This window comes from Chlamydotis macqueenii, chromosome 4 (assembly GCF_036417535.1).
Source record: "Chlamydotis macqueenii isolate bChlMac1 chromosome 4, bChlMac1.mat, whole genome shotgun sequence".
Lineage (NCBI taxonomy): Eukaryota > Metazoa > Chordata > Aves > Otidiformes > Otididae > Chlamydotis > Chlamydotis macqueenii.
In genome coordinates this window covers 29,048,016-29,162,800 of record NC_141559.1, presented here as the reverse complement: position 1 = coordinate 29,162,800, position 114,785 = coordinate 29,048,016, and the positions used below count along the sequence as shown (strand labels likewise).

The 114,785-nt window shown below is 40.2% G+C and overlaps 1 protein-coding gene across 1 annotated transcript; it reads right to left on the bottom strand.

The window, feature by feature from the left end:
• Nucleotides 1–1,015: 1,015 nt before the first annotated feature.
• Nucleotides 1,016–89,911, bottom strand: TSPAN5 (tetraspanin 5). The gene is made up of 8 exons (XM_086747421.1): nt 89,787–89,911; nt 27,592–27,642; nt 14,699–14,845; nt 12,613–12,783; nt 10,372–10,497; nt 7,194–7,241; nt 6,939–7,055; nt 1,016–6,367 (listed from the first exon to the last, which is right to left on the bottom strand). The coding sequence occupies exons 1-8, from the start codon at nt 89,865–89,867 to the stop codon at nt 6,302–6,304; spliced, it is 807 nt and encodes a 268-aa protein (XP_086603547.1). The 5' UTR covers nt 89,868–89,911; the 3' UTR covers nt 1,016–6,301.
• Between the last annotated feature and the right edge of the window lie 24,874 nt (nt 89,912–114,785).

The following is a 114,785-nucleotide window of genomic DNA, read 5'->3' as shown; positions in this document are numbered from 1 at the left end:
AGAAGTCCTAGAATTGGTAACTAGCCACAACTTCAAGAAACAATATGCGAGTCTGTCAGGAGTTTGACAATGCCAGTAGCCACTCCTAGTCTCCCCCTCCATCGTGAAAATGGCTTACCCAAGTGTGCCACATCCATTACATGTTGCAAAGGCTTAGGCAATGCCCTCAACTTTGCTTCTTTCTGGTTGACTTTTGTTCTTCCCTCCCCACTCCAGGCCTCTGTATTTGCATTCTTATTTTGCCAAGTCATTTCCATATGTGCACATAAATACACGTATATGGCTGAAATATGCAAATGTCATTGAACTTCAATTTGGATATAGAGACAGGCTTTTAAATCAGTCACAGTGGTGTTCTGTGGACAAAACTGTAGGTTTAAGATACTGAACTGGATTAGCTTCTTCTACAGTGTTTGAAATACTAAAAAACTGGACTGCTTCCACCTCCATCTAAACACGCCCAAGACATTTTTACCCGCACAATAAAATAAGCCAGCTCTCACTAGTTCTGTTTAAGGACGTGTTGCGCTTAGAAAAGTGAAAATCCCACCTGCCTTTACGAAAGTTTAATTAAGTCGTGACAAATCCCCTTTGTGCTGCTCCCTGCAAAGCAGAACTTCTGAACACTTCAGGGTCACTAAAATAGTTATGGGGAGAGCTCCAACAGCTGGACTAACCGGCAGCCACAGCAGCCTGAGGAACACCAACAACCTGTCAGAGAGAAGCAGAGTGTGTTCGTTAGCCAGAGACTTCAACAACAGCAGACAGCAGGTACAGGATCTCCTCATGTGGGGATGTGCTCTTCCCGTACTAGCTTATTATTCATTTAAGGCCAGCCGCTGGCGGCATGATAATGTGTTCTGTGACTTAATTATGTAGATGAGAGACTTGGGGGCTTATTTTCTCATTAGTTAGGGAGAGGGCAGGCAGGGGGTCTTTTCCTGGAGGAGCTTTGCATGAACATATCTTTGTACCATTAGTGTTAGTGCTACATCAAAAGTACACATTCGCAACATCGTATTTCACGCAATTTTATTTATAAAATTGTTATTATCTAACAAATTGCATATAAAATGATTTACTTCAAGTAAATACAGAATACTGCACAACTATTAAAACTATTGTATTGTCCATCATAAGTGTATTAAAACATTCCTAAAAAATGCCTCTATTAAAAAACAAAAACCCAAGAACACAAGTAGCATGATCAAGACCACTTTCAATAGCTTAAAATGAATTACCAGGAAGTTGCATTAACTTCCTAAGTAGACTCCAGTTACATCCATTGAGATCAGCATGTGATACAATACCACAGTCTAACGCTAAAGATGACAAGTAATACATTATGCACCTGATCTATGCTTTTCTCCTAGACTGAAGGTAACCAGTCCAAAACCAGAAAACTAAAGCTCAAGTCAAACTCTACTGGGCATGCAGTTCTGTTATAGCAATACTTTCAATCAGTAAGTGTAGTTGGCTTTTACAATCAATTTTACAACTGATAAAAAGGAACACAAGAGAATACATTCGTATAAAAAGGAATGATACACAAAGGGTAAATATCGACACCTTGCCGTACACCCCAGGACGAACCAGAGGGAGAGATTCAGTTGGAACTAATCTGGAATACATGTATCGGAGACAGGTCTGAGTCACAAAACCCAAATCCCAGTCTCGACAGAGCTCAAGGTAGCATCAGGTCCGTCTCTACTATGTACACAGCATGATCATGAACACACATACGGATGGAGCTTTTTATTAACACGTGTATATTGCCAAAACACAAAGACAGCCAGCAGTGCTGCCTGGTGCACGCTAGTGGTCACAACACTTATTTTTATACTGCATGTTAAGGGAAACATTGGGGTTTTTTTCCCCCTCCCCTTTCTTTTCTTCAAGTGGCAAATTTTGGTAGTTAATGGATGGTAATGGTACCCAACAGATCCAACAGAGTAGTTTCGTTTTGTTTGCTTTAGACAGTTTCATGACCAATTACAGATATCTGAAAAAGCTTCAGAGAGAAATCAAGAATGGGAGGGAGGAACTGGAACCTTCAACAGTGCTTGACACCTGTTGAGATCTAGTCTCCTTCCTAGGTATTTGCAGAACTGCCCTTTCAATGCACGCAAAAGGCACGCACAGCAAGAAGGAAAACAATCAAAAATTCACACGAGAGTTTCTCTTGCAACCAACATTATTAATCAAAATCCATTTTACCAAGGGCATCTCTAAAGTAGTAAAAACACAGATTAACGTCCGGGACAGTTCTTATAGCACCATGTTTAATCCTGCCGCAAGTGATGGCAACCTCCCGTAAGTGGTAGGGGGTGCCGGCTCCCACCCTCCGTTTTTTACAGGCTAATGCTCTTCTCATGCCAGGTAGCAAAGGGAAAAGGCCAGGCAGGTCCTGCGACTAACCGGAGCCGGGCCGGCTGCCGGGGCTCCACCGCCCCCGGTGCCCGCTGCAGGTCGCTGGCAGACAGTAGAGGACAGGCGACCGAAGCGCTCCCGCCTCGCCTCGGGGCCAGTTTCCACCCAGCTCTCGCGGTGGCCACCTTGCCTTTCTGTAATAAACACTTTTAGGGTGAAAAGCAGTCATGTGCAAGAATCATTTAATCTGCATGCTACTATTTACATTTCAAACACTATTTACACACCAGAACTACAATTAGCTTCTCTCTCAAAGGGCAGAGAAGGCGGCTGTCAGCACAGAACACACCGGAGCAAGCACCTCCACAGCTTTAAGGGGCACAATCAAAATTATGGATTTTGAAGCAAAGAGAGCCTACTGCTACTTAAACAGACACACAGAGACAAATCAGATCAAATCAAACATTTGTATTTAGGCTATTAATTAAAAAAAAAGGACAAGAAAAAAGGCGGAAAAAAAAAAAAGAGCTCAAACAACAGAACGGCCCGTGAATATGGAGAGTATTTAGAAAGCAGAGGAGCAAGGACTGTGATGCCCTTTGGCCAGGGTCAGTGGGGAATTTGGAAACAGCTTTAAAGCCAGGGCTACTGCTGAAGCTACCAGACCCCTTGTTAGCAATGCCACCATCCCATATGAATCACCCAGCAAACCGAGCTGCTTCACACTCCACAAGGGCCATCAGCCTGATAAGAAATTTCTGAACAACTACTGCACACTAAAGATAATTAGACTGACCTCTTGAACTCACATCTACCCCACCACCACACCAGGCAGGCGGGAAATTGCCAAGAAGTTGTACTGCCTACCATATCTTATTGCTTGAGAAAACGAGCCCACGCAGCCAGCAGTTGTGCTCTAGTTGCAGCTCACCTAAGTTTTCACAAAGTTTTCTGGAAGAAAGCTTGCTTGCACTTGGCAGGCTTTGACAATAGATTGATTTCCAAGGCCTTCCACAAGCTTTCCAAACTGGACACCTAAGCTGCTGAGTAGCTGCTGATGGGGTATTTCTAGGACATCTTACCCGATTTGTAGACAAAAAAAAAATGTGGGCTTTAAATGTCCAATATAGACAGCTAATCCTGAACACTCAGTATGCATCCATCAAACAACTGCAAAAACGAGGAAAATAAGAGTATCTCCTGGCAGCAGGGAAGAGGGGAGGATCTGCAGCAATAAAGACATGCTCTAGAAAAATAAGTTTAGTGGTTTTTATAAGAACAGTCAGTCATTCTGGGACTCAGGAGAAATGTTGCACATTCGTGTGTACATGTGCACATAGTGAGAACAAAATTTGCTCACCTCAGAGCGTTTACCTTCCTATCAGTCTGACATTGCCAACAGCACGTCCAGCAGACTGGAACTCAGAGAACAGCGTGACAAGACAGAAGGCCAATACAGTACAACCGCAGAAATTCAAGCGGAAGAATGAAGTTGAAGTTGTCTTCAGAAGCCCACAGCAGCAACAGCAGTATTCAAGATCAGTGGCAATAAGGAATGTTTCTGTAGGCTTTTTCTCCTAAGTGCTGGGTCACAATCAAGGCTCTTGGGTGGAGGGGTTACTTCCTCAACCACGCTGCCCTGACTTCTCCGCACACCATTTTGTCTCAGTGCAGCAACACTGGGCTGATGATCTGTCTGTTCTGCTGCTATCAGGCAAAGTGGTGTGTCCTTTTGGGGAAAATAAACACTAGTAATTCCTCCAGTTGAGGAGTGGCTAAGAAAAACATAACACTGTAGTGAGGTGGAACCAACTTTATTAAGGACAGTGAATTATAATTGCTTTTGAAGGCTTTAAAAAAAAAATTACTCTGAGTCATGACTGGCCTTTAACAGCAGATACCAAAGGATATAGAGGCTGCCTGATTCAGAGCCAGTCAGTGGGAGTTAACCAGAGAGGATGAGGTAATGCTCCAAGACAGGAGGACAACAGGACTGTCTGCGGCATCTGTGGAGCACCAGTGTGCCTACCAACAGCCTTCAGAGGGGCAAAAACCATGGCTGACTAAAGCACAAAAAGGCAAAATGTGCAAGGGTACATATACTTTTAAAAGTCATAGGACTAGAAAGGACCTTAATAGGGCATCATATCAGCCTTCCATCCATCCCCCAGAACAGGGAAGCTTTGAAAGCAATGCATTCATCTCTTCTACTCCGCATACTTCATTTTAGGAAACTCACCTCAGAAAGATGCTAAGCTCTTACAAAGTGGTGCTACACACCCTTTGCCACTACCTGAGCAAAGCAGGAGCTGAGAGCTCACAGCTTTCAGGACTGGCTCTGCAGATACCGAGAAGGGTCATACAACAAAAGCTAGATTTGTACAAAGTGCAAGCTACCTAGGCCATGGTCACATTTGTAAGTTCACTATTACTAGTGAAGAAGAATGAATCAAAACCTCTAAGCTAGATGGAGTCTCGTCTAATTCTTCTTCCACTACTTGTGCTTTTATTCCAAATTCTACTCTCTTTTGTCCAATTCAAAAGAGTCTGTCTTGGCTGATCCTAATACCAGCTTCTATTTCAAAACTTTTATTCCATTGCTTCAAGAAAGCTTTTTGTTGCATTTAGAGCAACAAAGGGAGACACATCTCCATAGCAAGGATTTGTTCACTGGAGGTAAGCATTTACTCTGGCAAAAGCTGTTCTCTCCAACTTTCGAGGAAATGAGATATGATCTTTCCATAATCACATGCATTTAGCAATAAATAAGTTTGGATTAGATCGTATTAAAACATATGCACAGATTTAAAGCACTGGTGTGTCACAGATTCTTACTCCACAGCTCATGCAAGTAAAAGGAATTAAAGAAAAAAAAAAAAAAAAAAAAAAAAAAGGAAGACCAAGCCTTAGCTAGGAACAGAACAAGGAATTATCTTAAAAGAAACTTTGCACAAGTATATCAAAGCATTAATATTAGTGAGATCCCCAAATACATTAGGTTACACTAAATTCCAGAGAAACAAAAGATTTAGCTATATCAGATACATACATTTTGATTTTTTAAGTTAATATATAATTCATTCTTTGAATAATATTATTCACTTGGACCCAACATCCACACTTCTTTCATACATTTATACAGTTATATCTCATCCTTGCCTTAAGAGACTGATGTCCTAAGGTATGGCAGCAACCAAAGGCTCTACAACCACTGTTTGTCAAATATAAAACTCCTTTCCCTTCATACAAGGGTGGAGAAAGGAAGAAAGATATTGATAAAATTAGGCAATTCTCCCTGTAAGCTTGCTGATTCCAACCTCAAAGTACTCCAGGGAGATGGCTGGAAGCTTGCGTAAAAAAAAAAATTTCCCTTGCTTTAAAAACAATTTTTTTTACTGTACAATAGATGCATAGAAAGTTGCTTCCTGATGGATTTAGACCTGTAGCTGTGTTTAGCTGTGAAAACAAGAAGATTGTTCCTCTACAGACTGGTGAGGAGAGGGAACGTCTCAGGAATATTTGGCAGCTATCGAAGAGCTCATGATACGAAGAATAAACAGCATATCCACAGACTATAACAATGCAGCTCTGTCCCACTGAATACACCAATTTATAAAAAGTGTCCACTTGTTACTCAGGATCAAGAATACAGTAGAGATTCATGGCTCAACAGCTTTCAAACTGGTGGTTTAAAACAAACAAACAAATAAAAAACTGTCAGTGAGCAGCAGATTTTAAATAGCCCACTCTTCTCTCCTCCACTCCAAAGAAACATGAGTTCACTGCAATATCAGGAACTTAGACTTGAGACTACTTGGGAGAGAAGGCTTCCCTGTCACCCATGTCCATACAGCTTGGTGTCGGAGCGACACACTGAAGGTTTCAGAGGGTTTCGGTTGTCCAGTGTCTTGTTGTGGTTACTTCAGCAGTTTTACCAGCTGGCTCTGACAGCCTCAATGTCACTAACCAAATTCTGGGCTAAGCATATCCCAAATATCTGGAAGAGACAACAGTTCATTCATTTGGAGCATCGGACAACTCTTTTCACACAGGCAAACTCCTTAGGTTATACAAAACTTTGATTTGAAAACAAACAACAGAAAGTTAGAAATCAAATTGATAGTAAGCGTGGGAAGAAGGAAGAATATAAAAAAACCTCTTGTAAGTATTTTTATAGTGCCACTGGGTTCCAGGAAATTGAACAGTTCTAGACTTTCTTCACAAAAGCAACTGTAAAGGCTTTTCACTGCTCATTTAAGCGCCATCAGAAACAGTAGCTCTGTATAGGCTTAAAAATCTCTACTTAATTTTTATCTAACACAGAGTGTAGGTTTTGACTTGCAAACAGGTGAAAAGAAAAGAATGCATCCTTATAGATAAAAATTAAATACTCCTTAACACAAAGAAAGCCTCATGCATTTAGCTCCCCTCACTAAAACCTAATGGACATCATATTTCTAGGTGCAACTGACACTGTATTTCCACTTCTCACAGGCAGTTCCTGCCTCATATATTCTATTTATCTGTTACTCTTCTGTGTAATTCATTACAGGGAACATGATGTTTACCTGCAGTAATGCTATCCCAATGAATATACCAGCAACTATGGTAAGATTGTCCTGCAACCATTTCTCAAACTGAGGGACACAGCCTTTAGTGTAGATAACAATCTGCTGATCAACTTCCTGCCAAGGAGAAGAGGGAAGAAAACAGAGATCATTACATTCAACCATCCCAGCAGTAGAATAACCTGCTCTTGCAAGACAGATTCAGATCTTTAACATACCACATTTAAAAAAAAAAAAAAAAAAAAAATTGCTTACTGGTTTTTGCCTTGCATCATAGCCACACTGAGTATTAATAACATCTTCCTAGGAGAGAGAGAGAGAGAGACAGATGAGAGGCAATCAGTGAAGTGTCTCCCAAACACCCTCTCCCAGCTCCTCAGAGTTAGCCTTGCATGTAGTAAGACAGTCACGCTAATTTTGGTTACCATATTGCTTTTTAAAAACCCCTTCCTCTTCCATTCAGCGCTATTAATTATTTGCAACAAACAAAAGCACATGGTCAAAAAATAATTCCAGTTCTCAGGGCAGCAAGCTGGGAAATCCAGCCCTCCACCTGGGTGAACTCCATGTCCCAGATGCAAGCATTCAGACGTCAGAGTAAAGGGATTAGGGAACATCTATTTGAAGTGAAAGAACCTTCTGCCGAAAAGGTTTTGTCTATACTGAAAAATATGCCAAGACTACGGTTAACATTTTCAGAATTCAGTCTGTGCAGCATGAAGAGGTGAGAAGGGGCAGTTCTGTTGCAGAAGCTGCAAGTTCTTACCAAGGATGTCTGTAGAAATATATAAAGTACCTAGTTCCTTTCAAAAAACTAGGGAGGAGAAAGAAGTAATGGCATAATGAGTTCTTACTGCCTAGTCTTTCTTACAGGAGCTTGATACCATTGGGAAAGGAGGTTATTTTTTTCCTACTGTCTCTGCTTTAGTACTTCCAAAGCACAGGTAATAAAATAGGCTATGGCAGACTTCTCCTAGCGAACAAGTGCTACTCATTGGAAGCTGAAGCTGCATTTACTCTGTATACAGCGTTATTTCAGGGCAATAAAATGAAGCAACTACTTTTGGCATCAGCCACAATGGCAGCAAAATATTAAGTTATGGCTTATATAGTAACAGTGAGCAGAAGGAACTACTCAAGGAAGTGAGAAAAATCAATCCGGTTTTCAGTAGCTAGGTGTACTGAACATCACAATTTAATCAACTTGTGGGAAGTGAGAATGGCAGCCAGCAGAGAAATAGATTTTAAATAGCAGCCATACAGAAAAAAGTATCTCCTCCTATCAGTAGTTAAAAGCTCCTTTAAGTGTTTCCTTCCTTTGCAGGAAGTACATCAACAGGTCACATCCTGTGAGTTGTCCAAGCTGGATTCCTTCAATGGACCTTTAAGATTTAAGCAATTTCTGTCTTTTAACGATATGAAAGCTTCTGTTCCAGGATCTACAATATAACAGTGCCACGCACTTCAAGGCTGTAAAAGTAGATAAGATTCCAGCAGAGGAATTTTAAGCTTTCTTCTTTGTACTGAATGCCTACTTGCTTTATCATCAGTGACTACTGCCTTTAGTCTTGGAATTTTTTAACCAAAAGAAAGCATGAAGAATGAAATGGAAATAAATCCACTTTTCTAGGCCTTGCCTGTTCAGGAATTTGGAACATTTCAACCTGATAAACTACAGCAAAGTGAACTACAGGAGTCCAAATTCATTTTAAAGGAGACTTATTTTGGCCTACCTTAAACTTACCACTTCCTGATTCAAGCTAAACTAAAAGTCCTGTTCAATAAAGCATCCACATAACTTTTTGCATCAGTCCAACACTGCATCCTAATTCCAAAAGGGACAAATTTGCTTTTCCACAAAACAAACCTGTGTTTATCACTGTAATTGAACCAGTCACAGCTTGGTTACAATTATATCCATTACACACATGACTTCTAATATTTTTAGAAACATTATTATTTTTAGTCTTTATTTTAAAAGCAATTAAGCGTGTTGCTTCCCTACAATGAATGAAACTTAGGTTTAAATTTCTGGTTGCTGTATCACCCCCTAAGAAACTGTATAACCACATACACTCAAAGACAGAGAGAGAGAACCTCAGCGTGGATTATGTATTTATAGGATTACCTTGTACTGCTGTCACTGGTTTGGTTTCATAACAACTATATTGTTAAAACTGGGTTGTGATGACCTCTCTGTGTGGGTGGGTGGGCAGATGGGCAAACAGTAAGGGGAATCCTAAGCATAATGCAATGCTTGAGCCTAACCTACTTTCCATTTTATTTTAATATTTCATTAAAACATTTTCAGAAGTGCTTGTGGGAGAGATTCAAACTACTGTGAAGACACGTTCACTGCAGAGGAACCAGAATGCAGCTTGTGCAAATGGCAGTGCATTAGCAGGAGAGGGGGAGAGCAGCACTAGTGACTGGATGCTGGGAGCAGCAACTGCATTGCATTAGCAAGGCAGGAAGCACCTGAAGTGCCTGTTGGCAACTTGCCTAACTTCAGTCAGTGCTACAGACTCATACATTCAAGTCTGTAAGTCACTCCAGGTGAAGAAAAAGCCACAGGTGAAGTACTAGATAACACAAGCACTCACAGGCTGCTTCTTTTAAGCTGTATGAAAGCCAAATGTAAGCAGTGTTAGCCACATAACAGTTTCCATGCACACGCTCATCCCTATCCCAAGCCTTTCACTGTCAGTGAACTACTTCCCTACACTTTATCCTTCATTCTTGATCATGTCCATACTAGTAATGCACGGTTCCAACATTTTCTGCTTGATCATCCAAAGCTGTTCCCTCAAACAATTTCTGCCCTTTCAAGTCTCATTTCAGGTCACTGTAGGACAAGCAGGAGTTTTAAAGGGGAAAAAAAAAGAGCGTGTAAAGATGTCCATACCCAACTCAAGTTTCTAATGCAAACATGTGTCAATTCTTCAGAGCACAGACTGCCATTCGTCACCATACCTAGCACAAACTGGGCCAAACTGGCTGCAACCTTTGGACACTGCATTAAATAATGAGTAATACCTGCTTTAGTGTTTGATCTTAGAGCTGCTGTTCTTTAAGACAGCAAATTAAATATCCTGATGATATTCAACTGAAAGCTCATATCCTTCAACTCATTAAGGGCTTCTGCTTTTTGTACTTGCTAAAATTGATACATGTATGTTCAGCCAAACCTGGGGTTCTCTCATTCTAATGAAAAGCAGCAAACAGCATACAATGAAGACTTAAATTAGCTCAGGATTTTTGCTGACTGCAGAAAAGTTAGTGGTTAAGCTGAGCTGCAACTACAAAAAAAAAATACCGGTTGGTGAGAAGGTAATGATCTTGCATGACTTCCAGAAAAAGAAAAAAAAAAAAATCTTCTAGTTATTCAAAATTGGAACAGCAGAATCATTCTACCCTCTTGACTGTCACTTACGGCAGGGTCTTTAGTGCAGCAAGAGAATGGCACACCACAGCGCTCTCGACTTGCGTTGGAATCTGTGCAATTGAAGTAAATATTAAGATTCCAGTCATCAGCTCCAAAAGCCCCACAGCACTGCCACTAGAACAAAGAAAGGAGAGTTTCTTGACTTTCAGAACAAACAAATATCAGCATTAGTAACATGTATCATCATTGTCAGTTTCCCTCTGGCTTTCAAAACAAAATCTGAGATTCCCTCTGGTTTAATTGAAGCTGGCTTGGTTTTGTTGGGTTTTTTTTTGTTTGTTTGGGTGTTTTTTTGTTTGGGTTTTTTTTGTTTTTTTTGTTTGTTTGTTTTGGTTTTTTTAAGACCACTCCAAACCTGTAAGTTGTTCTAAAATCATAATGTGATTAAAGTTATGTTCACACCCTGCAAGGCTGCTCTCTGGAGAGAAACCCATGGTGTGAGCTGATAAGCCTACACAGTACCACAGCGTTGCTCAGGCCTCAGGGACAGTATAGCCAAGAGTATGATACTCTGTCCAGCCTTATGTGCCCTGGGTTCTCAACAAAACTAATCAGCTCCAAGGGCTACACTTCGGGTATAGCTACTCCTTTTGAGGTTTGGGGGAATCTTTGCCTGGCTGTACATCAAACAGTATGATTACATTGTTTCCTGAGCATCACATGCTGCACAAGTAACATCTGTCCTGAAGGCAGGCAGAATCCTTCAAAAGGTAAATATGCCAAATTGGTAGGCTTAGTTTCTGGCAAAACATGCTGAACACACAAAGAATTGGTAAAACTTGCTGAACATACAAAGAACGGACTACAGATCAGTGGAGCACTGATGGTTTACAGCATTTAAGGAGCTAATGAATCCATCTGTCAGCTTAAAAAAAAAATTAAAACCCAAACAAATCACATTTTTTAAAGCATTGTAATGGCAATTCTCTCTTTCTAGATGTAGCACAGCTCCCTCTGCAATACCTGAACATGTTGTCTTCAAGCATTATCTCTACTAGCTGAAAAAATAGCTTGGTCTCCAGACTCATGCTGTCCCTGACTTATCTGTCAAGACGGCTAATCCAGTTAGGAGAGTAAGTTTTTTGTAGTGCCTGCCTTTTGGTGGCATACAAGCGGACCACTGCTTTCAGACTGTGGTGACCTCTGACCTTCTCCCAACTGGACAAGATTCAAACCAGTGCAAGAATCCACATCCTGTTACTCACTCATCATTTTTCCCCCCAAGGCATTAAACACTGAATTGAATTAATTGCAGAATGTACAAAAATTAGTAAACATTATTTCAACCAACACTTCACCATGTTAGCTACACAGGGCCAAATTCAAAGAGGAGTTCATCAACACAGGCCAGAATTGAGTAGTGGAGCACGAAGGTACTGGCAAAGTAACTTGCGTGCAAAAGTCAGTGCAAGACTCCTTTACACACACTGACAAATTACAGAGTTTAACCTGTACATCTCTCCTTCCAAGTGCAGATGTAGCGTAATTTAGATATTTCCTATGAGAACTTTATAAGTTGCCCAATTTGTTAGGCTAATTGCATTAAGTCTACTTGAAAAGAAATAACACGGTAGTTTTCCTCAGACCAGCTAAACATCTCTGCCACTCTGCAGTGTGGTATAGCTTACAGGCTGCTTCTTTTAAGCTGTATGAAAGCCAAATGTATGCAGCGTTAGCCACATAACAGTTTCCATGCACACACTCATCCCTATTTCAAGCAACATTAGAGGTATAGCACCTGTAACATTGCTAAAACAACACCAACATTCACCTCAGAAACAAATTAAGCTTAGAAAATAATTAATTTTTTTAAACTGATGTTATAGCTCCTACTATAAAATATTTTCAACACCTCTCCCCTCCATAACTCTAAAATATCTTCATACACATATGGAATATGCTCGAAAAAATGAACACAAAGACGCATCAGCTTCTGATGTTTAACTGATGGTTAACTTGTATTATTTGACACACTATCTATAAGTCTTCAAGAATAAGTCACCCCAACTCTCCAGCTTGTTTTGCTCATCAACAAATAAGCCACTTATCACAGGTGCTGTGTGTTTTCAGAACTTCTGTAAAGAGAAATATACATATATATATCCAAAAGTACTATATGCTAGAGTATTTCTGTTGTTCCTTGAAGACACCAAACAGATGGTAAGTAAAAAAATAGAGTATTTCTTTAAAGTAAGTTTAACAAAAAAAAATAAACATAGTCCAACTTACATATTCTTGTGTGAAGTCTATGAGGTTTTGCAAATCAATGTCATCTCTGTATGCTCTGATGTTGTTGTTTATAAAAAAATACAGCTGGTCCTTTATCCAGTCTTTGAAAACAAATGCTAGAACACCAGCAGTGAGTTCCAAGAAGAAAATAATTCCAAGAAACACAGAAAACTGTGAAGAAAAATAAAAGGGCTAAGATTAATTTGCTTTATGGCCAAAAACTTCCCTTTCAATGCTCACAATTACGTCCAGTTTTAGGGCTTTATCTATTTCAGGGCAAGTTCAAGAAATTCCAGCACACAGGAAATTTTAAATTAAAAATACATCATTTTTAATTAGAGCTGTGGGACAGGAATCTTAATTCTATTTTAACAAATAATAAAAATGCCAATGGATTCAAATTTTGGACATTTCACTGGAATTTTCAAGGAGGCCCCAGGAGAATTCACTGTAAATTTCAACAGAAAACTTGCCACCTCTAGAGCCCTCTGAAAACTCAGCTTAAATTTCTACACAGGCACATTTTCAAACAAATAAACAACCAACAGTGCCAATGAAATGCTTTCTAAATGAATTTTTCTTTAGATACTCTCATTAGTAAAGCTTTGCCTAAGTGGATAAAGCAAAAATTGGTAACAGCAGAAATTAATTGATGACTAAGTTGAAGCAGAATGTCTATGGAATGACTCACATCCACATTAAAGCCAAATGAGGCTGCTATGATTAATGCAAATGCAATGGATGCCAAAGGCATTACTAATGATCTGCCACTTTCTCTAAGCATCTCCACTGAGTCTACACTGTTTTAAAACACACAGGGGTCCTCGTATACTGGAAGTCCATCCCTTTTGCAACTGCGCCTTTGAGTTTCATTTTAATATGCTCCCTGTGTTTGTTCAGAGGCCTTTTTAATTTCTCTTGCAGCTGCTGTATAGGAAGCTATTTCTGGTACAGTAGATGGGTTCATTATAGGCAAGCTAAGACAAGCAAAAAAAGAGGAGAAAAAAAAAAGTGTTACAACAGCTTCCACCCCCTCCCTATTTTTTTGTTTTTAAAGCGAGACTAGAGCAAGCTAGAAATATCCCAAGCTGCTTTATAAATGCCTCCAATACTATACCTCTCAACTGCCTCTTCCCCTTATACAACAGGTCTGTGGGAGCCAAACATGTCACTTGAAGGCAGTTGTTTCACTGAAAGCCTTTTCACGTACATATTAACACTTAACAGTTATGAAGACATAACTACTACCCAGGCTGTGCCCACCTCTGGTAGTCGGGGTGGTGGAGGAAAGAATCTTGAATTTTTATTATAAATTTTAATTTTATCTAAAATGGAACACGATACTGTTATCCTCATCTTCAAAGCTCACAGGAGGAGAGCTTTCAAAAAACAGGATCAGGCTACTTAGATAAAAGCATTTTGGGTACTCGGGTATGTTTGCCTATCAGCAGCTCCTTCCACAACTAACAGTCCAGCCCAGAGGTCAAGAAGACAACTTCTGTTTTCTTTCCCTATCCTTGGGCACATTCTCCTCCCTTTCTCCCTCTCAGACCCCAGCACTGACAGTAACCAATGAAGCCCTTTCAAATCAGCTGAACAGTACAGAACTGAGGATACCAGCAAGCAACGCCTCCCAACAGTCCTATCTTCTCTGTACCATGAGGGGGATTGCACAGCAGAAATCCCACAGGTCACATTCAGGGGTGTATCTACATTGCTCATATTTCACAGGCAGCTTGTTAGGGACTCAAAGTTCAGTATGCAGATTCTCAGCAGAAATGTATATCTCTTTTTGCGACAGGAAAGCAAAATGTTAGGCAATATGCACATGAAAAGCAGTAGTTCCATGTTACAATTCTTACCGTCAGTAGTTTTGAACCTTAAAAAACCAGTAAGCACCAGAGACTGAAGGGCTGTAAAGTGTTAAGAGTTAAGCAAAAGTGATTCACAGAACAGTACTCTCACATTAGATAACACCTTCGGCTCCCCAAAAGACATTTTAAAGTCTTTACACAGTTAAGCGAGAACAGAGAACATGACTTATGCTATGTAACTGATGAATGCCATAGCTGCAAAGGCTACTTACAAATTTGAGAAGAAACGTATTTTCTCGCAAAGCTCCAATGCATCCTGCGAATCCCAAAATGAACATAACTCCTCCTACCACCAGGAAGAGCCAAACTGGATCAAAGCCTCCCAGGTCGGTGATGGAGGAGATATTGGACAGCACTCCCTGGGAAGGAAACAGTGCCAAGGGATAACAGGTATGTTCAGCTTTCAGTTGTACAAATCCTGCTTGTATTTTTTTTTTTTTTAAAAAGGCAGACTACAGCAAATAAATGTTCTGCAGTACAGCAAGAAAACACAATTAGGAAAATCTTTGCATTCAAAAAGAGATAAAAAGAGTGATTATGTACAATACTGTTGAATCAACATGTGGAATGAACAACAAAAAGTGCTTCTAGAATCCTCTGCAAGAAACCCACAGGTCATTTTGTTGCTTCTATAGCTATGAGAAAGCTAGTTTGCCAGAAAGTCAGAACAGACATTTGAACAAAACTTAACTCATTCCCACACCAAGATGCATTTCACAGAATCATAGAATGGTTAAGGTTGGAAGGGACCTTCAAAGGTCATCTAGTCCAACCCCCCTGCAAGGAGCAGGGACATCCCCCACTAGGATCAGGTTGCTCAGAGCCTGATCCAGCCTGGCCTTGAACGTTTGCAGGCATGGGACATCCACCACCTCTTTGGGCAACCCGCTCCAGTGTTCTACCACCCTCATTGTAAAAAATTTTTTCCTAATATCTAATCTAAATCTACCTCCCTCTATTCTGAAACCACAACAGGCCCTACTGAACAGTCTCTCCCCATCTTTCCTGTAGGCCCCATTAAGTACTGGAAAACCGCTATGAGGTCTCCCTGGAGCCTCCTCTTCTCCAGGCTGAACAGCCCCAACTCTCTCAGCCTGTCCTCATAGGAGAGGTGCTCCACCATTTGTCACCAGTCTCCAACTGGACATTGAGCCATTAACCACCACTCTCTGAGTGCAGCCATCCAGCCAACTCCTTATCCACCTAGTGGTCTATCTGTCAAATCCATGCCTCTCCAGTTTACAGAGAAGGATGTTGTGTGGGACAGTGTCAAATGCTCTGCTCAAGTCCAGGAAGATGACATCAGTTGCTTGTCCCTTGTCCACCAAATGCTGTAACCCCATCATAGAAGGCCACCAAATTGGTCAGACACGATTTACCCTTAGTGAACCTGTATTGGCTGTCTCTGATCACCTCCTTATTTTCCATGTGCCTTAGTATTGTTTCCAGGAGAATCTGCTTCCTGATCTGGCCAGGCATAGAGGTGAGAGTAACTAGCCCGTGGTTCCTTGGGTCTTCCTTTTTCCCCTTTTTGAAACTGGGGGTTATGTTATCTCTTTTCCAGTTGGCGGGAACCTCTCCAGACTGCCGCTTCTCAAATATCATGGACGGCGGTTTGGCAACTTCATCCACCAGTTCCGTCAGGACTCATGGATGCATCTCATTGGGTCCCATGGACCTGTGCACCTTTAGGTTCCTTGGATGGTCCCAAACCTGCTCCTCTGCTACAGTGGGCAGTTTTTCATTCTCCCAGTCCCTGCTTTTGCCTTCCACAACCTGGGCGATCTGGCTAGAGCCCTTATCAACAAAGACTGAGGTAAAAAAATCATGGAGTACCTCAGCCATCTCCACATCCCAGGTAACCAGATCTCCCATTTCCTTCCTTCTCCCTGGCTGACATACCTAAAGAAGCTTTTCTTCTTGTCCTTGATGTTCCTGGCCAGATTGAATTCTGTCAGGGCTTTAGCCTTCCTTACCTGATCCCTGGCCACTCAGACAACCTCTCTGTAATCTTCCCATGCTACCTGTCCTTGCTTCCACTCTCTGTAGGGTTCCTTTTTGATTTTCAGTTGGTCTAGAAGCTCCTTGTTCATCCATGCAGGCCTTCTCATCACATACATTGTTTATGTAAGGACATGGTTACACATGATATCATAGAAAAAAAAAAAGCCATCAATAGCAAGAATACCACCTTGAATTTAGCTTTTATGCTCAGTATTTACAGCAATTGACAGAAATTAGAAGAGAGCTCCTAGGTTGCAGCATCTTGCAAAAACGAATTTTACACCACATTTTGACAAACCAGATATACCTGGCCCATTCAACTTCAGGCATCTGCAGTGCCAAAACCTCATTATATACATAAAGCAGAGCTACTGATTAAACAGTTAGCAGGAGAAACTTGAAAATAATGTTAAGTCTTTTAGTAGGACATAAGGTAGTTTAAGGACTTGTCTTGGGAGACAGTGTGCACTAACTTAGGTTAGACCTATCATAGGGTAAGCCACATATGCTGTATTTTAGATAGGGCAGTCAGCACAGTCTGCTTGTATTGCCACTGACCCCTTAGAAGCAGAGCTTGAGTTGTGACACCAGTAATCCTGAGGAGCTATTTTATTTTTGTGAACGAATTTTAACCAAAGTTTGGCTGATGTTGAACAGATGGGTCCTATCAAGAAGCAAGTACAAAGTCTTCCTTATTCCAGTGAGTTTGCACAGGAATAGTTACAGTTTCCTAAAGCCTTTTGGCAGCAAAAAAGCTGAAGTATCACTGTTTCTTCATCCACCTCCCCAGTGCTGTAGGTTAATGCAAAGCACACTGCTGTAACAGACATTTCTCCATGTGTTTCCTCAAAGAAGCCTGAACCCAGGCTGAGTGCTTTGGGCTACTGCTTTCCCTACTGAGTCCTGAATGAAGCTGTGGCTTGCAAAGCAGAAATATAAACCTTTACCTCTACAGCTCCTTATCTGCAGAATTAAGTTCTCCACCCTTTTGCTTTTCCCTGTTCATATCCCCTTTGCTTCGCTGAAATAGTCCCAAAACTGCAATAATTTTGAAGGAAGTTATCATAACCTCATTTCCAAAAGTTGTTAGTAACATTGTTAACAGATGACTGTTCACAACTGTGGCTTTAGACTTGCAATGTTGGGGTTTTTTTTTGTTTTGTTTTACATACTCAGTTTGGACCACCTAGAACATACAGTCATGTACCCAATACAGTACTCCACATAGTCTGCAGCCACTTCCATAATTTCACAAGCAAAACTGACACTGAGCAAGAGGTAAACAAAGACATTACTCAAAGCTTTTTAATTCTGCAGACTATGATAGACCAGATAGAATACACACGTGAATTTCTCCAATACACATAGGAAGGAGCCTTAGAAAAGGTCAGCATGCTAAAAGCAAAAGAAAAATCTGACTACAACCCAATCTTAAATTATGAACAATAAACCAACAGCACGAATTACATTTTCAAACGGGATTCCTCTCCTTCCTGCTACAGAAGGCTATTGCCTGACAGAGTGTGATGGAAAAAAAAAAATTTTAAAAGTCACATTCATCACTTTCCTCCTACGTTACATATAGTACTAGTCTTATTGTCATTCATTAAATAGAAAAAAAAATAGAGGTAAGGCATGATATAACACTGCACTGCTCAGAATCAGTATTGCTATCAAAGCAAACTAGTTGGCATGTCCCCTTTTCTAACCAGTGATGAGATGGTACAAACTAGGCTGAAATGAAGACTTATCTGTCGTTAACCTGTGCAAAAGTTTTCTACTACTTTTGCTTCATTACATTTGTCATAGAAAAGAAATCAAAGACATAACTTTCTGGCTAAGAATGACAAGTAAAATAAACAGTACAATCCAGTAACACATAAACCTTTGAAGAAGTCATGGCCTTGGCCATACACAAGTCTGCCCCAAGAGAAAGAGACTTCTAAAATGACTACTTCTAAGTTTTTACGTCCTTTCCATGTTTCTCCTCTGTGCCTATGTCCACATAAGATGAGAAGAAATTCTGCCTTAAAGCAAACACTGCTATTCATTTCTTTTAACATTAGCTGATTTTTTAATCAATGGACAGTAGTGTAAGTAGAGTGAGAAAACAGTCACTGCAGAAAGGAAGTTGCCTTTGTATTGTAATTATTTTACTTAAAAAAAAAAAAAAAAATCCAGAAAGATGAACAGTCATTTAAGTCTCTCTTCATGGGACACTTTATCTTTCTTCAAAAACACTACCCCCCCCCCCAAAAAAAAACCCAAAACAACAAAAAAAACCCCCAAACAAAACAAACAGCAAATTACTGTGTTTAATCATGTTCTTTCCATATGAAAGTAGTAAAATTGAAAGAAGAAATTCAAGTTAAATTCAGCTCACATTTGTGGACACAACTCTTAGAGAAACTAGTCATGATATAAAGAAGTGTTAGCGAGAAGAAATACACCATTTTGCACTTTGTCACACTCCCATTAAAGTCAATGACAACAAAATTTAGTGATTCAGTTGTATATTGCCTTTCTGATTTTTTAGCACTGTCATTTTCTTAGCACCCTGGCTTGCCACATGTTGACCAGTCACCTGGCAAAAGTCACCCATCTAATCTCTGGTCTCCCCAGGCTCCAAATTCTCAGGGTAGCCATGACTGGATATATACTGAACTAGAACAACACACGCTTTATCTGCTGGTGTTTGTTGTACTTGGAAAGCACCTTTATGTGCATCTTTTGTTAGTCCACATATGGCAATCACAAGCCTAGCTTGGATAAACCCCAAATAATACATCCTGACAGCGCAAAGCACATACTGGGTAATTCTCATTTGTACTCTCTGTATATGAATCCCAAGTTATCAGCATTCTGGAGAGACATCTCAGGATATATGATCTTCAGAGAGGCTTTGGCAATAAAACAATAGCTAGCAGCAGGAACGACAAACACAGACAACGGTCTGTGGTTACAGCTAGAGAGGCACAGAGGTAGTCTGATAAAAGATTGCTGCTTACTGCTGAAGCATGGTTTCCCAGTTTTAGTTTTTTCTGTATACTTACAAATAGGCTCTCTGAAGAAAGACAGCAGTACAATACTTTAAAGAAAAGCACATTTTGCCTCAAGCAGCAGAGCAATGACTGGAGAGTATCATCTCACTTTACACTGCCAAAAAATCCTAAATGTACAGTCCTATAGGCACATACTTTTCCTATCCACCACAAGTTTCTCTAATGCCTTATTTTTTGGCTGTAATGGCTGCTTCTGGGGAAAGTTTGCCAGAGATGTACAAACACCTGGTAGTGACCAATTCTGTCTTGATCCCATCTTTAGCCAAAAGCAGAAGGGAATGTTTCCAGAGGTGCTTGAGCAGAGAATCAGGAATCTTATATTCTAACACTGCATCCTTCAGCGACACACTCTGTATGCTCAGGCTGACCAGTCAGTCATGGAACATAAGGTGACTATTTGGCAACTGATCTCTTGCACCAATGCAAGACCTATACAAGTCACCTGTAAATCCTTTAAAGTCAGGTTTTCTACAAATGCAAAGTATTTTTCTTAGCAACACTACTGTAGTAGTCCAACCTTTACTGTTAAATAGCTGCAAGTACTACTGATGCTTTACCATCTGAAAGGAAGAAATAGGGTTTTTTTCCCTAAATCCACATTCTCATTTGGGAAGCACAGTTATTTTTCTGGGGTACACGCACATCACTTTCTTCGTAGTTTAGGCATGTGTGTAATCTTTATTTGGCGGTAAACACTTTGTGCAAAGCTACATACTCTAATACTTCTCTTCTCACAATGGCATCAATCCAGGGCTCTGCTGTAGTCCCACAAGGAGAGCCAGTAGGACATGTTCCATGGCTGATCTCCAGCTCATCTGCTTGCTCTGTTCCCCCACCCTCAATTGCCTGCTGTATGTTCCAGTGTCTGGGTTATTATTTAACCTTTTCATCCACCACAAGTCAAAATTTGTTTTGGGGTAATGATGCAACAACAGCATCATCCATAATTAACTTAAATCAATAACAGTGAAGTTACGAAAAAAGTTCCTTTATTTGTGAAATGTACTTGATGTCAATCACTAGGGTACAATGATGCAGGCTTGCAACAGGGAAGGCTGACCTCATATTCCTACTGTGCCCCAAATTCAGGAGAGAAAGTGAAACAGTAGGACCTGCTCTTTTCTCCAACAAAAGGGTGGGGTGAAGAGGCGTTGGTGTTGCCTTCCACCACACCAAGAAACATGACACAACCAAGCCAGGCCCACCAGAAGCTCCTGCAGAACTGGAGTCATCTTATGGCATGGGAGCACAGGCAGAAAAATAGGCTGTGTGAGATGCCTGAATCCAGTGACAGATCCTCTGTTGTCATGCCATTCTTTCCCCATAGCCAGAGCTCTCCACCCTACAAGCTGGATCTCATGCATAGCTCAAGGGAGAACCAGGCAAAGGAAAAATGCTGGTCTTGAACACTCAAGAAGACCCCTCCTGATTTTAACAGCTGCACAACTGTTTGCCTTTATCCCATCAATAAAGAATAAGGAAGCAACAGTAACTTACAAAAGCAATATGGGTGCAATCCTCACCCCTTCTCCATCCTGTACTCTCTAAGATCATCAGGACAATTTGTACTACTTTACAGAGACAGATCTCTGACTCCAGCTGCCACCTTCAGTGCACATAAGCATTTGGTCTACATTAGCATTCCAGGTCAGATTCAGGAATCCATTTAAAGGGACTGCATAAAATCTATGCTCCCCTTCACACCAGGGAGCAGTCTCAGAGCACGCAGACCAGATTACTTACAAATGAAGATGTGCCCTTGGAACATAACTCATGCTCCAACCACTAGCAGGCATTCAGCCCATAAGGTCGCACTAGAAGATAGGCTGAAGAAAATTAAAATCTTTCAAAATGTGTAGTGTTTAAGTTGGGTCTTCAACACCATTTCCTCTCCTATTGGTCCACATTACTTGCATTTAGCAGACGTAGCCTTTGCGTGCTGTATCCAGAAAGTTACTTTAATTTTCCCAGAATGTATGGATGCCAACACAGACATCCTGGTTGAAGCACTGCCCTAGTGTTGGCACACCTCTACAATCTGATTGTATTCCTGGTTCCTAATGAGGTCAAACGAAGAGAGTCACAAATGCATTAATAAACTAGTGAGATTTCCAGACTGTTTGTGGTTGTCATTAGAGCAGAGAACTCACTGCCATGTTAAGGTTTCAGAAATGTTCCCAGAAGCTTGCTAGGCCATTGCTTTTCTCTTGAACAGCTGATTTCACAGGCACAGTAGCATACAGCAGGACAAGAGAGAACGGCTCCAACTGAAAACACTCTAGACAGCAGCAATTTTGAAAAGCTGACCTAGTAATGAAAATTCAAGGCATCTGGAGTCACAGACAACTTAGGAGAACCACCATCCTAGGGAACAAAGAGGTGATACACTGTGACAGTCTACGGAATTTGGCCCACGGAAGTGCATGTAGGAGAACAGGACTCAACACAACAGTCTCTATGACAAACAACAGCCCAGAGGGCCATTAGAAAGTTAAAAGAAACCAACACCAGCAGGATGGGAGAAAACAATTATTTTTGTTTCCATTTCCTCCAAGACAGGAAAAAAACCTTCTCTGCTGCAGAATCCCATTACTGGGGGGACAAAAAAAAAAAGCAAATGGTCAGAAAAAGATTCAGCAATACAAGATCTTCTGAAACAAACAGAGGATTAGCCTTTCCACAAGCTTCTCTGCAGGACCTAGATTCACTGGCAAACAGGAACACATGGGGGTGATGGGAAATAAAAGTATTTTCAAATCCATTATTTTAAAATAGAAAAATGTCTCTCTACTTTGTTAGTCATAAAATCCATGCAGTTTCTCCATGCTGTGCATCTGAATGAGCATGGGGAACAGAACAATAGTCATTGAAACATGCCAAATTAATTTAACTCCACAATTTTGTCTCCGCAAGCAAGAAACTAAGCGGGGGATGTTTACAAATCTTATTTCCTTTCTGTTGGTTTTGCATTTCCCACAGTGAACAGCAATAGCAGGAGAACTTTATTTTCCAGGTGTCTAATGAAGGAGAAGAACTAGTCTAGCTTTCCTGTCATGACAAAGAGTTCAACAGGTGAATAACTGGCATAAATACAAGCAACATAGAGATTTTTACATTGTTCAGGATTAATGGTCAGAAGGTGTTGGAACACTAGTAAAATGATTTAAGAGCCTGTTTAGATAATGCATCTTTATGTACTGGAACTTAAATTAAATGTAATGGTGAATATTAGTATCCCTCTTTCTCCTCCCCAGTCCTGTAAAATACACACACACACAGAGTCCTGGCTTAAAGACAAGATATATGCTTTCTGTATCCTTCAGCCCATAAGGACCCAGAGGATGTGCACAAGGTTTCCTTGTCAGCAATTTTTTTTAAATAACTATGTGATAGACATGTATGCTTAATTACGGAGTGACTAGTATATCACTTCCTGTTGATGTTTGCCAGTCACTGGGACAATAAAAGAAGTGAGAATTTTTTTTTCTCAAAAATAACTGTAGTATTCGTTTCAGCGCAAGAAGAGACAGACTTGGCCTGACAAATCGTGATTTTCTCTTTGTGGGGAGTTTAGCCTGTCCCAGAACACCACAGCAGGCCTATATCACCTTATATCAACATGTAAAAGTCTAGCTTAGCACTTGAGAACCAGATTTAGAGCTCCTGCTCACTAAGAATACTAAGCTGGCACACAGAGGTACCATACTGGTACTCCAAACTGTGCGCAACTTGGCTTCTGAGCTGGAGTGTCTTCTAGTTACATTGATTTATCAAGAAAAGCCTAGAAACCAAACTAGGCACGCAATCCATCTCTTCCACTTTTCCTTCTTCATTTCAGTCAACCTTATACATTAACGAAGTCTAATTGACAAATTTTTGCAGGGACCTGCTGATTTTTTTCCCCATTTTAGTATCTCTACCTTTGCAATCTCCTACAGAAAGTATATCCCAAAATCACAGTCCTTTCCTTCTAAAAACTCCCTCTCCAAGGACAGTCTTATAAAGTCTCAGACAACATAACAGCAATTCACCACTTAGTCTCATTACTCTTGAATACAAGTCTCCTGCAGGCAGGGAGAGAACCAGGAAGCTTATTCTCCCAAGTACCAAGTGGCATCATACCATGAACACTCCCAATGAGCCTTAAGACCACATTATCCAATCATGCAAAGAAGGAGGGAAATTTTGTACAAGTTTACTCTATTTTTAAAAAGTCAACAGAAGAAATGGGTTGAAGTGGTTAAAAAGGCCAGTGAAATACAAACATTTTTCCCCTGCCACTGAGCAAAGGTAGTATAAGTTGCTTGAGCTTAGTACAGACTCTTTAGTACAGCTTCTTTGTATGTTAACAATGTTCATGTCACTGTGGGGGCGGGGGGTGGAAATCAGCTGCCATGGATGAACTCTTTTATTGCACAAGCCCAAGTCTAGCATGCCTGAAAACACTGCGAGACTGTGAGCAGTATAGTGCATCCATGTATAGATAGCTTTATTCATCCTCCAAGTTTATTGCCCCCACCCTGCCCCCCAGCTCTCTTTTAGGTTCATGACGCAGAATGCTAATTGCCCAGTTTTTGTTTAGGGCTCGCTGACTGGCTGTCAAGTCAATTCTATTGCTTATTTGACAAATGAGCTCTTTTGCCTCCCTGCAAAGGCTGCAAGGAAGGTCACGAGACTATACAGTGTGCTTTTTTACTTCTTTACAACAAAGTTTAAAGGGGGAGAATTCAAGCCAACTTAGCAAAAAAAAGAGAAACTAGCCACCAAACCCACAAATACAGCCCAAATTGGTTTTAGCCAGCAGCAAATGGGACTCCTGTAAAATGTGGATTATTTCTTTACATCCTGCATTTTTAATATGGCCTGGCACACTATCTTTTTATCTTAAAAAGATTCTGTAAAGCAGCAAAAGTATATACAAGTTGATGGCCAGGTTACAAAACAACACAGCTGGATATAAAGCCGCACAGTTCAAGACAGAAGTAAATAAAAATCCTCCTCAGCACCAAATCAGTTTACAGTAGATGAGTCCTTCTGAAAACTCAGTCCTGCAAAAGAATCTTACAAATTTATGTTTGCATATTATACAATAGCAGCACCAAGCTGAAGTTTGATAAACACTTAGTTCATTGGGACAGAAGCAATCGGCACAGACTGGTTGAGGTTGAAACTCAGGTTTACCTCTGGAGGTCAGCTGGTCACCTACACCTACCTGCCTAAGACCATATCCAGACTGCTTTTGAGTATGTCCACAGAGGGAGACTTCACACGACTTCTGGACAAACTGTGAGTGCGCGGTCATCCTCACACTACAAGAACTGTGTTTCAGTTTGTGCCCATTGCTTCTGTCACTGGGCACTACTGAAAACAGCTTGGTTCCACCCTCTTCGCACTTTCCCTTCAGATATATATATATATACATTAAGATTCCCCTGAGCCTGTTCTTCTCCAGGCTGAACAGTTCCAGCTCTCTCTGCCCTTCCTTGAGGGAGAGATGCTCCAGTTCCTTGATCATCTAGGCAGCCCTTTGCTGGATGCTCCAGTATGTCAACTGTCTCTCTTGTACTTGGAAGCCCAGAACTGGCTTAGGTGTGGCCTCACCAGAGCTTAGTAGAAAGGAAGAATCCACTCTCTCAACCTGCTGGCAACACTCCTGATACAGCCCAGGATACCATTAGCCTTCTTTGTTGCAAGGGCACAGTGCTGGCTCATATTCAACTTGATGGGTTTGACCACCAGTTCCTTCTCTGCAAAGCTGCTTTGCTCTCTTATAGTATACCATTAAAACAGTCCATAGGCCTAAGGGATATCCGGGCTAGCCTTAAGCAAGAAGCAGTCTGGCTAGAGAATTGTTTTTCGGTTAAGCTACAGATCTCTCAAGTCTTAGGCTTCACCTACTTGGCCTTTGCCTCCAACTCTCTGGCTGCAGCAACAACTCTGTCGAAGATGTAACTGACCTGCCCCCACTAAGTTACATGGGGCCTATGAGCATTGGGAACTTGATCTTGCTTGCTGCAGCTTCTGGTTATTGCCTATCCTCTAGAGAGCTGAGTGAAAGAAAAGTATCAAACTGACTTGACGCAAGCCCATTTTTCCATAATTCCTGCTACAAAAATCAAGTCTGTTTGCAGTCAAGAGTTCTGCAGTTCAGATACATCTGTACTACATTTTGGTTGATACAACCATGAACAGAGATAATCTGCACTAAGCATCGCAGGACACAACAGTTGGAGAAGCTGGGGAGACATGTTAATTTTCAAGGAAAGACCTGTACTTTAAAAGAATAAACAGTATTATATTTATTAATTTCTATAGAAAAGCCTACTACATATGGAGCCTGAACTAATGCACGTTAAACTGCTCTAGGTGATTTTATTTCCATGTCTTAAAAACTTCTCCCACTTTCAGAATCTGATTAAAAATGGTTTAAGATTACTTGATATCAGTTTTCCAAATCTCAAGTGGAAACATGAGCTTTGGCTTCTGGCTATTAGCAATTATGAACTGAATGCATTTTTCCTAGGAAGAAAGGAGGTGCTTTCCCATATAGAAAATATGTAAAACTTCATAAACTTTTATTCTGCCAGAACATCCTCTACTTGCAGGACTGGTATATTTTAAACTTCAAAACTAGACTATAGCTGCTCATTCATTTCCCTTTATCTGCTCATTCATTCTAAAGAGGAATCTTTTGTGTTATCTACTGAAATGAAACAAGAATGTTAAAATCTCTTCTAGAAAGCTACTCCAAAATAAAGTTCTTCTCTGAGGCTTCGACACAGGTATAAGCTCTACGAGTATGCTCAGAGTATTAAATGCAATGTTTTTACATCTTTGCTGAATGAAAAGGAATCACAGCACCTTTTTCCAAGTCTATTCAAGCCATCCAACATGAGTATCGTATGGTATGTAGATGCACATACATATGTATGGGTGTATATAGTGTGACTTAATTAATATCATATTATTATTTATAATTACCTACACCCAAGGCACATGCACAGAGCATTTAGAATCTAAGTTAACAACTCACTTCTGAATCAGCAAATTCCTGAATTTTTAAGTGGCAAAACTCCAGTGCTTCCAATGTATTATTTGTTCTGCTGCAAGCACTAGATATTATGCCTTAGGTAAACATCAATTTGTAACTTACTCAGTATTTTCCATTAAGAAAAAAAGAAGAAAAAAGCATTATGTAATCGAATATCACAGCACCATTGTTATCAGTCAGGTTTTATTACTTTCAGTCTTTTAAACAAGGAAGGCAAGGAAACTTTGGCTTTAATTTTAGCTGCTGTCTTTCAGTGAGCCAAACTCTTCATCCAGTAACCCGACACATACTGACTTGTTTTATATGTTATGTCTTCATATTTTATCTTCTTCCCAACTTCTGCAGCAAGCAAAGTAAAAATTAGGCTTTGGTTCACAAATGTTTTCTCCTTCCCAGCCCCACTTTCTTCCCATTTCCAAGTTGATTTTACAGTCTTGCAACAGAGTGTTTCAGTGGACAGTTTTATTTGTACAAGAAAAAAACAACAGTTATTCTGTCTCAAGTTTGGCTTGGTTTTCAGGGTTCATTTTGGTTTGATTGTGTTTTGTTTTCTTTCAGAGAAACAACAACCTGCAAGCTACATTAAGGCAAAGCCAAGGAGGCTTATTTTCAGGAAGCTGCCCTCTGAGACATGTAGGGTCCCTCTCCATTCCTGGGGACACATGCAGCAGAGTCACACCGCTAATTCTGCCTTCGGTAGAGGGTTCTAGTATCTGAGCTGCAGTTTGAGCGTGCATGGATTGAAATGGTTATTTTATGCGTAACTGTCAGCCATGATTTCTTGCCAAGGCATTCTTGGGAAAGATGCCAAGGATCTTCCTCTAGGTGAGCTGAGCCAATGTTTTATTTGACAGAGAAGCTTGATTTTCTTTCAGTAGAAACTGTGTGTGGACATATAAAATGTGCAGCTTATCACTATTTCAATATTTCATCAGAAAAAGAGAGAGAAAGAGGAAAAACATGGAGTTTGGTGCTATATTCAACTTACCTTTTCATTCCATGCCCACAATCCAATCCCAAGAAACGCTATGCCAAGGAACTAAAGGGAAAAAAAAATACATATATCAGAGCATGAACTACAAAATTTATGGATGTATTATTTTTTTAAACATACATATTGACTTATCCTCTCTGTTGGATAATCAATTTTATCAGAACTGCAGTGGCTTACTGAGAGTTTTTAAATATATATGTAGTTGTTTATTTTACAACTCAACCATTGTAAATGGAAGAATTTAAAACTTGCACAGCTCAGTCAGGGATGTTCCCAATAGCAACAGTAGGTGCAATAAATGTCACTTTCTCAGCATCAAGCAAGTAAGGTTCTTTGGGTTTCTCGGACTCAAAGCAGACTCCACATTCAAGCAAAACATTATTTTACTGTGGTATTGCCACCACCTGCACAAAACAACTGTCCTCACAGCTCTCTCCCAGTGAGAGAAAGCAATTAAAAGAAAGTTCTAAATACACATGTACTATCAGTTTCAGCAATGTTGTCCACAGAAACACAGAAAGCTGCTTAAATATAACATAGCCCATGACGTCTGGGTAAAAAAAAAAAATTAAAAACAAAAAAATTAAAATAATACAGGTCTAAAACAGTAAGACTTTTTAAAAACCCTGAAGCCAACATTTTATAACCTTTCTGATACTGAATGTTTCCATATTTCATAAAGGAAGTTACAGTCCCTTTCTCCTCCAAGGGACTCAAAAGTACCAAACTCAAAAGACAGCGTCTTTCCCCTATGATGGCAAAGGGAACAGCACCACTGAATAATTTAAAGTGCATCGTTTCCCTCCAACTACTACAGAGTTTCCATACAAAACTCACACTAAGGACCAGTGAAACAAGCAGAACAGGCAAAATAAGCACGATCTTATCACCACTGTGTATTTGGTATGATACGGTACTAATCATGTAGAAAGTTTAAAAAACATACAGTAGGTGTCCGAGCACATCTCTAAATGTCCACCTGTCCAACTTTCATCTCTGTTTTTTAAAATCTAAGTGCTGGCTAAAAAGAAAACTATATTCACTCTTGTTTCAAGGCATGTAACAGAATACTGCTCAAACATCAAACTCTGGCTTTCTTTGGGGTTTATCCACAGTGCAGTGTACAGATTTGTTTTGGCACATAGTACGCTTTCTATTAAGATTTGTGTAAACAGTTAAGTATCCTAATGATTTTTCCTTTGCAAAACAGGACAAAAGTGTTTTTCTGTTGAGAAGTGGGAGGAAGTAGGAATATCAACTTTAAAAGCTTTCCCAGAAATTATTTCAACAGCTTCAAAGCAAGATTCCTTCTTCCTTATATGCTCTTTTTTTTTTTAAAGTGGCAATTTTAGCCTTATACTACAAGAATATCTGTAAAACATAACTCAGTATCAAGTAGAATATGGTCACTGCAATACCCTGAAGTTTCCTAACACCCCTTGCATCTCTGTGACTCGCTCCTCCAAGGGTGCTTTGCCAGCTGATCAAAGGACCACGCATACCACACCCAGCCAGCTCACACAGAAGCCGAACCAAACTCTCCTTTTTAAACTTGAAGAATCATGACTGTAAATTTAAATACTACTACAAGCCAGTATTCTTCAAAGGGAACTGCCACAGGCTTGGCTGTATTTTAATAAAAGAGAAATGCAAATTTTTCCTAGATGGAAAAACAGAACTGCTGGTCAAGAGAAGTCTGTTATTTCAGCAGCTTTAACTGTCTATAAAGTACAATAGATGGATTTGAGAATGCCAGTACTGCCTCCTGTGATACACCATGTGAGCCAAAAAAAAAGGTAATCTTACCTGTTTGGAGCCTGCTCTTTTTTCTACCGTTATAAAGCTTGCCAGAAGAGTGTGTGTAATCCTCCTGACTGCAGTGATTATTAGAAACTTGAGATAAATTTGTACAAGTTTCCACATCACTTTCAGACAAATGCAGTTATGTCCTTTTTTGCAGCAACAGGCTCCTTTCCTTCTTTCTTACACAGCCAGAGGCACCAAGGTTGAACGAATAGGAGTGAGGGGGAAAATACTATATTATTATAAAAAAACATGAACTGCATTTGGAAGTGGCAAATTGTTATTTGTAGAGAGGTACAAAACATTACATTTTGTGAATAGTTAATATGGTTTAGAATAGAATAACTGTGGAAAACTAGAGTGAAATAATTTGATCAGTGCATACAAATGCAACTTTAACAGCCATACACATCAGCTGCAAGTCTGGCCCAGATCCACTAGCTTTATTAAATTTAATCCAGTCAAGCGTCCTAATTCTTCACCAGAAGTTGAGACTTAAGGGTAAGATTACCCTTGCAAAAGGTTGCAAAGCGTTGAAAAGGTGACTTACAGTAGAGCTATATGTATATCAAGCCAAGCCAAGCTCATCTCACTTTACAGACTGGGTAATGAGACTGTACTGTACTAAGCTGAAGCACCTGAAAAACTGAGATTGTCAAGCTTCTGGCAAGCCTGCCAAGAAAAACCAGGAAACTGAGTTCTCAGAGTCTTCAAGGGGATCAAAGAACTACATGCTGTTCAGTCCTCTCCATATCCCAAAACGGAAATCTCTGTTCAGTTGCCTTTTGAGCAGCTCATGAAACAGGAACAATGGACAAGATCCGTTAGGAGAAAAAGGTTCAGGATGGAATCACAAACTCTTTATCACAGGATGCTGTGGAAATCAAAAGCTTAATGGCATTCAGACAAAAATACTAAGTAAATTAATGGAGGATCCATAGGTATTGAAAAGCTATTTTGATACAACTTCTGGCTCTGGAAGTTTTTACACTGTTGCTCATTGGGAGACTATAATTGGGGGAAAAAAAAAAAAAATAAAATCACTGTATGCATGCTTTGTTGCTTAAATGCCTCTTTCCTTGGACAAATTCTACTTGCATTACTTGAGACAAAACACTAAGCTAGGCAGACCACCGACCTAACCCCCTACAATCATGCCCTAGAAAGGCCCACCCTTGCACAAACACAGCCTGCTATGGGGATGAAGCACACAGGAATTCTCTCAGTAATTCCCACTGGCAGGAGAGAGATGTTCATGAGGAGAGTTACACCTCTCACCAGGATTCACTTTGGATTTTCTTGACAGTTATGAAAGAAACTCCTGCATAGCCTACAAGAAGCTGAAAGTGCTTAGCAAAAATCCCCCTGCATTTTTTCTGTTAGAACCAGAAGTACAGAACAGGATGCATATCCTGCTTATCTTGCAGCCCTGCTGCAGATGTCTCCAAGACAGTCTTCTTCTGCTTGCTTGTAACAAGGAAGAAAATCTCTTCACATCTGAAGCACGTGGGAGAGGGTGAGATGGCAGACACATCATCTCAGTTAAGTCTGGAAAATTTCATTTACATTCATTATATTATACCAATGAGTAATAAAAAAGTGGAAGTTTGCCTGATTATCTACAAAACACTACAGAGAAAAAGTATCAATTCTCCACAGACATCAAGTAAGATCATTTAGCCTGACTATAAATGGTTACCGGATCTGGGGCAGAGCTTGTAAAATCTTGATATTTTTATTTTTATTTTTTAAACAATAATTTGCAGGAGAATATTAAAACATTCCTCTGGGGTATTACTGCCTTACAAAAAGACTTGCATAATAGTACTTTCTCAGCAATGGATTTTCTATTCACAAACATCAAACAAATGTGTTCAGATTTCTCTTCTACAAAGATTATATGTATTTAAGAGTAGAATATGTAGCAGCACTTGTACTGTTGCCCTACTTGTAAAGTTCACATGCAGTTTTCAGAAGTGGATTGATGGATAAGTGTTTCAAGCTGCATATATCTTATTCCCGGTCTTGCCTGCATGAAGAAAAATGATTCTTTGTTGCTAGGGATACAGCATCATGCAGCACAATATTTCATTTAAAGGGTAAATACTAATGCAAATAGTTGTCGTGGTTTTGTTAGTGAGGGGGGGCCTAAGGTGGTAGCTTCTGTAGGAAACTGCTAGAAGTCGCAATAGTAGAAAAAGTTTGAGAGAGAGAGGAGCTTAATTGTAGAGTGATCACACGTTGCTTCGCATACTGAATTTTTCATCTCAGCTGACATTCTTAAATATCTTGGCAGTAGTTTTCAACCAGAAGTACAACAGCTGCGGGCCAAATAATAAAAGGTTTGGGTTAATGTGCCATGTGCATATATCAGTGTATGTCCATGTGTGGATACATTAAAGACTTGCGTGAGAAAGAACTATAATGCAGATACCTAATTTCACTTTCACCACAACAACACGAATGTGCTAGCAGAAGCATGTCAAAATTGTCAAGTTGAGAACCAGAACTTCTTTGCAAGAGGGTGTGTTTGGTGGGTTTTTTGGGTCCTGTATTTAGGCAGTGTGAAAACCTCCCACCTGCCCTTGCTTTGAGCTGCTACAAGAACTCTGTGCATGGTGTTAGCAAGGAGACTATTAGGATTCCTGCGGGCGCCTCGGTGTTTCTTCCGTGGCAATATGCTGGAGGTTATCACAGAGCAAGATTTCCCTCTGTGCGATTCAAGCCAGCACAGTACAGGAACACAAGTTACAGTATTTTACTGACAAGCACAGCAGTGATCGGGACAACATGAAGTGTAATATTTCACATCCTGAAATACAATCTGGAAAACACAGGCCTTCTGGGCTGTGTATATATATAAAGCAGCACTGACAAGTTCCTAACTGACCCTAAAACCCCAGATGAACAATTTTTCCCTAAGCACTTCCTCTCCAGCACTCTGTGCTCAGACTCACTCACAGATATTTCAAAGTCAGAATACTCACTGCTTTCTTTAAAGTATTTTATGTTAAATCAGTCCTTTCGCTTTTTAAGCTAGGGCAAAAAGGGGCTTAATGTCTGTGTCAGAGCACAAATTATTTTTCTGTTGGTTTTGTTGTTTGTTTTTAAGTAGCCCTGACAGAGAAAGGACACTAAAACAGAAATTAAAATGAAGGTTCACACAGTTTTCATCTTCTCTCCATGCCACTGATGCATACTCTGCTGTAAATACATCAGTTATCATTCTTTCAAACAAAAAGGACATCTCAACTCTTTCACCTGCAGCTGTATCACAGGAAAGTGATCACCAGAAGCCCACCCTGTTCCTTCTTCCATTCACCTCAGTTCCAGTAACTTTTCCATTCTCAATACAAACTGTTAGAGAATTTCATTTTCATGCAGCTAAACATAAGTGGTGATTATGGGAAAGGCAAACTGCTCCGAGCATATTTACAGATTTATACTAATGCTTACAAAGAATTTATTCTCCTAAGGCCCATTTCTTGTTTGCCTCGAGACATTACCAGCAGCAGAACTCCACGTACTACAGTCAGGGAACAAAGATGCTGCGTAGGTGACTAATTACCATTTTGGTTCACAGCAACATCAGATATAGACTGAATGTAGACTAAAAGACGTCAAATCTACTTCCATTTTATGCGCAGCTTTTAAAAAATATTAAACTATACTTCAAAGATAACTGTCTCAGTAATATCTTTTCCCTCCTGACACAAAATGCACACACGTGGAAGAAAAAAGATCCCAGTTTCTACACATTTTGTTCAGCTGAATCAGAGACATGACTGATTTCATAGAATCATCCAAAGCAGAAAAACAGACCCGAAAACACAATGAGAAAAGCTGTCTGCTCCATCTTGCAGGACTCTTAGTGTGATGCTTTCTAATGAAAATTAAGCATGTATGACCTCAATTTTCAAAGGAAGGTACTGTGGCTGTTAATGTATCTTTTATTGTCACCAGTACAGGGTTTTCTATTTTGTCTGACAAGCAGCAAGATATATATACTCCCTCCCTCCGCCAAATGCACAGTAAGTTGCCATTATTTTCTTATTGCCTTCTCCATTCTTTAATTGCAAAAGCAAGACATCTGCTTTCTGTTACTGTTCCTTTATGTATTTATTTTATTGCTTTCTGATGGTGCAATTGTAAGCACTGCCAATCAGCTTGAAGCAAGAGTCCCTAAAGACCGAAGTCCCTCTCCTCTTGTCCACAGAATGATATACTAGAAAAAGGAGGATGAATTAGACCCTACTTCCCCTGCTCCAACATTTGAACAACTCCCCTCAAGCCTAGATAAAATAAATTTAACTCTTTCCAAGTTCACAATGAGACTGTCTAAACTCAGGTTCTGCTGTCTAAAGGAAATATTTTGTTTGGTGCAGATATTTTTTTTAAAGCATGCAAAACTTATACATAGCAGTCACTTTGTAAAATTCTACAATAAAAGCTTTTGGGAGATCAAAGGTTTTGTTTCTATGAGATCTAGCTAACTTCCTAAAACCGATACCTTTTTTCCCCCATACAAAAATTAAAGACCTTTAAGGTAAATACCCATCACTACCACAAAGAAACATTTTAAAAGCCTACAGACTCAAAGTAAGAGCATCACCATTCACTGTCACTTTCGTACACTCATCTCACACAGATCCTATCCCTTCTCTCCTACTCTTCTATAAACTCTGTATTGGTTTTTGTTTCACCATCCTCTCTTCCTCTGCTCTCCCCAAGTCCAAAAGACTACACAAGAAGACTGAGAAGTTCTGCTGCGCACAGCCCTCCATGAGTCTCTTCCCTACCTTCACTTCCAAAATACACTAAGTGCTCTGTGTCCCTCTACTTTTCCTATCCAGCCTTGTTCTCTCTTCATCAATACCGTTCCATCTCTGGTTCAGTCCTCTCCACTGCAGCTTCTCTGCCTGAAGTCAGTTTCTATTTTTAAAACCATCCAAAAATTATGTAAGTGGTGCTGTAGCAGTGTATGAAAACAGCATGGGCTGCTTAACACATAAGCACAAGAGAACTGGAAAAAAAAAACCCCAAACTTGAATTCCACATCCTACGTCAATATACCAATCATTTCTTTCAGCCAAGTTGACAATACAAAGACTTAAGTCTCCTCATTCTGGCCCACAAGTAAGAAAAAGTGTGAAGGCAAAGAAAGCATGCTCTGCTTCAAGCTGGGGTGAAGCAAAGTGTCTGGAAGCAGTATTGCAAATGGAGTAATTCCCAAGTCTATCTTGCTGCCCAGGGCTAGCATCTTCCTGCCTCAGAGGACAGCAAGACCTTCTCCAGCTCTCCTCATCCTGCCGCTGTGCCAATCTCATTTGTCCCAAACCACCCTACCTGAGGTTCAGGCTATTTAGGTGCAGTCCCACCATTACTCTTCTTAATGAAACAGTAGCTTCAGAAAAATAATATTAAAAGCAGAAGTTCAAAATAAAACACACACACAAAATAAATAAATAAATAAATAAATAAAAACAAAAACCAACCCCCCACACACACATCACCTCCAAAACAGAGCATACATGAAATTCTTATTGTGAAACTGATATACAAATGCTCACTTATTTCAGCTACAAGCAGTGAAGTTGTAACATCTAATTCAGGCACTTGATACAGCAAACAGAAAGGATCTGAGCTAGTCTTTTTCCTTAGTAACAAATGGGCAATTACATTGCCTACACAATTGATTTAAGCAGCTGAGAACACAGAGTGCAGAGGCAGGAAATACAAATAGGTAGGCTTGTCAACACAGCATCATACTCTGAATGCTCAGCATTCCCTTTTCAGAAGGCAGTCTCAGCTCCCAGCTGTGCCTGTAGTCTATGGAGAGGGAGTCCCAAAATCTTCTATCCCAGCTACACAAGCTGCCACATCCCAGGCCATTTCAATGGACCATACTCAGAGATTCACTTTCTTCACTTTGCAGAGAAGTGAATGCATGTGGAGGATGAGGGAGACATGAAAAGACTGAACTAGTCTGGATGGAGAGGCACACTGAGTGAACACCACCAGCTTTACAGACAAACTTGAGCCAAACAGTTTATCTGGCTTTCCTTCTACTTAAAAAACAAACAAACAAAACACAAACAAAACAAACAAAAAAACCCCAACAACCAGCACAGACAAAAGAGAGTGAACACAGAGCAAACTGTGAACACATATCCAACCTGCAAGCGCACACAGAACTTTTTCCAGCAAATTCTACAATAGCTTTATTGCCTCTTACCTTCACCAAATGCTCATTCCTGGTTCTTTTTCACGGGTCTCCCACAGTGAGATGTTCAAAGCCATTTACAAAGAAACTAGCATCACATATATGAAGAAATAATAGCTTGAAAAGGTAGGAAGTGATTCGCTGCAATTTAATAACATACCAGAAGCCAAGCTGAAGTATCCAAAATCCTAACACCTAGATAGGATGTGACTGTACAGCCTATCACACCTCTCCCCAGATCAAACCCAAGTGTATCAGCAATACAGATGCCCAAAACCAAATTATAAGACACATGTTCTGTAAATACTGAACAAAATTCTGTATCATTTTGCACCTTCTAGTCCTTGCAGTAGAGGGAAAGGTCTCTAAAGACAGTAGTGTTTTTAGCCATCATCAACTCTCAACATTTCCTGTGTACTACATTGTGTACTCAGAACTAACAACTTCAGATTATGTATTAAAAATGGTTCTGTAGTCCTCTTAGTGCAGCTTCCAGAGGCACCAGAAGGTCTGTGAACCAGAGCTTTGGAAGATTCTGTTTCAGATAATAAATTCATTCAGCTCTACATTTTGTCTCACAGTGCATTCCTTCTTACTAACACTAGAAGCTATTGTATATAGCCCCCGATGTAGCCAGCACAAGGTTATGCACAAAACTAAGCCAAATTTTTACTTATGTCAAAATTAACCAATGATTAGTTATTTGACACTACAAGGTTTCTTTCTAATTTCCAATAAAAGTAAAATTTGCAGGAGTTTACATTAATTTGTCCTTTCTGCAGCAACACTACTCAGCAGGGGGCAAACAAAACTGTGATTTCAATTACTTTTCAAACAGAAGTGACACGGAACAAACTAGAGGCAACAAATGGCCACCATGCTATTTACCTGAAGCTTTTATTCCTAGACAAAAGTTCCACAGTTTGTCAGTGGGGAGGAAAAAAAAATAAATAAATAAAAAATACAAAAGCAGCTCTAAACCAGCTGCTTTTCTAAATGAAACAGACTGCTGACCCTTTGTCTAGTTTCCAAACAGGATCTCTATTATTTGTCATTCTCAGAAGAGGCATCAAGGGCGTGACGAAACATGTAGGCAAAATGCTCTTCACTTCTGTAAAGGTGTCCCTTCAAATCACAGCTGCTTAATGTGATATGGCAGTCTGGGGAGGTTCTGCTGCTGACACCTTTGTTGGACTGGTGCTGAAGATACATACAATCCTATTGCTACAATTTAATTTGAGGGCGTTAAACTTGTTTTAACAATAAATGCATTGAAGAAACAGAACTATATTGTAAGATTTCCAGTTCACTATGACAGTCTATTCTTCTCACACAATTTCAGCTTGACAAATAGTATGAGCAATGTCACCTAGATCAAATAAATGCTCATTTGCTTAGTGCAAACTTTTATTCCTGATTTTACTGCCACTTTCAACTACATTATTTCCGTAAACTATAGTTCCTGATGAGTTCATTACCTTTGCCTACTGTCACACTTCCCTGGTTTGCATAAATGCCAGTAGCTGATCCCTCCTGTCGACACATATCAGGAAAACAAGGATTAGAAAATTTCTTTGAGGGATGTGGAAATGTAGCACATACGGACAGATCCCTAAGAGAAAAGCTATAAAAAGCAAATGACGCTGCCTCACTAAGATCCTTCTGCTGCACAGTTGTGCTCTTGCAGTCTTTGCCTACCACTCTTCTAGGATGAAGGTGGTGTTCTGGTATCGTGAAGATGACCTGCAAGAGAATGTGTATGTGCCAACCAGATGATCTCATTTTCACCCTTATCTGTAAAAGCAGAGCAGCTGCTTTTAACATCCCATCTTATTTACTTGTAGACAGTCATTACCAAGGAGGCCAGTACCTCAAGACCGTTTTTAAGAGAGACTTGGAAACACCAGAATGATCTTAAAAATAAAGTCTTTGTGTCACACCTCAGTTTCCAAACAGGGTCCCACACTTAAAAAAAAAAAAAAAACCAAAAAACCAAACAAACAAAAAAAAAAAAAAACAAAAAACCAACAACACACACCACAAAAACCATGCACAGAGGATTTGGTTTGACTTTTTGCATTGACCCATCATTTTAACTAGGTCCAGCAACTGCAACTCCTCCTTATGTAGGAAAAGTATTTTCTCACTTTCTGCCCAGCCCCAGAAAGGTTTCAAGGTATAAGGTATACAAGCAGCCAAAAGCAGCCATTTAATCATAAAAATATGAATACTGGGTAAGTTTCCGCGCCCAGCTGGACATTGTTATAAAAGAGAAGAAAAGAAAGCACTTAGTTTTTACTACTGAGTGCCAGCAGTAAAACTGATTTAAACAACTGTAGCTGTTTCCCATGGAACAGTCACCCTACGTAGAATCTCAAAAGGGACCTCTGCAACCCACAGATTCTCAACTCCAGCCTTCCAGGCAAAACCCACTACATTTGGCTTGATCAGCTGGAAGATAAGATGCCTATGGAGAACTCTGTCCTTAAGAGCCCCACAAGATCTTGTTGGAACAGTGCTGCTTTAGGCATGTTACACAATAGCAATGCATTAGGGCACAAACTGAATAAAGCAGATCTCTGTCAGACTTCCATTTCAAAACACTGCAGCCTGGGAAATTTCCCCATTAACTTGTGCTGTAATTCATCCACTACAAGGACATAAGAATCCTTTAGAGTATGAATTATTTTTCTTTAATTGTATTTACATACTTTTAGACATTTCTTAATTTGGGCTGAAACATCAGGAGACAGGAAGAGACCTTTAAATCTGGTCCTCCCCTGCACAAACACTGCAATTAATCCTGTACTGGGCTACCCAGAGAAAATGTGAGAGAAAAGGCCGTCAATGATAGACAACTGCACAAACTGTCACCACAACTGTGGAGCTATCAGCAAGAATCCTTCACTAGTACCTCATGTCCTTCCCCTCACATAGTGAAGAAAGGTGACCACAAACTGGAACAGTAGGAGGGCTGAACATATGGGACATACAGATGGAATAGAATTTAACAATCCAAACACAGTATCATATACTGCAGGATGAAAATATCTGCTATAAGTTGAAAATCTATTCACTGGAAACACAACAGAAGACAGTCTTGGAATTGCATGCATCAGTTCGCGAGCTGCAAGTTGATGGAATATGCAGAAAGGCAAAATATGATTTTGTGACATTTAATAACACATTCTCAGAAATAATATACTTTCATTCTCTAAGTTTCCCTCCATTCCATATCTCTACAAAGGTCTAAAATGACCAGCACCACTAGGACGCCTGTAGTCCACTAAATTATTGCAGGGTCTTCTTTCAAAAGTCACATCAACATGGGCAATGTCCAACTGTACAAGTTATAGCATGTATTACAACTCCTGTATGAGACCTTGCTGTGTCTCATCAACACTCAGCAATGCAACTGGGTTCTCAGGAATTTTTTACAGGGACCCGTAGCACTTAGTATGTAGGGGAGCCTGCTAGCATAAAACTGCAGGTTCATTAACTATACTTCAATCTAAACAATGCTAGGGAGACAAGGTATCCTAGTAAGCATACACTTAAATGCAAACACACAAACAGAAGCACAGATGACACCCCTAACTCTTTAGAGTAGAAGGTTCTTTTATTAGGGAACTTCTCTTCAACAGCTCCTTGTGTGACTGTTAAAGTTAGGTCTCCCTGGTAGATCATCTAGCTTGTGTCATACAAACAGCAGGTATAGAGTTTTCTAGGGTCAGGCCCATAATTGCTTTGTCCCAGACAAAGTCACTCTCACAAATATCCTTTCGTTCAAACTTTCATTCAACCACCCATGCTCAGCCCATCCCACCTATCCTGAAAGCACAACATGCTGTGTTTCTAGCTTCAAGTGGGGTTCCTCAGTGTGTGCCATTTAGATGCGCCTCCATAAAAAACACAAATTAATTCCATGACATTTGGTACAACGCTGACCCCTATTCACACAGAATGCATGAAAGGAGCCCAGTGTAATGTAACTGCGTTCCCAGCACTGCCACACTATTCTGGCTGCACTCACATGACCTCTGCTTGGTTTCTGTCACTGCCAAACGGGCAGAGAACAAACAAGTGCATGGTGGCGTGTCAGATCCTCTCTCTCGATGCACCGCGTCAAGCAATTATACTCTACAGCAGTCACCCTCAGGGCATTAACAAGAGAGAGAAAGGGGAACAGTGTGCATGAAGACCGAGAGACATCACCAATAGCTTTTCGTCTCTCCTTCAGTTAATATAGTAATTAGCACTACCAGCTCTTGCCTTAGGGAAAGCAGAAGGAAAAACCACATATGTGTTGAAGTGATATGTCCCAAATTAAGTAAAGAGGTTGCTTCCTGGCCCTGCCATTACACCAACATACATAATGTTTATATAACAATGCAGGACAACAAACCTATCCCATAGCTTTCTACATTGTCAGTGTAGTCTATCACCAGCTTGTTCAGTGCTCCTACTCTTGCCCCTCCTACACAACTCCTGACAAGACGTGGATCTCTGAGGATGTGCTAAGGAACTTACAAGCCCCATTTTGTAAAATGAGCCCCTGCACTCTCAACCAACATAATCACACATATGCACAAACAAAGAGCTTCTGATCAGCCATGAGGCCAAGTGGAGGATGGAGCTGTGAAAGAAGCAGCAGAAGGAGAGAGCCCACACTCCACAATGTTTCCAGTGACTAAGAGAGATTGGTTTTGGTTGCTGGGTGAGCCAACTGTCTGTCCCCATAAGACGCTGCATCTATTATCAATCTAGAGGCATAAAATAGAACTGAAAGAAATGTTTGAAGAAAATATTTTTTTAATGTTGGAAAAAAATTAGGAATCATTAGTTCTCCAGGCAGAGGATGCACAACAATCAGGATATTAAAACTTCTTAACTGTGGCACAGTCCTCTCTGATTTCTCTTTTTACTTTAATGGTAGCTAAGAACTACTGGAAACTTTTGAAAATTCTCCCTATAATTATTGCTAATGTCCACAGTATCTGACTTAATAGAACCAATTTATTACTGTCTATGTAGTTAAATGGAGAAGTGGAAAAGAAAACCCCATAATAGTAAACTGGTAAGCTTTCCTTAATTCAGATGCCATCCATTCATATCACAGACTCAGCAGGCTAAAAATAGTATCACTATATTTGAAGTCACCTGCTGCATCTCCTCTTTAAAAATAATTTTTATTTTAGAAAGTCAAATTTTAATGAGAATACCTACCAGCCTTACCAGATCTTTTGCTTTATCACTTTAAAATGCAAATAAACAGTTTTCCAACTGAAATTGTTTCACCTCTCCACCTGAGAATAGCTATCTGTATTTTTGTATTCTCTCAGGGAGTGTATCAGTCCATTTTACTTTTTTTAAATGGTTATCCTCCTTGCAAAATTAAGGCATTTTACAGATGACAGTCTTCCTGGAGAAGAAAAGGATGTAACATGTATACAGATTCCCTTCTTTTCATCAGTTCTTGGCTCCCAGTAAATATGAAACAATTTGATCCAGTTTGAGTCATAAGAAAATACTCAGATATGCTTATTAAGTACATTGATTTATTTCTCAACTTCACTGATCAATGTAACACCTACTTAAACAGAGACCCTGGCTCTCTTTCTGCTTCTGCCATATGAATCAAAAATAACTGTGGGAGCAAAACCAAAGACCCTAAGCTCCCTGACAGTGTGTCCTATACACTGGAGCAAACAGTAGAGAGAAAACGGTTGTTTTGCTACTTCACTATATTGCTATGCAGCCTTCCCATAAGTCAGGGCTGAAAACACTGGAAGTTTGCACCAAAGAAAGAGGACAGCTACTCTATGGGTCAATCTCAAGTGACAGAAGCAATACAATTAAGAGCTCAGCTTAAGCTCTGGCATGTACCTTCTACTTAATTCACTCTTCCAAATCCCATCACCCAGGGGCTTTCTGAGTAATCCAGCCATCCCGTTACTCCAAATATATACAAGAAAGGCAATAACACAGTTGATAAAATCATCACACACACACATATATATATATATATATGTACTGGCCACATGCATGCACTTAGAACTTCGTACAGAAGTTGCCTTCCTCAATACACAGTCTTCTAAGTTACTGAGAGATATTAGTAAATGCAATATCAGAACTTTGGTACATTTTTTTTTATATTTTTGTACAATTTTTTTCATCTTGATCAGAATATTTCTCTGGCTCTAAAATACAAAATATAATCAGCCATTAACAAAAAATACTTCCTGTACGTCAGACTCTTCTCCCACCACCTTCCCTTTTTTCCTTTCTTTTCTTTAAAGTGTGTAGCTCTGAGTCCTTCCATAATATTTACACTGCAGTTAAACTCATAAATTGGAATTTTTCTTCCTGCACTCAATGAACTTGGAAATTGCCTATCTGAAGAAGTCTCCTTGGAATTACATTAAACTACTACTATTCTAAGCACATAAAACATACTGCATGGTAAGCTACGTGGTAAGCATCCAAGTAAGTTCTCATTAGCAAGATACCTCATTTCATAATGAAAGGTAACATACCACCCTGTCATAACTTGCAAAATTAAATTTAAAGTACTACTGAAAAATATAGTATCCGTTTTTAAAAGCTGAAGAGGTGAGCAATGCTCAATGAGTGATTTCTACACTGAGTAAGACCCTGAACTTAGCCCTGTTCCTCGAGAAATTATGTGCTTCCATTTTTCCACACCTATGGCATTGACTGCCAACATGCGTGTACCTGTGCTGCTGCTCAAGACCAGCATGACCTTCCACAAGTCCTGCATGACATCCGCCAGTCTCAAAGCAGTATTTTCGATGCCCTTCGTTTTCTCAGATGGCACATTCTAGTACTCTGCATAAGCAATCCATGCCTTCCTGACTTTACACACAGTACGGTCCATCTCATGATTCAGGAATTAAGTTTGGTTTGTTTTGTTTTAATGCATCCTTGTTGTGCCACAATTTTTGCTTTTAGATTTTAATTTTGAATGTGCACATTAGAGGCTTCTTTCATTCATTATCAGAAGAATAAAAACCCAGTAACATTGTTATGTTATCAAACCTGATACAGTTTAACCAGTAGTCCCTCATCTATGCCGTCAATGCCTTTAAGAAAGGGCACTGAGGAACACCATATAACCAAACTATATAAACTGTTACCATTCAAATTGCAGAAAGACAGTGATTTTTAATCTTTCCATTAAGGCTACTGCTATTTATTTTGCATAGAAAAAAAATTCTCTATGGAAGTAAAATTTTTTCACCCCAAGAGCCAACATCAACTGGGTTCTACCAAAAAAAAAGTGCTAAGAAAATGTTTATACAGAAGGAATCTCATGTCCCCGTCACCTCTCCATTTACACAAGAGCAGGAGTTTTGCCAGATGCATGTGTACGAGCTCAAAGTCACCAATGTTCTTACACAAGTCAAATTATCCCTGATTGAGTTTTCAGCAACTACTCTTTGAACAAGCTATGTTTCATGCAGGACAGAAATTCATTTCCATTGACATTTCCTAGCAATTGCTCAATTCCATTCCACAAAAGGAAGGCTGCAACATGGATGATAATTAATAAGAATCAAGAAGTGTTCATTGAATTAGCAAGGGGAGTTCTTCACTGAATTATTACTGAATGAACAGGGTACATCCTTACATGAAATTACAAAAAAAAAAAAAAAAACAGGACATATTTCAGTAAAATCATACAGTATGGGGTTTTTTTTAATCCCATAGATTTTCCTCAAAGAGGGATTAGGAGCAACAGATTGGTGCCTTTATAGAGAGGGGAAACAACAACAACAACAAAGAAAAGTGCTTATGATAATCAGATCTTTTACTATATTTTAGAAATCATAGAAAAAAACCACCTAACAAGCGTCATACTTCTACTGAAAAGTTAAAGTGTTACACCTAACACTTAATATATATTTCATTACATATCATTGCTTTAGTCCATCACTGACAAGCCCTCTTATAAAGTTACAGCTAAGGTTCTGGTAAAACTGATGTGAAAGACAAAACCACTAAAACAAGAAGTACAGTATCTAATCGATTTATGTTTGGCTGAATGCAAATAGAACTAAAAATAAGCCATTTTCATATTCTCATGTTCCATTTAACATTTAGAATGCTTTACGCAATATTAAAAAGTATTATCTATTTGTATTGGTTTTTAATCTGTTTCTTTATTAAAATTTTATCCATCTACCAAATTCAGCTAACTGGAGATGAGGCCAATGAATTGTAAACATACTTCCCTTCAAAATAAAAGTAGTACAGGCAACTGAGCACTTACAAGTTTAAACAACATGAGAAAAAAATGCCTTTAATTGGGAAAGGGCTGATGAGCAAAATGCACTTTGTTTTGATGTATGGATGAAGATGCTCTATTTTTTATCCAAGACCATCTAACATATTACAAAGTGAGAGCTACCCAGGTTTACACATGGAAAGATGCATGCAGTTAAACCACAACTTCTGTAAAATGCTTATACTGTACATAAAAAAAAAGTGTAACAGCTCACTACCATTTAACAAACAAATGCTTAAAACTACACTCATACTATTTAAATCCTTATCACATCAAATAAACTGGAAACAACTTTGGAAGAAGAAATCACAAAAAAAGAGGATTACAACATATGGAAACTGTTGCATGCTTAGCAAAATTGAATACTGGCAGCAGTGCAATGCTACAGTTGCTGATAAAAAGCCTTGGGCCTGAACTACAAGGTACTGTTTTCTTCACCTTTCGCTGACCTTACAATAAAAACAACTGAAAAAACATATACAAACCTTTTTTCATTTTTAGCAGTAGTAACCCGAATCAGGAACTTGTATTAGTGTCTCCTAAGGTCATGCACTTTTATTGACATACTAGACTGTTTGCCATGTAGAGTGTCAATAATCTGCTGATTAAAGGTCTCTCAAGTCCCACAGACACGATAGACCATGACAGCTTAATGACCTGCTTATTGTAATCTAGTGTAAGATACTTCTACAAATTACCATTTTCTCATTCCAAATTAGTCTTCAAATTTATGAAGAAGTCTATAAACAAGACCGAAAGATCTGAAGCTATATATTAGATGATGAACTGAAAGAACAGAGATGACAGCATGACTACCACAAAGTTGACAAGAAGCACGGACTTCAGTAGACACGTCGCAAGTTGATTATCAAGAGTGCCTGGGAACTAGCAGCCCACAGTGAGTGCTGGCAATGAGACAGCAGCTACAACACCCGAGTTCTCGCCTTGGTTTTCCCACTGACCTGCACCAAGACCCTGCACAGGTCACACTCCTTCTGTGCCTCAGTTTTTCCTACCATCTTTTGTCTTGTCTAAATAGACTGAATTCTTCACGACAAGGCCTCTCTCGAGGCTGATGGTTGAGTACAATACCATCCCTATTGTACTGGCAAAAAAAAAAGAGTAGCTTCTCAGGCTCAGCAAGGGTAAAAGTGTTGATGAAACACTGGTTTCTTATTGTTCAATTAAACAAGATTGGATTTGGGGTTATATGACAGATTATTGCTGGTTCACTTCCATTTTATATACTGAACATACAAGAAAGAAAACAGCATGAGAAAAAGTGTTTAGCAAAGGTTTCATTTTAGCAATACTGCTAACACTCCTTTGGTTTTAGCCATACGCTATTACAGTGGGTTACAAATCCACTGTTTGATAGATTTTAAGAAGTCTAAAATACAATACTGCAGGAGGGAAAAGGGAGATAAATGCAGCTGTAATGGAGTGGTACTGTCATCATACGACAAAAAAGATTTAGGAAAAACGCAGTGGAGATGCAAGAGAAATGCAGAGAGTCATCTTTTCTAGTGGCCTGTCTTAAATGCCACTAGAAAATAAACCTAACAGCAGCCTGATCAACCATTCACACCTGACAAACTTTCATCACCATCAGGACATTAAAGGCTGTTTTGATACCTTTTAGTCACAGCAGACAGCTATACTTTAAAAGACGCAATTACCTTGTCTGAGAAAGCCAGACTTTTTTTTTTTTCATAATAAAAGCCTGAGAGTCAAAGGACAGGGAAAAGAAAAATAAAGCAAAGAACATAAAAAGCAGAATAGAGGGGGTTCATGTGACGCATGCTATCTAGTTCCTTTTCTCCTTGCCTGTCCTAATTAAAGTGCATTCAGGATCAACACAATTAAGTCTAATAATGTCACAGAGGATACTAAGAGAGTAAGGGCACTAAGCTTGTTTGCTACAAGCTGCATGTCCCTGCCCTTGCCTCAGTAATCTGGAGTGCTGACTAGACAGAGAAATGCCCCTTGTGATATTTTTGCCACCCTCTGGCACCACAAATGAAAAACAGGGAACTCCAAGCTGCTAGGAGCTGAGATCATAGACGGAACCCAGACAAGTCAGTGTAAAGTTACCAGCCACAATGTGAAAACAAAAGCAAACCCTCAAGTTGCGCAGGAGCTCCTCTTAACATTTCTCTCTATGGCAGTACTAGCTACCTGTTACCTTATTCATTCCAGATTTCCTCATCTGTTTTGCATGTCCACCCAGTTCTCAGAAGAAATTCCACTATGAAATGAAGTTTGGAACAAAAATCTCTGTCCTGGGACAGCAGTTTTCTTCCATTTCATTTCCATTGCAGATTGTATTCACAGCATCTGATTATTTTAAAAACAAACAAAAACCCAACCAAACAAGAACAGAAACTTGTTCTAAGGTGCCTTTAGGCAGCAACTAGCTTTAATCTGCTCCACCAGAGAAAACAGAAAAAAAAAAAAACAAAAAAAAACAAAAAAACCCACCACATTTCATGACGATCCCATGCCCTGCAACATGACATCCTATGAATTTACTGTTCAGTGACAAAATGTTCATTCTTTAATGTTCTCTGACAACATTATTAGGAACGAAGACTGCAAAACATCATTCCTACGGAAAACTCTAGGTAGATGTCAACTACAATCAGCTACTACTAATTTTTTATCATTTTAACTGAATATTTGCTGTGCAGTCCCAATGGCTACTGTGTTTAAAGGATAATTTCTTAGTCTCCTTATGTTGAGGCCTGGGGTTTTCTGTTTGGTAGGTTTTCTGTTTTATTTATTAAGAAAAATGTAAGCTACACTTCCAAAACATTGACTCTGCTCATTCAAACACTTTTACTGCTTCCCATAGATTGCCAGTAAACACAAGACATCAAAGTAAATTTTCCATCAAAATTGGCAGGGTAGTTAAAGCATATCTGATATATGAACTAACACTCAATAATTTTGAAAAGCTTGGAAGCTTCAGAAGGTAGTGGCTCCTTAAATATTCTTACTTTTTTTTTTCTTTACAGTCCTTTAAAGCATTTTTGGGAATCAGTAAGTAAAGGGGGAAAAAAAATAAATTTATTTCAAGCTGCTGCTGCTGTATTTCAGCTTACAGAGTAGACCAGACTCATTACAGAGCTCTATCTTACTTCCATGTACCAAGGCAAACTTCTGCCAAGTTTTGCTTCGCTTGAAAAAGTAACAGATTTACTCAGATATTTATCAAATTTCCAAAATCAATAATGGTCCTGAAGAAAATAAAATAACGAATAGTTGCTCCTTTTCCTCCTTTCAGAGAAGGACAAACATAACTAGCAAAAAAAAAAAAAAAAACACCACAAAAAAAATCTGACAGCTGTCTTTGTATTCTTTATGAAATAAAACCTGTCAGATGTTAGGAAAACTATTATTATTTCATGCCCCAAGACTGCACTTCCATTATGCACTTTAGGTGTTCTTACAAGACACCCACTGCATTTTGATCAAAAAAGTTTCCCTGAGGACACAAACACTGCAGCTGTGCCATGCGCAGTTAAAACTATTTTGATTAATATCAACATCCAAAGTAAAAATCCTGTTCTTACAATAATATCCACCCACAAATTCTCTTGTACTGGTTCCAGGTCCCATTACCTCCAGCAAAACTAACTAGTCTTGAGTATTTTGCAAAAATTAGAATTAAGATACTCTTACGATCAAGTTTAGGGAAAGCAGTTTTAGTGAATCTACTAGGACAAAAGTGGGAATGAGGAGAAAAAGCTAATTAAGTAATTACCAATATCTCACTACCAAAATGTAAGGATATGACAAATAAGTTTCTAGATGCCAGTCCTATTAGGTTGCCCAGAAAGGTGGTGGAGGCCCCATCCCTGGAAACGTTCAAGGCCAGGCTGGATGAGGCTCTGAGCAACCTGATCTAGTCAGGGATGTCCCTGCTTCTTGCAGGGGGGTTGGACTAGATGACCTTTGAAGGTCCCTTCCAACCCTAACCATTCTATGATTCTATGATTCTATTTCTAGTATCATTCAGTATTTCTGTTAACAACCAGGATAAAGGAAAACAGCACATTTATTAATTTTTCCTATAGCAGTTAGAGTAAGACTTCAAGTTTATTTTAACACAGTACAGACATCTAGACAGAATGAAATCATCCATTCAGTGGAGACAATGTACAAGGAGCTACTCGAAAGCTGACACAGTCAAGTGCAGAAGTGCAGTGCAGAGAATGACCGAGCACATGACAATTCCTTACAGAAAAGGATTTAATACAGGATTACTCAAACGGCTGATGCCTGTTAAGACTCTCATTGCAAGTAAATTCTGCCCAGACTTCAAGGTCCCAGATTTAGAGAGATACACGCACATACACATATAGAGACATAGCACTTACACATTCCTCAGGAGGATCTCCACTTCCCATGGTTTTTCTCACTCAAGGACAGCAACAGCAAAGCACTGCTGCAATTTCAGCCACAATAACTATATCCATTTCTGACAAATCCAGATTCACACACTACTTCCTTACTGAGAGGGCATAATTAAATAATTAAAGATTAAAAACAACAAAAAAAAAAAACCTGTTTTAAAGACCCATGGTAAATTGTAAGCTGAATGAGTCAACAATACAAAGCTACTACACAAAAACCACAAGCTTCATACAGGAGCTTAAAAATTAAGCAACACAGCTTGCAAAACACAGAGAGTAATCCTTACGCTATATTTAGTCCCTGTAAGGCCCAGTTGTATGTTACACTCAGTTTTAGGAATTTAACTTTTTCAAAGACATGGAACATTTAAAGTATCTAAGAAAGCAAAGAAATTACTGGTGGTCTAAAAAAGAATAAACATACTTAGGATCTTTATTTACAAACACAAAGGACAGCAAACTGCAGCCTTTAACTGCTGCATAAAGAAAAAGGAATAACCTGTAGTCCGCGTTCACAACACAAACAGCAAAAGGCTGTTACTTAATCAAGGAGGATTCAGATGAGATATCAAGTAAAGCTTTCTAGTAGGAGGACAGCAAAACAGCTTCTCAGTGGGGAGACCTTATTGCAGCCCTTCAGTACTTAAAGGGGGCCTATAAGAAAGATAGGGACAAACTTTTTAGCAGGACCTGTAGCGGTAGGACAAGAGGTAATGGTTTTAAGGTGGAGGAGGGTAGATTTAGCTTAGACATAAGGAATAAATATTTTATGATTGGGGTGGTGAAGCACTGGAACAGATTCCCCAAAGAGGTGGTGGATGCCCCATCCCTGGAAACATTCAAGGCCAGGTTGGACGAGGCTCTGAGCAATCTGATCTGGTTGGAGATGTCCCTGCTCCTTGCAGGGGATTCAGACTAGATGACCTTTGAAGGTCCCTTCCAACCATTCTATGATTCTGATTCTCTGGTAAGTCCCTGTTCTACTGCTTTCCTGAGGCCAAAAAACATACATAGTACTTAAGCCTTCCCAGTATGATCCATTACTAAGTTACCTCTCTATTCAACAACACTCACGCTGAACTCTGTTTTGCTAATGGTATACTTGTGCAGGTCCTTCTTGTTAACCTTTATGTCCCTAGCTAGTTTGCACTGCAGCTAGCCTTTGGCCTTCTTGATAGCATCCCTCGTGCCCAAAGGATGCTTTTATGCACCTTCTGTCTTGCCTATCCTTGCTTCTATCTCTTCTCTTTTTATATTTGAGTTCATTAAAACTCCTTGCTTAGCTAAACATCCCTTCCCCTGAGATTCTTAGTTGTCCTGCACAGTAGGATGATTTGTTCCTGACCTCTCAATAAGCTTTCCTTAAAGACCTCAATCAAATCAAACTATTAGTAGTTTCCCATTATCAAGTATCAACAAACGAATAAGAGAAGTTGATATGGCTTCAAAATCTTTTTGCATCTTTCTGAGAATCAAATGACAAGTTACAAGATGAGGGTAAAAACTCTGGAAAGGCAAATACAAAAAAAAAAACCAAACTTGCAAAATAAGTTATAAGTTAAGCTACTATAGACCAGTTACAAGCTGTCATTCTAATTATTTTGCCATTTCTCACCCCATCTCCCATGCATTCAGTGAATATCCATTCTTTGCTTTTCAGTTGAAAGCTTTTATTCCTTGTGGCAAGAACAAATTGAGTATATTGAAAGGTTTTGGAAGAGTGAGACAAAACAGTGCAAACTGAAGAGGCTAACATAAGACTCCAAATTTAGTAGTAAAAATACTAAGGATAATAATCACTAAGGATAATAATGTTTCACACCTCAACACTCTCAGTATTATTGTTAGGGGTTGCATATTTTTTCCTCACTATAAAAAACTTAATAAAATTTTACCGTGCTGCAAATGATCAGTTTGAGAAATCTGACAATTGTACTTTTGCCCCCAGGTTGGAAACGGAGCTAGTTCTCTCCTCCAAACTAGCATTTCCTGACAATGCAAGTGCCTCTGTCCTCCAACTGTGACAGCAATACAATCATGGACATTAAAGGTCTGAAACTGTTTAACAGATTTTTATAGTGTGTAAATCACATCCCAACTACTTGCTATTTATTGGCTTTTCTCATGAACCTTGTACATTCTACATAATACAATGGTCTAGAATAGAAGAAATTAGTGCAGTTTACCTTGTAGTAGTGGAGATTTTTATTTTTTTATTTTTTTTTTAAGATCTGACTCCTACTGCTAAAAAGAGGGAAAAAAACTGCACCAATTGGAGAAATCTGAGAGAATATGCTACTGCGAAATGCTGGCAACTGTTACACTCATCACTGTGATATCAATATTGTAAACTCTGACTTTCTTTAGCCGTTCCTCCAAAAATGATCAACAGAATATAGTCTCAATTGTTAAGGAGCACATAAGATACACAAGTATTAGCATTAAATTTTATTTGCAACATATCACTGCTTTATCTCATAATTCCTTTCTTTTGTATGCAGTCTCCACTTCCATTAGGAAAATTACATTACACAAACTGACATTTAAATCACCAGAAAGAAATAAAAGATAACTTGCAAACATGGTAGAAGCATGCTACAGTTACATTTCCAACAGAATGATCAGGATTTTCCCCTCACTTGAATGAAAAAGACAATTTATAAAGAATAAAATATTTCATAGCTGAGTCCAAGGGCAAAAAACCTTGAAAAAAAAATGCAAAAATAAGAAATGTTGAGGAATTTCTGCGATATAAAGCTATTTTAAAATGTGTGTGTATATACAGGTATATAAATACAGATACAGATGCATGCATTATTCTAGCAGAGGTCAGGTAATTCCAACATTCATTAATGAGAATTTGCAACAGTTTCTAAAGAGTGGGAATAATAATAGCACCTTTCCAGACAAGATTTCATGCCTAAGAACCTCTCAAGAGGAAGAGGGGTGACATCGTCCCACACTACTTCAGAAAAGGAAACAGAAACTGCTATCAACTTGGACTATATCTGACTCCTTCACACAAGAAACAAACTCATCTCCATCTGCTGAGCAGGAACGCCAGCGGGGTCTCCTGTCTTGTTCTGGTGAGGGGGGACCTAAGGTGGCAGCTTCTGTAGGAAACTGCTAGAAATCGCTCCCCTTTGTTCAGTGGACTTAGCCGAGCCTAGGGCGGACCCGCTGCTGGCCAAGGCCGAGCCAATTGGTAGCAGAATGTTCCACGATAACGCCTCTGCAATAACATATTTAAGAAGGGGAAAACAGAAGAAAGAAAAAAAAAAAAAGAGAGAAGAGAAGATGTGAAGAAGCTGAGTGGGGACAGGGAGGGGGAGGCGCAAGCCTTGTGGGCCTTGCAGGCCTCACCCTCTGGCCTCCTGTCAGGCAGCCGACTGGGCCCCACTCGGCCCAGCCTGGCTGCAAGAAGTGGAGAGGAGATGAGATGTGAATGAGATGTAAAAAGATCCTGAGAGGCGTCTGCCAGCCTGTTGTGAAGAATTTTTTCTTGTGAGAGGAACGGCTGCAGACGCTAAGGTTAGTGAAGAAGGAGGGGGAGGAGTAATGCAGCTCCTGGCCAAGATTCCCCTGCAGCCTGTGGTGACGAACATGGTGGAGCAGGTTGTCCCCCTGCAGCCCATGGAGGTCCACGGAGGAGCAGAGATCCACCTGCAGCCCATGGAGGACCCCACGCCAGGGCAAGTGGAGGCCTGAAGGAGGCTGTGGCCTGTGGAGGGCCCTCTGGGGCAGCCATTCTGGAGGGACTGCACCCTGTGGAAGAGATGACCATGTCATGAAGGACTGTGATGTATGGGTGGGACCTCACAAACAAGCAGGGGAGGAATGTGAAGAGTTCTTCCTCCAATCAGGAAGCAGCACCATAAAACAACGTGTGATGAACTGACCACAACCCCCATTCCCTCTTCCCCCCTGTGCCGCTTAGGGCGGGGGGAAGGTGGTAGAGATAATGTTAAGCTCGGGAAGAGGGAGGGGTGGGGGGAGGTTATCTTGTTCCCTGTCTCATTCTCCTGCTAGTTTTAGTAATAAATGAATAGTTTTCCCCAAGTCGAGTCTGTTTTGCCCGTGACGGTAACTTTAAGGATTTCTCCCTGTCCTTATCTCAAACCTCGAGCTGTTTTTCTTATATTATCTCCCCCTATTCTCTCGGAGGGTGGGGGGAGTGAGAGAGAGACTGCGCAGTCTGGTCCCGATCGGGGCGGAACTACGACATTATCTATGGAGAAAGAGATTGGCATCGGTTCCTACAGGTCACCACCATGCAACTCCTTTTGATTAACAAGAAGCAATACTACTTGAAGCCTTAAAGCATTTCCTCAGGTCTCAGCACTAGAAAATGAAAATACTCAAAATAGAGAAGCGTCTGTTTTTGAAGGTGTTTTATGGACCTCATAACAATTATGTTTTTCCACAAAGCTCTAGCTGCTTGTTATTGTTAGTTCTAGCTAACTTGTTACTCATTACTTGAGATTCTCAGTTTTGCTTGGCTCATTCGTTTTCATAGGTAAAGAAAAAGCTAAAAATTAGTAGTCCAAAATTCTCACAGTATTAGCTTAAATTATGACTAAAAATCAAGTCTCATATCTTGGAGCCTTGGTATTTTTCCAAGGCTTGCACTGGCAATGTCAGAAATCACTTCGCTGTGACTGTATTTTATCACTCCATCTTTCTGGGGAGCTGATGTTTTTACTAATAGGTAAGAAAGTAATCGTGTTATGTCTAAGAGATCAATCTTCTCTTGAACTTGTACAGCACATCTTCAGACGGGTAAACAATTGTCAGCATAAGTAATGCCTGTTTCAGCATCACAAAGCTCTTTATAGGACATGTATGATAGCTAAATAACTAATAAGCATGTAATTAGTATGTGTAACATGTTAAGCAGCAAAGGCAGATGTGCAATTTCCATTTTGTATTAAAAGTTCATTGACATGAAAGCTATAATAGTAGAAAGCTCATGTCTAGAAGTTCTGGAAAGAGGTTCCTGGGTGCTGAATCCCTAATGATCCTGTTGCGCTTCCAGGTCTTGCAGGAGGATCTGTAAACTGATTCAGAAGAGTAACAATGATTTCTGCTGATCAGAGATGTCCTGCTCCCAGCCACAGGTGTCTCAAAGCAAATAATACAAATTACAACGCGTGACACAGACACTGAACAGGCAAATAATTCAACAGCAATTCAGGAACTCTCTAGAGAGAAAACCAAGTGTTCCAACCATTCCCAAAACCAAACAAGGCAACAAGCATTTGTAGTCTCACAAATATAAACTATGTGCCTTTGCAACTTGATTTATATACAAACAGTACTTAAGCAAGTTACAGAATGACCAACTGATCAAATACAGAACATAATACATCTGATTTCTAAATAGGCTTCATATAAGATGCACACCAAAAAAAAAAGAAGAAAAAGGGCTATGAGATTTTAATGCAAGATTTGTGTACTCATTTGTCCAAGCACGAGCCAGATCTCCACATAAAAGAAGGACAAGACTGAGAACACTGGATTGATTTTAATTGGCTGGAATGAAGTAGGACATGGAAAAAAGATGAGGAGTAGCTCTCCATTAAAAAGGGAATGCAGTTATTTACATCATTGATTTAGAAATACTGATTTTGATCATCTTGGAATACCAGTGAACAGATGTTTGACAAAAAAAAACCCCATCAGTCCTGACAATAAATTGGGGAGGAAAAGAATGATAAAACCTAGGAAAAAAAAAGTGGCATACACAATAATTTAGGCCCAAGACTGAAATCTCACTGCCTTTCCACAGAATACAGTTATTGATCCTTGAGTATGTATATTGAACACCCACTATCAGTAACATAGCTTTTAGTAGATGCAAATAAAACCAAGTGAGACAACAAGCCACACTGAGCACTGGGGGCAAGGAAAGAAAGGAGGTTGATGAACAGAGAAGCTGAGACCCAGCTCAAGAACCTGCAATTTTACAGCCAAGAGCTCTGAAGCGAGAAGGAAGTCTATGCCAACTAGTAAGCATTTGGAGGGCTTTGAAGGCAATCCACTGGTCAACTGCACTAAAATCAGCTCTGCTGTCTTGCACAGGTGAGCAAAGAGAGCACTCTGCTACTATCTCATGAGTAGCTGGCATTGCTGATTCAGAATGATTCGACACTCAGGTCACACACTCTCAGAGAAAGACTTTAGACATGAGCTAAAAATTCAAATGGATTATGTAAAAGAACATCTTAAATTTTTAAAGCAAAAAACACATTAGGCTTGGAAAATAAGATATTTTACTATCCTGCAAGGGCCCTAGCAACTTAACAAAAGGTTTCCCTTCCAGATGAAGAAATCAATAGATTTCTTTGATGGATAATCATGAAAGTTATCACCACAGAGTAATCAAGAGTCCAGGTTCTTCAAAACTTGCTTAGGATGCTAGAGATCCTGCTCTGTTTAATTTCTCAATTTGTCTGAGCCAGAGGCTGAAGCTGATCTGAATCTCTTCTGCAGACAGCGTGAGGAAATTAACCACATTATCAGCTAACCAAAAAATTCCATACTGGAACTACAAGGAATTTAGGGGACTGCTTTCCCTTAAATATAAAGAATTTTTTTAAATAGACTTTTTTTTTTTTTAACTTTAACAAATTGGCATTTCTTAATTAATAGAATATCAGTAAGTTGGTTGACTTTAGAAAGGGAAATTTTCCTTACTTTCTTATTATTGAAATGGTTTAATTTGGTAACCTACAAAGGTTAACAAATAGCCTCTTCCCCCTCACCACCCCAAAACCCAGAATACTTTCCTCATCTGTGCTTTCACAGGTGGATGCATAGTTTCCAGGATCCTTGCCTGGACAGATACAGCCCCGGCAAGCAGAAGCCTTTGATCAGATTCCAGCTGGCTGCTTGAAAGGATTTGTTTAGGGCTCACGCTGTTGTAAAACAGCATGAAAAAGTTACTTTGTGCATAGGCTCACATGAGATGCACTCCTTTTCAGAGAGTAATGACCTGGCTAACACAAGCTCCCTCTACTGCTTTGCAGTCCTGTGTTGCTCTTGCTATGAGGAACTTTCTTATAACTTACCCAAGTAAAATCGTCAAGGGCCACACTGACTCATCTACCACTGAGAATAAAATGTGGTGTCCCAAAGGAACTCAGTATTAGTAGTACTCCAGCTGAGAAACTGTAGTGGCATTTACTGAAGTACTTTTGCTGCCGTATTTCCTATAATTACTTCTTCAAACCCTAATCTGTTTTGATTGATATAGGTCCATGGCTAGCAAGGAAGCTATCACTGTTTCCTTTGGGGAAAGCAGGGATAGAGCTTTACACAAAGAGACCTTTAAATAAGAAGCACACTTTGCAGACAAATTGGCCAGTGCTCAACATATGATTCTATTTTTGGTTAGTATCACTGAAAATACAGTGTTAACAGAATTCTGTCCCTCCTGACTTTAACATCTCCTTAATCTTGGCCAGCCTACTTAACATCACCTGTATCTGAATCCCTGTCCTGCATATCACCTTCACTAGAAAAAGCAGAAATCAGTATGAACGTGATACAAGTAATAAGCTAGGAAAAAAAACCTTCTCCCTGTCCCTTCCCCCTAAGATTATGCCAGTCAAGAAGCAACCTGTGGCTTGTGTGGAGCTGGCAAATTGCCCTTTGGACACAGAAAGCAGATGGATTTTGAGGTTATGAGCTACTGGATACTGAAAGGCTTAGACTTAGAAAGAGAAGAAAGGACATTGTTTGTTAAATCCACCCCTGAAAATCCTCAACAAAAGGCAACTTTCCTTGCTAGCAGGCAGTTTGTCTTGATGTTGGATCAATCAGGGCCACTGGTGGTTCAAAGCTTGCTACACTGATGACTCAGAAATAGTCACCCGGCTCATTCCTGGTCTAAAAACTCTCTTCCAGCAATCTGCGCAACTTCCCAGTTCACTCAAGAGTCATGCAAGAAACAGCCAAGATGACAGCTGAAGAAATTAGAGTAAAACCTTGGATGAAAGCCAGCAGTTCCCAGAAAACAGATCTTAACTCTGTACACTATTCCTCCAAGGCAGACCACAGGGCAACACGCAGTAACCAATTTCTTTGGGGAATGTTAATCCCTTCAGACAGAGAGTGGAAGAAGTAAAACACAGGGAGCCCATGGAGGCAAAGAAAATAACTCTGAAGGAGCCAGACGTAAGGGAGAGGTGACATTTTCACCTTTAATTCACTTGATTGGATAGAAGCACACATCGGTTGGGTCTTTTGTCGAGAGGAAGGGAAGACTAGAGATGACAAGGCAAGCGAAAAAAAACCAGCCTAGACCAATGAACACATTCACCCAGAGTTCACGTGAGGCTAAACTAGATCCCTGTACTATTCATGAAATAGAAGAAGAATTACATGACTGGCTACTTATGAGTAATTATCACAGCTATTATAAAAAGATATATTAGGAGAATTTTGGCTGTTATATAATTATCCTGTGGGTCACCATCTGTCTTTAAGTCTTCATAAAATTAAACATATGTTGTTTTCACCAACTGTTGTAGTAGATTCACATTCTCATCCTGCTTACATGCTGCAACATAAGAAGTCTATTCATATTATTGGGAATATGTCAGAGCCAAATATCAAGTAGTGCTCTGCTAGCAGTTTACTTTGAAAGCCAGGCCACTTCCTCCCATGTTCAACTAATGACTCGAGAGTTTAGACCTCTTGCTAACTCATCAGACATAGCTTTGCCCATTGCTTTGCTGCAGCTTTTCTTTGCCAATAGAGTTACAATCTGAAGTATTAAGGGATGTTTCAGTTACTCTTAGCTTTTTTTCTTTTTCTCCCTCTCTCTTTTACAAGTTCTGGAAGAGGACAACTCAGGGCTTTAACTGCTCAAAGAGTTCCTGTCTATAAAACAAGACCCTCTGCAGCAGGCTCCTACTTCATACCTTTGGACAAGGTGTTACTAGTGAGAACTCCCAATATTGCTCACAGTCATTTTCCTCCCAATAAATACTGCAGATGCAGGCCAAAATGTTTCAGATTTACTAAAGAGGAAGGAGGAAAAACATTTAGCACCTTACTTCCTCTGTATTTTGCCAGCAGGTCAGCAAAAGTTTGAAGATTACTGTTCGAGTGATGGTACAAGAATGGTCACACAGAAATGCCATCTTTCAAGCCCACTGGTGGGGAATCATAAAGGACCAAGATTTTGCACAATTCATTATTCTCTCACCTCTCCGTCCCCCCAAAACAGTTTTAAGTAGTCACAAATTGTGCTGAATGTTCCACTGGGATACCAGTGAAAAAAAAAAAACAAACAAAACAAGATTAGTGGTGGAATCGAGGAACTGTATGGAAGAGCTGGTTGAACTCCCCAGAGGCAAGGTATGAAATAGAATCCTTTACTCACACCTGCGTGTAATTTTCAACTCAAGGGCCCTCAGAAATAGATTATGCATCAAAACATCAAGCTAACAGTGCTGCTGACAAGAAGTTAAAGTTCAAACCACATCACATTTTATTAAGTAGAGCCAGACCTTTGCATCAAGTCTATGTTTATACATTTTTTTCCCCATAAGTGCAGGAGAGTTGATACAATTTGTCATAGCCACTAGCACAGTTACAACACAATTAGATGAAGTGGGCTGTCCCTCTTTCCAAGTGCTTACAGAAGGAGCAATAACCTCAGAAACTACAACCAAAGTAATCAGATTTATTTATTAAAAAATTGCAGAATTACTATTTTTTAAAGTCATGAGTGGCAATTAAAAAAAAAACTGCCAGATATAAAATAATTTTAATTAAAAACTGAATAAACTGTTGATTGGGCACTATACTTGAATCATGAACATGTTAAAACTGATGACAAGACCTCCAAATTTAAGCCTCATATAGAAAATTGGCTATAAGACTTCAAATACAAATGTGCTATGCAATGCACCAAAATTCTAAAAATTAGAAGAAGCAATAGTAGCTTGATTCCAACACTGGACCCTTTAGGCAACAGTTACAAAATGTGTCTTGTACAGAGTGACACTTGATAACCAGTACTGGGGAAAATTATCTTCCCAAGCCACCAGCTTCAGCTCTGAGAACTACAGAGTGCTTACTTTGCGTAGCCATGTACATGACTAAGAACTATTTTTAAAAGTAGCATTCCACTCGGTTGAGAAGGAAGGACACAGTATGTGTGGCAACAGCACCCAGTCTGTATTTATTCTGCAGGAACAAGAGGAAATTACAACCCAAGGATGGAGCAGGAGCTGTCTGGGTGCTGAGCCTGCAGTGGGTGGGTGAGCAAGGCACTCTCAGGCTACCTGTAGTGCTTTCCGCTCAACACTGCTCAACTCAAAACACTATAGTTTCTGTTACTGGCACCAAGTAGTATAAGACCACACAGTGCTCACCTCACCTTTCCTGTTGCAAGTCTGGCAAGTCTTGCCGTGCCAAATACAGAGCTGTGTGGCAAAGGGAGCTACAGTGTGGCTCTTTTATCCTACCTCACCTCCAAGCTGCAGAGATGTGCTCCTTCGTGGCAATCCCCAGACATCAGCCCAATTAATCAGTCTGGGCTCGGCACTGGGACACTCAGCCCCAAGAGACCCTTAATTTTATGGCATTGGGCAGCATGGAAAGGACCAACAGCTCAGCCTGCCATCAGGAAATATACCCTATTAAGAGATGCTTCTGGAAAATCTCATCAAGTCTTTCTCTCTTTCCAGATCCAAATAAGCTTGCAGCTGTTTTGCATTTCACTACACCAAGAGTAAAAAGGAAGGCAGTAGTTGTGGAAGAAGTTTTTCAAATCCTCTCCAACACTCAGCATCCCCTAGTTAGAGCTCTTCAGTATCTAATGGCAAAGTAACCAGGCAGAGTTTCATCCTCCAAACTGATTATATATTTCGTGCTTATGGCTCTACCAACAGTACCGTGGCTGGGGGGGCAGTGGGAATAGCTGTACATCCAGTCCACCCAGAAAACTGCTTCACAGTGTTACATCTTAAGAACTCAGATACAAAGTAGGCATTTACCATACTTTACAATACTGTAACATAAAGAGCTAAAACAATTACACTTACCAATGAGATGCCTACTTACAAGGCAAAAAAAAAAAAAAACCAACCCACAGCCAAAACCACAGAGACGAGATCATCTGCAAGCTAACACTTTTTTTTTTTTTCAAATCTTTTGCTATTAATGCTAAATTTCCCAACGTTAATCCCTTTCTCAAAATGCATAATTTCTAAGATATTTTAAGTTAACCTCCCCTTTGGTTACTAGCTGAATTAAGAACCACACAGCAGTAGACACACCATCTTAGAGACAGCAACAGCTATCTCTAAGTAGAGTACAATGTGCAGCATAAAACCATTTGAAAAAGTTTTTCAATTAATGAATGACCATTGCAAACTTGCTGAACTTCAGTTTTTCAAATCACATTCCTTGTAGGCTTCATTCTCAGCTACAATCACACTGAATTGCCATAAAAGCAAAGCCTCTGGAATAGAAACCGTTGTGCAAGGAGGAGAATTTGGGAAAGTCTATTCCCCTGCCAGCTGCTGCTGCCTCTCCCCAAACACGGCATCATCACAGTATAGCAAAGCAGTGACAGAGCGGTCCAGGGACTGCCAGTTTGGGGCAGCTCCTATCATGGAGATAAGGAAATGGATGCTGCACGACCCTTGTATAAAAAGCTCAGTCTTCAGTGCCGATACATACACTCCAACTTGATCAATGAGTACAGGACTGGAGTACAGCAATATTTCCAATGCATTAATAAAATCATCTCAAGTAAATGAATACCAAGGAACAATACTTAGATTCAGCAACAAATCTATTGTTAGAAAAACATTTTTTTTTATCACTAGCTGCTATAAATGTATTTTGATCAGCACCTGCTTGTTGATCTTCAAATTGCTTTGCTTTCCTACAGATTATTCAAAGAAGGTGGAAAACAATTTCTTTGAAAAACAACCCAAGAAAAAATTACAGCATTGACTCTCAGCTCTTGTGAAAGGTTTTAAAAGCATTCACCTAAATTTACTATTATGCTGTCATGTAAAAGAGGCTTTCAATAGCCTCGGTGCCAGTACACCTCCCACAACACAGCAGCTTACAGCAGACTCAAAAGTACAGCTTCTGGGAGAAAATACAAGATAAGATGGTCTCATTCCAGCTGATTAGAGCAACCCATTCACTATAAAAGCAAGAGTACTGGCCTTTTCACAGGCAGGTAGTTCTGCTGCTCTTGTAAGTGAAAAACAAGTTCTACCACATGACTTCTCAGCAGTGCTGCTTGTTTCCTTGAGGTCTGCCAAAAGCAAGAGCAGCTAAGAGCGGTTTGTGAGGGTGACAGGAGAGCTGCGCAGGTAAAGAAGAGTACATTGAACCATATCTGAAGAGGAACTCAAGATCATGGATAAGCTAGCAACAAAAGAACCTTTTCAACGAGAAGTTTTCTATCCGCTGCTTCAAGAGCATAGGGTCATATTTCATTCCAAGTCCTTGCAGGAAGAGTACATCCCTAAGAAGAGGGCAGGAAAGCAGTGTAATCAAGGAAGAGCTGGAAGGGAGTGACTCACGAGTAAGCACAGACAAACATAGACCCGTCTACACTCAAGGTACAGGCAGAACACAAAGATCGCACATCAGCAGCAGCAGCAGGTTTGGGTGTCCCCATCCCATTCAAAGGGCTAATAAAAGTGGAAGAGCTGCGCACCAACTATACAGAGTTTCTCTTGGCAATGTTCATGCATTTAATTCATGTACTACATACTTCATCAGAGCAGATGACGAGGTAAACATTGGTACTGCTCAAGAACCAACATTAAACTTCCAAGTTACTAGCAGCCTACCAGATTGACACATTTAGCTGTCGAAAACTGTGCCAGCTAAACACTGTATGGGTGCACCTAGATCTCCAAGCCCATCTCCTATTTGCTTCTTTCAGGGTGTGTGATCTCACATTTTGCATGAGAATGCAGGGCAGGTTATTCCCGCCTACTACATCATTTTATTTCTTACTATTACAAAGCTATCATTCATCATTAAGTGTAGTGAGACACTGGAACAGGCTGCCCAGAGAAGCTGTAGATGCTCCATTATCATCAGATGTCCCTGCTTATGGTAGGGGGGGTGGACTAGATGATCTTTAAAGGTTTCTTTCAACTCAAACTATTCTACAATTCTATGATCATGACTACAAGTTGATAATGTCATCTACACCGCAGTAAATTCAAAATATCAATGCTTATTTCCCTGCAATGCTGCTAAGGATGATCTGGTGTAGAGGTAGGAGGACCTTCTAGCCCTACCCCATTCAGTATACATGCAGTAGTCACTGTGCAAGCAAAATAAATAAATAAATAGTAAAAAAAAAAGAGGGAAAAAATTAAGTAGCAATGCAATCTTGAAAAAAAAAAAAAAAAAAAAATCACCAGAAATTTCAGGTCAAAATAACCAAAGCCACATATGTTATTCTGAAGGTCAATCACTCAACTCTTTTTCTAAGGTATGAGTAAAAATGCAGGTCAGATTTGAAAAAAGCTCAAAGCAGGCTGCAAAACAATGCTGAAGTGCAGAGATTTACATGGTATGGAGAACTGCTGATCTACTGAAATGAAGTAAGAAACAAAATGGAAGCTCATTGTATAATTATACTCATATACAGCAATTTACTTGAGAGAAAAAAGCATTATGTAGTTCTGCAGAAAGCAACTTGCACTGAATGGAGAGAAAAAAAAAACAACTAAGGACAAGCAGAAACTACAGGTAGCTAAAAAGGAACTGAAGCAAAATAGATTTGGAGCTCCTGTTAAAAACCACAATCATAGAATGGTTAGGTGTTGTGGTTTTGTTTAGTGAGGGGGGGCCTAAGTGAGGGGGTCCCAATCGGGGCTGAACTACGACATTAGGGTTGGAAGGGACCTTCAAAGGTCATCTAGTCCAACCCCCTGCAAGGAGCAGGGACATCTCCAACTAGATCAGATTGCTCAGAGCCCCATCCAACCTGGCCTTGAATGTTTCCAGGGATGGGGCATCCACCACCTCTCTGGGCCACCTGCACCAGTGTTCCACCACACTCATTGCCAAAAAAACTTTATTCCTTATGTCCAGTCTGAATTTGCTTTCTTCTATTTAAAAACCATTACCCCTTGTCCTATCACAACAGGCCCTGCTAAAGAGTTTCTCCCCATCTTTCTTATAATTCCCCCTTTAGGTACTGGAAGGCTGCTATAAGGTCTCCCCAGAGCCTTCTCTTCTCCAGGCTGAACAGCCCCAACTCTCTCAGCTTGTCCTCATAGGAGAGTCCAGAGCTGTAATAAATTGACTCTATGACAATATCTAGGGTCTAAACTCTTCATTACAGTCGAGGCTAAGTCTGGATCCAGCCACACCTAGGCTCCTTCCTGGAAGGAGTTTAGAAAGCAAGGAGATCCAGCCTGAATCCCATAACTCAGTGCAAGGGTCTTCCCAGACTTGCCTTTAACAGTTTCCCCTCTTCTAGTTAGTGGGAACCTCAAATTGCCACAACTTCTCAAATATGATGGACAGTGGCTTGGCAGCTACATCTTCTAGTTCCCTCAGGACCCAGGGATGCATCTTATCAGGTCCATGGACCTGTGCACCTTCAGGTGCATCTAAGGAGATGGTCCCGAATCTGCTCTTCTCCTACAGTGGGCAGTTCTTCATTCTCCCAGTCCCTGCTTTTGCGTTCCACAACTTGGGTGATGTGGCTAGAGCCCTTGTCAGTGGAGACTGAGGCAAAAAAAGTCATTGAGTGCCTCAGCCTTCTCCATCTCCTGGGTAAGCAGGTCTCCCATTTCCTCCCAGAGGGCCCACATTCTCCCTGGTCTTCCTTTTATCCCTGTACCTAAAGAAGGTTTTCTTGTTGCCCTTGATGTCCCTGGCCAGATTTAATTAAATCAGGGCTTTAATCTTCAATAAACTTGTCAGTTCCCACCAATTATCACATCTGCATGCAAAAGAAGACTCTTTCAGTTTCTACCATTTCAAATTCATGGCCTCATTGTATTTAGCTTGCAAGCAGAAAATTGTGACAACACCACAAAGCAGCTCCACTAGATTCTGCTACAACTGATTCTGATTTTCCTTTCAAAGGTCACATACACTGATGTCCTCTCTAGGCACAGTTTAGTCTGTGGTTATGCAAATAATTTCGCATCAGCAACTGATCTTAAGCCTCAGATCTTCCATTCATTGCTCATTCCTGTTCCACCCTGGGACAGAGACTGCTTCTTTCTCAAGGTGCTAGCACTACTCTTTCTTTAGATGTTCTCTAAAGCAGAACTACAAATTATGTAGGTTTTAAAGGAAAAAAAAAAAAAAAAGACATAAAAACAAACAAACAAAAAAAGCTTTAGTATGTTTGTAACCTATATAGTTTCATTGTTTCAGTTTAGAGAGCTGTCAAACCAGCATTTATGCCGGTACAATTAACAGTGTCACCAACTAGCAGATGGTGAATCTGCCACCAAGAAAGTCAGTCACTTCGTATTACACCTAGCTGAAACTCACTGAAATTTTTCTGAAAGTAAGGATGCTCCTCAAAACAAACTAAGCCTCATTAAAGAGGACAGGATCTTCTATTTCGGTTTACAAGGAGTTACTGAATGTAACTGGAAGCACCGGAAAAAAAATCAGTATTACTATACAAAGATTTGCAACTCAAGAGTCCTAACAACCAAGTACTTTGAATTAAAGCAGTAGACATATTATTCACACCTCATTGCTGTCTTGCGAATCTGTTCTGCAGGAAGTAGAAAATACTTGACAATGATCCAGACGCAACACTTAAACATTTAATTTGCACACACAGCACTTAGCACAACTAAAGTTTTGATAAACGGATCACAGTAATCAGTGCTGAAGAGAAAGAGAACCAGCACACTTCAGAGCCCTTATCTTCTGCTTTTCATACCTCCACCACATCTCAAAGGCCTTCAACACCCTAGAGGGGACCCCAGTGAGGAAAGCAATCTTTTCCAGTAGGCACTGCCACATACAATTCACTCCATGCCATGGGACCCCACTAACACTACAGCTATTGTGAGAATACATTCCCACATCATCTGTCAGTTTACCTCAACCTGAGACAGCAGCAGCATTTCAGAAACTCCCTGTGATTATGCCACAATACCATATTCCACATTTCTAAGTGCCCAGTTTGCTTCTCCGTGGTCCGTATGGATGTAGGCTAGGAATATAGCTCATGGAAACAGCCTGCAGAAGTTCATTTTGGTTCTCCTTATCACGCTACAGTATGTAACAAACAGAAGGGGAAGCAAAGGGAATCATCCTGCAATATAAGCACCAAGGCAGAATGACATTTGGAGTGACTGCTTCTTTATGCACACACCTGCCCCTTCCTAATCAAGGATGTAGCCCAGAACTTCAAAGCGAGTCTTTTTTTTAAAAAAAAAAAGAAAAAATGTATAAAATTTCCCATGCTTATGTCATAGTAAAACTAAATTTAATTGTAACTTCCATGTAAGTACGAAGTAATGCTGCAACAGAACTGCTCCGAGACTTACACTGCACTGTGGAACAGCAAGGATGACTCTAACATACAAGGACAACTCCTCTATACATATTGGCTTTTATTATGAGACTTGATTCAAATAACAATAACCAGATGCTCTAGTAAGGTAATGAATTCTTAAAATATTTCCATGGGTATTTTCTACAACAGTTGAGATCTTGCCCTAAGTGACACATTTGGTTGTTTCACAGCAGAGGGTGCCTTTATTTTTCATTCACGTGCACAGTCAAATAGTGCTTTACACAAGCACCTCAAATATACAAGTATTAAAAAGTGTAGTGTAAGTATATATAGCATATACTTGTATATGCTAAGTATACTTGCTGTATACTGCTGAGAGCAGCAATGGATGTGCATGGCGCATAGTATTAAGAAAACTCACACTAAGTAAGTGAAATAAAATAAATAAAATATTAAAGATCCAACAGATGGGAATGCTTAATGCAGAGACATAAGTTACAGCCTTATTTGCAATTGTCACTTTGATCATCAACCTCCTCTTACCTTCTCTCAAAAACTGACCAGGAGAAAGGCAATAGAAGTAAGCAGTGGGTATGGGGAAGGGAAGACATTAAGCACTTTAAAAGAAAACAGCTTGTAACAGTGTTAACTAACGTACCTATGGAACAGAGACTCTTAATTGTTGATGTGGCATGCTGCAAAATTTGCCACGATCACTGCTCACAGGCTTTAACTTAATCCCAGATAGAACAGCAAGAAAGATCCTCTCTGTCAGATGCTTGGCCTCTCCATTTTTGCAGTTTTAGAGGATGCATCCTGGGGTGTTAATAACTGAATAGTTAAGGCACAGAGTTTTCCTCAATACTCTTCCACAGTCAGTGTGGGACACAGCAAGCTAACCAGTAGCTTTTCATTAATGGTTTGTTCCTTCACATGCTGAGTATTTATAATGCAAAGGGACAGTTCAGCAACAGCCAACTGGCTTGGGCCATGTAATCTAGGTATTTTACTACTTCAAGAGATCTACAACATAGATATCTATTTTTTCTCTCCTTCTCTCCAGTCCTTAGAGCTGAAAAACTACTTTAGAAGTCTTAATTGTGTGAGAACTAGGGGGTTTTTATGTTTCGTGTGGAAACCCAAAGTTGTTTGCCTACTATTGAGTCTAGCTGTTAAGAAAGCCTTATTTGCTGTGCACAAAGTCAGCCAACTAGATCAACAGTTCCACTGGCACACAGCTCCTGCAAGAGGTCAAGATCATATCAAGTACAGCCGCTTTTACAAGAACTTGAATCAGTTACTTGGAGAGATTTTAAAAACAATGCTCATGTCTTCAAATCTGGTTTCAATTTCAGCGTGTTCACTGGTAACCAGTGAAGAGGTACAGTGGCATAATGTAGGCTCAATTCAGAAACGTTGGCATGTGAAGAGCTCAAAGAATTGTAATATCTTTCATTACTAGCAGTCAGTCATCTTTTTGATCAAGTACAAGCAGGAACAGGTACTCATGAATAGCAGCTGATGATGGTATTGAACATTCAGAGTAATGTCAGTTATTCATTTTCTTTTCACTAGGTAAATCCACTTGGTAAGTCACATGATCACCTGGGAAGACCATAATCTGATTCATTTGCAGAACTCACTACACAGAATCTGAACCTCCCATTAACTCCAAAAAGAGCTTTTTCTTAAGAAAAAATCATTATTTCCTTTCCTTTACAAAATAAGCTGTCTTGGGAATCCACCAGAAAGGATAACCTTGGGTATCTCGGCTTTGTAGGGCAGTTAGGAAAATGGCTCTACTGTCACTTCCACAACACTAATTAGGAAAAAGTAGTGAATAAAACTTAGGAACGTGTACAAGTGTCCCAAATGACATGCAGCAGCAGTCAGAACTTCACCAGGTAACACATCAACATTGATGTATGTCACATGTCCTTGCAACAGTGAACTTTCAGAGTTAGGAGACTGTACTTGCTCAGAGCTACACCGAAAGCTCTGCAATTCACCACCTTCATACTCTGCACAACTGTAATAACCAGTAATAGCTGCGGCAGCAGCCACAGAAGAGTAACTCCCACTCTTGGCAGAGCTCAAAAGAGCTCTCTCCAGCCTCCAGAAGCAGCCTAGTATCACATCATCTAGACGGCTTTGCCACTGCCAGGTGGATGCACTTCTAGACTGTTGGAGCTATACTTGGTTAGGTCTCCACTCCACTCCACTCTCCTTCTACCCCCAGTTCTTGCACTGAAGGTACAGTCTTACTTTCAAAACTTCACATTTTTATTAAAAAAAAAAAACACCAAACAAAAACGACACTTTAGCAAAATTTTCAGTCTTGTATGTGCCTTCATTGCAGTTTATTATCAAAAGGTGGTTAGCCTTTTGAAAGTTATAACCCATGCAGTAAGCACACATTACACACATACTACTTGCAAATATGGACAAAGAATTAGCTTTTCTGGATTCCAAACCCAAAAGCAATAATAAACAAACCAAGTTCCATTCTCTAGCACATTCCTTTATTTTTCTCACCTTTCTAGGAGGCTTATGATCATACACTGCTACTGTTAGCTACCTGTCCTTCTCTCAGGAAGGGGCTGAATAAAGTGGTGCAAAATAAAGCTCTGGCAGGGAATTGTGGAGCTACATGGATTGATCTCATCCTGCGACCATTCCCTTCTCAAGGCTCTGTGGACTAAGAGAAAAGGAAAAAGATCAGAAGAACAGCTATCACGACCTGAAACAACAGCAAGAAAGAAATGAACTATTAATTTGTGAAGGTGTAAGCAAGCTATTTGTTTCTTTAAGCACCTGCAGGCAGGATCACCCACTCACATCAAGCAACAGCCCCAGAGCCATACAGGCCACACAGCTTGCAGCACACAACTCAGGCATCAGTGATGTATGTACTCAAGAGATTGACACCACATGCTACAGGCTCAGTTCAAGCAGTTCAGAAACAACTGAATAAGCCACAGATTACAAGTTACCTGCACCATTGATCATTGGCCCCTACATGACAGTTTTTGAAGCCAATGTAGAAAGACCAAAGGGGAACTGCGCAGCACTTTCAAAGCTAAGAACTCATCCGTCTTTGTCACACAATACCAAAAGCTCACAGACCCCCCTTATTCTTTCTCCTCCAATATGCTCAGTATTCTCAAAACTCAACAGTACACCCATCACCATTCTCATAAGTTACCCAGCCAGTTCAACCAGTGAGCTAGTTTCTGTCAAAGTTTCTTTCACCACTGAGTAAGATTCAGCATTACCAATCCCAAAACCAGTCCCATCATCACAGCTTCAAAATTAACATTGCAACAATTACATCTATTTCTTTTAATGTTGCAATAATAAACATTGGGCTAAAAAGTAAAAAACAAACACATGTAAAAAACGCAGCAGCATTACAAATCAAAGACAATTTTTACATTAAAAAAAAAGTTTCCCATCCCTCTCTTGACCTACTCTACTAACATAAATAGATAAATAGCATTTCCTGAAGCTCACTCTAACCCCCAAATCTGCATTATTGTTTCCATTCCAGATGATAAAAATAAAACACTTTTAGAAATACGCATCTGTATGATGCCCAGCAAGAATGACAGAAACAGCCATTTATTAGTTACTCCGCTTCTTTTAGTATGCCTTGAATGGGAGCATATATTCCAGTTTTACTAGATAAATCTTTACAACACAGATGCTCCTACTGAAGAAAATATAAATACATTGAGGAGTTGCACAGCAGTGTGAAAAACACTCTTGTGCTATTTTGGTTAATACAGATTTTTTTTGAAAACTACAGCTCTTTCCCCTGTAAAGCCTTCCACCTACAAAAGAATAATGCTTCAGACAGGCAGCAGTCGCCATACAATAGCTGTTCTCTACTATACTGGGGGCATTTGTTTCCTAGGAAACAAGCCAAAAAACACAAAAAGTATCCAGTATGTTAAATATGCAAATAAACTGGGTCACACCAGTCATATTTCACTCAATGGAGGGAAGAATCCACAACTCATTATATTCTGGAGTGCAGGATTAGTTCCTCAGTAACTGTTAAAAATTAAATCATCTTTATTTTTCCACAAGCACCTCTGAAATACACTGCTTTTTAGGAACAAATGCAAGATCAGCGAGGAAGGGCTTTACTTACAGCATGAAAATACATGTTGGTTTAATGCCGAAAAAAAATATTCTTAATGCAAGTGTATTCTAACCAGCCAGTTATCTGCATAGCCTACCAAATTCTGAGCAAAGCATTGCCAACAGCAAGTCACATCAAACGAAAGCCTATTATTCCAGTCCAAAACCTTACCAAATTCTAGGCAAGTTTCCGCTATGCTTGTCTATAGTCCGTAAGAGAGCTCCAGTCACAGAGTAATTGGCTTCTTCGCACACAGACCAGGCCAAGCCTCATTGCAGTAGGAAGCAGAGGAAATAGAACACAGCAGACTACCCTTTTGAACAATACTTTTGAATGTCCTGAAGGTAATATATCAGCAGTTGTTTCCTAAGCTCCCATGAAAAAAAAAATGGAGAGGGTCCAGGGAAGGGTGAGCAGGTCAGTCTCAACCAAAAAAAAAAAAAAAAAAAAAAAAAAAAAAAAACCAAAACCAAAAAAAAACCCAAACCCAAAAACCACCAACAAACCAAAAACCTAACAGTTGCATGCCCCATTCCCCATTCTTTCTTAAAAAGCCTTCCAATTCCCACTGGCTTCCAGCAAATTCTTATTTCAGAGAAGAAAAACAAGCTGCACAAGCACAACAGAATATTGTTAGTAACTTGCTCTTCATTATTACATTTGGAATGACATTTCAAGAATATGCTTAGTCAGAAAGAGAAGCACAATTATTTATATTATTACAGCACCTGCAGCAGTACCCACAGGAAACATAGGCTAGCGCAGTCAACCCAAATCAAGCGTCACAGAACTCAAAATCTCATGATCAGCCTGTTTGAAAGCATGGCAATCACCTAGCACAACATTAAATGAACAAAAGCATCTTATGTTGTGAAAAGGCCATGCCAGCAAGCTTAAAAACTGTCAGCTGAATCACACCAGTATCAGTTCACAGAATAAGAATTCTACACCGTAGCTATGCACTCCCTCTCTGACATGGAGCTACTGCTAGAAGAGTCTCTACAGCTCGTGTCTGTCTGCCATTATAAGCACCACACTGAAAACTGTCATTAAATATATGGGAATATTAACCCTGCTTCTCTCGCATCTCATTACTGCATGCACCTGCATTAGGCATTACAGAGGATGTTCCAGATACCCAATATACAGGGAGGAAAGACAAGCCCCAGGAAACAGCTACTCCGTTAGCAGGCAGCCTGGCAAGGCCACTGTTTCATTAAGCAGCAAGGAAGCAGTTAAAGCACTCAGCAGTTGATTCCAGAGGTATTCCATTCAAAGACATTAAAATAAATCTGATTACGAAAGTAGTAATGGCATTTTGTTCTTGTTAAGTGCAATTGGTAGACAGAACAGCAATTCCATGGTCGGTCCTATGATTATTTCCAAACATTACTATATGCTTATACAATTTCCATAATTACTATGATACTTTTAAGGACAAATTTAGGAACAGGGTAAGTTTTCAAAGAGTACTTACATGATTTAGAAACCAAAACCTCTGATTAACATTCAACATGGAACTCAGTGTGCTGTATTAGCAGTGAGAATTCTTATCAGCCTCCATCAGTCTGCAGCCACTTTTGATGACAGCCACAGCTTGCACTATTTTTGAAAGTTTTATCAAATTCTCTTTCCTTTAAACCAAGCCTTTGCAAATTAGGACCCTTTTTCCACAGTATGCAAAGGCAGTGCCACTGATTTCAAGTAAGTCTACCCTTGCCCACCTAAGGCCTAAAAAATTCTTTACAAAAAAAAAAAAAAAAATTTGATGGCTACACTTAGCTTCCTTAAAGAAGGAGTTCTGGAAAAATGTTGTTGAGACTGTTTCCTCCAGAATGCACTCAGAAGATGCAGATAATCAGACCAATACTTTCATTAAATGCCCCAAATGGCCCAGTCATAACTTAAAGCTCACTATTACATGCCAGAAGAGGATTGTGGGGGAAAAAGTCCGCTCAACTTGAAAAGACTTCAGTTTTAAAGAAAGAGATTGAACCGCTGGAAAAGCTTGCAAGGCTGAACATGCTCTCCTGAAAATTAAAAGAGGATGTGAAATGCACATTACAGAGGTATTAATACATGTACACTAAAATTACAGTTTTTAAACTATTTTACAAGAAACAATCTGATTAAATCAGAAAGACAGTTGCATTGCTGGGGAGGCTTGCATTTGAAGCCAAAACATATCTACATTAAAGAGAAACCATTGAGTCACTGCACAAATCAGAGAGAACCTCCATATCTATAATCTAGAGAGAAGTGGATTGGATGAGTAGAGGACCAGACTAACTCTGCATTGAGGACTAGCTGACAAGTACATACATTGAAATAAAAAGGAACAGTTTCTCATGTCTTACATGATTTTCAGGGACTAAAGATGAACCACTTACTGAAATGCTTTTCCTTAGGCCTGCCTTCCAATTCTGAGAACACCCTGAAGAGAAATCCATCATGGCAGGAATTACAAAACAAGGGGATGCAAGTTTAACATGGACTTTTCCATTCAACAAGAGAAAAAAAAAAATGGAGAAAAAAAAAAAAGAAATTTCAGGAATTTTCAAATCAATAAACTCTCAAACAAAATAATAGCCAGATTATTTCTTTCCCACAAAGATGTTGGAATTCAGGCTCTGGATGAAATAGGTAAGATATATAAAAGGACTAGCAAAAATGTAAGTAACCACTCTTACAGAAGAACATTCAAGACCACTGGCACGAGCTAAATGTTGATGCCCAATAAAAGCCAAACCAGCCTGTCGGGCCTAAAGAAGGAAAAAGCAGAGAAGTGGGCATAGTTACTTTAATAAAAAGATTTACCATCATCTTCATCACATATCACCTACTAGGAAGTGGCCTCATGTATAAGCACATTGAGCCAAAGAACAAAGGGTAAAAACAAAACAACCCCCCTAAAAGACACATACACAGTTAGGTCAGGAAATCTACATAGCCACTTTTGTGGCATTCCATCCCACCATGAAGTAGCTCCCCCTCCACCCTCTGGGAGGTAAAGAGCCCCTACATGAACATTGTAATACATTAAGCCTCAAGAAAACAAAAATCCATCAGAGAAAACATGCCACTCACTGCTGTGCCCTCAGTCCCACACACAATGGCAACACAATGGTTCTGCTGTTTCTAACACTCTGCCTGCCTTCGTGGTGAGATGAGAACAGGAATTACCCCTATAACTTCAGCAGCCATAGAAAGCGCAAAAATAGTCCCTCTTCTCCAGGCAGTATAAAAAGGAAAAAGACTTGAGCTTCTGATGAAACCCAATTTGCTAATTTTTCTTCTCCACAAACTGCTCCAGTCACTCAAGTACATAAAACATTCAGAGTGACTGGGTTGCTGCTCCTATTCAGCCCAGTGGTAAAAGACTAGGACTCGTACAAACGCAGAGGAAATTCTTGAGAAAAAGAAGAAAGTCAAGTGAAGATGATGTAGGAAGGTCTGATCTGCCACTGCAGTGTCAGCCAAGAGTGGCCACAGGAGACCTTTGTATTTTAATTTATGCTCTCTCAGTCAGGCTGAGGAGCAGCAGCTGCTGCAGCAAGAGCAGAGAAAGCATGGTTGTCAGCAGAGCAGACAGGAGGGTAGCCCTTATGCCCGCTACCCTGTGGAGAGGAAAAAGATAGTAAGAAAAGATTTCCCCAGCAGGGACCCCTCACTGCAAAAACAGATTCTGGCTGGCAAGAGCAAAAGCTGTCCTCTTCAACATGCCTCAGTCGTATTGGTATGGAGCAGAAGCGGAAAAACAGAACCAGGAAAAAAAAAAATAAAATAAATATACACACACACACCCCTGTATATATATAAAAATAAACATCCTAACATACACTGCTCACATTGGATTTTATTAATGCTAGTAGGAACCATATTTTCTAGCAATTACAGCTTTGGGATTCTACCTAGTCTAAAGCAATAAATTCAGTTTGTAGGATGGGTTTGTTTCTCATTCAGTAGAATCTATCATATCGAAGATTGGGGCAAAATGCAGAACACAGTTGCACAGCAAGCACGAAGTGGGGGTGGGAGGGGCAGAGAGGGAATAACTCTTTGCAGCTGTCAAAAAAAAAAAACATTAATTAATCCAATTACTTCACATATATATAACAAAACAAAAAGAAAACTCAAAACCCCAAAAACCCCAAAATCCCACATCCCCTAAAACTTAAGAAAACCAGAAGTATCAACCAAACAAAATAACACGCCTTTAAATGTTAAGCCTTAAAGTTTTTTGTTCCATTGTCCAAGCTTTCCTTGAAGTACTTCTAAAATAGATCCCCATGCAGCAAATAAAACAGATTTCAGGATGAACAGCTACAAAACTGTTTTCTCAGGCCTATGCTTGTGTTTGCTTTTGGTTTCGTATTTGTTTTGTTTTGGTGTTGTGGTTCTGTTTTGTTTAGTTTTTAAGATTTCCTACAGCAACAGGAATTTAAACTAAGAAGTTGTTTACCTGGAAATCCAGTTCCCAATGGCATCAGACGATGGACCTGATCCCTGAGAACAAGGACTTGCAAAGGCATTCAGAAGCACTTGTTTATTATTTCTTAGTAAAACAAAAAGTCTTAGAACTCTGTAAGCTTATTTATTTTTTTTTCCCAAAGCTTAGTAAACTAGTGGAAATCTGAAGTGTACTTTCTGCCTCTGCACAGTCAGCTAGCTTTAAAGGACCTGATATTTTTTTTGGACAGAATCACACCATCAGGTTATGTTGCTGTCTTGCCTATCTCTTTTCTTGTCTTTGTCAGCCAGTGAATAGTAGTAGTCATACATGCCACTTACGTTCTTTCTCCCTTCCCATGACTATCATGCAAGCAAACAAGAAAAGCCTCACATTTTATTCATCAGATGTCAAACGCAGTGGTATAATGGCAGAATTAAATAAGAATTTTGGAGGTGTAGGCTTGCTTGTTTCTTCCTTTCGGGAGGCAAGGGGAAGAGAGTATGAAGAATGACAGAACTGCAAGCAATTGTGATCCTACATAAAAAAAAAAACGCATACCTTGCTGTTAAACACAGTCCGGGCTGAAAACAGTTAATTCATCATAATTGGAAGAGCTGTGTAAAGATCCAACTAGGTCACCATCTGGAAACTTACAGCTCCCTCTTCCCAGCAGCAAGCTTTTTCATCTGTGACATCCAGCTGTAGTTGCCTTGGACTGGTACACTTACTTGACTTTACACGCCTCCAACATTTGTAATTCAACCATCTGAACTACTGAAAAGGAAGGTATCCAAAATTTCTTTCTTAATAGTATTGTGTGGAAAAGTCAGTGGCAGGGTATGGTGGGGAGCAGAGAAAAGGTGTTTCAAATTACATTCTTCAGATGCAAGGTTTTAATTGTGGTTTCACAGAAGCTAAGCAGATGAACATGAAAGTTAATTGACTCCAAGCTGCAGAATGCTTTATTACATGCCTATTGGAACTCCACCTCTCTCAGAAGTAAGCCAAAACTAATAGGGAAATGTACAAGTAACAACTGGATGTCGTGTACTTCAGAAAGTTAGAGATTCAAGGACCAACCAGACAAATTTACGAAAAAAAAAAAAAAATTAATATTCTTAGGAGGATTTTTTTTTAAGTACAAAGATCCTAATTCTGGCTCTGAAAGGCTGAGGATTCAGGGCATATTCCCTACAAATTATCACTATCTATCTGCCTTGTTCTTACACTTCTCACCAGCTGATTACCATTGACTGTTGTTCTAAGGAAATTTACCTTATATTACCTTTTGTCTGGTCCAGTATGATCACTGGTATGTTCTTTGCTGCATTTCTAAAAAGGATCTTTGAGAACTGCCTTGACAGTGCTGCCTTATTTCAGTTCCTTTCTGTATCAGGAAATGCTTCAACCCAAATGTAATGTTAGAAGTCAGGGAGAGAAGGGGAGCTCGACTAGAACACCTCACAGCACATCATCTATAAAAGCTTCAAAACTACTTTCTGTCCAGCCCTGTGCAAGTTTTTGTTGTTGCATTGTATTCAAACCCAAGAACGCTCCCTTCTATTTTAAATGCAAAATGCTCTTTATTAAAGGCAAAACACCGATTTATTAGTGTAACTATATCTGAATTTAAATGAATGTTTTAATTCTTTCATGTATTCTTACTAAAGTAATATAATTTATTGAAAATTTCAGAGCTACCTTTAATAAAGCTCACAAAATTACTTCCAATACCCACTTTGAAACTTAGTATATTACTCCTTTCACTCCCAGTTTCTTTATATACTATTATAGTTTGTTATGAACATTTCACAAACAACAATTTCATAACCTTACCCTATTCTCGTTCTGAAAACTAAGAACTCATTCTGAAATTTCATAACAGTTTACAGAGACCATGAAGTCCAAACTGCTGGCATTCTCTCAGGTTAAGTCAGAAAACAGAATTTTCATTAGACACTTACAGATTCACTCCGAAGCTAAAGGGAAAAAGAAAAGAGCATGCCTTTATCACCCTTCAGTAAAGTACAACAGAAACACCATTCCAGGCAAACTCATACTGGATCATACCAAATGTCTTTATCTGTATTAATGGTTTAGTTTCCATAACTTCTGTAGTAACTGTAGCTCTGCAGACTTCAACATACTTTTTGCTACTTAGGCTTTTCTAACTCAGCATGGGGTTGACCAAAGACCTTGAAAACAATAGGGAAATGACAACACATCCACAGACTTAAGAACTAATTAAGACGAAATATTTCCAAGAGACAATACATTGTTCAGTCCACAGTGGGTTTTTTCAGATTTAGTCTGTCCATAGAAATGACTAATTATGCCAAATATTAATTGCAGAGTTGGCGCTTGACATGGACAGCACTAACAAAAAAAAACCACACAGCTTTAACTCAAGGCAGGTAAACCAGTTAAGCGTTTCAGTAGCAAAATGGTCTACTGAGTTCCCCTGGTCACATCCTCACCTGAGTGGAGTCATTTTCGTTCCATGTCACTCTTCACCAGTGCCTCAATTGGTTTATGAAGCCATAAGTTATGCTGCACACAGGCACACAGTGTAAGCCAGTTTTGCTGGCAAAGACACAATCTTGAAATGCCCTCAGACAAAACCATCAGATCTCCAAACTACCTTTGAATTGCATGGGACCCCAATCAGAGATTAAAGAATATTTAAAAGATGGCTTTTATCACATCTTTCACATGATAGAGAACATAGTCCTTTAATATAAAAAAGTGTTCTAGGTATTTAAAAGTGGTCAACACATACAAAGTTAACGGAAATCAAGACTATACAATCTTCAAAGAAACATTTTTTCAATTCCTTACCATTAAAACTTCTTTTCAATTTGTTTAATAGAGTTGTAATTGAAATGATACGTTGTTTCTTCATACACTAGAGAAAGAAAGAGCAGGATTCTTTCCCTTAGGGAACTCCCTTGCACTGAATCTAGTCAAAAGGCAAGGCTCAGCACATCTCCTCCAAAAACTTGGAGCAATTTTTGGCTCTGTAGGTAATATTGCATTTGAAGGTACCTGACAATCTATCAGATTAAGGATTCAGTGCAATAGCTCAAAAAGGTTCTTCATCTCCCTTGGTGGTATGAGTCTAAAAGCAGGGAATGTTAATCTTGCACACCCCCCCCCACCCTTTTTTAAAGCCATTAATAAGAATTGATTTTACATTTCTTTAAAGTCTTCCTTAAAGGGAAAACGAAAGGTGAGTTTTGCTGTTTACTTTTAATACTATTGAAATCATTAGTATTAGCACAAACTATAACTATCTACTCATACTGCGTTACCACAAACCGCTCGAACAATCTAACAGTAGAAAATAACTGCAGTATTCATCACGTGTTCTATTCAGATAGACTGGTTTTACCTTTTCTCTATCAATCACCAAAGCACAAACAAAACTAGTCAGAGATGTTCAGTTTCCATTCAGCTATAAACTGATTTTCAGGCTTAATTTATATACATAGCTTCTTTTATGCTTTGTTTACAGAAATTCTTTTATCTGCCACACTAGCTTACTTGATAAGACACCATTAGCAGCAATGGAAGATATTTAATGCAGAAGCCATTATCTTTAGCCTAAGATGTTGTTGAATTTCAGCAGCCATTAATAAAATGTGGTGATTTCTTACGTGGCTAATGGTAGACCGCATAAGTAGTAGTACTTAACAGATAAGCATTAGTAGCTCCATCGGACACAGATTTATCATGAAGTTGCTGCTATTACGTATGTGCCTGGCAAAATCAGGACTCAGTACTCAATAAAGTACTAGGTATCACTAGTTATAAAAAACAACAGTGGTGATCAGCTTCCTGCCCAGACCCGTGGCAAGGCACAGAGCCTGCAGAAACCACTGTTAAGTGGTATTTTAGCACATGTAAATCTATTTCATGCAAGCACACCACTACTCTACAACTAGAGAGGACACAGTCACAATTGTCTGCTGTGGATGAACTCTGTGCAGCTAAGTTCCCTCAGTGCTACAAGTATTAGAGTCACATATAGCTCCTATTATTGAGAGGAAGTTTTCATTTTAAGGAGCAAAATGGTCAAACAGGATACTTACTCTGAGACACAAACTAGCAGAAACACTGCCTGATAGGCTCCACTGTTCTCTGCCAGAGTTTTTTTGGTTAGGCTAGTGTATCACCGTTTTTGTCAGCTCTTAGCTACTTAGGCAACTGAAGTAATTGCTCTAGGTCTTTTGAAGACTTTTCAGTGTTTTGTTTGGTGGACCTCTTTGCCCCCCCCCCCTTTTTTTTTTTTTGTAAAAAGACGGCATTGCTTGAAAACCAATTATGCAGCTGCTACCAAGTGATTCCCATTGAAGTCAACAGGAGCTGCTCTTATGCAGAAGCCTGTAACAAGGGCCCAAGCATTTACAGTGCTGAAAGCCTTTGTGCTCTGTTCCCTAAGTGGATGAAGGTAAGCTACGCAGGGGGCTCATTCAAAATTAATACTACATCAGGAAGTAGATGAGGGAGAGAGAAGGCACTGAATAATTGATCCAGAGTTTGTTTTCTGTGAATTCTGAAATGTCTTTATGTACATGTTTATTTTGGTTTGCCTTTTTGTGCTTGTTTTTTTTTTCAAATTAGAGAGATTTTAAACTACAATAAAGTTCTGTTAACAAAACAGGGTGAGATAATGACAAGAGAGCTCTCAAAAGTGGTGCTTTGATAAACAATAACTGAAAAAAAATATCCACCCAGAAGGTAACATGGAGATGGAACAGAAAACATGGCAAGTTTTACTCAGACAAAATACGACTAACTTCTCACTTCTAGATTACATTCTCAAAGTAAAATAACTTCTGCTTTATGAACAAGTGGTGTATTCCACTCCTGCTCTTTCTGTGAAAAGTTACAGGTTTCTCTTCTTCTCCACCATTTATTTATACAGAAGTCCAGTCCCACCCACCAGTGCAGACAAAATCCATCCTTCCAGCTTATAAAGGCCCTCCAACTCCTCAAGCTAGGAGTCTAATCCTCCTCACATGAACAATTTTGACAACACAGCTACACCAAAATTGTTGTACTTTGCTCTATAGATGTCATATTCAGTCATTTCAAGGATGTTACAGTGGCAGATTGGAACAACATAGCCTTTCAGAGCAAATTAAAATCTGACTCCAGTACACTAAGGAGATTTAAAAAAATAGCAGTACTCACTGACGTTCTGATAGGTCTCCAAAGATACAAAAAACAAGTCCCACCAACTCTCAACTTTAAACACGTAGGACTTTACAGTATGCTTCTAATTAGTATAGCAGCAGCAACAACCACCAGCCTCTTTTAATTTCAGTCCTGTACTCCAGCTAATGTAAAACCACTGAGACTCTGCACCTCAAGAGCAACAAGCCTTCCATGTGGTTCAAACAGGAGACACAGCACATCCCTGAAATCTTTGCTGACCATGTCAGTCGCTACCATAGCCCCATCCATTCCACCTCACCTGATTCTACATGGCTCAGTCCTGCAGCAATTGTTTACAAAGCTAAAACGCAAAATTCTTTACATCAGAGCCAAAGGTGTGTGTACAGTTTTGATATTCACCAGCCTTATAGTTTGACACACTAACTGAAGAAGGATTATCTCCAGGTGTTATTTGGGAGGTCTTGCACCAACACTGAGACTTGCTGTTTCAAATAGAGATGCTTGTGCGTTACCCTAAAAAATGGCAAATACTTTTGGAAAAAAAAAGTTGTTTGTCAAGTAGGAACAAGTGCCTTAGAAAATGGTACAAAAAAAAGACAATGCTGGTTTTTTTACTTCTCCTTCCCAGTTTCCTGTGGACTGGCAGCTGGTCTCCAGTAACAGAGCCAGTAAACTGCCCCCGTAGAAAGCCCTCTCAGAGCACGGCAGTGACCATGCAGGGGCTCCTGTAGGCTAAGAGCAGAGAACCCAGCTAAGCTTTCAATTCCAGGTGAAAGTAGTAAGAATAGGCACAGACACATAGCGAGACACAAAAAGGGCCTCCTTGGAGAATGGAACAGAGAGAACAGCCTCTGCAAGATGGAGTAGAACACAAATTGAAAGGAGGCTGAAAACAACAAGAACCAGGTATTTACAAGAGGCATGGTAATTTATCCAGGCAGAAATCTGTTGCTATTGACAAGAAAACCACAAGTAACAGTGGAGTTGGGTATATCATCACTGTAATTCGTTAGGCATGACATTTAAAATAATATATGAAATACTGGATGATAGTGAGCTCACTGGAAATCCCACCTACCCACAAAGTTCCAGGATGGGGAAATTTTGAAGGCAAAAGCTACTGTTGCCCACAGCTGTCCTTTTGCCTCTGTCAGAGGTTAGTAGTCTGCAGAACAGCTGATAGGGTCATGAATCTAAGGGGCATAGGAGCATACCTCCAACAGAAGACAAAAAAGGCCAGATGGGAGCCACAACTCATTCACCTGCTACTGTGGCAAGAACCCTTAAGTATCAGTCTCATCAAGATTGGTATTTGTTTACTTCAAAATGCAAAGCTATCAACTGCATCTGCTCAGGAGATACTTCCTTTCCCACAGGTATGAGAGGGGTTTAGGAAAAATGAAGACGAGCAGAGGCCAGCAAGGATATAAACCATGTAAAAATGTAATTGGCTTGTGTTGCTAAGTCAAACACACTAGTTATGTGCATGGATAAGATCCTGCCGAATAAAACATTGATTCAGATGCCACTACAAATCTTTAGACTAAGCACACAGACATTTTTGCCTATCTTCAAAACAACAGGACATCTTGTAAGAGGAAGGAGACTGCTTACAGGTAAAAGAAAGCAAACTTTTTAAACCACGTTCAGCCTCGCCTATATGAAGTGGGAACACTACCGGTGACCACGCCAGAGCTCCCAGCAGCAGCAGAAAAACAGAATATAGCCAGAGGAAGAGCAGTGCAAAAAAAAGCCTCCTTTGCACGTAACAGGCATTAGACAGGATTTCAGTCCCTTCAAGTCCTGCTTTAAGGCACGTAAGTCAAGGAACTTCTGCTCTAGCAAGTCAGGAATTAATATTTTTCATAGCATTATTCTATATAGATACATAACTATGTATACATATATTTTTTTAAATATATAAATATATTTCCAATATTACATGCATACTAACCTTCTGTTTGCAACAAAGCTATCAAAAAGGATATTACTTGGGAGTGAATAATCATGACAAACTCTTTTCAGAGAGATCATTTGCCACCCCAGTGAGGTACCTTATTACAGGGAGTGGCATGCTGTTTGGAATAATGTGTATGGGAAGGAAAAAGAAAACAAAGAACAACAAACTTGGTAGACCAGCACTGTTCTTTCTTTCCCCAACAGGAGGGAGGTCCTACCATCTTCACACACTTCATTCTTGCAGCCAAAGAGGAAGTTAACAGAAATTAATCTACATGAGAAGAGTTCTCAGTCAGAGCTGGTAACTGACTGCTATCAGTCCACTGTACTAAGATATTTGGCTCTGCAGCCTTGTGCCAACCTCAGCCATTTGCACCCCCCTGCCCTCATTCTCACACCAGAACTTACGAGGCAGCACACCAAAACCAATTATGAAACCACTGCCATAACTAAGGCAGGAAGTGGCCCTGCTACAGAAACAAGTCCTCCCAGTCATTCAGAGAGGAAAAAAAAAAAAACACTTAGACTAGTAAGAAAGCAGCAAGACTTCACATCCCCCTAGATGCCCACAGAAACAGAAAGAAACAAGAGGATGTTTGTGATATGAAGCAACATTGATTAGAAACTAGATCATAATTATTTATGAACTACAATCATACATATTTTATATTTGCATATACGTATTTTTATAGCCTTCACGTAAGTTATATGGCTGAATTTTCATCTTGAAATGAACTACATAACTCCTTAGAAAACAATGCTTCTAATTTTAAAATTTTTTCCTCTTCTTTTTCAATTATTTTAATTATATATTTAATCATTTAATTACTGTTCACACTTATTCCTTTAGACATACACCCCCATAAACTGGCAGTCAGGAAGATATCTTCTACGAAACGTTATCTATTACCTACACGGAAAAGGGAACCATTCTGGTTGTATATTTCAGTGGCAAAAATTAAAATTAAAAAATCTGAAACCTTTGCTTTGTGCATAGTAGAACACCCCAGTATACTCCGAGCTGAGAGTGGCCCAGGATACTTGCCAGCCATCTTCCTTGTTAGTTGGTAGAACTCAATATTTAGAATTGTCACCTTTTCCAATTCTGTTCTCCAGTCTGAAACACTCTAACCGCATAGCACTGCAATGACAAACTTAAGAGAGAGTGCTTCCACAAGGTGACACGGCTAATTGAAGCATAGCATGAAGCAACAAAACCTTTGCCATACATTATCTATGAACTTTTTTCCTCAGTGTCTCTGCTCTTATATATAAACCATTTACAGCACACAGGGGGAATCTACTTCAAGCTCTTCTTAATCACAGCTGGTTGGAAAACAGAACATAGCAGAGAGATGCAATTCAGTGAGAGGGAGCACAGAGAACCTAATCTCAGAAAGGTAAACATACACCCTGCACATGGGTACACAAAGCAAAGGTGTCCAACAGGGAGAACCTGCGAGGCAGGCTCTAACAAAATGACACATACCAGGTGGATCTGCTACGGGTGACATCCCACATATGAAGCTGCTGTATCTTTGCTTGGGGCACTGGAGCTCAGTTGAGAGAGTCTGCCCTCTTGACACAGAGAAAGTCCTGACATAAAATAATGCTCCATGTCATGGAAGATCTGCCCCTAAATCAAAGTAAATTAAGCTGGACTCTCATTAAATGTAAGCTACTAACGCTAGGAAACACCCAGTAAGCTGAATTACTGCAAGCATCTTTCCAGTCTCATTTATATCATACTCATTACCCTATAACAGCAGCTTACTGGAGCTATGGCAGTAGATATACTCAGGCTTTAACTTATTAACATTATATTCAGGAAAACAAAACTGAAGCCTCTATGAACCCAAAATATTTCATATATCTAAAGGCATCTAGTCTTCTTTTAATTCTTTTTTTCGAATACAATACTACAGAAAAGCACCAAACACTTTTTAAAAGAATTTTACTTCCCTATTGAGGAGAAAGGGAATACATTTACACAGAAGTTCCTACAATTCTTTGATTTTTCCATAAGAAGTTTTGCTGTTGAGAAAACTAGATGGCAACAGGTACGGAATAGGTATACAAACTGTTTTCATAGTATATGTTTGCCTTGTTGCAAAAAGAAAAAAAAAAAAATTAAAAAAAAAACAAACCTCCATCACCACACATCACAAACTTTGCTTGAAATGATTTTCAATATTATTTGATGTAATGGAGCCTTCACTAGGAGCAGAGGGATTTTCAAAGTCTGGAACAGGCATATTGATTTTTCCCAGTTCTGTGGGAAATTGACAGTTCATTCATAAGATCCTCTGTGTGTACTGAGATACTTATTCTAAATGCTGTCCAGAGGAAAGTGACTGGGAAGTCGAAACACTAGCTGAAGAATCTGATGCAGAGATAGATGTGTATTAAAATAAATACATACCGCTACTGCAATTTGCCTCATTTATTTTATACAGCTAAAGGAGTAGGATCTGACTGTTTTTAGCACCTCCGCAAGTCAGGCCATCTGGAGGTTATATGAGATCACACTGAGTCAGAGTTTGATACCAAATCAGGCACCCTTGACTGCAAGCCTCAATGCGTTAGTGACATTTTTAAATGCCAGTGTAAGGGGAAGGCTGGACTGTTCTAGATCTTTGTGTATGTTACAAAAGCAGCTACACAGAGCACTGTGCCAACAGTGACATCCACCCATATCAACCCTGTGCAATGTCCTGGTGAAATCACTGGAAATCTATATCCACTGTGATCCACAAGGAAGGATATTTTTTGGCAGGAGCAGCAGCACAATCACAAAAAAAAATGGGATGTTTTGCAAACTTGCACAAACAAATTAGGCCAGTAAAGAATAATCTACGTTTTCCTGGATTTTACACTGTACAACTGTACTGGAATGCAATTCAGTACATTGGTAAAAATAGAATTAAACCAAGAAAAAGCTGATCTTTCTTTATTGCACTGCAACAATATTTGCTAGTTTTCAATGCAAAAAAAAAAAAAAAGATGGAAGCTGGTAGAAGAATACAAAGTCACTAAGAAATGCTAGCTAATGAAAAAGTCAGATATTTAGAAGAGTTTAAAAAAAACACCATACTGGAAGGCATTTTAATGGTTAATGCTGACAGTGACTTCTGGGTAATCACTAACAGAGCTGGGTTACTTCATAAGCTGTTCTGCTCCTTGCTCCTGCCTACATCAATAAAACAATTACAGTCCTGTTGACAGGCTACTCGCCATGCAGTTGAGAAACATGCTGCATATTTTGGGCAAAGCAAAGTATGAAGGCTGATTCTATCCTACAGCACTATAGTTTTAAGACTGGAATTCCCTAACCGGCAGAATTAGGTCAGGAGATTTCTTCAGGTCAAAAATATTCTCTCTCATCTCCAGTTTTAATTGGAAGCAAGATGTTATACTCTAAATGCTGATAGCAAATCTTCACAGGTTACTGCCCTCGGTTAGTGGAGTATAAACTGTTGAAGTACCTAGGCCGAGTATTTAACAACACATCAGATTCTTGCTCCAAATTGGTAACTTGTAATAGCCCTGGTGCTAAAACCAGTTTATAACGCATTTTCAACAAGAAGTCTATTTGTAGGAACAAGGCTCAAAAGAAAAGGAAGTGTTGTTTCACTAACTGTAAGCCCAAGTTTCTTATCCTCTACTAATCATTAACTATTGTGTCTTACACAGTTTAAGGAATAAAGAATAAATTACAGTTTGCTAAGAAGTACTTCAGGATTATTGCAATCTATGGAACTAGGTCTTAGAGAGTGTTCTTTAAGAACAGATTACATACATACTTTCAAACTCCTGTCCACTGGAGAGGATAGAGAAGTTCCTTACATTTTTCTTCTTTCCACGCCCCACACTTAAAAAACAAACACTCCCCTTCCCCCAACCTCCTCCCCCACATTTTCCATTTGAAAGTTACACTACATCTATTGCACTACCTGATATAAGTAATTTTTCTTTTCAAAAACATGTTTTCTGTGTTCCCATTTGGAAAAAAAAAAAAAGCTTTTCTTCACTAGTACAGGTCATGCTTGCTTTCCCTGTGTGCCTATTACATCATCCACTGTAGTTGAATATGTACTTACATAGAGTACACCAAAGAGTTTGCCATGAAAAAAACTGTCTTACAGAATTAAGGTAACATGTCTACCTTCAAATTCAATGTTACAGAACATGGATCTGTTGCCTTTATTAATAAAACATTATCAGCATGCAGCAAGGGGAATGACACTAGGAACGATGATAACTTGTTTTTGCACATATGAATATTCACAAAATGTTTCACTTCCAGAAGTATTCTGTAGGGGCTGCCTGTACTCTAGGTGCCATTCACATGCACCAGCTTTTCTCTGATTGGGAAACTAAAGATTCAGAATTAACTCTTCATACTTTGAGAAATATGTGCCACCAGGTAAAAGTTACTATGACAATTCAAGCAAGATGGGAGACTGGTAAATGCATTTACTAAATTCATCTTTAACATAGAAAAAACTATGTAAGCTGTATTTGATAGCTCTGACAATATTCACTTGAAGTATGTTGACATCAAACATGAGAAGTTGCACAATTAATCACAATTAGATTTTTCTAGTTCTTGTGCCCTTACACCTTTTCAATCTTTTATAAACTAGAAACATCAAACAGCTTAAAACAATAACATACTTACAAACACCTAGTTTTGGTATAACAAATACTTAGGAGAAAACAAACAGCTTCATCCATGTTCCTCACCTATTTATTTTTGTATAACCAATGATAGAGCCTGCCACAAAGTTACAAGTGAAGGCAGGGCAAGAAAAGTTTTTATTCCAAGAATGACTTCTACAAATCTGAAGCAAGTCCCTTGGAGCCAACTGAGTTACTATATTTTTATAAGCATTTAAAAGACTGAGGGTACATCTGCTGAAAGAGACACTGAGGAATTCAGGAATCCCAAGCTCACAACAATGCATCTATTTCATCAATATGTACATCACCGCCTTTCACTGTTACGAAACAGTTGTGTATTTTCCCCAAGACAAGCATTGTTCTGTTTCTGGCAAGACCACTTGTGAAATGCTCTCAAAGTCATCCATGCTATTAAGAAAGTGGAAAAAAAAAAAAAAGCAATTTGATCATAAAAGGAGGGGAGAGTGAACAGAATGCTTCACTTCCACTGCAAGGGTATCTTCCCAATGTGATTTTTTTTAAGATCAAATGCTACCGAATGCATTTGAAAATTGCATGGACCAAGCTCCACATTGATTTTTTTTTTTATTTTTTTTTTTAACCACTGTGGCAAGGGAAAATTACACAACCAAAACTTCCTTTGTGGATGTCTGAAAACTAGCTGACATCAGAAAATTATCTTCTGCCCCTTTGAAAATAAACTATCAACAATGTACAAAATTTAATAAACAGTCTATTTGTTGTCCCTTAAAGGTCAGTTCACTTTTCCAACACTTTTCCCGTAACATACTTACATAACCTTATGTTGTGGTCATGTCACAAAACATACATAGTACATATCCAGTTTCCATCAAGTCTAAGAAAGCACAGACAGCAATTTAAAACAGTTCTTGGAACTAAAAGTCAGCTTAAAATTGTCTTGGAAAAGTAGAAGGGAAAAGAAAGGGAAACAGTTCTTGCCTTTTGGGAAGCAATATGGCGTAATTTTACTTTTTGCATCACACCTTTGACATCATTCCACATGGAAGTCTAAGGGGGAAGTGAGGGGAGAAGGCATTGTTTGTTTGCTTTCTTTAGCTACAGAAAAACGTTTTCTGTTATCTTATATGATGGTTGTAGCTCTCATCTAAATCAGATTACATTACAGTTTACCTAGACAGTGACATGAAGGCTCATAAAAAAGCAATGTCTATTCCATAAGCCTAGAAAGGTAGCAAACACAACATGGTAGAATAGAATAGAGACATTAAGGTTGGAAAAGTCTTCTAAGATCATCAAGTCCAACTGTCAACCCAACACCACCATGCCTACTAAACCATGTCCTGAAGTGCCACGTCTATGTGTTTTTTTTAACATCTCCAGGGACGATGACTCCACCACTGCCTTGGGCAGCCTGTTCCAATGCTTGACCAATGCTTTCACACAGGCATTATGTTAGTCAAGTTAAAGCCCAGGTTGTGCCCTAATGAACAACCAGCAGAAGAATGGCAGCTGAGCAATGGAAAGGGAAGCATAATACCGAATGCTAATTTTTTATTTAGATGTATTTGTGTCTATTTGGTCTCCATTCCTAAATCTTACTTCGGCAACTGCTAAACAAGCTTTCCTTTTCCACGCGAGCATAGTAATGTCATAAAATAAGTTTTTCTGAAGAAACACTTCCAGCATATTTACTAACTTTAATACTGAATTTCAAAAAAAAAAATTAAGCTTGCAAATGTATCTAGAACATTAATTATAGTATATATAGTATATATATGTCTGGGAGGACAATATTGTCTTCTACACCAGTTTGAAACACAGTTAGATAAGAATACCTGGGGTGGTGCAAGACTGAAAACTATCTCCTAAAGAGTATATTGTCACCTTTAGTTACAACGATGTATTCAGCATTAGAGTGCAACTTTCCCATACTCATTCTTCTAATAATCCAGTTGTGTTTTTTAAGGAAAGAAATAACAAACCAGCACAAAACAGTCTCATAATTTATTTTGCCCATATTCTGTGACATATAAAGCATCTGATTTTTTTGTAATATCTTCAGTTTAAGTAGCATGTACAATCACTCCCCACATAATTTCAGTAGATTATAATATTCCTCTGTTCAAGGCACTGACAATTTTCTTGTCAAAATCATTCCTCTTCCAATTCTGTTTTCTTTATTTGTAGTCCACTGTTTTATTATGTAGAATAGATAGCATTTTCCTGTTTGTTTACATAAAAATTTTAAAAGGTTGTGTTAAAACCACTCTATAATAATGCTCAGGTGGAAGTTTTAACAAAGGTGTTATACATATCTCCATATTCGCAAGATCCCTGGAGAGTGTAATGGGGTTAATACGTGACCTCTTCATCATTTCAATTTATTTATTATATTAGTGGCTACTTTTGATCATCACTCTCTGTGAACAGCCAACCGAACTTGCAATTTTCCTTTACAGCTTTTTCCAGCCCAGTTTCATGGCAGACTATTGAAAGGCTTGCTATTAATTCAGTAAAAACATTAAAATGTAAACTGCCTACGTTTTCACTCCAAATCATGAGACATGGTAATAAATGCAGGCTTCCTCAGAAAGAGATTACAATATTCTGAAGAAACTACTAAACTCTTATAAAGGGCTTTATGGATTTCAAGAAGTTTATCCAAGGACACAAATGAGACAATTGCATTTGCTTCCTCACTTGCACCATCCACGCATTAACCTCCAGAGAATAAGACGAAGGAAATTACAGAGTGTATACAGCTTCTTATAGACTGACAGCACCTGCAGGAGCAAGATAACACATGTATGTATATTTCACCATAATCTCCTTCTAGGTGTTCCTCACACTACTCTGTTCCCTGCTGAAAAACATCTATGTTCACAGTAGCATATGCCCAGGGGACTCAAAATGAAAAAAAAAAAAAACTAGATAAATGAAAAGAACTACAGCAAACTTAACCACTAAAAACTGAGCTAACAGTACAAAAAAAAACCCAGCCACTATAGGGTTAGAATACTACAAAACTTGCAATCACTCATCTCCACAGGTCAGTCTTAGGCCAAGTAAACATTGACATAAAACTGCAGTTAACTTCATTCTAACAGCTTGCTTTCTTGATAAAGGAAAGGTATTTCACTATAAAAGTGCAATTAACCAAAACTGTCATCTTTCCAAAACACCCTCTTCTGGCCTCTTTGCTTTCCAGGAACACAGACACGGGGTTAGCTGTGAATACCTGCTAGCCACATAACCACCCTCCTCTACTCTCACCAAGGTGACAATCACAAGCTCAGCAATGGTTAGAAGGTTTCTGTCCTCTATTCTTCCCCACCTTCATCCACAAACTTCAAGGTGAGGCTTTTTTTTTTCCCCCAATTCACCTTTCTAGTTCAAGGAAGCCACTATACCAGATAGGTACTAAAGTTGCCTTTCAAAGCCCCTCAAAAACACACTCACTCTACCTGGGTTTGTGCATGTATCTCATTGCTAAATGCAACATCTATGAAGAGAGGGGGATTGTACATGTAAGAGTCTTCACCCAGCTCCAACATTCTACGCAGCAATAAAACCTTATCATTTATGTGTGTGTGAGAATGCTCATCCCCTCCCTCTGTGGTTACTAGATTTGCCATATATATCCAAAATCAGCTGCTTCTCTTTCAACTCCAACGCACTGAGAAGATGCTAGAAATACTATAATATGCAGGTTACATGTCACTATATAGTTCTGCCTACTCTACAGCCAGTGCTAGAATGCTGCAACAAGATACCGTGCAGTCAGGCGATCAAGCAGCCCAGCATCTCTGCAACTGCCCAACCAACCCTGCCATGGGCTCGCACTTCAGGGTGCGAATAATGGGTGGGAATAATGTTTTCCCCCTCCTCCATCCTATTATTGCTACTACTACTACTACATGGTAATAGCTAATCGCAATAATGCGCCCTGCACAACCTCATCATTGTGTAACCATTGCCTTAAAGAGCACAGTGCAGAGAAGTTGAGCTGTGATTTATTATTATTATTATTATTATTTAACAGGGAAATAAAAACATGCAGATCAATTCTTTCTCCAGGCCTGGGTGTCTAGCGGCTGCCTCCCCCACCACAAAGCAGACGAGCGGGAAGGAAGGAGGGAGGAGAGAAAAAAAAAGGAAAATTTAAAAAAAATAAATAAATAAAGCAGTAAACCCTCTTCGCACCTAAAACAAAAGCGATGAGGAGGGCCAGAAGGGAAGAGGCATCGGCAGCCTCTGAAGGTGCAGGAATGCAGCTAACAGCCGCCCGGGGCTGCGGGAGGGGAGCCTGGGACGGCGTCGCGAGCCCCGGCCTCGCGCTCCCCGAAAGCCCCGCTCAAACCCCCAACCGCCAGCCTCGCGCCCCAGCTGTCACGCCCGGCTCTCCCTTTCACACCTCCCCTCAGCCTTCATTTCTGGCCGTGCCCAGCCCGGGAGCGGCGGCGGGGGAGGAGGAGGAGAAGAAGGTGGCAGAGGAAGACACGAAGCGCCGGGCGACCGGCCCACTTACCCAGAAAATGACATTGAAGCCGAAGATGAAATATTTGATACAACAACTGACTTCAGGCCCCTTGTAGTGCTTCCCGGACATCCTCTGCGCTCATGAAGACACTTTGCTCGCAGCCAGGGTGAGAACCAAAAGAGGGAAAATGAAATTTAAAAAAAAAAAGGGGGGGGGTAGCAGGAGGGGGACAGGGGGCGGCGCGGGCAGGGCTCAGCGCCAGCTGCGAGCCGTGGGGAGATGCGGCAGGAGCGGCGCGGCGGATCGGCTCCGACTTGCCGGGCGCCGGGGACGGCCGGCAAGCAGCTCCCACCTCCTCCTCTTCTTCTCCCGCATGGAGGAGGCCCGAGCTAACGCAACGGGAGTGGGGCGGGAAAGAGAAGGGGAAGGAGCCACCGGGAGGCGCCCAGGCAGAGGCGCGGGGCCGGCCGCCGCCACCAGCACAGCCCGCCGCGGCGCTACCCTGCCCCAACAGCCAGCTGCCCCCAGCCCTCTCGCACAGCACTCACTCTCCTCCTCCAGTGCGGCAACGCCATTGGTTGCTACTGGTTGATTGGCGGCGCGCCTCGCCAATCCGGCTGGCTCGGCACAGGCTCTCTGGCTTTCTACCTCCCCCCCTCCCTCCTCCACAGCGTGGCCTAGTGATGGGGTGTGTGGGCCGGTGGAAGGGGCGGCCGTGAGGCGGTTCCCGTGGGGGCTGATGGCCGGGGGGCTGTGGCCGCTAGCCTTTGTCTGCTGCGGCGAGGGCCGGGGGCGGCTTGGCTGCTGCAGCCGCTGCTGCCGCCGCCACCACCGTCAGGCTTACATAACGGGGCCAGCGGGCCTCAGGGCAGCCGTTGGAGCGGCCGTTTTGGGCAGCCCGGGCGGGGTGGATGTTAGGGGGCCGCGCCTGGTAGCGCTGAGGTACAAACGCGTTTCGTCTTCTGTTGGGTGCCGGTGAGGAGTAATGGAGAGCAAGGAAACGAGGAGAGCGGCGCGGTTCTCGGTTGGCTGGGGTAACGAGAAGGAGCAAGACCATAATTGTACTGTGGGTTATTCTGAATGGGTGCCTTCAGATCACCTCCCACGTGAACTCGTATGCACTACACGCACAGGAACTGTTTTACAATATTTTCTAGAGTTGGTATTTTAACATACTCTGAATTTATATTGAGCCTGCCAACTGTAAAGTTATGTGGTTTCGTATACAGTTTGGAAGTCTGAGTCCACATGGTCTGGCATTAACAGCATAATTAATAGCATTTCTTTGCTGAATAATATAATCATTTCAGTGTTTCAAGTCTTCAGAGTTTCCTCATCCAGCTGTAAGTGCAATACTTTTAATTCAAAAGATGGAAGACTTCTTAGTAATAAATTACATTCCCCATCTCTACAAGGTTGCAAGATAGCACACTTCAAAAGTGTGATATTTTTAGCACTACAAAATATAGTTTTTGGTTCAAGACCACTTTGTGTTGTTTATGGGGCCTTGGTCATATGTCTGTTTTGAGAGAGAAAGGAAACATTTGTCTGTCAGGTCTGGTAGATGTTGAGAAGAAAAAGCATATGCTGAAATGGATCCAGGAAAATAAGCAATGTTTTTGGTAAATGAAAAATTGCTGCAACATATCTATACAATTTAACTATGACTGTATAGTTTACCACATGAACATTATCCCTGTGTCTATTCTTAAAAGTATTGTCAACACTGTTTCTTTGCAAGACCATCCATAGGAAAAGGGAAGAAAAGAGTGAATAATTAGTAATGTGTAAGTTCTGTACCAATGAGTAAAAGCATTTTAATGTTTCACAGGCAACAGGAAAATATTAGAGAGTAATATTTATTATGATAAATTCAGTAACAATCTCAGATGATCTATCTATGAATCCCAATCAACAACTTAATAACAAATGCAACCTCCATACAATTATAGCATCATATTACAATACTTCACTTGCTTTCTCAATTGAGAATAGTATCATTGCCAAGTATCATTTTAAAGTCGAAAGTATTTCACATTGTGCCATCATCTGATCAGCTTAAGGAGAACTTAGGATGTCTGATGTTAACGGTTAGACTGCTCACTCGAAGAGGGCATTGAACACAGAACCCTGCTCTTTTTAATTCACTTTGTGTGTATGGTTCCTGTGCAGCCTCAGAAATGAGCAACCAGACAGCAGAGGCAGCAGAACAGCTTTGATCCAGGTAATTGATCTTTCAGAATGCCAGCTGGAACAGAGTCCTCTGCATCTGCAGCATTTTGTCTCTGGTTTACAAACACATTTTGTCTCCTGTCCTAAACAAACAGGGATAAAAAAAACCCGATCCTTTGGTTTTGTTCCACTACTTGTGGTTCACTTCTTGTGAATGCTTTGACCACCTAAGTCTGGAAGCTGAGCAAGATCACTGTGACAGCACTTTAACTTCACTGTTAGCTACCAGTTAACACTGAGTTCCAGTGTGATGTTTTGGCACAAAAGCCTGAGTCGATACTAAGCAGGAGCAATATTACCTTTCCTTGCATTATGGCAAGACAGTTATTCAAATTCTGTTAGTTTATAATTCACCTGACTAGTCACAGGAGTATTAATGGACAGTATTTCAATGATAAAGCCATGTTTCTAGTAGCACAGTGCTTTGTAACACTAGGCAATGCTTTGATTTACTGCTGACATCAGAGGAAAAGTCCCATTGGAATGATTAAATCTACTTCCTGTCTCTAACATGTAGATATCAAGGGACTTCTGACCAAAGACTGGCCAAGTTAGTGCTAGTAAGCACAGGAAGTTTGAAAAGTTCATGTCTTAAAAGGAGTATTAGTTGCATACTTTTAAATTCTTACTTCCCACCGAGTAAAGAGTTCTCATCCCAGTTCCTCAATTCAATCATTTCTTAGATCCAGCACCTCTGCCTTTGTGTTAGCTCCTGTTTTTGATCTATGTATTCTTTGACATTTTCCAGGGAAAAAGAAATGCAAGTTTCAGTGACTCGAGATGAGAGATGGCTAAGCAGCACAATGAAGACTCTAGATCCATGAGTTATCGCATTGCTAATCTCACCACATGCCACATTTAGTGAGATAGAGTTGTGGTCTAAGAAAAGTTCAATGTCTATGTCTCTAAGTCTAGTTATTTTCTAGTCACTTCATTTTAGTTGAAATTCATAGGATAGCAATATTTTTCCATGGGGAAGCCATAGAGCTTTCTGACATACAACAAGATTTACAGAGTCAGAGGTGTTATCTACCTCAGAATATTTTTCAATCTAAATATCATACCAGCTTGTAATACCATTTGTGTTCATTTGGTAGTTTGGCAACCATGAAAATACTTTGTTTTCTACTTAGCAAATGAGTAACCGCTGATGAGGGGGTGTTTTTTAGGTTTAAAAGGACTTCTGAGATAAGAATTTCATAGGACCAAACTCAGGTGGCAATACAAGTTGTATTGGCCTTGGTGGAATTGCATGCCGTGTCCCAGCTGTGAACATGACTTCAGCTTCCCACAAGAATAACACAAATCTTTTCAAATCATTCACAAGTGCAAGTCCTAACTAGTTACTGTTACGGCTAACGCTGGTTAGTGGCTTTCTGGTGAGTATTAAGCTGCTTTTTCAGTATGAAACTTAGCTTTCAATACTGGATAATAATATCCTTTTGCAGGACCAACCCAACATCATTATAATTTGATAGCAACAATGTTGTTGTTAGGATGATTCATAAAGCATGTCTATACATCCATAGAGTTAGAGGCCAGAATCTGAAGCTAGGATGTACCAAATAATAACCTATAACAAATTGCATTATGTTTTATTTTACTTTCTCAAGAGAATGTGTGTCTGAGCCTAATTTTTCTTTCTGCAATGCTGTACTTTTAGTGTAAGGATCCATTATTTCATGTGTTCTTAGAGTAAGAATAACTATATAAAGAAACTGCAAGATGTATTCACTTCAGTTCCCACCAGCATTTGACAGATTTTGGAACAAAGATGATGAGAGCTACTAACCGGGATGCAAATTACTTAAAGAAAACTACCAAGTATCAGCAATAATGGTCATAAAATATTTTCAGCCAAGCTCTGCTGCTTGCAGTCTGCAAGCAGATTCGTTCATGATAAGCCCAGACAAGTCTTGCAGCACTCTAGGCAGATAGACATGAAGACCCACCCTTAGAAGTCACTGGAGCAAACATATGCAAAATAAGATATGCAGACTGTTAGTGCCAGTAGTGCTACTTTGAAACAGTAAGGAAGAACAATGTACCCTGCTGTTTCTTTCCTGTGAGAGAATGAAAAGGTATTTTTTGTGCCAGGCACCCAGAGCCAGGAGCTGCTACCTCTGCTGCGTGCGAGAGGAAGGGGTGGCAGTGGTGGCACATTTCCTCCCTCACACTGTGCGGTCAAAGGAAAAGGAGCAGCTGGGGCTGCAGCTGCACCATGGTGCAGCTTGGGGCAAACATTCAGAAACACAGCCCTGTTTCTGTAGTGCAGTGCCTCAGCAAGCCCCTGTTCTGGAGATTTCTATTGAGCTCTTTCTTATTATTCCACTGACAAGTCTATACAACAGTGAAGCAGGAATAGTATGACATACCTGGTTCATAGCTCACTGTCACATGGTGACTGCGGGTGTGGTTCCAAACACTGGCCTTTTACATCCAAACTGGCTCCAAAGTGCATTAACTATAAGGTACTTCCTACCACCATTTTATACACAGGACAGTGACAAGGCTTAATGAGATAAAACGTATCACATTATTCTACAAAAAAAAAAAAAAAACCCACAGATTTGCAGTCCTGAATTAGGAGTGACTACAACCAGAACATGGGCAGCTGCCTCCCCTTTCATTACTGGTGCTACAGGACCACAGTAGTTAATGTAGATAAAAACTCAGACTCCGGTAAGTACCCGATTTATCCTTCTACCTTTGTATTGCTAAAGGCACTACACAAACTCTGCAAATATGGAAACTGTTCCCTTCTGAAATACAGACTATTGCTTGTGTATACCTGAAGGTTCTGGAGTTATTCTTGACAATGCTCTGTCCAAAAGGGCAACCAATGTTTATCCTATGATGGGGCACCATATGATTTTCTTAAGTTAAGGTCCATTGGGTTTTTCAAGGCCCTCCAGGTTGCCCTCAGACCATTCTTCATCAAATAAAACAGGACACCCTCACTTCACAGCTCAGAGGTTTAACATATGGTGTTTAATAGCACTCAGGAGAGTGAGGATTTCCTCTGAGTGTGTTTTTAATGGGGATAAGATTTGCTGCAAATCTAGCATTTTAAGTAATCTTTGACTATGTTTGCCTTCAAGGGTCTAAGCTCAGCTCTAAGCCACCTGAGCTTCCCCCATCCCTCCTCCTGTGCAGATTTTTCTTTTTCCTGGGAGCCTGGATCAGAGTTGTCCACATGAACAATGCCTGAGTAATCAGTTTGACTTCTCCTTCCAGGCAGATCTGTAAATCTGTCAGAAGGTCAGGGAGTGGAAGCAGGAAGTAGGATGAGGGTGGTGAAGCAGTGGAACAGATTGCCCAGTGAAGCTGTGGCTCCCCCATCCCTGGAAGAGTTCAAGACCAGGTTGGATGGGGCTTTGAGCGACCTGGTCTAGTGGAAGATGTCCCTGCCCATGGCAGGGGAGTTGGAACTGGATGATCTTTAAGGTCCCTTCCAGCCCAAACCATTCTATGAGAAAGCACAAGACTGCAAATCTGATTGTTGTAGGCTTTAAATGCAAGTTGGAGTCAGAATGGCAAGAGGGGAAGCTAGCAGACCAATTGATCTCAGAGCCTAGTTTTTAGAAAAACTTTCAGCCATAGCCTGGCCAAGACTTGAGCTAAAAGGTGTTGGACTAGATGTTTGGCCAGCTAGGTCAAGAGTTCAGCCTCAAGACCTCGGTGCAGGCAGGGCCTTAAATTATCTTGCTGAGAACAGAGTGGGAAAAGCCAGCTGTGCAACAAGGTCTCATTTTAAATCTAAGCAACACTTTTTCCATTATTTTCTGATCCAAATGGCTATAGAGATGCTGTGATCTGAAGGGACTCTATGTCATCGTCTTCATAGCAGAGAGGTGATCCAAAACCTTCTAGGGAGAGTGACGAGGTGCTCAAGGGAGTCAGCACTTGCTGGAGGAGGCTACAGATCTGCAGTGCAGTCCGGCTGCGGGGAACCACCTCCTAACCTCTGGCAGGAACCTGCTTGCATGTCTGAGCTATGGCAACAGCAATGACAAAAGGGCTGACATCTTTGCGGTGAAATCTATGACTCCTGTCTGTTAGACTACACAACAGACCATATCCAGGGCTTCTAACAGTTTATTATGACTGTACAAGAGTTCTGCAAGTGAGCTGATAATCCCAAAGGAAGGTGGCTGATATGTTTAATCTGATTTCCTCACAATTTTGTGTCTGGTTCTTCATACACACTTTCTCTGTTCACATCTGCCAACAGTTGCCTCATAGCAGGATCAAAGATACCAGAGTTTCCTTTACCTTTGGTATTGACTGTTTTGATTTCTCAGATGTTATGCAAAGACAGCTGCCAGAGCAAATATAGCACTTTCAATAGCACCAGTGAACAGATATTTTACAGCAATATTCTGTATAGTTTATATCGGTGGACCTGCTTAGGAAGAAGGTAAATAAAATACATTTTTTAAAACATACCCAAAAGGCATAAAATAGCAGTACTAGAGTAATTACAAAACCATGATGTTTAATTAGGGCTTTTTACTTCCCATAGCGTCATGGGAGGAATACTCGATGCCTGTGGTAGTGCTACATCTTTGACAGATAGTCCTCTCTGCTCAGCGATAGCTTGTCATTTGTGACAGGAGCAAGTAGCAGAAGATAGACTCAAGCTAGCCACACAATTCCTCTACTTACATGGGAACTCCAGTATTTTGAAGAGTTCAAAGAGCAAGTAAACTGGGTCTAGACTTTGTTTCTGGACTATTTCCAAGTGCAAGGTTACATTTCATAAATAACCTACACATATTACCCTTCAGGCATCTATAAAAGGAAGGCACTTCAGAAAAATAAACAATTTACTTATTTGCAAGTCCAGTAAGTGGAAATTTCCAAGACTTTCTTACTCTCTCCTACTATATTAACAAAACTAGAAACCTTCCTGCAGATGAGAAGAGAGTAGCCACCAATATTCTCTTGGAGTTGAACAATTACTTTTGAAGCCTGTTTTTTTCAGAGGCTTGTCATTTGCTTTATGCTTCACTACCTATGTTTCTCTGTGAGTTTGGATGGGTGGAGTTCATTTTAATTTCCTGCTCTTCTTCTACCACACTAATTATACCATCAGCTTTTTTTTGCTGTCATAGTGCTTTAAGAAAATTGAACTGTGAGTGACTGATACCCAAGACAATATTTGGAAAAGAAAAGAAATCCCACCCCAGATCTGTTTCTAGATTAATCTCCATCATACCATTTCATGTACCATCATCTGTAGGCACATCTTCAATGTATCTTCAGCCTCTCACAAAGCTGTTAAAGTATCCTGAGATTTCCAGGTTTGATATTTTAGATTATACTACCTTGGAGGCAGGAACTGTCATCTCCTTGTTCCTGCAATTGGTAAGGACAAAATGCTAGTGTTATGACAGCAAAACAACTAAAGTAATTTTAATTAAAAAATGTGTATCTCTGTTGTTTTGAACTCAAACATACAAATATATCTATAGACACAAAATGTGGACCCAGTAAATACAAATAATGGATCTGAAAGTGTGGAGAAGAGACTGATAAGGGGAAAAAAAACAGTGGTATCTTCAAGAAACAGATGCATATTTTTGTCTATTCCTCTTGTCTGCTTTCAGGCAGGAGAACACTTGCCTTTTGAAGTGAGTCTCCTTGCTCTGAATAATGTATCAGCCTGCAGTCATCAGCAAGTTGGCATTTTTCACTCAGAAGTACTAACCTTTTTGAAGAGACTGACCATGAGCTAAATATTTTTTTTCTTTAAACATGAAAAGCTAATTATGCTTAGGACAGATATTTCTGCCCCAAATCACAGTGACATAAATGTCAATGTCTAAAAGTTTTACAAATTTTACGTCACCAAATTCATCAGACCAAAATATGTGGCTGCTATGTCACAACTTCTCAGGACTTTATTATGCTATATCGCAGTCTGAGTGATGAACTGTTAAATATGTCACACTTATGCATACACCTATGAAATAAAAGATCCAATGAAAATTGTATTATATGTGTAACAGAACAGAAAAAAGAATAGGAATAGGGAGGTTTTTCTTTTTGTCTTGCAAAACAGCTATCATTTTCTTAGATACTAGCACAGCTCTTTCAGCATGTTTGAAGAGTTTGAACTATTCATCAGAAAGGTAAATTTGCTAAAAGCATCAGCTTTTGAAAAATGTTAAGCTGTAAAGGAGGTGGGCAGAGAGCTTACAACGAGTCCATTGTTCTGCTCTAAGCGTTGTCACTCTGAGCCTGAAACAAAACCGAGAGCTGGACAAAGAGGAGGTCCGGCCATCTAGTGGTAAATAGCGCTGATGTGCAGCCTGCTGAACTCTGCCTTCCATGGGGATGCTCACAGGGCCTCCCTGTGCTCCGTAGAGGAAGAAAGGGAAATTTCCCAAGTTTTTACAGTTGCAGGACTTGTCAGCAGTGAGACGTGTAGGGAGCAAGCTGAAGTGCATAGGACCCTGCAGCCAAACTGGGAGACAGCTTGGCAGGAGAAGTCACCATCTCAAACACAAGGTTAGCTTTCGCTAGATGACAAGTAAGAGCCAGCAGTCCGTGTTCTGTACCACAGAAGTACATGTTTACGGTTGCCTGCTAACACAGGGTTTATTCAGTCTTTTTTTCAGAATATATCTATGTCCTCAAGAGCTTGCACTTGCCACCCTGCCTGCACCTGTACAGCAGTATTCAGGAAAAATTTGGGGCAGCTTTCCATAGTTCCATAGCATGTCCAGAGGATACGCACAACAGGATGGTGCAATACACACAGGTCCCACTTCACAGAAGGAAAAGAGAGGTGTAAGCCAAATTGTCGCAACTGAAACAAGAATGATGCAATCAAACAGCTACAAAAAGCAAGCCATATGCTTGGTGCAAGCGAGGATAAAACACTTACCTACGAAATTTATTGAGTGAACTGTTTTATATTTTCTGTGTGGTTACAAACTAATAGAAAAAGCTTAATCTTGGCAAGGCCTGAAGAGATATCAAAATAGCAAAACATGAAATACTTCAAGGAAGGAATAAAAAACATACAGTGTGTATGCCTGAATACCTCTTGTTATTCAGCCCAGTATGCCAGCTCCCATTCCAAAAGTTATCTCACTGCTTAGAAGCCTATGTCTCCTCAAAAGCAGTCAGGTGCAAGTCCTGCGGGGCCTAGTATGCAACTTGCTTAGGCACAGAGAAGAGATATCCAGTGGGATATCCTAAGCCATCTGGACATTAAAAGACCATTAGTTTCAATGTGAATTGAACCCCAGTAAAAACATAAAGCAAATAATGTCTATTCAAGTACAGATGTAAGTGCTTGACTTACAACCACCAAGATTAAAGATACTACCTCTCTTACACAGTTAAAAGGAATTTATTTCCATCTATGTTTGTTAACCTATGGAGTAACAGCATGATATTAAATTCCCTGTTGCTACATTTCACTCCAAGCTATTTTGACTGCTACTGAACTCTTTTGAAATATCAAATTTTGTCCAAAGCACATCCTGTTCTCAGCTTACATACACATGAAACTGTATTGCAGGTTGTACTCAGCTACAAAACAGTGTCCAAAGTACAGTCATGGTTATAACTAGGCATAGCTAGGTAAATATGGAATAATTCTGCAAAATTCCAAATAGTTACTTTGTGCTGTAAGTGAGAATTTTTGTAACTGAAAACAAAGTTTTGTTCCAACTAGTTACTGCAGCATGAACTGATTTTAGCAGACACATTTGTTATTTATCAGAAAACATAGTACTGAAGGGAATACAGAGGATAATGTTTCCCTTGAGGTAGGGGATATCCGAAGTCAGCCCAGTCAGTGTTACTTGCTGACAGCCACTAGCACAGAAAAGAAATACAGCTGTTTCCTGCTAGAGTGATATCAGCTACTATATCTCAAACTCTCACTTCTCTTTGCATAATGTTTCTGTTACCTACAGTGGATAGCTAAAAAAGCAGGAGGGGGCATATCTTGTGGCTATTTTGAAGTGGTATTTGTCATTGATTCTCCTACCAAAAACTGGAAAGTAGATAGGGATGCAAATTCATCATTAATGTTTTGTCAGAGTTCTGTTCTAAGAGTTTTGGCCATGGAGAGGTTGAATCTCCCTATGAGCAGTTATGCTCACGTTTCATCTGATCTTTACCAAACATGCTCTCTCACCTGCCTAACAGGGGAAATTAACTGGCCAGTGCCTGCAACATTGTGTTTCCCAGTGGGATGGCTGCTTCATGCCATCTGGCTTTGCCCCCCTCATTTCACTGATGGATCGCACCTGATATTTGTGTTGAATCCTACACCACAACACTTTCAGAGCTGTCTGAAACCACAGATATTAGAAGGAAAATGAAGAGAAAAGCTGTGCTTTTTACTTCTCTATCTTACCTACTGGTAAAAGAAGTTGAGACAACAGGTAAGCTGTAATGGACTTTCTTACAGCATCTCAGTAAATCAGCAGCCAGGTGTACTGCCTCTTCCTGTAGTCATCAGTCAATGAGAGGCTAGGGCTTCAAAAGCTCTCAGTCTGAGTTCCCTTTTCTCCAGGTGAACAGGGCCTCAACTTTGGGATGGAGGAGTATCCAAATCTGCATATGTTTTGGATATTCATTGAAATGGGGTTATTTTTTAAAGACTCAAAATTGGAATTTAAAAGCTGCTGACTTAAGAAAAAGGAGCCAGGAAGTAGTGCAACAGAGAAGGGATCAATGTTCTTGGGCAAAAATTATGGAAACAGCAACTCTTTCAATTTGTAAAACATCCACTGGAGTCAGGGTGGGGTGGTCTGGCAAGGATGTACACAATCCTGCAACCATTTGGGGCTCTCTGCACTCAGAGCACCACTGCTGTCCCACTTTCTACTGCCCTGCAGGTTGCTTGCTGCGCTCTGCAAACACGCTCTTCTCCTGCAGTTATTTTTGAAGCAGCTCCTTAAAACAGATGTCCTCATAAGCGTCTCTTGCCTGCTACATAAATAACAGTTTGCCTCATGCTCTTGCGATCCTTTTGAACTAAATTAAAAAAAAAAAAAAAAAAAAAAGGAGAGGGAAAGAAGAGTATCCCTTCCCACTGGTGATTTTTGTTGTAGCTTTTGTGGCACTGTCATTCTGGGGCATGTGTTGCCTTTGTGCCCTTCTTAGGGTGAGCTACAACTTTTTGTTTTTTCTTTCTGGCCTTCTTTCTTGTCCTTCCCAGGATTCTTCCTTCTTTAGTTCCTTTCCAATGCTCTCCCAGTTCTCCTTCTCTGACTTTTGGAAGCACTGCAAAGACCACAAATCTCATAGTAACTTCCTCTTGAGTAATGCTACCAAGGGGGAATCCAGAAGTACCTGTCACAATTTGTCCTCCTTGCATAGTCTTCCTGCATCTAGCAGTACCATTGCTTGCCACTCAGGCATGCTTATTTTGGGCATCCCAGACTCTTCCCTTGGAAGGAATCATTCTTCTTAAATACTTTGTCCTTCACTTCTCTGGGTGATAGTAACATCGGTATATTCCTAAAGAAGCTAATAGAATGTGTGCAGAATGGGCTAGCTTGAGATGTATGGATGCTGACATGTTCCTGTGAACCTGATAGAACCAAACCAATCACACCAACAAAACCAACCGATCGCATCACTGGTAAGAGCTGAACCAAACTACCATGCTCCCTCTCGGTCTGTCTTTAGAAATCAAATCTGGCACATCACTGCCAGCTCTTGGAGGATCCACTCTACTCTTCCACAAAACAGCATTCCTCAACTTGGATTTCTGACTTCCAAAGAACATGCAAAGAGCAGACTTAGCTCCAAGATTATGTAACTTTTAAACATTTATTTTAAGGTGTTGAATCTGGGGGAATCAGACAAGCAATCTATCAACCTGTCCATTCCAATGATTAAAGTATGTGCTGAGTTGTGAAAAAATATATGAAGTAAAATATCCTTGATAGAATATTTGGCCTAAATGTCATTATCTGGTACCTTGTATGCACACAGGGACTGATTCTGTTAGCCTTGCTCACAGACTAGCCAGAAAGTGGCTTTCAAACCTTACGAGTTTCAATAAGGTACATTTCATGAGCAGAGGAAACAAGTACAAGGCAGCCGAGGCAGAGGAATTACATAGGCCTACGAGCTTTGAGCCCACACATGAAAACCCAGCTCTGAGCAAATCAATAAGAGTTTTGCGATTTTGGCTTATTGGGCAATGTTCCTACCAAAGTACAAAACCAAACCAGCGTGCAGAGCCAAGGGCTTAGAACAAGAGAAGAATATTTTCCTCCGTAGCCAAGGCCCTATGTACAATCACCAATGACACCCCTGGAAGCTAAACCAAGAGAATATAGTCTATAAAATGCAACATGTCAGGGACAGTCCTGGTGGTATAATAGCATTCCTGAATGGCTGTTGTAGCACTGTTATCAACAAGGCCTCTGGTTTCAATGATTGCTAATGCCACGCAGTTATATTTGCGTCTTTCTAGGTGACTAAAAAATTATCAGACTGTCATTTCTACTCCTCTTCGCCTGAAGTCTCCAAGAGCAAGGTCCTACAATCTTGGGTGTCTGCAGGAGCTTTGTTACTGGTGGCACAGGGATTATAAACAGACCATAATGTAGGGACAGGGTTTAAATGGGACTCACAAGGTTTGGAACTTCTTTTTCTGTTTGGTTTTTTTTTTTGGTTTTTTTTTTTGTTGTTGTTTTTTTTTACCATGTAGTGTCTTTCTTTTAACAGCTGTGCTCCCCCTAATGCTTGAAGAGGAAAATAGCCTTCTGTTATTCAGTGCTGTCTAAGAGGAGTTCCAAAGACGCTTCACACAGACAGGCCTTCCATACGCTGTGGAAGTTTTTAGCCTTATGTTACATCTCCCAGCGTGACTTGGCCAACAGAAGAAACCAAGAATGCGAGCATTGCCGAGTAGGCACAGCTTTGTGCTATGCTGTAAACTATTACACAGTTGTTGTTTTAACATGAAAAATGGATCTCAGTTGTGATTTCAGGAGGACATCATTGTCCCAGCTGCTCAACAGTGGGAAAGGGAAAACTTTAGCTGCTGCTCTGCCAAAAAAAAAAAAACCAACCCAAAAAAAGAAAACCAAACAACCAAATCCAAACCCAGTGTGACACAAGCCTGGAAATACACACTAAAGTTACACTACAAGTTTCCAGATAATAGGTGTGTTAAAACACAGCCCCACCCCACATCCAAACACAAACCCAAAATAAAAAAAAATAATTAGAGCACACAAAGTAAGATTAAACGTCCTCAGCCCCTCAGAGCAGCTGTGCTGGGGCACACACAGGCTCCAGCCTCCTTTTGCTAGCACACAGAGCCCATGGGCAGTGATACAAACATGGTTACACAGAGCTAAAAGGACGCACTAACAAAGGGTCAGGTCATACAACAAGAACATGTTTCCTCTTCATGGGCTTGTGAGGAAAGGGTGAGCTCATAGTGTAAGCCTTCAGAATAACTGAGAAGCACTCAGTCTAGCTGCAGTACAGCATACTCTGTCAGAAATGCTGAAGGCCTTAGAGCATTAGCAAGGGAGTGAAGGAAGGTTAGGCAAAGGCCTCTCAGTGTCCTTACCCACTGCAATAGGCAGGGGCTTAAAATCCCCAACATACTGTTTCAATTACAACTCCAAACAAATAGCTGACTGTCAGCACAGTATAGGAGAGGGGAGGAGAGTGCTGGCAGGACATTCTCTTTAAGGGAATAGGTTGAGGATGGCAGGGAGTAGCACAGGACACCTACTGTGGCTGGCCCTCCACCAGCTGTAGGACACGCTTTCCCATCCCCACCAGGATGACACCTCTCCTTCCCTCCCTCCTACTCCAGCCAAACATCATCTCTCCCATACAGCCATCCTGGCAGCCGGGAGGCTGGGCCAAGAAAACTCATTCAGGGTGGACATGACACCATGCCTCTGGCAATGGAAAGAGCTTGCTGCAGGTCATGTCTCTTCACCCTGCCACAAAAGCCTGAGCCACCTCCTCCAGACACCTTCTGAGCCCTGCTGCCACCAACTGAGAGAAAAAAAAAAACCCAACTTAGTGCTGTTTTAGTTAATTTTAAACCAGTGAAAGCTGATTATTGCTTAGCAAGCCTAATCCATGCCTGCTTTCTAAATACAAAGGGAAAAAAAGTATGTTCGTTTTCCTTTATATAGCAAAGAAGAGTAGACTAGGACAAAAATTTCTTCAGGAACTATGAATTAGAGGACTTGATGAGAGCTGTCCAGTTTAATGCTATTCCGTTCAAACTAGAACCGCAGCCAGGAGTTGAAATTCTACTGCACTAAAGCTCTCAGTACAGCGTGGTAAGCTGTGTACTATCAACACTCCTATCCTGCAGGCTCACTCACACATTGGAAAAAAAAATACTCATGCATGTCAGTATCAGTAAATTTCAAAAGCAGCAGCAGCCAATGAAAAATCATGGAAACTTTGGTGCCCAGGACAGCTGGAAAAAATGTTTAGCAATACATGTCATGCTGACTGCATCAAACCATGGGCAACAGACATACTTTGACACCAAATCCTCTTTCTTAACATTTAGGTGTATTAAGTGTTTGAGTAAGGGCTTCCTCCCACATACCTATTTTCTATCTCCCTTAATGCACGGCATTCTGCCATGCAGAGGGTAAAATTCATTCACCGCCTTCTTGGGGTCACAGAACAACTCCAGCCATGCTTGAAACTAAGCAGTCCTCCCAGCTGCCGCCACTTGAGTCTCACATCAGTTGAAGCTGATTTAAGGGCAACAGACATCAAAGTCATGTCAAGTAAAACTGATCCATTCCTCCTGGAAGGAAAGGTGAGAGCAGGCAATAACAGTCCACAGATCTTCTGAAATAATTTGGTGTGAGGAGCAGAGCTGCACTGAAATGAAAGCAATGCAAGGAGGCTGCTAGGCTCCTGAAGGCAGGGGAAGGTAGCAGCTTCATCTGCAACCATTACCTGTCTTGGCCCTCTGGCAATAGACCCAGAGAGAAAAGAGCAATACCTGCACTCTGATTCCCCATCTCTCTTTCTGCAGATGCCAAATACTCACGTTTTCAGACTGCTTTTATGCCTTCCCATGCTTCATCAGAGCAAATATTTGCAGGACAGGCAGTGCTTCTCTGTTTGACCTGTTTCAGGCTGTCTCTTCCTTAGACCCAGATCCTCCCTTCAGCCTCTTTGGCTTTGTAGTCTTTATTTTTCTGTTTGCCTGGTTTGCTGGGAGTATGAAGCTGTTGTTCTCCTTATCTCCCTGCAGTGGTGAAACCTGACAGATTTAACCTAAAGCCATAGCTTCTCTATTGCTATCATTGTAATAAAGAAACAGGCTCCTCTTCTCAGGCTTTTCATTATAGATGCATACTGGATAAACTTGGCCCACCTGTACAAGGTTGAATGACAGTCTTAAAATACTTGAGGCCCTTTGAATTTGATCTACAATACAATTTTTAAATAGCAAAGTGGCACCAGCGTGACCTCATAGGTCTATATAATCCTGAAATGAAAAAGCTCATATTAATCCTGCAAGGCTTAAAATCAGTTTCTGACATCAATTAAACAGGTTTACTGGAACCAGCAGCTCCATGGATCCAGCTGCACTCAGTCCTGATGTACTACTGGGGCAGACACCTTTTCTAGTACAGGCAAGATCTATATGAATAACCCTTTGATAGGCATCACCCAGACTGGCCTGGAAGGAGCTTAGTATCGTTCAGTTTGTTGCAAAGAGCCACGAACAGTTTGCAAATTGCCATTGCAGGCTTGCAAACCAAAGCATTGATTCTGATGAGAATGGAATAATGAGCTTGATGACATACAGTGACAACAGAAAAACTGCAGATGGGTGCCATCACTGTGAACATTTAAAACATCTTGTTATTAAGTTAGTAAGTGCTTTTCTTTAAGGGTAGTCATACGCCAGAGCAGTACTAGTCTGCCACCAAAAGCCTTGTTCCCCTCCAGACAGGAGCATCTTCTAATCATCTTCAGTGCCTTTGTTTCATCATCATAAGCAGGGCCCACAAAACTGTTTGCAGATCAGCAGGCTGATCAGGTTATCTGACAGCCTTAAAGCTGTCTCTTTCTGACAAACACCACATGTTGTGCTCTAGCAAGGGGCTAACCCTTACTTGGAACAGTAAAACAAGCCTAGTGGTAAATAAAGCTGAAGTCAGATTCAATTAATATATCCAAAGTGAAGCCTGGTAGTGTCAGGGAGCCAAGTGAGTTTGAAACCTGGATTTCCACAAAATAATACTGACAGCAGCTGCAGATCAGAGCCATTATCTGCTGTACAGCCCCAGGCTGGCAGGAGCCACGTGCACTGTAAAAGTGGGCCTTGTCTTTGGTTGTGAGAAAAGGTGTGATCTTAGCTTACATCATCTAAGGCAAAATAACTAATGCAAGGCAAGTGAGAGAGGAAGCCGGCTGCATTTTTAACAAGAGCTAACAGGATGAAACAACTGATTGGGAGCATGCAGTGCTTAGTCCAGTGTGACTCACACCAAAAGTGCAAACAGCTCTGTCCTTGATAGGATATGAACTATCACACACTAGTAACATCTTTTTTCTCCAACCAAATCTGTGTGTGCTGGGAACAGGAAACACATCCTTCCCTCCCTGGGTAAACCCACCTAAAGACGTGGAACATCCGTTGCTATGTAACTTTTTTTTGTGGAGCCATTTCCTATGGCAGATGTAAATTTGCAGAAGGCCATCCTGTGACGGAGACCACAAATGATTGCTTGGGGGAGAAAACACTTGTGTTGTGATTTCATGTCCCTTTTGCATTGGCTTTCCATGGGCATGGCTGAGTTTTAACCTGACTGGTTGCAAGAAGAAAATAAGCTCATCTGTTCACAGTGCACTCACATTTAAGCAGTATATTTTATGTGTTCCCTGCACTCACATTTAAGCACTATATTTTGTGTTCCCAGAGTCCCTTAGCAGCAATGGCAGCCTGCAGTGCAAGAATGCCTGATCACATTTAGGGAAAATTATACAGCAACAACAAGCCATGCACTTTGGACACAACCCCTGAAGTCAATGAAAATTTGTTTACGCCCTCAGTGATATCTAACAGCAAAGGAACTATTTAGATTGTTTTAATAAGATGCCACACAGAGTCAGAAAGCCAAACCCCTCCTTACAGTACCAGAAACCTAAGAATCAGAAGCCAAATCCTCTCCCTGATTGTCAGTTCAGAGGCTAGCACAGCGGGTTCAGCAACAAGCACAACTGAGCACCAGTAGTACCTGCAGGACTTCCTCCATCTTACCTCCTTGCTCAAAAAGACGCCCCATTCCACTCTGAACCTTCATTAAAGCTAACCAGGCTGAGCTGACAGCATGACTCAGAAGCAGTCACATCCAGTTTTCACATTTAGTTTTAGAATCTCATGCGCACCATTTACCACTACAGTGCAGGTCTCTCTTAAGAAACTTTATCTAAGATAAAGACACTAAACACAGCCTATGCATTACATTGAGGTCCACAACACAAATACAGTTACTTCAATTGAATTTGAGGACTGAAATAAAATGCAAACTGGGTATATCTATAAATCTTACAATCTCCCCCCCACCCCAACTTTTTTCAAAGGAAAGTAGATTATAGCTGTAATTTTCTGTTGTTTGAGCTTGTTTTCTATCACTTCTTGAAAGATTTTTATCCCCTTACCCTTGGAATGTAAAAAATGTATCTTAAAAGCGCTGTTATGTGGAATGTCTGGTACTTTTGTAACATAAGAAAAGTTTTAGTAATAGGTAATAGTAAAGATGTGTGAAAGTTGATTTTTATCAAGGCAAGATGCAAGATATTACTTAAAATTCCCTTATTGGTAAATCTTGCACACAAATAAAGTACAATTGTGTTTGGAAGGATTTCTATCTTCAACAAAATTTGTCTAGGAAGGAGTTAAGTTTTATTTCAGGAGGTAACATGATACATCAATGTCTGATAAGAAATTTCTTTGGCAGAGAAAAAGTAACAGTTCTACATAGGAGAGTTATAGCAATTACACCAGGGTAAGGCTTTTAGTCCTTTGAAGACAGACTCTCTCAAACATGGAAACTTTATGCAGCTTCAGGCTCCAGTAACAGGTCAGACTCCCCAAAAAGTAAAATTAGTATCTATGAAAAAGTGGAGCATTTGTACCTATTAGTATTTCTATTAACAGTAGTTCCTTCCTTTTTGCAAGGTTCACCATGAATTAATTTATTCTAAAACAATAAAAGAAAATTTAAAAAAGATCATTCTCCTCTAGTAGATCTAATTTTATTCTTATGAATTCACACTTCTGCTACATTTCTGGGTCTGCCATTCTGTCCTCCTGGATAGACAATACCTTAATTGGTGACCTAAACAGCAAGCAGAATAAAAAAAAAATCAGGACATCCTCAAACATCTCTCTCACTTCAGCCTTTCTTCATATAGCACAAAGCAGACAAAACAGGATCCATCTGACAGCATTTATTTATTTGAAGGTCAGCTTTAAGAGAGCTACCTCAAAAGCATTTTTTAATGGAGAAGGGAGTCTGAACTCTGGAAGAAGGCAGCATGAAGACACAGGCATGTGCTCACCCAGTGAGCCGCCCCATGGAAATACGCCTCATGCCCTGCACCCAGAGCCCAGCCAGTTGGGTTGCTGCAACTTCCCAGTCTGCAGAGCCCAAAGAGAGAGGGACACATGTAAAACTCCCTTGCCATGACAGAGAAAGACGAGTTTACATGATGAGTCACTCTATCCTGCACCTCTTCTTTTGAGAACAAAGTTGAGCCAGCTAACACGGACTTTCCATGGCAGAATGCCTGACGTGAAGAAATCAAGCTGGCTTTGTTTATGGCTGTTTCATTTATTAGGTCACAAGGTTCCTGAAGTAATCAAGAACCCAGGGGGCTGTTTGAAAATAGCTAGCACAACAGGCACAAGCACAGGAGAGAAGGTTCCTTTGCAAGTACACACCATTTGAGTTTGCTTATTTTTAACTGAAAGAGGACTTACAGCAGCAGCAAAGTGAAAAGCACACAGTAACTATGGTCAGCTCTGCCAAGTGAAATCCAGACTTAATGATCCAACTGTTACCAAGGTCAAAAAGTAAGGCTTGCATTTGAAACTAACCTGGTCTTTATGAGGTGAGGTGGACTTGAAGAGGGGTAGCTGATATAATTTTGGAAAAGTGCTGCTAATTATCAGAAATAATTGCTTCTTTTAATTAAAAATCAGATTTTCTGCTTTTGTAATTCCATTCTTTTTAAGGCACAGTCTGCTAAATTGCAAGACTTTTATTTACATACTGTAACTGTATGGTTTGCATTGCCCTAGGTGGAAGAAATTAAGTTGTTAGCCAGATTTCCAGTAACTGGGATCTGAACAACCCAACAGAAGGGAAGATGCAAACTAAGCTGTAAACAGGATGGGTAGAGAGCATAGTTAAAATCTAAAGCAAAGATTATCTCCACATTCTTTTAAGTGATACTTCTGGCATGTCTGCCACTAGACTGAATTGGAAGAGGAGGCTGAATCTGAGACAGGCTTGTTTGTGGGAAGTGGCTGTGGAGGATGATACAGATGGAACTGCCTTCTCGCAATGCATTGCTAAGCTGGAAATTCAATTGCCATGAGAACAGCTAAGACCAATACTCTAAATTCATTCAGTAAGGGACTCACCAAATTAACAGAGACAGATCAGTCAGTAGCTATTAAACATGATAGTCTAGGTAGGGGGTTTTTTTTTTTGCCAAAAGCTGACAAGGTATCCCTGAGGAAAGATCACACTCAGATCTTTAATTTCTTAAGCTGATTTCTAATCATCTGTCATTAGCCACTGTTGGAAACAGTACACAAAGTTAGGTCAATATTTCAACCAAGTCAGTAGACAGGAGGGCACCTTTACTGTCAAGCCCCAAGTTTGAAATAAGCATGGTCAAGAATACAGTATGTAGAGAGCAGAGCTCCTGGCTGCCAAGTGAGTCAGAAAAGCAGTTTTCTGCATGGAACACTAAGTAATAAATTATCTTTTTTTTTTTTGTAGCTCTATTAGAGGCAATGAAACTCCTGTGTTTGGGGGATTTTCTTGTTTATTAAACTGTCTCCAAAGAATAAACAGGCCCTGAATTTCACCACATTAAAAAAAAAGTAAAGCACACCTCCCTTTTAGTGACATTTTAGTCTACAGAACATGAGTTTAATGAGAGAAAATTCCTATCAGCCCAGGCCAGGATTTAGTTACACGTAGTTCATTTTTCCTACTTATACTACAACCCATAGTAATAAATAACAGTTAACCATATGAACAAATATTATATTTTTGTCCTCCTGAACTGAAGGGAGAGTAACAGTCACATCAGACTGAACACTGAAAACAGATAATAACTTTCAAAAACATCTACCATGGTGCAAGAGTCACCTTTCTAATCAGGACAGCTACAGAAAACTGCTGTCACTATGGCATTTCCTGCTTTGTTGGACTGTGGCAAGGCAAAAGAACATTTTCTGTAACAGTCATTTTCCTCTTGCACCTCTCGCACCACTAGGTAAAAGAAACAAGCTCTCTAAAGGGCTCAGTGCAAAAGCCACCTCATGGCACATCCCCTTGCAGCTGAAGTTTATTGATTTTTCCAAGCATGTTGTTTAAGTCCCACCTGCTGAGGCAGATATGAACAGCTGTATAGGAAAACACAGTGAAGGTTTTATGTGATCCTAAACACATGACAAACACAATACCAACTGCTGGGAAAAGGCAAGGCACCGTTGGTTCTTACCTTGCTTTGCCTGTGCTTTTCAGCAGGGTTCCATTTGGGACATGCTGCCTACTACCATAGTGCAAAATGTGTACCTCCACTGAAATTTTCTATGTTCATATTTTATTACTGCTTGCAGGCAGATGATAGCTGGAGGCCAGCACCTGGAAAATCTGCTCTTGGAAGTCTTTTAATTAGTATCCAATCATTTCAGCCAGGAAGGAGGTGGGAACAGGCCCAGCTGTTAAGCCTTTCCAGAGCATATCTGGAAATGATACATGCACCTGGTGAAGCTCTCAAACACTCCTTTGTGTGTGATCCACAGCCTGCTGCAGGGAAATACATGGCCACATTCTCTCAGTGGCTCAGCTTTACTGTGTGCATGGAAGGGAGGATGCCCAAAAGCCAGGGATGGCACTGGAGTCAGAGAAGGAGCTTGCAGCCTAGCTGGACTGCACCTGTTCTAACCTGTGCCACTGGCATACTGTCTCCCTGAGGGAGCACATCATCCTGCTACATCTTCCTAGTATCCATCAGTTCTGTGCCACTGAGGAGTTCCTGTATCTAGGGCAAAATTCTTAATCCCCACACTCCTGTCCCTGCCCCTTTATATAGCCTCTGCACCAAAATGTAGATCACAATAGACTGTCCCCATGTTGCTTAATGACAAAGCACAAAAGGAACTTTGCTGAAAGGGAAAACACACCCAAACAGGGTAAGTTTTTTAAGCTGTCAATGACTGTTCTCTGCATGGGTAACAATGTGGTAAGAACAGAGCAAATGAACTTGAAACCACAGGGCTGAAATTACTGGAAAAAAAGAACTCAGCTGTCAGTGTTCACTGATATTTGCCAAAAAACCCACCCCACTGGGTCTCAGTAAATGACCAAAACAAAAGGTTTAAGTAGCAGCTTATGTGAATTGTTTCCCTTTCTGCAAGATCTCAAACTCAGTTGAATTCTCCCTCTGTAAAATATCACCAGGTTACAGATAGAAGACAGGTAGGGAAGCCCATGGATTTTTTTCTATCTCAGCACATCCCACACAGGCATGACAACCTAGACTGACTTAGGCAGACTATCAGGAAGTGATAGAAATGTGTTTTTCTCTGCCTTTTGTACTTTCATGTCACCCAAGAGCCATCTGCTAACACTGAGGAGCACACTGGAGTAATGCTGGGGCAAGCTCTGTCCAGAGAGCAAAAGCCTCTTCTTTCCTGGTTGAGTACTGATGTTTAACAGCGGGACTTTGCTGCACTGAACTACAAGCTCATTTCCCCCTCCCCATTTAGAGGGGGTTCTGCAGTTAAAAGGCCTTCACAGTCAATTGTCTCAAGATTGAGGGGGAGCTCAGACTACAACCTGGAAAATATGAACTGTCCTGTCCAACAAAACCATTTCACAAACTCTGACTCCTGTCTGCTTTAGTAAGGGAGAAGCATAGGGCGAATCAGAAAACCCTGAAACATTGCACTAAGGTGAGCAACTGATAAAATTGTTACAGGCACAATAGTCACCTCACAAAGCAGCTGCTGAATCAAAAGCATTTGATACCGAGGATGAGTTGTAAAACTTGTTCAATCTCTACCATGTCTGATTTCACATTCACCATCTGCCCAAGGCCCAGGGAAATGCTCTGGCTCAGATGCCTTCAATTTAGCTTCATCACCATCATTATTACTTCTTTCCTTGCTGGAATTGATGGTGGGATGATACTTGCTTGCTGAATGCTCTGGCACAAAAACTGCAGTATGAGTCATCCATCCCCTCATGCCATCACAAGGTATGGAACAGCTCACACATGCTGTGCCTCTGAGCAGTTTGGAAACTTGACATCCAGTAAAGGACTATTTATTGCTTACAGCCCAGCAGCTGTATTTTAACTGAGCAGAAGACCACCTGAAGAGAAAGAGCACAGGATAGGCAGCTGGGAAAAGCCCAGTGCTTGGGGCACTCTGGCTGGTACAAACACACTTTACATGCAGCATCCCTTGTGCAAGACAGCACTGTGCTCCTGCCCATCTCACACAAACAGCTCTTTTGGTACTTAAGCAAAATTGTGCCAATTATAGAAGCACAAGCCAGAAAACAGCTTTGAAACATGCAAAGTATTAAATGATTCCTTAAGAGGTTAACATTCTGAGGTATTAAGGCTCAGACCTATAGAAAGGAAGGATTATAATGTTTAGGACAAAACCTACAGATTTTAATAGTATTGTGGGTTGATCTCTCAGATCCAGCAGGAGCTACTTCCACTGTCCCAGCAGCTCAGTCACTGCTGAGTAATAGTTTGTCTTTTGGCACACTCCTCTGCTCCTTCTCCCTCTGCCCCTGGCCACCCCGTCAAGAAGATATTATTCATGGGCACAACTGAAAGGCTATCATAACTGTGTGTATTCTCCATTTAATGTCACAGCTCCATTTTGGAAAAAAAAAAAACAACAACAAAATAAATGCAGGCACCTAGGAATCTCTTCTCTCCTTTTCCAAAGGAGCCAAGCCCAGCTGCAGCCAGCCCAGCCTGCATTGCAGGTGCATTGACCAGCGTGCTGTTTAAGAACTGTTCAAACATTTCCGTGCTCTGGTGTTGCCAACAGAAATATCATTGAGCACAGCTCCTTAGAAACTGTTACAAAATAGACAAAAGTAAACCCTCTCAAAACTGACACAACATGGGGAAGAAACCATGCTTTTAAAGCCAGAAGTATACTCAAGCATTGTTAGGTGTTTGTACAAACCTCCTTACAAACTAGGCCCAGCACTGCAAGGCACAGCAGCCAGGAACAGGACAGCCAGCAAGTGATCTCACTGCAAACAGCTCACACAGCCCAAGCGTTTTATTCCCTTTCTGACACAGCCAATTTTGCTGCCAATTCCAGTAACTGCTTCCTTTAGTGGGCAGGAAGGCAGAGCGAGGCTATAGTTCAAACTCACCTATATCACAATGAAGGTATGTACACTACAGCATTTCAGAAAAGCCAAGTCTCTGCTGTTCAAACCTCAAGAAACAATAAAAAAAATTACTAGGACTGACTTGCCTCAAGCTAACTTTACTACAGATGACCCTAAACTATACACTTCAGTGCCATTAAGATGTAGCCTGAATAACATAAATGAGGAAAGGTTGTTGAGATTGTGTTCAATTCAGAATTAATCATGATCTTGCACAACACCTAGAATGTCACATGAATACTCATCCTGGATTGCATCACAGCATTAAAAACCACACAAGTGACAGGGTTAGTGCAGTAACATCAGGTGCACCAGAACCAGGAGCATGTTTTCACACTGTAATACAAGTATCGTTGGGGGAAAACCCTATCTCTTGGTCCTGGAGCTTACTGATGCTAACTGATAGAACCCATAGCAAAAGCCTACAAAATACAGCCAGCTTCCACCTGCTGAGAAACGTCCTCCTGATCACGGGATGCCCTCAGCAAGGACCACACTCCTACTGCACGCACTGCTGCACAACTGCAGAGGGATGTCTAAACAGCGCATCTATGAAGAAACAATGGTTAAACACAAAAACTGTTAGAAAAAAAATCTTTTTCATAATTTTCACATTCACATTTGTGTGAAAGAACCATCTGCTGGTTAAGAAGTCACCTATATCCAAACAGGACTCCCCCCCCAATACATTCTGAAAACAGTTCACTGGTGAACTGGTGATGCAGCTTATGACTAGCCTGCACCACTATTGCAGACCCTCAAAACACTGGTAAATTCCGTTTAATGAAGATAAAATGAGACAAATCCATATGACCTAAAGTGACATTCAAACTTTAGAGAATATAAACATGAGGACTTGGGGCTACTTTTGCAACAGAAAAGAAATACTAGTTCCTTGCAACAAGAATTGACCTTAAAATTACATTGCTTTTCAGCTAAACCTGTTGCTGCTTGAATCTCACCTTCCATTTTTATTTCTCCCAAAAATACTTTTAGCAACCCTCATGGACTAAGAAAATAAAATCTCAGCTCTGCTCTCTATCCCAACCTCGCCCCAACCTCCCCCCCCAGTTTGCGTGTACAGGGAAGATCACCTCTACTGGTGAATCAATCAAGGCCTTTTAAGCTTTTTACCCAA

Excerpts from the sequence above, each read along its gene's own strand:
- TSPAN5 (XM_086747421.1), bottom strand. The coding sequence starts at position 89,867 with ATGTCCGGGAAGCACTACAAGGGGCCTGAAGTCAGTTGTTGTATCAAA. Across the intron at positions 7,242-10,371 it reads GCTGCACTAAAGACCCTGCC|GAAGATGTTATTAATACTCA; the intron begins GTAAGTGACAGT and ends TCTCTCTCCTAG. Across the intron at positions 6,368-6,938 it reads TTGGGATAGCATTACTGCAG|ATATTTGGGATATGCTTAGC; the intron begins GTAAACATCATG and ends TGTCTCTTCCAG.